Source organism: Mchenga conophoros, linkage group LG11 (assembly GCF_057382185.1).
Source record: "Mchenga conophoros isolate Kocher_MC1m ecotype Shallow Benthic linkage group LG11, M_conophoros_male_GT1.1, whole genome shotgun sequence".
In the NCBI taxonomy this organism is placed as follows: domain Eukaryota; kingdom Metazoa; phylum Chordata; class Actinopteri; order Cichliformes; family Cichlidae; genus Mchenga; species Mchenga conophoros.
Genome location: NC_140536.1, coordinates 547,632 through 691,810, shown reverse-complemented (window position 1 = coordinate 691,810; position 144,179 = coordinate 547,632). Strand labels below are relative to the sequence as shown.

General features: G+C 42.6%; 3 protein-coding genes across 10 annotated transcripts; 1 reads left to right on the top strand and 2 right to left on the bottom strand.

The window, feature by feature from the left end:
• Window positions 1-58,405: 58,405 nt before the first annotated feature.
• cyb5r4 (cytochrome b5 reductase 4) lies at window positions 58,406-73,293 on the top strand. 3 transcript variants are annotated; one of them, XR_014894309.1, is made up of 16 exons: window positions 58,406-58,584; window positions 59,979-60,103; window positions 60,808-60,961; window positions 65,058-65,158; window positions 65,861-65,945; window positions 66,262-66,343; window positions 66,428-66,485; window positions 66,669-66,762; window positions 68,253-68,285; window positions 68,376-68,498; window positions 68,630-68,770; window positions 69,779-69,925; window positions 70,165-70,315; window positions 72,054-72,136; window positions 72,503-72,664; window positions 73,125-73,293. XR_014894309.1 is itself a non-coding variant. In XM_085290474.1 (16 exons), exons 1-16 carry the CDS (start codon window positions 58,473-58,475, stop codon window positions 73,177-73,179), a joined length of 1,710 nt encoding a protein of 569 aa, XP_085146600.1. In that variant the 5' UTR covers window positions 58,408-58,472; the 3' UTR covers window positions 73,180-73,293. The 3 variants fall into 3 exon arrangements, 2 of the variants coding, with proteins under 2 accessions (XP_085146600.1, XP_085146601.1); XM_085290474.1 differs by having other exon boundaries at window positions 58,408-58,584; window positions 72,054-72,140; XM_085290475.1 differs by having other exon boundaries at window positions 58,569-58,584; window positions 58,778-60,103; window positions 72,054-72,140.
• A 3,149-nt stretch (window positions 73,294-76,442) lies between these two features.
• cep162 (centrosomal protein 162) lies at window positions 76,443-124,729 on the bottom strand. Of its 3 annotated transcripts, none has more exons than XM_085290471.1 (28): window positions 124,655-124,729; window positions 122,507-122,597; window positions 121,951-122,068; window positions 118,988-119,110; window positions 118,336-118,513; window positions 116,015-116,094; window positions 115,871-115,941; window positions 115,454-115,484; window positions 104,651-104,857; window positions 101,562-101,643; window positions 99,743-99,992; window positions 99,451-99,667; window positions 99,090-99,238; window positions 96,784-96,918; window positions 96,548-96,679; window positions 94,212-94,324; window positions 93,746-93,845; window positions 93,530-93,656; window positions 91,830-91,993; window positions 85,250-85,351; window positions 84,937-85,170; window positions 82,097-82,294; window positions 81,647-81,914; window positions 81,043-81,175; window positions 80,391-80,532; window positions 80,221-80,319; window positions 79,899-80,033; window positions 76,443-79,412 (listed from the first exon to the last, which is right to left on the bottom strand). In XM_085290471.1, exons 2-28 carry the CDS (start codon window positions 122,564-122,566, stop codon window positions 79,212-79,214), a joined length of 3,849 nt encoding a protein of 1,282 aa, XP_085146597.1. In that variant the 5' UTR covers window positions 122,567-122,597; window positions 124,655-124,729; the 3' UTR covers window positions 76,443-79,211. The 3 variants fall into 3 exon arrangements, with proteins under 3 accessions (XP_085146597.1, XP_085146599.1, XP_085146598.1); XM_085290473.1 differs by having other exon boundaries at window positions 104,660-104,857; XM_085290472.1 differs by lacking the exon at window positions 124,655-124,729 and adding an exon at window positions 124,490-124,642.
• A 5,367-nt stretch (window positions 124,730-130,096) lies between these two features.
• Window positions 130,097-132,684, bottom strand: LOC146563395 (uncharacterized). Of its 4 annotated transcripts, none has more exons than XM_085290470.1 (5): window positions 132,078-132,469; window positions 131,839-131,963; window positions 131,464-131,563; window positions 131,249-131,358; window positions 130,097-131,015 (listed from the first exon to the last, which is right to left on the bottom strand). In XM_085290470.1, exons 1-5 carry the CDS (start codon window positions 132,088-132,090, stop codon window positions 130,827-130,829), a joined length of 537 nt encoding a protein of 178 aa, XP_085146596.1. In that variant the 5' UTR covers window positions 132,091-132,469; the 3' UTR covers window positions 130,097-130,826. The 4 variants fall into 4 exon arrangements, 2 of the variants coding, with proteins under 2 accessions (XP_085146596.1, XP_085146594.1); XM_085290468.1 differs by lacking the exon at window positions 132,078-132,469 and adding an exon at window positions 132,536-132,684 and having other exon boundaries at window positions 130,103-131,015; XR_014894308.1 differs by lacking the exon at window positions 131,464-131,563 and having other exon boundaries at window positions 130,118-131,015; window positions 132,078-132,263.
• Between the last annotated feature and the right edge of the window lie 11,495 nt (window positions 132,685-144,179).

The window sequence follows — 144,179 nt, the reverse complement described above, 5'->3', positions numbered from 1 at the left end:
TATCGTATTGATTTTAAGATTCTTTTACTTACTTTTAAAGTTATAAATAATATTGCGCCCGGTTATTTAAACGAACTCCTCAACATGTATGACCCCAAAGAGCACTGAGATCGTCTGACCAGATGCTCTTAGCACAACCAAGGTCTCGATCGAAGCATAGAGGAGATCGAGCCTTTGGCTTTGGAATAATCTGCCAGAGGAGATCCGTACTTCAGTCTTTTAAATCGCGTCTTAAAACTCACATTTTTACTTTTACTGGCTGTTAATTCAAGTTGAATTAACAGCCAGTTAACAGGCCCGTTTTATGTTTTTATTGTTAATCCACTGTCTTCTCATTTATCTCTATTTGTTTCTCTATTGTGTTCTCTTGTTTTTAACTGATTGTGAAGCACTTTGGTCGACTCTGTTGTTTTTAAATGTGTCATACAAATAAATGTTGAATTGAATTAGCAGTGAACCAGACTATTAGTTTCACATGTGGCCATGTGAGAACCACGCAGCGTTTGTACACACTCTTGATGTGCTGAGTGATTCTTCAGTGTCTCCTAGTTGGCAAACCAGCACAAGTTGTCCACTGGCTGTAATGGGACAGCTCTGTACAGTCTGCAGCAATCCTGGGTGGGCGAGGCGGACATCGCTTAACAGGATAATCTCCACAACAGGCTCAGCCCTTTGTTTCTCTTCAAAGGATCCTCGAAAGGAAAATATCCATCCGAGGATTTATGACCAGAGTGAACCTTCCAGACGAAGAGTCCTGAGCAGCGTCTGTATTTCACTGCACTGTTTCTGCAGCTTTCTCGGGTTGTGCCTTTGATGCATGATTTAGACAGTCTCTCTCTCTCTCTCACTCACACACACACACACACACACACACACACACACACACACACACACACACACACACACACACATAATTTCTCCCAGTTTCCTTGTCTGAACACACCACACTGGAGGTCAGACAGACCAAGGCCACGACAATAAAAGTGACATGGACCTATCATTTTAACCTTTGACCCTGGCCCTAGAGCCTAAACCACCACGCTGACCACTGAAACTGAGAAAGGATGGATTCCTAGGAATAGGAATACTTTGGGAACTCTTCAAATCTAAAACAATAAAGTTTATGCTTATGTTAATTTTGTGCCTTACTCATATTTTTTTCTCCTGTTTACTTTTTTCCTGCTGTCTGCTCTTCACATTTTATTCCAGTTGGTGTGGAGCACCCACAATGACAACAAACGGCTATTCTATTCTATTCTATTCTATTCTATTCTATTCTATTCTATAAAGGTGCAGTGGGGCTTAAAGAGCAAACAGTGGGAAAAGACAATAACTCTCAAAATGGCAGAAATCAAATATGAGCCACTTCATGTTAATGTATTTGAGCCCATTTAGAGAGTAATTAGTTTGTTATACAGACAAGAGTTACAGGAACAACAAAGTGATTTATTTAATGTTTAATAGCTCCCAAAGATAAATAAAAATATATCACATATATTATTTGCATGAAACCTTTAGAAATATTTTTACAGTATCCAAATGTTACAATATATAGCTGTGTTAGAGTATAAAGTCATTGTTTTGGAATTTAGATAAATGTGGCCTAAATAAATGATGCTCTGCAGCGGCTGTAACAGCTTCTGTGCTGTTGTGAAGCTCCTCCTGTCATCATTGTGTGTGGTATGAAATATATTATCACTATTTCCAACATGAAAATCCATTTTTGCACCAGTTACATGAAAACAAGTTTCACATGAAATAATAAACAGTTTTATTGGAATGTAAATATATATATTTTTTTGACAGACACAGGAAGGAAAGGACAGGGGGGGCACGTGGCAAAGGGCTGTGGGTCGGACTCGAACCCGGGACAGCCGCTCTCAGCCGTACAGCATGTGGTCGTACACTCAACGCGCTGAGCTAAGCCGGTGTGTTAGAACGTGCATTTAATCATGTAGACTCGATCTACTACTACTAATATCTTTATAATTTTAAACGTCTGGTTTCCCATTGGAGGAAATTTCAGTACCTGAAAAAAATCGTGTCAATACCTTTAAAGTTTTCTCATTTCTACCTATAACGTTTTGTTTCGTTAATGTTTCCAGCTGGTTGTTCTATGCGTTTTTCTTACAGCGATACTTAATACGGGTGATTGTTATTACTGGTGAGCTAGTTCAGAAATATCTCGCTGGAGGCTGTAAACACAAAATAGGTGTAACTGGACACACGAGACCTTTGACCTCTGCATCATTGTGTCACCTTTCCCTTGCTCAGTTGTTCATTCCTACATGCTGGGTGAACACAATCCTCCTGGCATGGCAGAAGCAGGGCTACATGTCACCATGACACGCAGACTAATGCAGGAACAAGCAGGACACGGATTAGCAACAATCCTGCCTGGGATTCCATTATGTTGCTGCAGTCGTGATGGAGACAGGACAGGTGTGCTACAACAATGAGCGCTTTCACATGTAGAAGTGAGAGCAGCAAATGCATGTATGTGCGCCCTCAATGGAACCAAATAATGCTGTTAGTGGCTGAAGTTAGCTCTAAATCCAAGTGTCCAGGAAACACTGCTGCAACTATCAAAGTGTAGAAATAACTGACTGTTGTTACAATCAAACACTCATCGCTACGAACAGGCAGACTGATGCCAGGCTACACTCTGATAATATGTATATATGAAAACCACTGAATTTTATCAATTACTATTTGTATGATAGAAAAAAGCAGTACGTATGTGGGTCTGAGTGCCCTGCAAGCTCCCCTTACAAAAACAGGTTGTGTTCCCATCATTACAGAGAAGACGTGTCTCTACACTGTCTGCTGTTTGGTACACGATGAGCACAGCGAACTGAGCAGGGGGAGCACAGTCCTCAACCAGTAACAGCAGCATGCTGAAAAATGCTCATACATGCTGTAAGGTAATAGAAGTTACATTTATAATGTGTACATGTCTTTAAGGGCTGTAGACAAGTTAGCGTGATTTCATTTCACTCCTTGCAGAAAAACAAAGTGTGCTCGGCAGAGACGCTCATTTATTTGTTTCTTCTAAAACATGAACATGAATTATTGTTACACTATAAATAGTGTAAGCAAAGGTAAAACTCATAACATCTTCAACACACTAAAGAAATTTGTTTTGTATGTAGTAAATTCATAGATTGAGATTTCTAACAGAATTCAACCTTCTGTGTTTGAACAGACAGAGGAGAAGAAAAACTGTTAGACATCAAGTTCAAAGAAATAACTAATATTTACACTCAGTGTTATAAATTTATTGGAAAAAGGGTGCAATTGTCAAATAATGCTGGCAGGAATTTTGCTACATTGTGTGCGTCAGAAAACCATTAACAGTCATAATCAATCAGAAGTTATGGCCGCGCACAGCAGACCACACAAAGGAAGAGGTGACGAGAGCAGCTACCTGTGGAGAGAAAGTCACAGAAGCAGGATAAAGTGTGGCTGCTAGGATGCTGCTGCCTGGAGTGTACTCTGTGTGCTGTGACCTCCTGTTCCGCTACATCTTTATTTCATGGCTGACAAATTGAATGCCAATGTGGCGTAAGGAATTCTGCCTACACATCTGATTTATGGTCCTCAGCTGCTGTCAGCCACCAGCTGGCCTTTAGATAGGCTCAGAGGGAAGTGGACAAACAGATGGACCCAGGCACACAGACAGGAACCGAGACCAGGACCTTCACACACTGGGAGGAGTGCAAGCAGATCTAGAGGAGACGTATTTATATATACTTTTATTGTCAAATCATAGACAGAAATAAGTCGATAAATAAAAATATCAAAAGATATTAAGAATTAATCATTAATATTATTAAGAATTTGTTTAACAGTGGCTGAACTGCTAACTAACACTCCATAGACACCTCACTTTCCGACACTTATGCACTCCATACTGTACATATATGACCTTTCTTTTGCACAATATTCATGCTGCTGACTCTGTATATTTATTTATATATGTATTTATATGTGTACATATTTAGTATGTGCATACATTCTTATATTTGTACATATATTTATTCTTCTAATTCTCATGTTCCTGTTCTTGTATTTTGCACCACTGTTGCTTGTGAAGCTCGCACACAAGACTTTCACTCACGTGTGCCAGTGTAGCATTAATGCGATGTGACAATAAAAGTGATTTGGCTTGATAACCCTCTTCATATCCTGATGCCTACATTACCTACACCTTAGTCATAAACAGTTCAGCTGACAGTCGGCTTTGTTAAGTGAGCGGATTCCACAGTGTGGAGCCTGAGGTGAACTCCTGTGACATCCTATGAAAATATTAATGCAGCTCGTCACAGCTTCACGTGTTTGTCCCTGATGTGGTGACTCAAACGCAGTTTGCCTGGTGAACCACTAAGGAAGACTGTTAGGTTTATTCAAAGCAAACAAGCCTAGTTTCAGGAATTTCATATATTACCCTTCAAATCAAGACTCAGCCCGCACTGTTAATGTTGGTTATTGTAAACTAGTGCCCAATCTATATAAAGGAGCAGAACTTCCACCTTGTAGCTTCTGAAAGTATATTTGTTTAGCATGTGTTGTTATTATTTTCTGTTCCAGTTTTCAGGCTACAAAAGTCAAAGATGATGGTTTTGGATAAAACAGTTAATAATGGTAACCATGTGTTACTTCTTCCTCTTCGTTCTTTTCCCCATGTTGTAAAGCTATGATGTAAACACAACGTGATTAGTCAGTCACAATTATGGTTCTGGAGTAACAGCATATATTTTACTGTAGGAACAACCAACATGGTAACTCGGGGGTAAAGACTTCATGCAACAAAAATGTTTCAGAAACTCTGCATCCATCATAAAACCAGGAGATCTCTCACTGCCATACTCAGCAGCTGCTTTCAGACTTTATTGTAATGGTTTTGCATACATCCAGGACACAATCATCTCTAAATCAAGCCAAAACTGATTTGTGCTAAAAAAGCAAATTGCTATTTAAACTTCAATGCAGTGCAAACATGTAGGTAAAAGACAGCTGTGTAAAAGATCGCGTAATTGCACCCTGTCATTCCTGTCTCTGTAAATGTGCACAGACTAATATTTGATAAATGCATAACAAAGGAAGGGTGCAGCTCGGGGGGAGGGGACTTGTTAAGAAAGTCATCTGAATTCAAGCCTCATTCCTGCCATTGATCCGACTGTTGAGAAGGAAACCAAAATGTTTGGCGTATTTTAGCCAATTAAGCTGTGAGAGAGCTAATTGTGGATGTGCTATTGAGCGTCTCTTTGTTCAAAGTGCTTAATGCTGGGCTGCTTGCACAAGGATCAATCGTGGGCTCTGCGATGGGATTAGATCACAGAGGTTGCTATTATATTAACAAGGTAATTGTAGTGCTGTGGAAGAGGTAGCAACTGCAACAAGTGCAACACACCACCATTATTGGACATGACAGGCTGGGGCGAGAGTAATCCCCGTTTCCAACCCGCCACACAGCTTTTGCTGTTTTACACACACAATCACACAAAGTGCTGGCCTTTGTGCCCTTGTAGAGAAGGCGTTAATCACATTACCAATGATAACACTTCACACTTCACTGTACTGCATACGCTCTGTACCACTGAAGACGTACAGCAGGAGGGCTTAAATGTCACTGCTGCTCATTACGAGTTTCTGCAAACAGCAACGTCTGTAGCCTCCATGAGCCACACACACACACACTAGACTTTGTCTTCCTCTTGACTTTCCATTAATACCAGATTCAGCATGAAATCCAATTGGAGTTATAGCAGAGGATCGCCTAAAGACAGTAAATGTGTGCTGCACATGATGAATGCATGTTGAAGTATTTTATGCTACTGCTTAAGTTGAAGGCTACTACTTCTGTAGTTCCCCTGTGTTGTCCTCGGGCCAAAGACGGTCCCTAGTTGAATGGCAAACAACACAAGACCCAAGTGCTGACAGGCAGAAAACAACACTTAAACTCTGAACAGAAAACGAGCCGTTTATTTACAGCTGGTTAATAGCACAAAACAAAAGCACAAAGCTGAAACGAAACAATAACCTAAACTGGGTGAAGATAAAAACCCCTAAACGTGACCATGAACATGGAAACCTGGCATGAAAAACTGGAAACGTGAAGACTTGAGGACATGACGATCTTGAAAACATGGCAGGAGCACGATTGGACAAGGAAAGACTGAAAACTCCGAGGCTAAGTACACACAGGGGGGATCAGGGGAAGTGGAAACACCTGGGGAAACAGCTGATAATGACGTCACATGGGAAGTGAAACTAAACACACTGAACATGGAAACACGGGACTCTTCGCAATAAAACAGGATACATAACGGGACGCAGACATGACAGCGCGAGCTTGACAACATAGGACACGCAGACATGAAACACATGACAGACTAAGACACGTGGACGTGACGGACAGACGAGGAACACACTCTGCAGCTACACAGAGGGAAAAGGTGGCCAGAGATGAGACATGATGACTGCGACACGTGACAGATGGAACTGGTCACAATGGGGCAACATGTAAACAAGAGGAGGAGACAATGACATCACCGAATCACATGAAGGGCGAGGGAGACTTAAACTCAGGGGGCGGAGACACAAGGGGAATCTAATAAACATGGAACTATAACTGAGCTTAAGATAACTAAATGAACTTAAACACAAACCATCAAAATATATAAAAACTAAAACGCTGGGAGCTCCCCAACAGGAGGAGGGGCCTAAGAGGCCATCTGTCACCATCTTACTGTACAATGCTGTGACTGCAGCCATTCCTCAGCTCTCTGTGAATGGGACTCATGGCCATTGATCATGGTCGTGACACTTTGATCATGAAACTGACCTCACAGCCCGTTGTTGATCAGCAGAGCTGGTTTCAGTCATTATGCAAAAGAACTGTTGTAAGATTGGAGGAACCTGCAGTCAGCTGAGACTGAAGAAGTCACAAAAGGCTCCTCCCACTGAAACCCCACGTCCACATCAGCAGATTCACCTCCTCTTAGGTTTATGTGAATAGAGTCAAGGGCAGCCTAAGTACTGTCACTTTAATCTGAAATGAAACTAGTGCAAAAAAAAAGATTAAAATAACATCACCACATTTTCAGTATAGTCATTGTCTTTATCCTCCTCCTCCCTTCAGGACTTGTTGTAATTTGGCTGTACAAATAAAACTGAGTTGAACTGATGTGTTTATCAGAGTATGAATGTTAGATAGAAAAGACTCATGTTTAGGAATAAAGTGCTTGTATGAATGGGTGAATAAGGCATGTTGTATGGAGTGTAAAAGCACTACATAACAAGCATACCAAATGCCAGCATCTTTAGTTTGGCCTCCTGTCTTTCTGTTAGTGGCAGTGTCTCCACACCGTATGTCACAGTAGTTCTTACCTTTCACTCTTGCTGCTGTCATAAATGACCCTGATGCTCACCTGCCCCACCCTGACTGCACTCTGTCACACCTGTGTCCCTCTCACTCATACACATGTATTCTGTCTTACTTCTACTGACTTTCATGCCTCTTCTCCCCAGAGCAGATCTCTCTCTTCCAGCTGCTCCATACTCTCACTACACATCACGATGTCCTCTGCAAACGTCATAGTGCATGGAGATTACTGCCTGACCTCCTCTGTCAACCTGTCCTTTACTGCTGCAAACAAGTAGGGATCAGAGCAGATCCCTGATGTTATCCCTCAAACCCATCTGTCTCTCCTACTGCACACCTCACCCCTGTGTCCCTGTCCTCACACATGTCCTCACAGATGTCCTGCACCGGCCTCACATACTTCTCTGCCACTCCTGACTTCAACACGACACCACAGTTCCTCTCTTAGCACCCATCACTAACAAAGACACTTTTGACCCTCGCTGCATTTTTCCATCAACATTCTCAAAGCAAACATGACGTATGATGTCCTCTTTCACAGCATGATCCCACACTGCAGCTGGTTGGTCACCTGCCAGTCACATCCATGTGTGACAGCATCCATTATTTACATTACAGTCAAAATCACGTTGGTGTTTGCATTACAGAACGTCTTGAGTGATCTGCACACCGAGTGTAGCAATCAACTGAATTTAGTTCATGTGTGGGAGCATGAAAGTCCAGGGTACTAACAACTGCATTATACTGTGAACTACTGCAACTCCTGCTCCTCACAAACATCTGCACAGACAGCACGCTAACACAAAGCTAGTGAAAAGCTGAACGCTCGTCACAGCCAGAGCCTGAACTTGAACAGATAACAGTGATGCAGAGTTATGCTTGTTGTTGTACAACAGAATCACTGTGCAGATGGATTTGAAGTCTCTTTGTGTTCATATGTAAAACTAAACACAGCGTGTCGTCACTGGGATGTGTTAGTGTGTGGGTCAGATCTGTACTGTTAACTGGTAATTATGAGTCAGCTTTCAGCTCGTTTTATGAAGTAACCAGAAATCAATGTAATGATTAGTGAAACAAATTACTCTTTTAAGTAACGCACTGCAATACTTTTAAGAAAAGTAACAAGTAATGTGTAATAACCACATTTTTTGAGTAACAACTTCAATTTGTATTTGAAATGTGTTATGGTTCTGTCACTCCTGGCATTAAACTGTAGGGTGTTTCCATTTGTTTCCATTAAAAATGCTTATTTTCTTCACATTTTATGAAAAGTACAACAATCTGTGTCACTGACATGAAGGAAGAAGTGCACAGGTTTAAGGCAGAAACATCAACATAGTCGGCGACCATGATAAAGAGTTCATCTTGTCAATTTTCTGGTTTGAGGACTGTGATTTGGAGTGTGGGAGTTCTTCAAGGGTTAGTTGTGCAAAGTATTCCCAAACACTGTCACGTTTAAAGCGCTTGCTGCTGTTAACTGTTTAAAGGCCCAGCGTTTCTTTGAAGAGTTGTCTCTTTGTCTCGTGGATTGGGATGCAGGCTTAGCAGAGCTGCTTGGTATTCCCCCTGAGGCTTTGTTCCTTTGGCCGCCATATGGGAGAGAGAAAACAGCCATATAAGTACTTAAGCAAAGTCTATATTTACTCAGGAATTTTCTCAGCTTTGCTTTACTTTAGTGGAAAAACAATAACCAGGCTGAATCAACGCTACCATTATAAGCACTTATGCAAAGTTCATATTAGCAATGGAGATTTCAACCTTGGCAGGGATGAGGCACTACACAGAGCTTCAGCTGCTGAACAAACCTGCTTTTCTCTCAATCCTGAGCAAGCACAGTTATGAAAGATGGTGTGAGAAAACAAACAATTACTACGTTTTATTTCATTCAAACTGTTGTTTCTTTCTCTTCTTCTCATGCACTGAACTGTTTTTTCTTATTAAAGGAATTAGCACTAATCAAATACCAAGTGAGCATGTCAGGAAAGCTGCAGCCACTGCTGCATGAGATGCGTGTAGTTATCAGGCCATGATAACACGTAGTTATAAAGTCATGTGACAAAGACAGGTTTCACTAACAGACATAAGAGACTGTGACCAGTTTTGCAGATGAGTTTTTCTGTGCTCATCTAATTCACAGAGCTTTGCATGTTTTCACATTATTTTCAAGTATCGTTCAATTTAAAATGTAAAATGTCAGGTTTCCTTTTCGTCGTATACAACACTGTACTCATCGGTGCAGTGTTGTATCAGATCACGGCTTGTGTGTATGAAAGGATAAACTGTTGAACCAAGTGTGAAATAAATGAATGAATGAATGAAATGAAATATATGTTGTAAGAAAATGTCCTTCCTTTAGATACTGAACATCAAATTGCATCTGCAAGCATAAAATTAAGCAGAACAAATGAGTGACTGTGGCTTGTATTTTAGAGAAAGTTGGTATAAAGATGCCCCTTCAGGCTGTCCTCACGCTGCAGAGGGATTTACGTCCTGCGTATTCAGACTTTCAGGCTGCCGTCACGTTAGTCGGCAGTAATCCTGCCATGTGCAGAACATTTCTGGCTACATCGCATTGATAAGATATCAGTTTAGTCAACTCTAGTGTTACTAAACATAACATGCTGTATAATATTTTCTGGGCTGGAGAAAGTGGAAGTTGCTGGCTTCAGTCTTTGGCTGAGTTATACATGTATCTGTCTGGATTGCAACATAGCAGAACATATGAGAGCTGTTTACCAAATAACTCCCAGCAAAGCCGTTCATCTGGAGAACTGAGCGTCAGCCGAGTGCATGCTGGGAGATTAGACTGAGCCTGCTTGGCTAAATCCAATATTTACTGAGGAGGCTGCTGTCAACACTTCTCTGTTACTGTTAGCCTGTGTGTGTGTGTGTGTGTGTGTGTGTGTGTGTGTGTGTGTGTGTGTGTGTGTGTGTGTGTGTGTGTGTGTGTGTGTGTGTGAGAAAGACAATAAATATTTAAACAGCTTCATTTCTTTTGTGTTGAAATATTAGTAATGTAGCTTCATCTTTACAGAGACTTTATCCTGCTGTGGTAAAGCCAACCATGCAACTTTAAATATGGGTGGGTGTTTTTAGGCGTGGGGAGTTAGGGAGTAATTGATATCATATGATAAGCAGTTTCTGGCCTTATATTCAACTGTGTTTGTGCATCCCACAGAAACTGGAGCAACTCGCCCACATCTGAGAGCCATCTTTCTCCTTCATGCAAAAAGCACATGCATAAAGAGCAGGCCTCTCAGTGGAGCCCTGATGGTCGATCGATGGCATGTGAACATACAATAAAACAAAGCTCGGAGATTAAGAATAGAAGGTTTTGTGGTTTTCTAACTATAACAGGTCTTAATCGGTTAATCTGCTGTGATTGGTTGGGGTGAGAGAAGGAAGACAGGATAAAGACATGCTGTGGAAGAGAGACAGAGGTTAAAAACAGATATGATTCAGTGCAGAGAGGTCTGTTAACACATAGTGAGTGAGAAAGGTGGATAAGCATCTGACCTGCAGCAGAGCCTCCCCGAGCACAGCAGCTTGCAGAGAAGAACAAACAAAACAAACACAAAGCCAGTCTGCACATACCCTCGCACAGTTCAGGTGCTGGCAGATTAAAAGTTAGCAACTGTGCAAAACAACATTCAGTTACTAGAACAAAAAACAAAACAAGTAAATCTGTGAACATTAAAGTTAATTATGAGGCAGGTGGAGGACCTTTAAGATTCCCTAAGATCAGCTGACCTGTTCTGCTACTCCAACGTACACTGTCCTTTGTAGATTCGGCCAGCTACATTTAATGAGATACATGCAGATTTTAATAGACTATACAGCTAATTTCCAACCCCCCTGACATTATAAAGCTAATATAAAGAATTCTGTGAGTGAATCATCACCTTAAATTGATGTCTGCTAACCCTGATGAACCCTGAACTCTATAGCCCACCCTAGCACTGTAATCCTCAGCATAGTACTGTAAAAGAACATCATACTGCTTTGTGTGCCATCTGACTCCCTGGTTGTTCCCAACTGTGTCTTGTTTTACATTCAGCTCTGTGTATATGTACTCTTATCACACCACCTGTTTGTTCCCTCATATGCTGTTTTCTAGATTTCTGTCTCCCTTTTGAACTTTCTATTCTGTAGCTGTTATTCCAAACTGCTCACAGAGCTGCACTTTTCATCTGCTCAACAATCAGTCAGTTACTCAGTTCCTGTTTTAACCCACAAGATGGAGTAAACCTGTTTTTAGGGCCCGATACCACAAAATTAGTAGTTTCTTGTTTCCTGTGTGGTTTCCCTGTAGGGAACTGTTCCTTCAGCTGCCTGTGTAACAAAATGTATGAGGACGCAGAGCCACATGCTCTTATGTTATTCCTGTTTATATTCCATTATATAGCGGTATGATTGTTGGGTTTGTCTCTGTATCTATTATTGTAGGATCTACTGTACAATATAAAGCGCCTTGAGGTGACTGTTGTGATTTGGCGCTGTGTAAATAAAATTTAATTGAATTGATAATCCAGCAGCATTATCAGTGTTTCTCTCCGCTCCCCTCTTTGTTTCTTTGCCTCTCCTGTGTTATAAGTTTCTAGGTTCCTCGGTCTCTGTGTTTGTGCAGCTCCTGTGTCTTCCCTGTTAGCTGTGGTCAAGTCTGTGTCTCCGTGTCTGTCTTGTGTTTCCTGTCTTACCTTGGGAGTCTCTTGTCCTGTGTTCAGTGTTTTGAGTTTTGCTCCCCTGTCTTATTATGTCAACTCAATTCAATTCAATTTTATTTACACAGCGCCAAATCACAACAACAGTCGCCTCAAGGCGCTTTATACTGTACAGTAGACCCTACAATAATACATACAGAGAAAAACCAAACAATCATATGACCCCCTATGAACAAGCACTTTGGCAACAGTGGGAAGGAAAAACTCCCTTTTAACAGGAAGAAACCTCCAGCAGAACCAGGCTCAGGGAGGGGCGGGCCATCTGCTGTGATTGGTTGGGGTGAGAGAAGGAAGACAGGATAAAGACATGCTGTGGAAGAGAGACAGAGATTAATAACAGATATGATTCAATGCAGAGAGGTCTGTTAATACATAGTGAGTGAGAAAGGTGACTGGAAAGGAAAAACTCAATGCATCATGGGAATCCCCCGGCAGCCTACGTCTGTTGCAGCATAACTAAGGGAGGATTCAGGGTCACCTGGCCCAGCCCTAACTATATGCTTTAGCAAAAAGGAAAGTTTGAAGCCTAATCTTGAAAGTAGAGATAGTGTCTGTCTCCTGAATCCAAACTGGAAGCTGGTTCCACAGAAGAGGGGCCTGAAAACTGAAGGCTCTGCCTCCCATTCTACTTTTAAATACTCTAGGAACAACAAGTAGGCCTGCAGAGCGAGAGCGAAGTGCTCTAATAGGGTGATATGGTACTACAAGGTCATTAAGATAAGATGGGGCCTGATTATTTAAGACCTTGTATGTGAGGAGCAGGATTTTGAATTCTGGATTTAACAGGAAGCCAATGAAGGGAAGCAGGAGAAATCTGCTCTCTCTTTCTAGTCCCTGTCAGGACTCTTGCTGCAGCATTTTGGATCAGCTGAAGGCTTTTCAGTGAGTTTTTTGGACTTCCTGATAATAATGAATTACAGTCGTCCAGCCTGGAAGTAATAAATGCATGAACTAGTTTTTCAGCGTCACTCTGAGACAGGATATTTCTAACTTTAGAGATGTTGCACAAATGGAAGAAAGCAGTCTTACATATTTGTTTGATATGTGTGTTGAAGGACATGTCCTGGTCAAAATGACTCCAAGGTTCCTCACAGTGTTACTGGAGGCTAAGGTAATGCCATCCAGAGTAAGAATCTGATTAGATACCATATTTCTAAGCTTTTCAGGGCCGAGTACAAAAACCTCAGTTTGATCTGAATTAAGAAGCAGAAAGTTAGCGGCCATCCAGGTCTTTATGTCTTTAAGACATTCCTGCAGTTTAACTAATTGGTGTGTGTTATCTGGCTTCATGGACAGATAGAGCTGGGTGTCATCTGCATAGCAGTGTAAATGTATGCTATGTCTTCTAATGATGCTGCCTAAGGGAAGCATGTATAATGTAAACAGAATTGGTCCTAGCACTGAACCCTGTGGAACTCCATAATTAACCTCAGTGTGTGAAGAGGACTCTCCATTTACATGCACAAACTGGAGTCTATTAGATAGATATGATACAAACCACTGCAGCACAGTACCTGTAATACCTACAGCATGTTCTAATCGCTCTAATAGGATATTATGGTCGACAGTATCGAACGCTGCACTGAGGTCTAGCAGGACAAGCACAGAGATGAGTCCACTGTCAGAGGCCATAAGAAGATCATTTGTAACCTTCACTAAAGCTGTTTCTGTGCTGTGATGAGCTCTGAAACCTGACTGAAACTCTTCAAATAAACCATTCCTCTGCAGATGATCTGTTAGCTGTTTGACAACTACTCTTTCAAGGATGTTTGATATAAAGGAAGGTTGGAGATTGGCCTATAATTAGCTAAGACTGCTGGGTCTAGAGATGCTTTTTGAGTAAAGGTTTAACTACAGCCAGCTTGAAGGCCTGTGGTACATAGCCGATTATTAGAGATAGGTTGATCATATTTAAGATCGAAGCATTAATTAATGGCAGGACTTCTTTGAGCAGTTTTGTAGGAATGGGGTCTAAAAGACACGTTGATGGTTTGGAGGAAGTAATTATTGAAGTTAACTCAGAAAGATCAATTAGAGAAAAAGAGTCTAACTTAACATCAATGGTACTAAGAGTAGCTGTAGATAATATTACATCTGTGGGATGATTACTGGTAATTTTTTCTCTAATGATAAGAATTTTATTTGTGAAGAAGTTCATGAAGTCATTACTAGTTAACGTTAAAGGGATGGTTGGCTCAAAAGAGCTCTGACTGTTTGTCAGCCTGGCTACAGTGCTGAAGAGAAACCTGGGGTTGTTCTTATTTTCTTCAATCAGTGATGAATAGTAAGATGTTCTGGCTTTGCGGAGGGCTTTCTTATAAAGCAGCAAACTATTTCTCCAGGCTAAATGATGATCCTCTAAATTTGTGACACGCCATTTCCTCTCCAGATTACGAGTCATCTGCTTTAGGGTACGTGTTTGAGAATTATACCACGGAGTCAGGTACTTCTGATTAGAGACCTTAGTTTTCACAGGAGCTACAGTATCCAGAGTCGTACGTAGTGAGGAGGTGAAATTATTAACAAGATAATCGACCTCTGTTGGGGTAGCGTTCAGATAGCTGCTCTGCTCTATGTTGGTACAGGGCATTGAAGATGATAACAGTGGGTGGATTATATTCTTAAACTTAGTTACAGCGCTTTCAGAAAGACATCTACTTTGATAAAGTCTACTCTCCACCGCTGTGTAATCAATTATTGTAAATGTAAATGTTATCAGGAAATGATCAGACAGGAGAGGGTTTTCAGGAAACACTGTTAAATGTTCAGTTTCTATGCCATATGTTAAAACAAGATCTAGAGTGTGATTAAAGTGGTGGGTGGGTTCTTTTACATTTTGAGAGAAGCCAATTGAGTCTAATAACAGATTAAATGCCATGTTGAGGCTGTCACTTCTAGCATCTACATGGATGTTAAAATCACCCACAATAATTATTTTATCTGAGCTCAGAACTAAATTAGATAAAAAGTCTGAGAAATCAGACAGAAACTCTGTGTAATTCCTAGTTCTCAGTTTTCTAGTTTGAATTTCTGTTTCCAGATTACTTTTATTGATGTTAGAGGTTTTTTTTCTAGAGAATAAAGCTGCTGCTTTGAGTTCACCATATTATGTTCGAGTCCTGCACTTGGCTCCTACATTGTGCCTGCCACACAGCTAACAATGACAATATCAGTACTTGCTTGCAGAGAGGGGCCACCTATAAACTGCTACAGGACCACCCCTGTCTCTCTGAAATGATGCTTGTAGACACGTTCCTGTTAAGATATTCATTGTGTGTACTCATGTTGTACAGTGTGTTTAACTGCATTATGGTTACTGTTGTTTAACAGAGATACAGTATTGTAGTTGTCACCACAAGGAGGCACTGTTTCATTGTAAGGGCACGTATGCTGCGTCATCATGCCCCTGAGAAAAAAGTAATACCACAACGAAAATGGCACCCATGAGGAAAAGTTTTGCCACGTGTTGATGTGGAATAAAGTTCCCAAAATATCAAGGACATTTTTGCCTCCATCTTTTCTTGGACTTTTTTTTTTTACTAAAGACCACCATCAGCTTAAATTCAAATTGATGACTGTGAGCTTTGTATTCACAGCCTTGTTCAACTTCACTGAAGCACTTTTTGCAGCACTTACGGTTGATCTGATATCCTCGTGTTGGTGTTGTTCCCAGATCATCTTACTAAATGTTGTTCCAGGATCAACATTGCAAGTGACCAATCAGAATGTTGTGACATCATACTTTTGCGACTTCGGGAAAAACCGGCGTAAAACAAAAAACTGTACTAAAGCTGCGTGAAACCGCCTCTGTCTGCCGATCAACGGACCCTGACCCTGACCCTAACCGTAACCCTTTAATAAACAGTAAGCAGAATTGATATTGTCCTTGCAACATTGGAATTTCATAAATGCACGAATGGCTTGGCGCGCAAAAGAATAACGTCACAACAATGTGATTGGTCACTTGCAATGTTGAACCTGGAACAACATTTTCATGATGGTCTGGGAACAACACCAACACGAGGATATCGGATCATCCAGCACTTACAGCCTCGAGTCCTGTTGAGTACGACCCTTAGAGCTCGGCACACCTCGACCCTCACAAGCTCCATCAAGGTCGATGCAGTGTTAATGCACAACCATCATCAGATCTCTGGAGAGAGTCAAAATGTTATGTTTTTTTTTACTTTTAATACATTTCCAAGAAAACTGTGTTTTGTGTTACTTCTTCATTATTGGTAAATGGACTGGTTCTTATATAGCGCAGTCACAGCAGTAATATCTAACATTCACACACATTCACACTCTGACAGATGCATCGGAGAGCAACACGGGGTTTGTATCTTGCCCAAGGACACTGGAGCAGACTCAAACCAGCAATCTTCCAGTTAGTGACCAGCTCCACCACCTGAGCTACAGCCACCCCAGAATGTAAAAGTACTGTGTTTGAGATGAAAAATAAAATGAATCGCTTTTAGAAATAAGGCTGTAACATGACACGATGTAGAACAAATAGAGCACCGTGAATATTTTCCAGTTACACTGTAATTCATTAATGCTTAAATGTATATCTGAGTACAAATGTCATGAAAGCAGAATGAGTGCACGTGTGCTCACAAAGAGTATGTCTTATTGACAGAAATCTCCTGTTTCCTCCTGTTTATTTATTCGGGTAGTCAGGGTGGCTCTGCGAACATCACATGTTTGTTGTCTGAACCATCTGTCTGGCACCAGAGCAGAGAAAAGACAGAGACAGGGGAGAACAGAGAGTAGTAAAAGAGGAGAAGAACCTAAGCAAGGAGACAGAAAAGATATAGGCGGGGGTGGGGGTGCTGGATGACGTTCATGGCCAACTCTCTCTGTATTCATGGAGATCAACCACCCATGAGATGGGCCTAGAATACGAAACATGGATATCTCCCCTCCTCCTCCTCTTACCGAGTTCTTTTTACCCTCCCTTCTCATCTCTATGGAACAGGTTTCCACGGCAACTCTACAGGAGGTCAGAGGCCAGGTGTGGTGTAGGGTGGGGTGGTTGGGCATCTGAATGTGGGTCCATCTGGATGAGTGACCCGACATAATCAGATATCAATCCTACACTACAAGTGGGGTGAGAGACAGAGGGAGAGAGCGCTGAGATGATTAGTAAAGCTTGAGTTTGCTGTTGATGTGACGGTGTAGCGGTGTCACTGACATCATCTGTTAACCTCCTTCATGGTGACATTTAACAGCACTGAACGTAATGGAGTAAAAGTGAAAATGATGGAGCCGGGGAGACGCTGCCCGACGATGACAAAGTCTGAAACATGCCAGATGGCTGGTTCTGCACGCTGGCGCTGTGCCACACAGTTACCAGACCAGGATGAAATATTCATAATCCCTCATATATTTACATTAAATGTTTTTGGAGACTAAAGCAGGCATGCTCTCTGTCTTTAACTAACTCATGTTGACCCACCACGGGCTATTGGATAAATCAAATACCAGTAATCACTGATACTGAATAATTCACGGCAGCTGTAAAGCATTCTGGTTCCTGCCTGTGCACACGTCATACAGTGGCTCACACTGTGTGCTACAAACTGACAATGTCATTGTTTTTGAGGGACACCAGTTAATAAAATCTCGTCCTGAGTATTTGTATAATCATACCTGAAAAACAAATGTAGTAAAATTAACGTGTTCTGTTTTCGTTTATTACAAATGTATTTTGACAGCTGATTAAAGCCTGTAAATGTTTTCATAGGCTTTGTGTGGAAACAAAGGAAAGTTCTATAAAAGTTACAGGAACAGTTGTCTTAATTCACAGGCAGCCAATTTCACAAATAAACAGGATTTAATCTCGATATAATTTTATCTTTACTCGTGTTTTTACATGACAGCTTGTCAGCCCTCTCACATCTCTGTTAAAAAATTTTCAGAGCAACTTTGGTTACAAAATGACAACAAAATCAACAAATGAGTGAACATGATGAACCTTATATAGGTCAGGATTCAAGTTAACGTATAATACTCTACATTATTATAAAGGCAGAGCAGGCTGTACCTGCTGTGGAGACTCAGGCCCACTCCTGAAGACCTTCTATGACTCTGTTGTGGCTTCTGCTATCTTTTACGGTGTGGTCTGCTGGGGCGGCAGCATCTCTGCTGGGGACAGGAAGAGACTGAACAGGCTGATCCGCAGGGCCAGCTCTGTTCTAGGATGCCCTCTGGACCCAGTGGAGGTGGTGAGTGACAGGAGAACGGCGGCTAAGCTGTCATCCCTGTTGGACAACATCTCCCACCCCATGCAGGAGACTCTGACAGCACTGAGCAGCTCCTTCAGTGGCTGCGGCACCCACGGTGTGGGACGGAGAGATTTCGCAGGTCTTTCCTCCCCACTGCTGTCAGACTCCACAACAAAGACTCCAACTGATCAAACCCACACATGTGCAATAACACTAAGTGTAATTTTGCTGACAAAACATAGTATTTTATTCTACTTTATATAGTATGTTATTCTTTTTTTATCTTACTCTATTCTATTCCATTGTTTTTCTACAATTTAGCTGCTTGTAACTTTGTACTGTCCACGTTTTACTGTGACCCAACAAATTTCCCATGTGTGGACTAATAAAGGTTTATCTCATCTCACCTACAGGATCTGCCCGTGGAATTCCCTGTATGCAATATTGTAGGGTCTACCTTACAATACAAAGCACCTCAAGGCGACTGTTGTGATTTGGTGCTTTATAAATAAAATTGAATTGAGTTGAAGCTGTGCTGATGTTAACACCAAGGAGCTCTGTAGTTATTGAGTCAGCAGAGTCTGGTGACTTATGCACTGTGCACATGAGCTTCGTAGCTTTACATCAGCACACTTCATGGCCGACTTGCTGTGGTTCCTAAACGCTTCCTCTCACAGTGTATCTAGGAAGAAAGACATTTCACAGACTGGCTTGTTGCAACAGTGACATCCCGTTACATTACCACATTCTCGTTCACTGAGCTCACTGAGCCATCCTTCCACAGGTGTTTGCAAATGCAGATTACATGACCAGGCTTTATACACCTGTGTGTCTTATTCAACAAAGGTCACACACGTCACACTGAGACCAGTTTAAAAAGGTTGTAGGAAACTGGATGGTGGCCCAAGAGGAGATTTTGCAGAAAACCGTTAGAGAAACAAGTTAATAACTTTAAATCCAGGTAAATGTGGTGAACCAAATTACCACAGAGGTGAAACGATCTGGTAGAGAGTTGGGAAAGAAAAAATGAAAACAGAACCCTGAACCTGCCCAGACCACGACACCGTGGCAATGAGACCGAAAATATCTGAGTTCAGAGATCAAGCAGTGTGGCAGTAATTTTGTCCCTACAGTGCAGGAGTGTGGCTGCACATCTCTCCATGGTGCACTGTGCCATCAGCTGCAAAGCCAACAAGGCAAGGCAAGGCAAGGCAAGTTTATTTGTATAGCACAATTCAACAACAAGGTGATTCAAAGTGCTTTACAGAGACATTAGAAACAAGAACAAATAAAAAGCATGATTTAAAGCACGATTGGCTGCGTTTGTTTTGTGTGTTTTTTGTTTTGCACATGCATGTTTACATAGGTTTCGTACCCCACAGCACAGGCACAGACTAATATCTATGGAAACTGACAAACATTAAAGGACGTCTACCTTAATAATTTGCCTTTTTGTTTTAAGTGCTGTGTTGGTGCAGGGTTGAAATGTGTTCAGAGTTATTATATAACAGCAGTGCTGAATCAGTCTGTGCTGTACAACATCGTCTTTACCACAGCGTCAAATGTGTCCAGTTTGCAGCCAATCAGAGCTGATTAGTTTACTCACTCTGCTGATGCTGCTCCCCCAGGAGACACTGCACTGGCCACAGCTGCCAGCACTCAACGATCTCAGTTTCCTTTAATGTTGTCAACATGCATGCTTGTATTCCTGTCATGGAAACTATCCAGAGAAGCCAAAACCACCAAGTTGTAATATAAAATTATATAACGCTCTTTAGTGCTTTAAAGTTGTGCATTTTGAGCATATGACATGTAATTATAAATAATTATAAATTATAAAATTATAAATACAAATACTGTATACTACATGTTTTTAATCCACTTTTCCATATGAGACTGAGGAATAATCTCTTTTTAAATGATGCCCTCTATTCTGTTCTAATTCTATCCTCATGTTAAAATGTGCTCAATTCTGATTAAAGAAAAAAGAAAGAGAGAGAAGACAACAACCAGAACACTAAATTATAGTGTTCAGTAGTCCCTCGAGCAACAGCTGTGACATGATTCGAGTGGAAGATCTGAACTCAGAGTCAAGGCCAGAATCTAAGAACCATAGATCCAAAGAGGGGACTGACATTTTTTACTGTTTTATTTTCATTTTGGATATTTGCTTTATCAGTACCTAAATGCTTCTTATATACATGGCTGTGGCCCACGTGGTAGAATAAGGTGGGCTGCCTACCAGTCGACGGGTCAGTGGACTGAACCGTGGATCTTACAGTCCTTGGGGACTGAAGCTCAACTATGAGTGCAAACTGAGTATATTATAAACGCACCAGTCCACTTACCATGGATACACACAGTCCCAGAATCCCACAGATCTCATTTTCCAATTTTATCAAAACTTGCAGCTACAGCAGAATGAAGATGGTGAGTTCAAAGTCAGCCTGACTCCATGCATCAACGTGGTCGACGGTTCGTTTTCTCCTGTTTTTGACTGTGTCAAATCTCCACTGTGTCAGATTTAGTACAAAAATATATCAATTTCAAATCATGTATTCTTACTCAGAATGTGAAGAGATTAAACTATTAAACTTTTCCACCACATGAAGACATCTGAATTAATTTGGTAGATCATCTTGTGCTGTCCTTCAGGTCCAATTTCACAAATGAAGAGACAGCATAGTTTTAGTAAGAAAGATGGTGAATCATAAACATGCTGTAATTGTTATTGTCACAATCGTGTATTTCAAGTCAGACAGAGGCGATTCAAACGTATTTAGATGCTAATATTTGCTAATACGATCTAAGTGCTTTTCTGTAGAGGCTGTTTAATGTTCTCAGTACACATTTTAACCAAGTGATAACAGTCTTAACTCATCCAGCATTTCCATGATGGCAGCATGGTCTAATTTCTTTCACAGAGCAGATTTAAGCCGTGTTATCCCATTTGCTGACCTCTGAGGCCATGTTTACATTGATTGTATTATCAAGTCTTCAGTGACAGGAAAGATGTGCAGTTTTCTCTGTAGTCTTTGTAACTCAGTGAGGCAGGAGCTTTTTGCACTGTGGACTGTTTTACTTGCTTGTTTGAAAAATACCTTTTCAAACAAGTTTCATAGTTCTGCAAATAACAACTGCTTACATTTAAATGAGTGCACATCCTGCACGAGACTGTGTGCACAAGATAAGCTGTTATCCTTATTAAAGACATGTCCTTTGAACACTGTGGTAGCAGAACAGAGAGTAATAATTACAGTTTAGTTTATACATATTTGAAAAAGCGATGTAATTCACCTATAATTGTTTGATTTAAAATTCAGTGTGCTGACGTACAAAATATGACTGAAGTGCAGATTTTCAGCTTTAGGGGATTTAAAACAAAGAAGTGCAATAACTGTTTAGGAACTGCATTATTACATGATTATTCTATAGTCTCCCAACGTAAGAAATAATAGGACAAACTAACATGATTTTCAACTTGATGATTATTTTCAGTACTTGTATGGAAGTCATTTGCAGTCAGTGAACCCATGGACAAAAAGTACAGCAGGAATGCTTCATATGGCCTCTGTCACCACCAAGGTTGACTCTTACAGATAAAGAAATTAAGAATTGTACATTTTCAGTGCTTGAATTGTTTTGATATTTATTGACAAGACTTCTTTTACAGTTTATTTTTGTTTTTCCTTTGTAAATCAGAAGTAAAATTCCCATTTCAATACTGTACAACATAATGCTGAATTCAGCATTAGAGTTCTATTTTATTTATATGTCACCTCAAGGCACTTTATGTTAGAAGACTGAACAATAATATGGAGAAAACCCCAACAATCAAAAAAAACCCTCTGAGGATGCACTTGGTTACAGTGGGAAGGGAAAACTCCCTTTTAACAGGAAGAAACCAGCTGAACAAGGTTTAGGAAGGGGCTGCGCCATCTGCTGCGACCGTCTGGAGATCCGAGGAAAGAGAAGACAAAAAAGGACAAAAAGGAAACTATAGGGGAGAGAGCCAGAATTTAATAACTGCTAATGATTGATAGGACGTTTCTAATTTTAGAAATACTGCACAAATGCAAGAAAGCAGTCCTACATCTTTGTTTAGGATCCACAGTGAAGGACATAGCCTACATAAAAATACTCCAAGATGCCTCAGTGTTACTCGAGGCACAATAATGCCATCCTGAGTAAGCAGTAGCTCAGTTTTATCGGAATCTAGAAGCAGGATATTAGACGTTATCTGGGTTTTCATGTTTTTGAGAGTGTTGAACTTACTGGTGTCATCTGGCTTCATGGATACAATGTTGCCAACTCCTCAGTAAGGAAAATCGCTATTGGCTGTCCTAAAAGTCGCTAGAAGTCGCTAAATGACGTCATCGCCTAATTTGTTTAATTGGTCACCCAATGTAATTGTAGTGTTTTCAACGAGGATGTTGGTGACACCGAGTTAAACCACAAATGAAGACCCTGGAGTTTAGTTGCAGCTTGTTTAATTGTCTCCATGAACATGTGGTGAAAACTGAAATGACAGAAAATAAACTCCATCTCAACAGGCAGAAGCATGTTTACATCAATAAAGTGCATTACTCTCACTAAAACATTCATGTTAGCAAATACACATTAATATCCAAAGTTATCTGTACAAACTGTCATATAAAGTAACTTACGGCGTTCCGGCCTGATAATTCGGAGTAGATGGCATTAGATTACATCTCCATACTGCCTTTAGCATGAGCCTGTTTCTCAGCAAAACCGAGCGCTTGACCCAAACCGGAAGTGCTCGACCGGAACCGGAAGTGCCCCGCCAGAACGGGAAATACATTTTAGCGATATTTTCCTTTTAACTAAAACGTATGTAAAGCATGAATTATTCATTTTAACAACACATAAATTTTTTAATGGCAAATCTTTTTAGAATTATTTATTTCAAATTTATGAACCTATTTATTCAGAGAAACGCCTTAAGGGCAACACACTCCCCGCCTGGCCTCTCGAGGCCACTATGCTAAACGAACATTATGCATTCAGTCCTTTGGCATGAGGAGGATAACTTCTGTAACTGGTCGCATAAATGTCTTTATGCACCCTTCAGTGCATATCTTTACCTCAATTTTCCTTACTCGATCGTCCTTGCTTGGGAACGTGGCAGTGACCCTGGCCATGGGCCAGCTGTTTCGTGCAACCTGCTTGTCCTTGAGCAGAACCAGGTCACCAACTTGGAGGTTTCTGCGCGACCCGGTCCATTTCTGCCTTTGCTGCAATGTGGGTAGATACTCTCGCCTCCAGCGTGTCCAGAACTGGTTGGAAAGGGCTTGGACCCGTCTCCATTGTTTGTTGTAGAGGTCTTTATCCGAAAAGTCTCCAGGTGGGGATAGGAGGCAAGATTTCTGTGTAAGGAGCATTGAAGGGGATAGGACGAAGGGGTTCTCTGGATCAGAGGATACTGGGACGAGCGGCCTTGCATTTATTATGGCTGTAACCTCAGCCATGAGTGTGCATAACACGTCGTGAGTCAGTTGAACCTTATTTTGTAGTAGCATGGAGTCCAGGATTCTGCGGGCGACTCCGATCATGCGCTCCCAAGAGCCTCCCATGTGGGATGCGTGTGGTGGATTAAACTCCCAACTGCAGCCTTGGACAGTTAGGCACTGTTGGAGTGATTTATCCATTCCAAGTTCCTTTGAAGTGCTAATAAAATTGGTGCCACGGTCAGATAGCAGCTGTTTGGCGGGGCCTCTCAGGGCGAAGAAGCGGCGGAGGGCGTTTATGCAGCTGGATGTGTCCAGAGATTCGATTACCTCAATATGCACAGCTCTCGAACTCATGCAGGTAAACATGATGGCCCACCGCTTACTTTCAGCTACTCTGCCCCTGGTACGCCTGGTTGTTATGGACCACGGTCCAAAGACATCAAGGCCGACGTAGGTGAAAGGAGGACAAGTTTTTAGGCGTTCAGGTGGTAGGTCCGCCATGAGTTGTTGTTCTTGTTTTCCACGTAGTTTGCGGCAGGTTAAACATTTGTGGATTACTGAATTGACTAGTTTTTTGCCGCCTAAAACCCACAGCCCAGCAGCTCTGATTGCTCCTTCCGTCAGATGACGACCTTGGTGCCTTGTTAGCTCGTGATAATGGCGAGTGAGCAGAAGGGAGATGTGACTGTTTTTTGGAAGAATTACTGGGCTCTTTTCAACACTCTCAATTTCTGCGTGTTTGAGTCGGCCTCCAACAGAAATGAGACTGTCCTGTAACATTGGGCTGAGCTTCTTGAGGGGGCTCTGTTTTGAGATTGGCTTGCCAGCATCAAGGGCAGAAAGTTCCTTCTCAAAGTATGCCTTCTGTGTCTCTTTGAAGATGACAGTTTATGCTTGAGCAATCTCCTCTGGAGTTTGAGGCAGATGACATTTGGGCCAGCCTTTGCATTTTTTGTTTGGATTAGTCCCATTGAAGGACTTTGCAATGTGGATAAGATTTGCTATGGCTCTGACTAAAGACTGAAAAGTAGAAAAGTGCTCAAAACGCTTACAGATGAGTACTTGGAGGTGAGTGACGTAAGTTTTTACTTCTGGTCTAATTTCTGAGTCTTTATCTGGTTCAATCAGGTCAAACCTTCCACTCAGTTGTGTTGTCTCTGCGGCAGGGTGGTGGATGAAGGGAGGTCCGGTGAACCAGGTGGACTTTTTTAGTTGGAATGCCGACAGTGACCTAGACGCATGGTCTGCTGGATTTTCCTCTGTGCGCACATAATGCCATTGTTCTGGCTTTGATGACTGGCGAATGCGCTGTACTCTGTTGTGAACGTATGTGTAAAACCTTTTTGACTCATTACAGATGTAGCCAAGCACTACTTTACTGTCCGTATAGAAATGCACTGCATCAAAGTCTAAGTCTAACTCATCTTGGATGAGGTCAGCCATTTCTGCTGCCAAGACGGCTGCACATAGTTCAAGTCTTGGTATTGTAGGTTCTGACAGGGGGGCTAGTTTTGCTTTGCCCATTATGAACCCAACCTCGACCTTCCCATCTGTTTGAACTGCCTTTAAGTAGGCCACAGCTCCTATGGCCTTAGTAGATGCATCTGAGAACAAACACAGTTCCTTTCGCTTTGCTCGACTTAGTGAGGTGGATGTGTAGGTTCTGGGAACATGTAGTTCTCTTAGATCCTGAAGGGAATTTCTCCATGTTTCCCATCTGCTTCGTTTGTCCTCTGGAAGGGGTACGTCCCAATCTGAACATTCTGAAGTAAGCTCTCTGAGTAGGGCCCTTCCTTGGATTGTAATGGGTGCCAATAGGCCCAGGGGATCCAAGACGCTATTGACAGAGGACAATACGCCACGGCGAGTGAATGGCTTGCTTGAGGTGGCCACTGAGTAAGTGAATGTGTCTCTTGTTATTTCCCAAATTCAATTCAATTCAATTCAATTTTATTTATATAGCGCCAAATCACAACAAAAGTCGCCTCAAGGCGCTTCATAGATACAGAGAAAAACCCAACAATCATATGACCCCCTATGAGCAAGCACTTTGGCGACAGTGGGAAGGAAAAACTCCCTTTTAACAGGAAGAAACCTCCGGCAGAACCAGGCTCAGGGAGGGGCGGCCATCTGCTGCGACCGGTTGGGGTGAGAGAAGGAAGACAGGATAAAGACATGCTGTGGAAGAGAGACAGAGGTTAATAACAGATATGATTCAATGCAGAGAGGTCTATTAATACATAGTGAGTGAGAAAGGTGACTGGAAAGGAAAAACTCAATGCATCATGGGAATCCCCCGGCAGCCTACATCTATTGCAGCATAACAAAGGGAGGATTCAGGGTCACCTGGTCCAGCCCTAACTATATGCTTTAGAAAAAAGGAAAGTTTTAAGCCTAATCTTAAAAGTAGAGATAGTGTCTGTCTCCCGAATCCAAACTGGAAGCTGGTTCCACAGAAGAGGGGCCTGAAAACTGAAGGCTCTCCCTCCCATTCTACTTTTAAATACTCTAGGAACAACAAGTAGGCCTGCAGAGCGAGAGCGGAGCGCTCTAATAGGGTGATATGGTACTACAAGGTCATTAAGATAAGATGGGGCCTGATTATTTAAGACCTTGTATGTGAGGAGCAGGATTTTGAATTCAATTCTGGATTTAACAGGAAGCCAATGAAGGGAAGCCAAAACAGGAGAAATATGCTCTCTCTTTCTAGTCCCTGTCAGGACTCTTGCTGCAGCATTTTGGATTAGCTGAAGGCTTTTCAGTGAGTTTTTTGGACATCCTGATAATAATGAATTACAGTAGTCCAGCCTGGAAGTAATAAATGCATGAACTAGTTTTTCAGCGTCACTCTGAGACAGGATATTTCTAATTTTAGAGATGTTGCGCAAATGGAAGAAAGCAGTCTTACATATTTGTTTAATATGTGCGTTGAAGGACATGTCCTGGTCAAAAATGACTCCAAGGTTCCTCACCGCGTTACTGGAGGCCAAGGTAATGCCATCCAGAGTAAGAATCTGATTAGATACCATATTTCTAAGATTTTCAGGGCCGAGTACAATAACCTCAGTTTTATCTGAATTAAGAAGCAGAAAGTTAGCGGCCATCCAGGTCTTTATGTCTTTAAGACATTCCTGCAGTTTAACTAATTGGTGTGTGTTATCTGGCTTCATGGACAGATAGAGCTGGGTGTCATCTGCATAGCAGTGAAAATGTATGCTATGTCTTCTAATGATACTGCCTAAGGGAAGCATGTATAATGTAAACAGAATTGGTCCTAGCACTGAACCCTGTGGAACTCCATAATTAACCTCAGTGTGTGAAGAGGACTCTCCATTTACATGCACGAATTGGAGTCTATTAGATAGATATGATACAAACCACTGCAGCGCAGTACTTGTAATACCTACAGCATGTTCTAATCGCTCTAATAGGATATTATGATCAACAGTATCGAACGCTGCACTGAGGTCTAGCAGGACAAGCACAGAGATGAGTCCACTGTCAGAGGCCATAAGAAGATCATTTGTAACCTTCACTAAAGCTGTTTCTGTGCTGTGCTGAGCTCTGAAACCTGACTGAAACTCTTCAAATAAACCATTCCTCTGCAGATGATCTGTTAGCTGTTTGACAACTACTCTTTCAAGGATTTTTGATATGAAAGGAAGGTTGGAGATTGGCCTATAATTAGCTAAGACTGCTGGGTCTAGAGATGGCTTTTTGAGTAAAGGTTTAACTACAGCCAGCTTGAAGGCCTGTGGTACATAGCCGATTATTAGAGATAGGTTGATCATATTTAAGATCGAAGAATTAATTAATGGCAGGACTTCTTTGAGCAGTTTTGTAGGAATGGGGTCTAAAAGACACGTTGATGGTTTGGAGGAAGTAATTATTGAAGTTAACTCAGAAAGATCAATTGGAGAAAAAGAGTCTAACTTAATATCAATGGTACTAAGAGTAGCTGTAGATAATATTACATCTGTGGGATGATTATTGGTAATTTTTTCTCTAATGATAAAAATTTTATTTGTGAAGAAGTTCATGAAGTCATTACTAGTTAACGTTAAAGGGATGGTTGGCTCAAAAGAGCTCTGACTTTTTGTCAGCCTGGCTACAGAGCTGAAGAGAAACCTAGGGTTGTTCTTATTTTCTTCAATCAGTGATGAATAGTAAGATGTTCTGGCTTTGCGGAGGGCTTTCTTATAAAGCAGCAAACTATTTCTCCAGGCTAAATGATGATCCTCTAGATTTGTGACACGCCATTTCCTCTCCAGATTACGAGTCATCTGCTTTAGGGTACGTGTTTCAGAATTATACCACGGAGTCAGGTACTTCTGATTAGATTTATGAGATTTTCAAATCATCGCATTCTGTTTTTATTTACATTTTTGCACAACATCCCAACCAACGCTACTTTATTTCCATCCCATATGAAGAATGCAAAAAGAGGAGGTGCTCAAGAAACTACCTGGTACCAGACCCACCTGGCCTTTTTGACGGCCACGTCTGGCCCATGTACCTGAAACATAAGAACATCAGGAGGATCATTTATTGACATACGCAAATGAGTCCAAGGCTTCGCTGGGATTGTGTCTCTTCACCACTTAAATCTAAGTTTTTAATGACAGGAGCACAATCTTCTGGGCAGAAGGCCTGCATAACTGCCTGAGAGTTGGAAACGAACTTATGCAGGCGTAGGTTGGATTCAGCGAGTGAGGCTTGTGTTCTTTGAAGCAAGTCTATAGCCTCAGCAGGAGAGGGGACAGAGATCAAGCCGTCATCTACGTAAAAGTGCCTCTCCACGAACTTTACTGTATCTGCACCATAGTCTTTCGAACCTGCTCTGATGGCCTTGCGTAGTCCATAAATGGCAACAGCGGGGGATGTTGAGTTGCCAAACACGTGGACTTTCATCCGGTACTCGACAACTTCGTTGTTTGGGTCGTTGTCCCTATGCCACAGAAAACGGAGGAAGTTGCGGTGGTCTTCGCGTACCATAAAACAGTGAAACATTTGCTGTATATCTGCCATGATTGCAACACTTTCTGTCCGGAAGCGGAGAAGAACTCCGACAAGTGTGTTGTTTAAATCAGGGCCAGTAAGGAGGACACTGTTAAGAGAGACACCCAAGTACTGGGCGCTAGAATCGAAGACAACCCTGATCTGATTGGGTTTTTGGGGGTGGTAGACTCCAAATGTTGGAAGATACCAACACTCTTCTCCCTTTTCCAGTGGGGGGGCCACCTCAGCGTGACCATTGGAGAGGATTTTTTCCATGAAGGCCACATAATGCTCCCGCATTTCAGGTTTCCTATTAAGGGTGCGTTTTAAGGAGGAGAACCTCGTGGCTGCCTGCTGTCTGTTGTTTGGTAATTGCTGGCGGGGTTCCTTAAATGGAAGTGGGGCGACCCAACTGTTGTCCACGTCTCTGTACATAGTATTGTCCATCATTTTTAGAAAGAGAGTGTCCTGTATTGAGTGAGCTGGTTTGTTGTCGTTATCTGTCCGGTTAAAAACTGTTTGACCCAGAGTTTGTTCGGGCGCTTTACCTGGCCTGTTTGTGTGTGGCATTTCTTTGAGTTGCAGGAGGCTACTGCATGGTTTGAAAACTGTAGGGCGGCCATTTTCCAGAACGACTGTCTTCAGGGTGCTGACTGTAGGCCTATGGACATTACCCAGACAGACCTCCCCAACTACAACCCACCCTAGGTCTAGGCGCTGGGCGAAGGGGGCATTATGGGGGCCGTTAATTCTCTGCCTGACCTTGTGTGCCTGTAAAATGTCTCTCCCTAGTAGCAGGAGTATTTCGGCTTTAGGGTCTAGCTCTGGGATGTACTTTGCTATGGTACGGAGGTGCGGCTGGTGTAGCACTGCGCTGGGAGTTGGGATTTCATTCCTATTGTTAGGGATGTCCTGACACTCTATGAGCGATGGTAGAGGGATCACCACTGACCTATCCAGTGACTCGATATGGAAGCCTTCAGCTATTTTACCCCATGTTTCTACAACACCAGAGCATGTTCTAAGATTGTAGGAGAAAGGTTCACTTTTAATGTCAAAAAGTTCGAAGAACTCAGGCTTGGCTAAAGAACGATTGCTCTGATCGTCTAGTATTACATATGCCTTAACAGCTCTGTCTTTGTCACCTTTAGGGTACACCCATGTGAGACATATCTTGGAACATGAACGTCCCCACTGACCTGGACCGCACACGTCTGTGCAGCTTGTTGTGACATCAACCATGTCATGACTGTTTTCTCTCTCCCCGCCATTCTCTTGTGCCGGAGGTGGAGCCTTGTTGGTCTGTGGTGGAGGACCGGGATGCATGGCTGCATCGTGACTTGTGCTGTCACATTCAGAACACTTTACCGAAGATTTGCATTCCTTCGCAAGATGAGTATCTGAAGAACAGCATCTGAAGCACAATCCTTTCTCTTTGAGGAAGGCCTTCCTTTCGTCCAGTGCTTTATTCCTAAATGTTCTGCATCTTTTGAGCGGGTGTGGCTTGTTATGTAGTGGGCAGTTCTGGTTAAAGTCCTTGTTAGGGGGAGAAATATAGGTTTTGTGTACAGTAATTGGCTTGCTGGAATTTAAGTTTTTTGCCAAAGGTCTTTCTGGTTTTAAGTTTTGCTGTTGGAAACTTGGATCATTGCGTTTCTTTGCCTCTTTACATATGAATTCACAGAAGTACTCAAAAGGTGGGAAACAGCCTTGGTTGTTCTCTTTATATTGAGAGCCGTGTGACATCCACCTCTCCTGAAGTCCATATGGGAGTTTGTCTACGATTGGGCTGATTCCACGAGAAGTGTCCAGATAGAGTAGACCAGGCAGATGGCCGTCTTCCTTAGCGCCTTGAATCTCTTGCAGTAAATCTCCTAGTTCACGAAGCTTGACATGATCTTTGACTGTTATTTTGGGGAAACTGTCCAACCGTTGGAAAAGTGACCTTTCGATTATTTCTGATGCTGCATAACATTCATTCAGTCTTTCCCATGCTTTGCATAGAGCTAATGTGGGGTTGTTGACATATACTGAACGTATGCGTTTCACCTGATCACTTGACTCTCTCCCTAACCACTTTGTCATGAGATCTAGCTCTTGAATGGGGGTGAGTTGGACTTCAGCTGTTGCACTGGTAAATGAAGAGCACCATGCTCTGTAGTTCTCTGGCCTATCGTTGAACTGGTAAAGGCCTGAGATTATTAAATCTCGACGTGCCATGTATTGGGCAAAGGGCTCTGCTGGATTTAAAATGCTGGCCGTGGTGTTATAGTTATGCTGAAGTATGAATGGTGAGCCGCATGGGTTGAGAGAGGTATTTTGTTTCTCCACTTTAGGTTTTGTTTCACCTTTCAGCTGGCTGGGCTTATTTAGAGCAGCAATATTATCTTTGGTAAGTCTTGTTTCAGAGTTGATGGGTTGTGGCTCTAAATTGCCTTCTTCAGAGGGATGCCACGTTACAAATGTGTTGGGTGAACTTGCTTGGGGGCAAGAAGTGGTTGGTAATTTTTGTGGACTGGGAGATAGCTTGGTCTCCATTTGAGATCGTACATATTCATTTGTACGTTCTAATTTTACGCTTTCTGATGGAGATTTTCTACTCTCAGGTTCTTCTTGTATAGCTTCAGCTTCCTCTAGCACTTCTGCTTCAGCTACAGCAGCATCAGCTTCCCTCTGTAATGTTAACACTTCTAATTCTGCATCTATTTTTGCCTTTTCCAGTTCGCTTTGAGCTTTTTCAACCTTCAACTGTGCTTCTTTTGTTGCATAGCATGCTCTCACCTTGGCAGCCTCTGCTTTAGCTCGAGCATGGGCAGCGCTTACTGCTGATCCAGATGAGCGGCTGGTTGTTGTTACTGGATGCCATTTTGACCGTGATGAATCACCAGTAGGCGCCTTTTCACTGTAGTGTTTTCAACGAGGATGTTGGTGACACCGAGTTAAACCACAAATGAAGACCCTGGAGTTTAGTTGCAGCTTGTTTAATTGTCTCCATGAACATGTGGTGAAAACTGAAATGACAGAAAATAAACTCCATCTCAACAGGCAGAAGCATGTTTACATCAATAAAGTGCATTACTCTCACTAAAACATTCATGTTAGCAAATACACATTAATATCCAAAGTTATCTGTACAAACTGTCATATAAAGTAACTTACGGCGTTCCGGCCTGATAATTCGGAGTAGATGGCATTAGATTACATCTCCATACTGCCTTTAGCATGAGCCTGTTTCTCAGCAAAACCGAGCGCTTGACCCAAACCGGAAGTGCTCGACCGGAACCGGAAGTGCCCCGCCAGAACGGGAAATACATTTTAGCGATATTTTGCGAAAAGTCGCAAAGTTGGCAACACTGCATGGATAGATAAAGATGGATATTGTGTGCATGTGGGCAGGGTTAGGGTAAATCTGGGTCCAAAACTCTGTCCGCTTCAGGTCCCAAAGTCAAATGAACACTGCGACGTCACTGAGAGTTAAAAACTGTCTAAATTCTTTCACCTTTAATAAAATGATCAGCATTGCTGCTTTACCAGGTGTAACAGTTAAGTTTAACGTTCAGGCATCCATGAAAACAGAATTTATTACATTTAACAGTTAGAAGTTAGCAGGAAGTAATAGTAATAGTTCAAGATGGCGCCGAGTGTGGCAGCCTCGTCGCGAGCTCCCCCAAGCAACGGCTTTCTTCTGTGTTTAATTTTCCTTTTCCTTTATTTTTTCACGAGCAGCACTTGTCTCTTTGTGTACGACCGACAAACCTTACTGGACATAAAAGACGGTCTTTCTTATAACTTTCCGGAGTTCAAGTTTTGCAACACGGACGCTCCGTTTGCAGACCCCCCATTCATCTCACCTGAGACGCCTTTGTTCTCTGGCCCTGGAGGCCGCAAACGCCGACGCAGAGGGAGAAGATCTGGCGTTCTGGTTCGACTGAGACGGCGCACTTACAGACCACCGTTACCCAGTTTATTACTGGCTAATATGCAGTCTCTGGAGAACAAGCTGTGCGAGCTTCGGGCACGGATCTCATTCCAGCGAGAGATGCGGGACTGCTGCGTGATCTGCCTCACAGAAACCTGGCTATCGGACAAAGTACCGGACTCCGCAATACAACTGCCGGGGTTCTCTGTGCACCGCGCGGACAGGTCACAGGATCTTACTGGGAAGAGCAGAGGCGGTGGTGTGTGTTTCATGATCAACAACAGCTGGTGTGATTATGCGAACGTGCACCCGGTCAAATCCTTCTGCTCACCGGACCTGGAGTACCCGATGATTGAGTGCCGGCCATTCTGGCTACCGAGGGAATTTACAGCAGTGATTATTACGGCTGTTTACATTCCCCCACAAGCCGACACTGACCGAGCACTCAGGGAACTGTACAGCGCGATCAGCAGCGAGGAAACCGCACACCCAGAGGCAGCGTTTATCACAGCCGGAGACTTTAATAAGGGAAACCTGAAGAAAGTCTCACCAAAACTCCATCAACACATCCTTTTCAACACACATGGAAACCGGCTACTCGACCACTGTTACACCTCTTTCCGGGATGCGTACAAAGCCCTCCCCCGCGCCCCATTCGGCCAATCAGATCACTGCTCCATCCTGCTCCTGCCCGCCTACAGGCAGAAGCTGAAACAGGAAGCTCCAACCCGGAGGGCGGTGCACTGTTGGACGGACCAATCGGAGTCTGCGCTGCGGGACTGTTTTGATCACGCGGACTGGGAAATGTTTCACGTGGCCGCCAGAGACATTGATGAATACACAGACTCAGTCTGTGGATTTATCAGGAAATGCGTGGAAGATGTCGTCCCATCCAGAACAGTCAAATCCTTCCCAAATCAAAAACCCTGGATTAACGGAGATGTTCGCGCGGCACTGGCGGCACGGAACACCGCCTTTGCCTCCGCGAACACATCGGACTACAAACACGCACATTACCAACTCCGGAAGACGATCAAAGCAGCCAAACGTGAGTACAGGGACAGGGTGGAGCAACAGTTTGACAACCCTCGGAGTATGTGGCAGGGACTAAACACGATCACAGACTTTAGAGGGAAAACCAGCACACCGCAGACCACGGCCTCTCTGTGTGAGGATCTAAACGTATTCTACGCTAGATTCGACACAGCGAACACCATGAGACCGGACAGTGTGCGCACCGCGGATGACGTCAGTGCGCACACTGTGTCTGAGGAGGATGTGCGGAAGTGCTTTAGGAAGGTGAACGCACGCAAAGCTACTGGTCCGGACGGGATTCCCAGCCGCGTCCTCAAGTCATGCGCGGCTCAGCTGGCTGGAGTGTTCACACACATCTTCAACCTTTCCCTCTCTCTGTCTGTAGTCCCAGCCTGCTTCAAAATGGCCACCGTCGTCCCTGTACCCAAATCCTCCACCATCTCCTCATTGAACGACTGGCGACCTGTAGCCCTGACCCCCATCGTAAGCAAATGCTTCGCGAAGCTGGTCAGGGACTTCATCTGCTCTGCACTACCCGACTCACTGGACCCTCTACAGTTTGCATACCGCCACAACAGGTCCACTGATGATGCCATAGCCCTGACACTACACACTGCCCTGTCACACCTGGAGAAGAGAGACACGTATGTGAGGATGCTGTTTGTAGATTACAGCTCAGCATTCAATACCATCGTTCCCTCGAAGCTGGACAGGAAACTGCAGGATCTAGGACTGAGCAGCTCCCTCTGCAGCTGGATCCTTAGCTTCCTGTCTGACAGACGCCAGGTGGTCAGACTGGGCAGCATCACCTCATCCCCCATCACACTGAACACTGGTGCTCCACAGGGGTGTGTACTGAGCCCTCTCCTGTACTCACTCTACACCTACGACTGCACAGCCACTAGCAACTCCAACATCATTGTGAAGTTTGCGGACGACACTACAGTGGTGGGTCTTATCACCAACGGTGATGAGACGGCTTACAGGGAGGAGGTCAGCGCCCTGACCCACTGGTGTCAAGACAACCATCTCACCCTCAACGTCGCAAAGACAAAGGAGTTGATAGTGGACTTCCGGAGGTGCAGAGAAGTACACACCCCCATCACCATCAACGGCGCTGCTGTGGAGAGAGTGAGCAGCTTCCGGTTCCTTGGTGTACATCTGGCTGAGGATCTTACGTGGTCAGTACACACAAACAAAACAGTGAAGAAGGCGCAGCAGCGCCTCTTCTTTCTCAGGAGACTGAAAAGATTCGGCATGAGCCCCCGCATCCTCAGGACCTTCTATCACTGTGCCATTGAGAGCATCCTCACTGGATGCATCACCACCTGGTATGGCAACAGCACCGCCTACAACTGCAAAGCTCTCCAGCGAGTAGTGCGGTGCTCTGAACGGATAATTGGAGGTGAGCTTCCCTCCCTCCAAGACATCTACAGGAAGCGCTGCCTGAGGAAAGCGGGGAGGATCATCAAGGACTCCAGTCACCCCAGCCATAAACTGTTCAGACTGCTTCCATCAGGAAGGAGGTTCTGCAGCATCCGGTCCCGTACCAGCAGACTGAGAGACAGCTTCTTCCACCAGGCCATCAGACTGCTGAACACGTCATAGACACCTCAGCTTCACTACTGGAACTTCAACATTATGCACTCCACACTGTATATAAATGCCACTTGTTCTGCACATATTCAACTCTGTATATTTTATATATTTTATTATTATTATTATTATTATTATTTTTTTTTTTTTTTTTTTTACTATTTAATTTGTAAAAATGTGTATACACACACACACACACACACACACACACGTAGGAAAATATTTAGTATACACATCCAGAAATGCATATACTATTATATATTGTACATATATTTATTAGTTTCAGGTTGGCCATTCTTGTATTTTGCTCGTTTGTGTTGTTGTGTTTGCACATCTCTGTTGCTTGTGGGGCTCGCACACAAGAATTTCACTCGCATGTGCTGTGCCAGTGTGCCTGCACATGTGATGTGACAATAAAAGTGATTTGATTTGATTTGATTTGAAGTTAGCGGAAGTTAGCTTGCTAGTTTTGCTAGTTACCCAAGCACGATATGCCATGTTCTGACTGAGAGATTTCTGAAACAATTCAAACGTACACTCTGCTATCACTTCCAACATAAATGAAGATAGAAAAATAAACAGCAGTGACGTTTGTAGGGTTACTGAAGTTGGGCTAGCTGGTATATAATGATGTGCTACGTGATCTCTAGCGACACAGCTATGTTAGCATAACATAAACAGTGAAGCTGGAGGATGAACTTTTTTCCACTCGATAAAAGTTTACGTGAGGGTTCCTGATGGTTAGGGACAAATGTAGTCGCATAGCAGGATGCTGTAAACAGACCAAATTTCAGTCAGGAGAACAACTGAGATAATCCATCCACAATATGAGGTTAGTCATTAATATACTGCAACAACATGGGAACAGAGCAGCTGCGAGAGAATTCAGCATTAATGAATCAATGTTACAGAAGTGGAGGAAGCAAGAAGAATGAGTTGAGTAAAGTTTGATTTATCGGACTGCTTTGTTTCGCTTAATGTGTCTTATAATCCCGTGCACCTTATGGTCCGAAAAATACATTTGTGGCTTTTTTATTTGGCACACTGCAGTTTAATGTTGCAAAGCACCTCTTTTTAACTTCAGTGGATATCATATATGGTTATGCTCAGGATATGTCAGCCCATTTCTACTGGAGATGCCCTTTGGTTAAACTTTCAGCAAGGAATTTGCATTTTCACTGTTACATTTTTATAAAGCTTTAATGCACATAAAAAACAGCTGCTTGTTTAAGTGAAAATAAATGGATTGTGGAGTTTTATTCTGTATTTTGTCTCGCATCAATTATATTGTCAGTTATATCGTTATCACAAATTTTCAAATATATATCGTGATCAATATTTTTGGCCATATTGCCCTGCTCTAATCATATAATAATAGTGGATTGGATTTATATAGCGCTTTTCAAGGCACCCAAAGCGCTTTACAATTCCATTATTCATTCACTCTCACATTCACACACTGGTGGAGGCAGCTACAGTTGTAGCCACAGCTGCCCTGGGGCAGACTGACAGAAGCGAGGCTGCCATATCGCGCCATCGGCCCCTCTGGCCAACACCAGAACGAGCACTTCGCTCTCACACTGCAGGCCTACTTGTTGTTCCTAGAGTATTTAAAAGTAGAATGGGAGGCAGAGCCTTCAGTTTTCAGGCCCCTCTTCTGTAGAACCAGCTTCCAGTTTGGATTCAGGAGACAGACACTATCTCTACTTTTAAGATTAGGCTTCAAACTTTCCTTTCTGATAAATGTTAGAATTAGGACTGGATCAGGTGACCCTCCAAGGGTCAAAAGGAACCGTTTCTAAGTCATACAGCAATAGGTTTATGCTGCTGATGCACCGAGCATTTGTCCTTTACAGTCACTGTACTTCACAGTGGTTGTCACCTGAAATGATTTTTAGTTAACAGATTCTCAGAAATGAACTAACTGCGTGTTTGGTTACTGTACAGAGTATTAGTATGCACCAAGCAGGATTAGCCACTGAACTGAATTAAATGATTTAAAAGTCAATGATTAGTGTATTATTAAATATTTTTGTGAAGCATTTTGCCACGCTGTTTTTAAGTGTCAAACTAATAAACTTACCAATATCATCATCTTCTTTGAATTTTTATCATTATTATTATCATTAGTGGTAGTAACAGTAGGTCTTTGCACCTAACCATCCCTATTGAAAAGGGCAGGTCATAAAATACCCTTTAATGGAATAAAGGATCATTACAGATAAACTAAGAACACACACATTAAAGACATTCAACATATCCCCACATTTAGTTGTGAGCCTTCAGTTAAGAAAAATATTCACACATAGCATCTTGTCATCTTTGTCCTCCTTCAAATCATCACTTTGTGTGTAAATAAGACACTTCTATGTAATGTAGGCCAGGAAACAGGCACATAAAGGGATATGTTGACCTCAACCTCAGTAAAGAGCTATTGTCTGTAAAATACATGTTTAGGTAATCACTCATACAGAGTAAGAAAACAGGCATCTCCTTAAATTAACATGTAAAACGAATCATTTAAAGCACAATGGAAATAAAATTACATAAAAGCCAACGAGTTCTCTTCCAGCTTGTGGAAACAGAGAAAGCGGGACCCATGCAGATGGGAATGTGTAGCACGTGGGTGATTTCAAGTGAAAGAACCTCTAATTATGCTGTAAAACACAGCCAGAGGCAGCTGAGAACAATGCAGGACCTACCGAGGGTCGCAGCATGACTTAAACACTATCAGCTGTGCTCACACTGTCAGCTTGTTCGATCAAAGTTTACACCCAAGACCTGCCTTCTCTCTCTTGAAGTCATTATCAGGTTGTCTTTCCACACCTTTATCTCTTCGTGTGTGAGAGGACATATCTACCTTCGAAATCACCTGTAAAGACAGATTTCATTTTTATCACATCCAAACTAATTTTGAACTTTTTATTTAAAAATTGTGCTGAAAACATAAATTTGTTTGAAATCACTTATGAACCCCATATTTTCTCTAGTTGTTCCACTTTCTATATAATTACAATCATTTGGCATCAGTGAGGTGATTTCGTCTAATGACAACATAACAACATTATAACAACATAATAACCCTGTGACTGTCCACTTTCTGCCGTGACCCAACAAACATGTGGGACTTATAAAGGTTTATCTGATCTTAATAAGAACATTGTTAGTGTATGTTATATGGTAAATAAATCCACTATTGTTTAAGGAAAGATGTAGGGTCCATGAAAGACTGGTAGCTTCAGTTACTGTGTTACACCAAGTTCCACTGTGGAAAGAGATGAATGCGTATACTACATTATACTACGGTATACTACGGTGGCGCTGTCACTTGGTGTTCGCTCGCTCTGCGGTAGAGTATCACTTCCTGTTCCTGCTCAAACACAGTGGTGTTTCTGAGTAGCTTATTTGCTTAGCAATTTAATTAACAACTTTTAAATACATTCTTTTTCATAGTATAATCTTCACATGCTTCATTCGAAGCACACTTTCTGTGTACTCACTACCTAATTTATAGCCAAAGTATTCGCTCACTGTCTCTGTACTGTTTCGCTAGCTTAGCTTAGCTCGTAGCCGACTCATTAGCACCATGGTTACTTCACCTGTCCCTCCTGCACTTTCTTGCTCATTGTGTCAGATGTTTAGTTACTCCTCGGCCTCCTTTAGCAGTAATGATATCTGTAACAAATGTAGCATATTTGCAGCGCTGGAGGCCAGGATTACTGAATTGGAGACTCGGCTTCGCACCCTTCATTCACCCGTAGCTAGCCAGGCCCCTGTAGCTGGTGCAGCCGAAGATAGCGTAGGCCCCGCTAGCTGTTCCCCGGCAGACCCCAAGCAGCTGGGGAAAGAGGGCGGCTGGGTCACGGTGAGGAGGAAGCATAGTCCTAAACAGAAGCCCCAGGTACACCACCAACCCGTTCATGTGTCTAACCGTTTTTCCCCACTCGGCGACACACCCGCCGGGGGTCAAACTCTGGTAATTGGTGATTCTGTTCTCAGACATGTGAAGCTAGAGACACCGTCAACCATAGTCAATTGTCTTCCAGGGGCCAGAGCAGGCGACATTAAAGGAAATTTAAAACTGCTGGCTAAGGGTAAACGTAAATTCAGTAAGATCATAATTCACGTCGGCAGTAATGACACCCGGTTACGCCAATCGGAGGTCACTAAAATCAATATTGAATCGGTGTGCAACTTTGCTAAAACAATGTCGGACTCTGTAGTTTTCTCTGGTCCCCTCCCCAATCAGACCAGGAGTGACATGTTTAGCCGCATGTTCTCCTTAAATTGCTGGCTGTCTGAGTGGTGTCCCAGAAACGATGTGGGCTTCATAGATAATTGGCAAATCTTCTGGAGGAAACCTGGTCTTGTTAGGAGAGACGGCATCCATCCCACTTTGGATGGAGCAGCTCTCATTTCTAGAAATATGGACAAATTTATTAAACCCCCCAAAATATGAGTATCCAGAGTTGGTACCAGGAAGCAGAGTTGCAGTCTTACACGCCTCTCTGCAGCTTCTCTCCTCCTGCTACTCCCCCAAAAACCCATCTCCATAGAGACTGTGTCAGCTCCCAAACAGACAAAAAACAAACTAAAAACCAGCAACAAACAACTTAAACATAAACAATTACAAAGAAAGAACAATACAGTATCCACATCTGAACCAAAGAGTAAAACAGTGAAATGTGGATTATTAAATATTAGGTCTCTCTCCTCCAAGTCTCTGTTAGTACATGACTTAATAATTGATCAACAAATCTATTTACTCTGCCTTACAGAAACCTGGTTGCAGCAGGATGATTATGTTAGTTTAAATGAATCAACACCCCTGAGTCATTCTAACTACCAGAAATCTCGAAGCACAGGCCGAGGGGGAGGTGTGGCAGCAATTTTTCACACCAGCCTATTAATTAATGAAAGACCAAGACAGACTTTTAATTCATTTGAAAGCCTGATGCTTAGCCTCGTCCACCCCAGCTGTGAAACTCAGAAACCAGTCTTACTTGTTATCATCTATCGTCCACCTGGACCTTACACAGAGTTTCTGTCTGATTTCTCAGACTTTATATCTAATTTAGTTCTGAGCTCAGATAAAATAATTATTGTGGGTGATTTTAACATCCATGTAGATGCTAAAAATGACAGCCTCAACATGGCATTTAATCTGTTATTAGACTCAATTGGTTTCTCTCAAAATGTAAAAGAACCCACCCACCACTTTAATCACACTCTAGATCTTGTTTTAACATATGGCATCGAACCTGAACATTTAACAGTGTTTCCTGAAAACCCTCTCCTGTCTGATCATTTCCTGATAACATTTACATTTACAATAATTGATTACACAGCGGTGGAGAGTAGACTTTATCAAAGTAGATGTCTTTCTGAAAGCGCTGTAACTAAGTTTAAGAATATAATCCACCCACTGTTATCATCTTCAATGCCCTGTACCAACACAGAGCAGAGCAGCTATCTGAACGCTGCTCCAACAGAGGTCGATTATCTTGTTAATAATTTCACCTCCTCACTACGTACGACTCTGGATACTGTAGCTCCTGTGAAAACTAAGGTCTCTAATCAGAAGTACCTGACTCCGTGGTATAATTCTCAAACACGTACCCTAAAGCAGATGACTCGTAATCTGGAGAGGAAATGGCGTGTCACAGATTTAGAGGATCATCATTTAGCCTGGAGAAATAGTTTGCTGCTTTATAAGAAAGCCCTCCGCAAAGCCAGAACATCTTACTATTCATCACTGATTGAAGAAAATAAGAACAACCCCAGGTTTCTCTTCAGCTCTGTAGCCAGGCTGACAAAAAGTCAGAGCTCTGTTGAGCCCACCATTCCTTTAACGTTAACTAGTAATGACTTCATGAACTTCTTCACAAATAAAATTTTTATCATTAGAGAAAAAATTACCAATAATCATCCCACAGATGTAATATTATCTACAGCTACTCTTAGTACCATTGATGTTAAGTTAGACTCTTTTTCTCTAATTGATCTTTCTGAGTTAACTTCAATAATTACTTCCTCCAAACCATCAACGTGTCTTTTAGACCCCATTCCTACAAAACTGCTCAAAGAAGTCCTGCCATTAATTAATTCTTCGATCTTAAATATGATCAACCTATCTCTAATGATCGGCTATGTACCACAGGCCTTCAAGCTGGCTGTAGTTAAACCTTTACTCAAAAAGCCATCTCTAGACCCAGCAGTCTTAGCTAATTATAGGCCAATCTCCAACCTTCCTTTATATCAAACATCCTTGAAAGAGTAGTTGTCAAACAGCTAACAGATCATCTGCAGAGGAATGGCTTATTTGAAGAGTTTCAGTCAGGTTTCAGAGCTCATCACAGCACAGAAACAGCTTTAGTGAAGGTTACAAATGATCTTCTTATGGCCTCTGACAGTGGACTCATCTCTGTGCTTGTCCTGCTAGACCTCAGTGCAGCGTTCGATACTGTCGACCATAATATCCTATTAGAGCGATTAGAACATGCTGTAGGTGTTACAGGTACTGCACTGCAGTGGTTTGTATCATAGCTATCTAATAGACTCCAGTTTGTGCGTGTAAATGGAGAGTCCTCTTCACACACTGAGGTTAATTATGGAGTTCCACAGGGTTCAGTGCTATGACCAATTCTGTTTACACTATACATGCTTCCCTTAGGCAGCATCATTAGAAGACATAGCATACATTTACACTGCTATGCAGATGACACCCAGCTCTATCTGTCCATGAAGCCAGATAACACACACCAATGAGTTAAACTGCAGGAATGTCTTAAAGACATAAAGACCTGGATGGCCGCTAACTTTCTGCTTCTTAATTCAGATCAAACTGAGGTTATTGTACTCGGCCCTGAAAATCTTAGAAATATGGTATCTAACCAGATTTTTGATTTTTGACCAGGACATGTCCTTCAATGCACATATTAAACAAATATGTAAGACTGCGTTCTTCCATTTGTGCAACATCTCTAAAATTAGAAATATCCTGTCTCAGAGTGACGCTGAAAAACTAGTTCATGAATTTATTACTTCCAGGCTGGACGACTGTAATTCATTATTATCAGGATGTCCAAAAAACTCCCTGAAAAGCCTTCAGCTAATCCAAAATGCTGCAGCAAGAGTCCTGACAGGGACTAGAAAGAGAGAGCAGATTTCTCCTGTTTTGGCTTCCCTTCATTGGCTTCCTGTTAAATCCAGAATTGAATTCAAAATCCTGCTCCTCACATACAAGGTCTTAAATAATCAGGCCCCATCTTATCTTAATGACCTTGTAGTACCATATCACCCTATTAGAGCACTTCGCTCTCGCTCTGCAGGCCTACTTGTTGTTCCTAGAGTATTTAAAAGTAGAATGGGAGGCAGAGCCTTCAGTTTTCAGGCCCCTCTTCTGTGGAACCAGCTTCCAGTTTGGATTCAGGAGACAGACACTATCTCTACTTTCAAGATTAGGCTTAAAACTTTCCTTTTTGCTAAAGCATATAGTTAGGGCTGGACCAGGTGACCCTGAATCCTCCCTTAGTTATGCTGCAATAGACGTAGACTGTTGGGGATTCCCATGATGCATTGAGTTTTTCCTTTCCAGTCACCTTTCTCACTCACTATGTGTTAACAGACCTCTCTGCACTGAATCATATCTGTTATTAATCTCTGTCTCTCTTCCACAGCATGTCTTTATCCTGCCTTCCTTCTCTCACCCCAACCGGTCGCAGCAGATGGCCCCGCCCCTCCCTGAGCCTGGTTCTGCCGGAGGTTTCTTCCTGTTAAAAGGGAGTTTTTCCTTCCCACTGTTGCCAAAGTGCTGCTCATAGGGAGTCATATGATTGTTGGGTTTTTCTCTGTATCTATGAAGCGCCTTGAGGCGACTTATGTTGTGATTTGGCGCTATATAAATAAAATTGAATTGAATTGAAATTATACTACAGTATACTACAGTATACTACAGTATACTATGTGTACATTCTGGACGACAAAGTTAGCAGTAAAGCAGAATAAAGTACTCTTCGGTGTACTAACAACTATCAATAGGTTACTTTGATATAGAAAAAGAACAATTCTCCAGTTTTTAAGAATTTCATTTAGAAATCTGATTTTAAAAAAATTTTGGGAGTGAGAAGGAGAACCCAAATGCAGAACACAAGAGAAGACAGAACCAAGTTTAAACAAAACGTGAGCCGTTTATTTGTGCCGACAAACATGAATACAAAAAGGCAAAAACGAACAATGGGGAAAACTAAAACCTAAAGTGGGAAAAACTAGACTGTGACGACTATGAAAAAGACATGAACATGATTCAGAGCAGGAGCATGCGGAAACACATGAACATGAAACCTGAAGTACCCGAACGCTTGACATGACATGAAGGGAGGAAAACAGACGACCTGAAAAGACTGAATGAAACACAGGAGGTGATCAGGGGAAGTGGAAACACCTGGAAAACCAGCTGACACAAATGAACATAACAGCGTCACAGGAAAGAGTACAACTAAACACACTGAACATAGAAACACAAGACTTTCAAAATAAAACAGTAAACACGGCGAGACATAGACATGACAACACAGGCTTGACAACATGAAACATGCGGACGAGAAATACATGACAACTAGCACAGAAGCCTGGGCGAAACACAGACTAAACTAAAACTCACGGCCAATTAATAATAATCCAAAACTCCACATTATGCTCAAAATATAACAAAGCAGATCAAAACACACTGAAAGCAGCAGGTCACAGACCCAGCCCCTGACAGAAGCCTTCTTCAAATGAAGAATGACCTTCATTTGTTAAAGCAATGATAGACTGTTTCTGGTAACTATAATTTATATAGTATGGTAAAGGTGGCTAATCCTGCTTGGTGCATACTGATACTCAGTACAGTAACCAAACACACAGTTAGTTCATTTCTGAGAATCTGTTAACTAAAAATCATTTCAGGTGACAACCTCTGTGAAGCACTGATGATAGCATCAATCAATCAATCAATCAATCAATCAATCAATCAATCAATCAATCAATCAATCAATCAATCAATCAATAAAAAGGGGGTTAAAGCTCTAAGAGCACTTGTAGTAGCTACAAAAACCCAACACATTTATGCTTTTGGTATTGATTAGGGTCTCTATCAAGAGCACCAGCTAAAGCACACCAAACATTAAAGCTGTTCTGCATGTTGCAGGTTTTGCTGAAGCTTTAGCCTCTGCAGACTTCACCCTCTTGTCTCTGCACGTGGGAAAGAGGTGAAGTTGTAATAGAAACCTCTGTTTCTACTGAGTGACCTATTTTCAAAGCTTTCAATGTTATAGAACTTTTACAGGATGGTGAAAAAAAGCTGTTACTTGCAGTCATCAACTGTTGTTCTTTGTTACAAAATAATACTTTAAAAATAAAACTGCACCTTTCATTTGAACAACTTTGAGATAAAACTCCTGTTTCGTGACAGTGTTCTAACCTGTATTCTACAAAGTATCCAGATAAGTTGAAAGTTAACATATGGCTCTTTCCTTATGACTTTCATCTCAATATCATCATGTCATTAAAGCCAAATAAATTTCCAATTACAGACTTTCCCCCCAAGCATGTGGCCTTATATCATCCAATCAGCAACAAAGGCACACCTTTACCTGTGATTAGACTGTCTGACCTGACCTCCCAGGGCTGCATGTGTGATATCATTAACATCCAATAAGAGCAATTCATAAGCCTTATTCTGGCTGATGAGGACCATCATCAAGAAGGCACGAAGCAATTAGTACAAGCACGGTGCTTTCATTAATTAGCACAAGTGCAGAACATTCAGGAAGCGACCAAAGGCCAGACTCATTACAAGAGACAGTGTAGTGTCAGCATCGCTGTGTTGGAGCAAGAAAACACTGATGTTTAAGCTGGGGGACGAACCTGTGTGTGTGTGTGTGTGTGTTTGTGTGTGTTCGTGTTTGTGTGTGTGTGTTCGTGTTTGTTTGTGTGTGTGTTCATGTGTGTTCGTGTTTGTTTGTGTGTTTGTGTGTGTTCGTGTTTGTGTGCGTGTTCGTTTGTGTGTGTGTCTGTGTCTTCGTGTTTGTTTGTGTGTGTGTGTGCGTTTGTGTGTGTGTGTGTGTGTTTGTTTGTGTCTGTGTCTTCGTGTTTGTTTGTGTGTGTGTGTGTGTGTGTTCGTGTGTGTGTTTGTTTGTGTGTTCGTGTTTGTGTGTGTTCGTGTTTGTGTGCGTGTTCGTTTGTGTGTGTGTCTGTGTCTTCGTGTTTGTTTGTGTGTGTGTGCGTGTGTGTTCGTGTGTGTGTGTGTTTGTTTGTGTGTTCGTGTTTGTGTGTCTTACATGGAAATAAAATAAAGTCAGGGTGTGCTGACTTTATTTTATCGATCAGTGATAGCAGTCTTATCGTTCTACATATTACAAGCCTGGGTTTGATGTAGTTCACTCAGCACTTCATGCTGTTACAGTCGCTGAACAATGATGCGTTTGAGTGCTTTCTGACACTCTAAAATCACAGACTAAAATCACAGCTAGAAAATGAGCCTGGTAACCAGCAGCTCAAAAGAGGTCATCAATAAATACTGTAAGTATTCTCTAGTGATGCTTTATAAAACAGATAAAACATCCACTCTGTTACAATTTCTGGTACATTGGTAGACTTTTACAATTGAAACCATGATACTGGTGCCTACAGACAGCTATGAAAAATGAAGTGGCTTTAAATTAAGATTTACCAGAGCTTCACGAAGTTTTTCAGAGCCCAGAACTCATTTTAGTTCTTGCAAGAGTGCAAGACTGTAGCAATATGACATCCAATTTATGTGATATTGCTACTTTAATGAGAGGTTTTTAACTTAGCAGTATGGAAAGGATCAGGTGAAAATAACTGGTATAGAAAACAAATGGAGTTGATTGAGGGACGAGTGAAAGTGGGAGTCAGTGGGATGAGACGCTAAAGATTGAGCCCAAAGAAACCTGAGGCACTGAGGATGAGACACTGCAGCAGCAGTAGTGAAAACTGTCTAAAGTTCTTGTATTTGCTCTAGAAGCTTCTGTTGATTATTCAGGGTTTTAGGTTTGTTTCTCCTTTATTTAACCGTGTATTGCCTTCTCTGTAGCTGCCACTTGTCTTTTGAGAACTTCTTTACAAGTTGATCCATTTCAAGTTGCCAAAGGGAACTCTGGATGTTTCCTCAGTGTCAGCGAGTCCTACATTTCTGCCCTGAGGCCGTCTGCTTTGACGGGCAGGCTCCACAGATCTGATAATCTCAGTGGGTTTTGTCCTGCTGAGTATTTCTATGTGGGGCTGCTCATGTAACCCTCACACTGACAAGTAGTGATGGGATTTCCGGCTCTTTTTAGAGAACCGGCTCTTTCGGCTCGGCTCACTAAAATGAGCTGGTTCTTGTTTTGTTACTTTAATTAATTTATTATTAAAAACAATATAAAATTATGCACAAAAGGAATTACTAATGTACAAAAGTGGTTTTATTTATATATGTTTATATATAAATATATGCGGTGGCCCCTAGAGACAAAACACGTACAAACTCCAAAACACATTTCTAGGGTTAACTGAACTTCAAAGCAGAGCTACTAGATCACTTAAATTACACAATTGAAAGCATGTGTGTATGGTTTGTGTATTTATACACATGCACTCATATATATTCAAATAATTTAAAAAATGTTCATTTACCTGTTACTACCTCACACCAAATCTGGTCGTTGGTACTTGTTGGCTTGTGTAGCCACGAGGTAACAAAAGCTCAACGCTGCCCCCTAGCATCCTGGAGCACTTCTGTTGTGTTTTTACGTGTTTTGGAGTTTGTACATGCTTCAGAGTTCGTACGTGTTTTGAAGTTTGCACGTGCTTTGTCTCTAGGGGCCACCGTAAATATACTTTTATTTATTCACTCCACATAAAATGTAATAAATAAATCATATAATAGAAAAAACAACTAGTCACAGTTCCACTTTTAACTATTTAAATTTTCAGCTTTTTCCTTTTAAACAAATTTAAAGTGAAACCACACAAAACACTGCAAACCACAACACAATTAAATATAAATTATAATATGAAAACAAAAAGAAGATGCACATTCTCTGTCATATGGACCTGTATGAATAAACTTTCTGAATCCTTTATCATCTGCAACTGAAAATAGTTGTGGATGATTACTATACCTTTCTAATGTGACGTTGTTGTCCCTGGCTCTCTCTCTCTCTCTCTCCCTCCCGCTCTGTTCCTGTGCTACTGAGTGTAACTACCGCCCCTCCACCCTCTTCCTAGCGTAAAGCACAAGGCTCGCACGCGGAGTGAAGCGGGAAAAAGTGCGAGAGAGAGAGGGTGAGAGAAAGAAAAAAAAACAACCCACGGCTCGCGATAAGGAGCCGGCTCGCGTCGTTCATGTCAAAGATCCGGCTCTAAGAGCTGTTTCGTTCACGACCGACACATCACTACTGACATCACTGGCTGTACTGACATCGCTGGGTTTCAACAGATACATGCAGACACATTTTTAGACTTCAGGTGGTTTTTGAAAAATGAATAATTTAATTATCACAAAGATGGCGTCTGTTATTCCAAGTGCAGTAAAAACAAATCAGCAAATAAGAATCTGAAAAATAATATGAATAAATGAAATGTGTCTCTCCCAGGAGCTGTCTTGAGTGATCTGTTGACTACTGACCTGACCTTATGAACATGGATCTGAGTTAGACACAGCCAATTTCAAAGATCACGACAGAATCGATTGGTTCAATTCTATTTAAGTGCCTGAGCAAAGGCCAGAGGTGAAAGGTCGACCAGACTGCCAGTGAGAAGTTTGGAAGTTCTTCAAACAAGTTACTGCTCACCGAGTGTATAATGACTGTGTAGATGATTCCTGGGCAGGAGGATGCCCCACCAAAATGTGACACACACACAGTGTGTGTGTGTGTGTGTGTGTGTGTGTGTGTGTGTGTGTGTGTGTGTGTGTAAAGCATTGATTTGTTACTGTGTTATTATCTGATAAACTACTGAAAGGTGCAGTAAAACTAAAACTGCCAGGGCGATGTTCATGCACGTTTGTGGACAGCTGGAACATAGCTGCTCGTTGTTATGCTCCACCTAGCACCAGCTTTACTTAAACATGAATAAACCACACCATACGTTATGCTCCACAGTTGATAATTAATAACTCTGTCAAAACATAGACATAAGTTAGAGATCAGAAAGGTAAAGCCAGATCAGAAGCTGCTTTCTGTTTAATGGCCACAGCTGTGGTCCTTCCAATACTTCCTGATTATGTAATGGCTCAATCATTGTATGTTTAATAAAACATAATTTTAGAAACCAAAGTTTTCTCAAGAGATGGAGTAGACCAAAATCAGAGCTCTTAGTAGTTTATTCTTTAGATCAGGGCCCTCAAACCCCTGGCCCCGGGGCCTCTTCTGGCCTGTGTCAGCCCTACTTATGACCCATAGGTTTATGTAAAAAATAGGATGCAATTTGGCCCTTGAAGTTACTTTTTCTGTTAGGGAGGATGTGTTTTTTGTTGAGTGCAACAGTTCTAATGTGCACATTTATGTCTGCATTTTGATTTTGTTAAATACAAACACAATGATAGCAGAAGTGCTGCCACGTGTGTGGACAGAAAGAGACCAGTGTGTTTATTTGGTCAACAAAAGGCTTCAGTTTGTTACGAGGGAGAAAAAAGATTTATGCTCATGTTTGCAGTTTTTCTCTTATTGTACAATATTTGAAATAAAAAACCTACTTTGTACTACTTGAGCCACTTGAGTATAAATATATATGTATATGTATATATATATACATATATATATATATATATATATATATATACAGAGGTGGGACCAAGTCATTGTTTTGCAAGTCTCAAGTAAGTCTCAAGTCTTTATCCTCAAGTCTCAAGTCAAGTCTCAAGTAATGTCAGGCAAGTCAGAGTCGAGTCTCAAGTCACTGGTGTAAAAGTCCGAGTCAAGTCACAAGTCTGAAACTTTGAATTTCAAGTCCTTTCGAGTCTTTAAAAAAAACAAACGAAAAAATAATGTTGCAGTTATGCTAAATGTAAATATTAGACCATGTAATTTTAAAATCTGTGTTTTTCTCAACACATACAAAATAGTGAACTTAGAAAATATACACAAATTGTGAAATTGCACCTCTTTAAAATGCAGCTCAATTAAACCTAGCTCCAAGAATAATTTTCACCGACAGTTCTGAGATACGCTGCATGTTATTCTTGGATGCGGTTGTAGGACCAGCTTTAAAATCGCATGACAAAAATATCATACACATTAAAAAAAACTGTATCACCAACATAGCCTGGAAAACATTTGCTAGTTAGATGAAGTCAGCTATCTCATCTTAGCATATTTATATGCATATTTATAATTATACGGTTCTTGGAGTGAGTGCACACACTCATGAAGTTTAGTAACTTCAGGTCACTGCAACAAGCCCAGGTACAGTTTACCGACGGATGGGTGCAGGACCTTGAAATGCACCGTGTAGAACGAAAGACCATCGTACGTATCATAAGTTTACCAGTCTCACAAATCGTCTTCATAAATACACATTCGTTAACCGTTTATTAATATAACCTTTGAGCTCAACGGTAATTAATTAGCAGTGGAAATAATTTCTGGTAGCATCACAGAAATGTAGCAGTGACAATAATATTGTATGCTGTAATCGTACTGGGCAATTAGTGATACAAAAAACCTGTTTTATCCTGTGAATAAAAGTATATGTTTTTGTCAGTGTACCATAATAACAGAAGCGAAACACAATATTCTGTCAGGACCAGAGGTGTGGACTCGAGTCACATGACTTGGACTCGAGTCAGACTCGAGTCATTAATTTTATGACTTTAGACTTGACTTGAAAAAATGTTCTAAGACTTGTGACTTGACTTACACCAATGACTTGGGACTTGAATTGGACTTGAACCGGTTTACTTGAAAAGACTTGATATTTTACCCCAAATACAAAATTTAACATGCATATTATATAGAGATTGAAAATGTGACGTCATTCACGGGTAGAACCGCAAAGGATTCTGGGAACTCGTGGCAAGCGGTACTAGCGCACGCAGGCTTTCAATTAAAATCAGTTATACAGCGATAAAAAGAAACACAAGAAGCTGTTGTATTATTAACTGCAATAGCCGGTCGCATGACAGCCACGGGAAGCCGACGGGTAAAGAGATCGGTTGTTATCGGATTACGTCGTGGAAGAGAAATTGTTCGAGCCATGTTTCCGAAGTAACAAAGAGGCGACGGATGGCCTGGATTGCAGCCATTCAAAGACCAAATATAACGTCCCAGAACCCTCCAGCTCACAGGTTAGTCTGCTCCAAGCATTTACACGAAGGTCAGTGTTTTTTAGTAGTTAATACGTCATTTTCATAACATAATTGGTGATATAGGTTACAAGCAAGTCTGGCGCTGAACAGAAATTGTCGCTCCTTTATTTATTGTGCATAAATAGTGAATTGTCCTGACACAATATTGCGTTTCGCTTCTGTTATTATGGTACATTGACAAAAACATACTTTTATTCACAGGATAAAACAGGTTTTTTGTATCACTAATTGTCCAGTACGATTACAGCATACAGTATTATTGTCACTGCTACATTTCTGTGATGGGTACCAGAAATTATTTCCACTACTAATTAATTACCGTTGAGCTCAAAGGTCCTATTAATAAACGGTTAACGAATGTGTATTTATGACGACGATTTGTGAGACTGGTAAACTTATGATACATACGATGGTCTTTCGTTCTACACGGTGCATTTCAAGGTCCTGCACCCATCCGTCGGTAAACTGTACCTGGGCTTGTTGCAGTGACCTGAAGTTACTAAACTTCATGAGTGTATGCACTCACTCCAAGAACCGTATGATTATAAATATGCATATAAATATGCTACGATGAGATAGCTGACTTCATCTAACTAGCAAATGTTGTCCAGGCTACGTTGGTGATACAGTTTTTTTAATGTGTATGATATTTTTGTCATGCGATTTCAAAGCCGGTCCTACAACCGCATCCAAGAATAACATGCAGCTTATCTCAGAACTGTCGGTGAAAATTATTCTTGGAGCTAGGTTTAATTGAGCTGCATTTTAAAGAGGTGCAATTTGTGTATATTTTCTAAGTTCACTAATTTGTCATGTGTTGAGAAAAACACAGATTTTAAAATTACATGGTCTAATATTTACATTTAGCATAACTGCAACATTATTTTTTCGTTGTTTTTTTTTTTTTAAAGACTCGAAAGGACTTGAAATTCAAAGTTTCAGACTTGTGACTTGACTCGGACTTTTACACCAGTGACTTGAGACTCGACTCTGACTTGCCTGACATTACTTGAGACTTGACTTGAGACTTGAGGATAAAGACTTGAGACTTACTTGAGACTTGCAAAACAATGACTTGGTCCCACCTCTGGTCAGGACAATTCACTATTTATGCACAATAAACAAAGGAGCATAGCACGACAATTTCTGTTCAGCACCAGACTTGCTTGTAACCTATATCACCAATTATGTTAAGAAAAATGACGCATTAACTACAACAGCAGACTGACCTTTGTGTAAATGCTTGGAGCAGACTAACCTGTGAGCTGGAGGGTTCTGGGACGTTATATTTGATCTTTGAATGGCTGCAATCCAGTCGCCTCTTTGTTACTTCGGAAACATGGTTTGAACAATTTCTCTTCAACGACGTAATCCGATAACAACCGATCTCTTTACCCGTCGGCTTCCCGTGGCTGTCATGCGACCGGCTATTGCAGTTAATAATACAACAGCTTCTTGACATTTTTGTGTTTCTTTTTATCGCTGTGTGACTGATTTTAATTGAAAGCCTGCGTGAGCTAGTACCGCTTGCCACGAGTTCCCAGAATCCTTTGCGGTTCTACCCGTGAATGACGTCACATTTTCAATCTCTATATAATATGCATGTTAAATTTTATATTTGGGGTAAAATATCAAGTCTTTTCAAGTAAACCGGTTCAAGTCCAATTCAAGTCCCAAGTCATTGGTGTAAAAGTCCAAGTCAAGTCACAAGTCTTAGAACATTTTTTCAAGTCAAGTCTAAAGTCATAAAATTAATGACTCGAGTCTGACTCGAGTCCAAGTCATGTGACTCGAGTCCACACCTCTGTATATATATATGTAGGTAGCATGGTGGCACGGTGGTTAGCACTGTTGCCGCACAGCAAGAAGGTCCTGAGTTAAATTCCAACATCAGGCCGGGGTCTTTCTGTGTGGAGTCTGCATGTTCTCCCCGTGTTTGCGTGGGTTCCCTCCGGGTACTCTGGCTTCCTCCCACCGTCCAAAGACATGCAGCTTGTGGGGATAGGTTAATTGGATAATCCAAATTGTCACTAGGTGTGAATGTCCGAATGAGTGTGAATGGTTGTCTGTCCCTGTGTGTTAGCCCTGCGACAGACTGGCGACCTGTCCAGGGTGTACCCCGCCTCTCGCCCTATGACAGCTGGGATAGGCTCCAGTGCCCCCCGCGACCCTGAAAAGGATAAGCGGAAGCGGATGGATGGATGGATGGATGGATGGATGGATGGATGGATAGTTTGAATCTTTGAACTTTCTGCACATCAAGCAAAAATGTAATTATATGCAACAGGCTTTGACTTAAAGAAATTCGTTAACATTTAAACCTATTGTCTGCATATTTCAGTATATAAAATAAAATAATGTTTTGTGTATACACTCACTCTTTCAAATAGATGCAAGTAAAACACAGCAGAAAATGAATAAAATCAAAGATTCAGCAGCTCTTAAATCTATTGTCACCTGTTTAGCAGGAGTGGGGCAGGTGGAGGTTGGCCCGTCACCTAACCCTAACCCTTACTTTACTCATTACTTGAAAAAAGTAATCAAATCACAGAAACACGTTACTTTTAACGTGTAATATCTCTGCATATTACCCATAACTGCAGTTGGAGTTTGAAACCACGATTCCACATGTAATAAATTACATTGGTCTGAATAGTCATTAAGACTTTGGTAAGACAGATGCATTTATACACGTGTGCACACAAACAAGAACAACTGACGTGTTTGGCAAATGCCTCCGACAAGGTTGGAGTGATGACGGCAAGTGTGCAGCACATCAAATAAAATGGTCGCCAAAGTTATTTGTTGATCTACCCGCCTCGACCGCATGAGTTACCATGGAAACTCTGTTTCTGGTCAACTGACCCAGGCCAGAACACCGTACATTCAGCCAATCCAACAACCGCATGCCACTGGGAACTAACTGTCAACAACAGCAAACAGTCCATTCACTGCAAATGTTTATGAGAAGACACCGGCAATAAGGGCTGAACATGCAGAGGAAGAAGCAGATGGACATTAAGGTCTAATGGGCGGCTTCTGGTACGAACCAAGTGTTTTTCATGCTGCCTATCTTCACAGCTGCTCGGCAAAGTCCTGGCACAGATGGCTAGTTGTGAAAGAAGTATCAGGAAACAATTGTCCAGAACAACTGGTAATTTCCTGTTGCTGACATGTGACAGCTGAGCCTAGATCAGGTACATCCACTGAACATAATACTAATTTTAATATATCAGATGCCTTACAAATATTTATTATTTATATAAATGATATTTGTAAGGCATCTGATATATTAAAATTAGTATTATTTGCAGATGACACAAATATTTTTTGTTCTGGGGGGAATCTAAAGGAGCTGCTGGATACAATTACTTCAGAAATGTGCAAAATTAAAAAATGGTTTAACAGGAACAAACTATCGCTAAATCCAAGTAAAACTAAAATTATCTTATTTGGGAATTCCCTTAGAAATGCACAAGTGCAGATTCATGTAGATGGTGTGGAAATTGAAAGAGTACTTGAACATAAGTTTCTTGGTGTGATTATAGATGATAAATTAAACTGGAAGTCTCATATAAATCATATACATAACAAAATTTCAAGAAGTGTCTCAATCTTGAGTAAAGTAAAACACATTCTGGACCACAAATCACTCCACATTCTCTATTGTTCCCTGATTGCACCGTATTTGAATTACTGTGCAGAGGTTTGGGGCAATACTTACAAATGTTCGCTATCATCAATCTTTATATTACAAAAAAGGGCCATAAGGATAATCCATAAAACTGGTTACAGAGATCATACAAATCCACTATTCTTAAAATCAAAAATTCTAAAATTCACAGATCTGGTTCATTTTCTCACAGCACAAATTATATATAAAGCAATAAATAACCTGCTTCCTGACAATATTCTAAAAATGTTTTCTAAAAGGGAACGGGGATACAATTTGAGGGGGGAATTAAATTTAAAACATCCTCGTATCCGTACAACATTAAAAAGTTTTTGCATCTCTGTGTGTGGAGTGAAGCTGTGGAACAGACTAAGTAAAGATATGAAGCAATGTCCAAGCATGGCACAGTTTAAAAAGCGGTTTAAGGATATGGTTTTTACAGGGTACAGGGAAAAGGTAGAGATTTGATAGGGTGTTCTTGTCTAATATTTTCATGTGTGTGCGCATGCACGGGTTTGTTGGTATGGGTATATATGTATGTGTATATGTATGTATATGTATGTATGTATGTATGTATGTATATATATGTATGTGTATATATATATATATATATAATTGTAGGTTGTGTATCCTTGAGGTGTTAATGGGGTTATTGAAAATGTGTATATGTGCGTATGTGTGTATATACGTATGTATGGATAGATAGAAACATATATGTGTATATATTAAAAAAATTTTTTTACACATAACATATAATGTAATTGCAAGGAGGTATTTCTGTAGTCTATTGATACTAGATAGTGGAAAAGGGGTGGGATTAAATAAGCTTATGCTTCTTCCTGCTCCTTTTTGAACATGGACGTTATTTGGAGTTGTGGTTGCTCGTTTTCCTTTTGTTTGCTTTGTTCATTTGTCTCTTTTAATTCTATTTTTTTAATACTTTTTCAACATGTTCAAAATAAAGATTCAATCAAATCAATCAAACATCAAAAATATACTATCATCATGATTATATATGACAAACTAACAAATCACCATGTCTAATGAGACATGTACGGTGATGACGCCACCAGGAATGATTTTGAACCTTGCAGTAGTCCGTAGCAGTGCTGTGCATTTTGACCTCATGTTTTCTGCTGTCTTAGGTTTTGCTCAGTGAAATGTGAAGTTTCTCTTTATTCAAATTCAGATACTGGAGTGTTTTTGAAACTGAACTAAAAAGATTTGGCCGTAACAGCCCACTTCTCTTCATGTCTTCTGGGTTTTTTCTCTGTTCTGTCTGTCTATGCACTAACTGCCACAAACAGCAGCTGTAAGCATCTCCTTATTTCTCATTGTCTGTGGCATCATGAGAATCAGCTGCTGATTTTATCAGCTATTAGCCACTGCATACAAACCCTAACAACTCGTGTGTTCATTCGTGAAACTTTAATCCTCAGCACAAGGGTCACATTCCAAACACTACTACATAATTCAGAGCTTAAATATTTTTGGTAAATTAAACTGCATATTTCAATCTTTTCAGACTGCAATAACCGAAAAACGATTTCTGACTGATATTTTTACGTTTCCCAATTCGCACACAGCTTGCATAAATTTTTATTTGTATACCAACACTATGGAGGTCTCCTTCATTATCTGCATTAGACCAACTTCCTGTTAATCGTTAACCAATATGGCTGGTAGCGCATGTTCTAGACAAGTAGCAGGTACAGGAGGGACCTATGAGATGTGGGAGTGATTACAACATTAATTTATAGTGCAGAGTACAGAAAGATGTATGAACAGAGAGCATGCAAAGGGATAGATAAAAATGAATGGGACTTTTATCCTCACAGAATGATTGCTTAAGTGCATCGCTTTAGTCTGCACACAAACACAAGGCCCAATAATCTTTAAAAATCTTGTCTAGATTTACACTCTGTCCCTTAATTTCCTCTGTAATGGATCCCTGATTGTCGTGGAGGAACAACCCACCATCCCAAGCCCAACCCAAGCAGTGTGGTGGCCCCCGAGGGCAGGCTGGTGGTCCTTGGCCAGTGTTTGTGAAAGGGCCCCAAGCTGCATGCACCGTGGCAAATGAGGCGCGTGACTCATCAGACCAAACATGGGATTAGCTGGTAATGATCTGGCAAATGGTTTTGAAATTGTAATTATCTGGCCTTCAGCTGGATCTGCTAGGAGGCAGGGACACATAGAAGGACTGACAAAAAAGGAGATAGAAAGGAAAATTATAGTTATTATTTGCTACGTGACATGCACATTAGCAAAAGTCTCATTTAAATATAGTACAGTTGGGACTAACAGAGAATACACGCACGAGATTCAAGCAGACGGAGAACTTAAAGAAAAAGGACTGAAACATGAACATGGAGAGGCAACAAACACTTTCACATCCTAACACATGTCCACTCCAATCTGACATAACTGAGCTCTAACTCTGTGTTGATCCATCCAGGCAACAAAATAACTTCCACAAAGACTGATGTAACCCGTCCAGTCATTACTGCTGACCTCTGCTGCCACCTGCAGGGAGGAACATAGAACAACTTGTAGCGATGCCCACTAAAGTTCCACGTGCTGGGGTATGAGTTACTGCAAACCCAGCAGCAAAGCAAGAAAAATATCAAATAACACAAGTCCAAGTAAGTAATGAACCAAGAACACATATTATAGTTTTAGACTACATTTTACCAAACAGTCTGAGTTCACTGAAATATTCAATAATACCCTTCATGAAGCCTGGCCATCATTACAGTTTTTCTCAAATGCTAAAACACATGTCACAAACGTTACCACCAGGTCCCCCAATGTCCAAACACAACACCCTTCTCTAAAGCTACATAAACACAACCACACCTTCCCACTGCAAAACTCAAACTCCCACACCAAGAGAGCAGCTCGAAGCTGTCAAAACTGTAAACACTATACACAGCATTACACACTACAGCAAAACAATTGAAAACACAATGCTCAATTTGTGAGAAGGTTCTTTGTTTCATAACTGCCAATGCATATTTTAGAAACTATACAGTAACGGATCGTCGTAGATCTCTGCAGAGGATTAGGCATTTAGATTTGTGAGTTTCATATGAGTAGTATAAATCTATGGAAAATCCTGCATGTACGTACACTACTGTAACACAACTCAATGCAAAAACAGAATCTATTGCACACAACAGTAATCTTGAAAACATGAACAGGGTGTGAAGTGTATTTACGTTATTCACACCACACACACCACAATCACTGTGCGGCATCATGTCGCTGAGCTGTTGCTCGCATCTCGTCCGTAATGATGGTGCGAGGTTGTCTTGCTCTCCCTCCTGGACCTTCTCCTCTCCCATGTTGGCCTCCTCCTCTTCCTCGTTGGTCTCTCCTCTTCCTCCTCTCATTTGAACTCCTCTTCCTCATTGGCCTGCTCCTCTTCTTCCAGGGCCAGCTCTTCTCCCTCCTCTGCATCAAATTCCTCTTCCCCTGACTCTGCCTTCATCCATTGTGTTTGTTTGGAACCTTCAGCATACTGTGCACTCTGAACTTGCTTTTACATGTGGGTACAGCATTAGCAACAAGTGTCTTCAATTTTGAGTCATTGTGTGTAGTGACTGACGCCAGGTGTGTTCCCTGTGTTCAAAGATTGGTGACTGTGGCAAGCATTTTGCATCACATGGGCTTTCATTTGAGGATATGAGCAGAGTTGTTTTGCAACATGTGTTTTAGCAAGGAAAAATGTGTTTAGATTTATGAGTACAGAGGGTTGTGTTTTGTGAATTGTGTCTTCATGTGACATGTGTTTATGGTACTGGAATATGGTGGCTACATTTAGTAAATGTGTTTAGACTACTGGTCATTTGGGTTACAGGATTGGCTTTTGTGTTTTAACATTTGAGAAAAACTAATGTTACTGCTCTCTACCAACCCTCTCTCCGTGAGTTTTGACTAGGTACATACAGACTTTTATTGTGAAGGTTGGGCACTCTTGTCCATTAATCCTCTTAGCAGATTAGCCTTTGAAAAGCAAACCCTCCAGCTGCCATGATGTCTTTTAGAGTGCACAGTAGTAACACTGAAATGAAGATGCCACGTTTCCACAATGCCAGCTGACAACCAGACAGATTCAGACGAGGAGGAGGAGGAAGATGACGGCGGGAGTGAGGGAGGAAATAGTTCATCTGTTGTCACTTTTTTCAGTAGTTTAATTTCAGGTGTGTTTTCATGTCAGTGTAACTAACCCGACTCTATTCAAGCTAACTTTGAATTGTTGTGAGTTTTTCTGAGTGGTGTAATCAGTGTTGTTTTTGATGCAGCTCCTCTTGTTCTGTAGTGACACCCTACCAAAGACATCACACAGTGTCACCAATGTTTTGCTGATGTTGTTTGTAAATGTCTTAACTGCAGCACCCCGAGGAAACCCTGAGGCCTGTACTACAAGGCAGGGTGTGGGCTGATCTGGGTAACTCTAGAGTTCACTCTGAGCCTTCTGTACTATGAAGCAAGTTCAACATATCCAGAGTATCTTTTCATGACCTGGAAGCACTTCCCCTAACACTGACGGTCAGCATAAGTGGTTGCATGATGCTGGTTATCAGCCTGCTAAGTTAACCTGGGGTTTACTGATACAAGCGTGTTCATATGAAAGAGTTGTGTTGGAAACATCTGGCAAATCGCATTGATTAGTGCACTGGCAGCTGAATTGAAGAATAAACTATAGATTTAGAAAAATACACACATAATACAGAATGAAAGCAACAAAACATAAATAATTGATGAAAGATGAAACTCACTTTACAATGTTTACAGTTGGGGCAGATTGCTGCCCCTCACTGAGCCTGTTTGGAAGGTTCTTCCTGTTAAAAGGGAGTTTTCCTTCCTTCCCATGTTGGGGTTTTCTCTGCGTTATTGTAAGATCCTTGTCATACAATATAAACCTGGAGGCAACTCTTGCTGTGATTTGGTATTATAAAAATAAAACTGAGCTGAAATGAATTTATTTAAAAGTATGAACAGCATCAATGACTTTGCACTTCAGGAGCTTCGGTCAATAAGACTGGAAAGAGGCTTTAGCTGATTTGAAGTCTAGAAAGAAGCTAAACAACTGGGAAGTCCACAAACTTATGACGATCTCAGCTCCCAGACACGGGAGAATCTGGTGGATCATAATCGAGCATTTTCTTAAATTCATATTTTTATCGTAAGAATACAGAAAGATAATCTGCTCACGTTAAACTTGTTTGGTCGCGAAGCAGCGACGTCGCAAAATGATGACTTCACGTGTTGACTTTGTCGTCAGACTGCGCGACAAATGTAGTCTTATTTATTTACGGAAGCTTAAGCCAGGCGGTAGTTCGCACTTACATCCTGGATAAGGAGAACTACTGGATTTGATTATTAAATATTTCTTTCAACTCGCGAACATTAACTTCAGTCGAAGTCTCACTCTTTAGATTTGCCTCTAAAGTGCGTTGACCTGTTAGCCTAGCTTAGCCTAGCAGCACTGCTCGGCCGAGATGTGTCCTGAGCTAGCACCGCCGACAGCATGACAGCACTGTGATATCTGGTGTTTGTGTGTGACTGTGTTAAACTGCCGCTGGTTAAACAGGGTTTGTACGAAAGTGGGGCTGCTTCCGGACCGTTCACAACATGTTAAACGTCCCGACCCAGTCCTTTCCGGCACCGAGCTCCCAGCAGCGGGTCTCTCCGTCCGGCCAGTCCGGGAGGAACAAGGTAACTCACTTTCTGGATCCCCCGAACACCCGTGAATCCCGCACACGCCCGTTACACACTTTATTGTGTTGATGCGCTTTCTCCCTTCTTTACTTTTGTAACCATTTATTAATTATCCTCCAAAATATTTATTGCGCAATTGACTTTTTTACATTTCTCTTTATTATTCTAATAAATCAGAGCTTCTATTCTGGCAAATAAGTCAGTGAGTTAAACCTGGCACATAAAATAAACTCGCAGTGGAAATAACCGAGTAATCTGGAGACACCTGTGTCGTCGTTTCCGCTCATGAGAACAACTGAACACTTTTTGCCACATAAATCAAGATTTCACGTTGTTACCTGGAAATGTCGAATCCAACAACGAGTTCGTGCCTAATTTATTCCAAGTGAAAATGTTTTTTGTTTGTTGTTTTTTCAGTGGCGGAAGCAAATATTCTGCTAAATAAGTAAACGTAAAATAATGTCAGAGCTTACTTCGTGGGATGCATCAGTTGTTGTGTATGTGAAGTAACAAGGCTGGTTGCTGTTATGGCAGATTTATGTTTTGCATTAGAGAGCAGTATTTATTCGTTCAGAGTTTTGGGGTTTTGAACGTCACACCATTAACATCTGGCATATTAGCAGAATTGAGTTTCCACAAAGCTCCAGAGCTCTGCTGTCTAAAATGAGTTCCTAACGTTTTTCATGACTCTGCCCTCAAAGGTGGCCTTGAAGCCGGGCCACAGTCTCATGGACTGGATTCGGTTTGCCAAGAGTGGAAAAGATCTTACTGGACTCAGAGGGCGCCTCATTGAAGTTACTGAGGAAGAACTGCGGAAACACAACAGGAGAGAGGACTGCTGGACCTGCATACGAGGTGAGTCTGCAGAGGCCTTTCTTCTTGGAGAAAACTTCATGGCACTTCTCTTTGTGAAGTTTGTCCTTTTGACAAACTATATAACAAACAAATATGACAAACTAAATAGATGCAAGTAAAACACAGCAGAAAATAAATAAAGTCAAAGACTCAGCGGTCCTGTTGCTCTATTTTCACCTGTAAAGCAGGAGTGGGGTAGGCGGAGGGTTACCCTGGTGCAGGTGTGCCCCAGTCAGTGGAAGAATCCGCGAGTTTCTCTGTGAGTTTCCCATCACGTCGTAGCTACTCGGTGCTTGTTGGAAGTTTAGGGGTTTTTTTCGCTGTAAAAAGAAGTTTTCTTCCCACGCACAGCGGACACTAATGTTTTTGTCACTTTTTATGGAATCAAACTCAAAGTAAGGTCAGTACTTCCACGCTTTAAACGCTGCACGCTCATACTCTCTCCGCACTCGATATATAATATAATGTTGACCTGCACACAGCTGTTGTCACTAACAGCGCACTCGCTTACGTCACTGTCGTGAGACATTCTCGCAAAAAATCACGGTTTTAGTAACGCAGTAACGCAGCGTTCCTACGGGAAAGTAACAGTAATCTAATTACCGTTTTTGCAATAGTAATCCCTTACTGCCCATCTCTGATCACGATACACGATATATCACAATATGTCTGAATAACCTCCAAAAACAAATGTGATTTTCAACCATACACGGCCCAACATTGCACAGCTGTACTCATTCAAATTCACCGTTCAGTAAGTTTTTCTACTTTGAACACAAAAAATCTGAATGAATTGAAATGTTTTATTTGAACCCTTGTGTTGTCCTTGGGACATTTTTGTCCTCTAAAGAAATGTTTTGCTCTCAACAATGTGTTTTTTATTCATCAGATGGTCTGAAAATAACAGAAGTTATTCATTACTATACTATGCATGACTGGAATAAGTTTTAAGTAATTTGAGTTATTTATGGGATTTTTATTGGATTTTATGACATCTCTTGTCCTCGGGGACAAAAATGACCCCAAAGTACAAAGTGTTGCAAAGAGCTGTATTTTCACACCATACTGTTTTCAAACATCTTTGATCTTGGATCACTGATGTGTGGGGTCAAGCACTGGTCATAACAACCACAACAGGCAGCACAATGAGGAGGCAGGTGCTCTATATTCAATGAAATTTTATTTATACAGCGCCGAATCACAACAACAGCCGCATCAAGGTGCTTCATATTGTAAGGTCGACCCTACAATAATACATACACAGAAAGTAGCTCACAGGTCTCCATTGCAGTGGAGGCTTGTGAGCATACTTTTTTTTTTTTTTTTACCATGTTGTGCAAAGCAATGACCAGTAGGACAAAGCACATATTGTCCTCTAGTATAATGAGGAGGGAGAATCAATGTTCAGGAAGATCCAGGGTTAGAAGATATAGAAAATATTGTCAATATTTAGAGCACATGCTACCCTTTCTCTGAAAAAGCACATCAGCCACCTGCAGAAGTGGAAGAAGGCTATGAAGTGAAGAAAAGTGATGAAGAATCTGAACTATGTTCAAGTAGGTTCTCAGGCATCCAGGACATGGTAGTCTGAGGAGCTTGTCCAAGGACACCGTGGTAAGAACTCCAGACTAGAGCACACAGAGATTGAACCAACAACCATCCAATTAGCAGATGACCTGCTCTACAGCCAACTCGATGATGAACAAGGAGGGACAACAAGAGAGGAAGAAAAATGGACCGAATGCAGCTGTAGGCATATGTGGGTGTGTTGATTCTTACTGCCGTGCATCCAGTAGAGTCGCTACGGCCAGTTTATGACATCCTGAGTCTGGTAGAGAAGTTTTCATGCTGACACAAGATTAATCATAGAAGCACAAAAAGGACATAATTTCTTGATAAAGACACAATAGATGATCGTCGTTCATGACACAAACGTGCTCCCATTTGAGGTGTATGGAACAAGTGGGTGTTCCTCCTGCTGTGATGTAAGATCCTGGTACTGATGTGACTGTATGAGCACCAAGTCCCCTTCAGAGGACTCTGTCCCCTCCAACAGAACATCCAAGTAAACCAGGGAACTTTGAGACAAAAACATGGGCAGCATGTGATGCAGGTCCAGCTGTACATGGAACATGCTCGTGTGCGATGGCAAACCGTCTGTCCTGCAGTCAGGACACGAGTTGTCCCTAATATTGCAGGTTTCCAAAAGAAAACAATCACCTGTAACAGCTTGTTTACTGTATATGCCCCTTGGCCTGCAACTGCAGAAAGAATGCTGTCCATGATGGGACCAGTGCAGAGGAATAAACCTGAGCTTCCTCCTGCACTTGGGTCAAATATGGACACGCCTTTGTCCTCATGAAAGTTTGCCTTCACTCAGACTCATGCCCTCCTACCATGCCAAAATATAGAAAACTGTCAGGCAATGAGTTGGAATAAAGTTGAATAAAACCTTGAAACACAGAAATGATATTTTATACTTGACAGGGGATTTCTCTAAATCACCCCGTAGTTCTTCAGCTAAGACGCCTGAGTTAGAAAACACAAACACTGCAGTTGTCTTTACTCGCGAGAGCAGTCATGGACGCACGACCTGCGTCTCATCACTGTCTGCGTGCTTTATTTATACTTGTCTGTGTGTGTGTGCGTGTGTGTGTGTGTACAAATAGCTTCTTATTCTAAGAACTCTGAGCTGAGGTTCCCCTTTTTCTAAGTCTGTATGTTCTTACAGAAAGAGGAAGCTATTAGTTGTTTATCACACAAAAGTACATGTCAAACGTCACGTAGACATTTGCTTAGTGATCAATAAAAGAATACATTTCATGAAGCTGATCACATTATATAAAAACTATTTTCCTTTGACAGTACTTGTTGCTTTATAAACAGTCAAAGCAAACGGGGGCATTTTTGAGCCCAGAGGACAACAGATGTGATTATTTGCTGCCAGTAAAAAACTTGTAGTTTAAAAACAGTTTCCTACATTAACTTTGACATAAACCCGTCTGTGATCATCTGTTAAAGCAGCCGACTCTGGTTGTGAAACGATAATCACAATAACTGATGATTTAATTTATTTTTTACCCAAAAACAAAGAAACATTTTGTATAAATGAGACATACATTTGAAATGGAATAAAAAAATAGTGTCAAAACAGTGCCCAAAATGTAACATGTAGGGTAAATTTTGTGGTCATGTGTTGGTCTTAAGTAAAACTAAGCTGTAACACTGAATTGATTGGCAATTTATACTTTTAAAAACAGTCAAATGAAGTGGGGTCCCGTGGTATCAGGAGGACATTATGAGGGTTCGCCACAGAGGTTTGTCACAGTGACGATGCTGTTCGTCTCTTTCTGTCGTCAACAACACTGATATTTAACAAAAGATCACGGCAACAGAAAAGGGCATTGAGCAATGTTTCATCAGACAAAACAACTGAAATTAAAAATGTGCTCCTTTGTGCTTAAACAAAAACTGTCTAAACAAAAGTGTAGACGGCGACTACAAAAACCCCCGACTGGTGCAATCCAAACGACAGCGAGTCTCAAACTCCCGCCGCCACCATGTTTTTCCCGATGTTGTAGTAAATAAACACGCATGCTGAGTGCAGTGTGTCAGGTTGGGAGGGGGGAATTAGTGATGCATTTGCAGTGTGTGGGAGAAAAAAAACTCAGTGAATTACATGCAGACAGCTTAATATTGCCATGGCGACGTATACTCAATGGTTACGATAAAGCCATTTATGCGTCGCACGTGGAAAAACTCGCGATACCTCGCGTGTATTCGATAAACATGGCCCGCCCTAGTTTGAAGCTGTTTCATTTAAGGTAAAGCAGACGTGCTGCAGCCTTTGAGGACGAGGTCTCTCTGTGTGAGGAGCCCAGTCACTGATAACACAGCTGATTTCTCAGCAGAGTGTGCACGCTCACGATGTGGGACCTTTCTGGGTTTTCTGGATGTATTCTGTGTAATTTTAAAAATATAATTAATTAAAAATATGATAATATTGAACAATCGTTTTATACTGTTTTATCTGTTTCTGTCTGCAGAGGACAAACATAACTTAATACACAAAACGTTGTGTGGATGTTTTTGACAGGTATGGTGTATAATGTGAGTGCCTACATGGACTACCACCCTGGTGGAGAAGAGGAGCTGATGAAGGCAGCAGGAGTAGATGGAACTGAACTCTTTGACCAGGTATGGAAGCAAAAAGTAAATGCAGTGTATTGTATAGTCTGGAATGCATCTGCAGATTTATGATAAGTGGTAAACGTTTAATTGGTTTACCAGTGTGCACACGAAGCGCCTGTAGGCTCATTTTCCTATCAAGCATCACTGGAATCAATAAATCAGTTACAGAGTCGACTTCACATGTCCGCTCTTTATTCTAGGCAGGATTTGTTTGTTTAGTCATGCCGATGTGTTTAGCTTCGATTTTAGCGTCAGACTGTGACATAATTCTTTATCAGTCTCAGAGTCAATTAAAACGACTCTCCTGTTGGCTTCATGTGTGAAAGTGGGGCCTCGCTAACGGGCAAAGCTGAGCAGAGGTGAAAATAAGTCTGTAAGACTGCAGCAGGACTTGTGTTTGCAGTATGATATAGATTTGTAAGCTCAAAGCTTCAATTCAGCTTTATTTACACAGCGCCAAATCACAACAACAGTCGCCTCAAGGGGCTTTATAGTGTAAGGTAGACAATACATTGATAGATACAGAGAAAACCCAACAATCATATGACCCCCTGTGAGCAGCACGTTGGTGACAGTGGGAAGGAAAAACTCCCTTTTAACAGGAAGAAACCTCCAGCAGAACCAGGCTCAGGGAGGGGCGGGGCCATCTGCTGTGATTGGTTGGGGTGAGACTGACTTGGATGAGTGTATATGTGTGTTTGTGAGCAGGTCCATCGCTGGGTCAACTATGAGTCTATGCTGAAAGAGTGCCTGGTGGGCAGGATGAGCACCAAGGCCGCCACAGCTGTTAGAGGTACACAGAGATTTACATCCGTCTGCACTCTGCAGAAAAACACAGCCTTTAACTAAGTCTATGAAGCTGGGGGTCGGGGGGCTTCTCACAAGTATACATGTAGAAACTGCTGTGACGCTACATCCTGGTGCTGCCATAGTTGTGTTTAAAAAATAAACATGTGTGCAGCTGTGACCAGTTTATTGGCACATCTGTAATAAATACACATAAATATAATCGAGTCATGCTGTGTATGTTCATGTTTAGTATGATGTGTTGTTGTTATTCCAACTGAAAGTTTTTGCTGCACCTAACATGGTTTCGTCTGTTGCCATAGCAATCCTCCCTCCCCCACCTGTGACTGGCCTCGCCTCACCGACTTCAGTGGCTCCTCTTCCAGACAAAGACTCTCGCCCTCGGTATGAAGGACAGTAAGCACCTAAAGAACACATCTGATAAGGAAGCTCTCGAGTGACAATATCCTCTTCTTCCTGTTGCTGCAGGTACGATTGGTTCCAGACTGATGGCACTGTTCATCTGGTTGTTTATACCAGAAGAAAGGTAATCGCTCCACCTGTGATGTGCTGTAAGATGGAGCTCTTCACATGCCCCCCTCTACACTGTGTGCATCCAGGCCCTGACTGTTATTGAGCTCCACTTGTGTCCTGTGTTGCTTTCATTCCTCTAACCAGTACAACCAGTACCAGCTGTGCACACAGTAACTGTACCATCTGTATGTGTCAGATACCCAGCTCAGGCTGTACCACTGTCGATCTAAAGGCAGGTGTTCTTCGACTGGAGGTGCTGCTGGGGAAAATGTCCTACATGATTCATTTGCGTGAGTATTGCTGTGTTGCATCGATCCTACGCAGCTCACTGCGCTGTGTCGTTGCAGCAGTCTTTCACTCTACATAATGAAAGCCCAACTCTCAGCTGTCCAATCTGGCAAACACAGAAACATTTTCATTAACTGTTGTTATCATCTGCCTGTCAGTCATAGCAGACTTGTGTAAGGAGGTAAGGTTGTGTAAGGTGTGGCACTAAGCTAAGAGGCCTTAAAGAGCTGCTGGGCTGGAAGTGTGATACACTACTTTAAAAAAGCACCTCAGCTGTAAAAGGCTCCTGGGGTCATCAACGTGGCCCTGCTGCGAGGCCGGCAGCATAGGTGCATCTATGAAAAGCAAACTACAATAACTCACATGAGGCAAACACTGAGCTTCACTGACGAGAGCGGGAGCTTCATACAGCACGCCTCATTCACCCGTACAAGCACCTTTTTTCTGTGCTTAAGTTCTTTCTGTCTAACATCGATACGCATTCGTACTCTGATGGGCACGTCGGTAGATCAGCTGATGACCCGCTCTACCTCCTGAGCTATCGCCACCCCAAGAACAGCAGATCAGCTGTCAAGCATGGTGGTGGTAGCATCGTGCTGTGGGGCTGCTTTGCTGCCAGTGGTCCTGGTGCAGAAGAAGGACGACCTCTGAACTCTTCAGCTAGACAGTTAAAACAGCACAGGACAGTGATCCCAGACCTGTTCCCAGCTGTTGTTCTGCATAAAGCAGGTTAACATTAACCTTCCCAAAGCTCCGAGCTGAACTGTATTGAAATATGTGTAAAACTGACCAATTTAAACGAACTGTTCAAGGTTCAACATACCGAGAGACATTTAGTCAAGTATTAGTTGGGATGTATGTACAGTATTTAAGCCTGTATGTATCTGTTTGACTTTGGTGAGAGAAAATACAAAATGGATTTAGATTTGTGTGCTCAATTCTTGTTTTTTTTTTTTCAGTCCACTTTGGGAAAAGAGCCGTTCCAAGAAATCATTAAAAGCCCAAAGAGAGCCTGAGTTTCGTGTAAACGTTTGACCACAGCTACACAAGAGCTTTCTCCCAAGCATTCCTCAGTTGTGGAAGTCCTACAGAGATATTTGTTAGCTCCCACATGTGTTGCTGCTGACTCTCTGTTCTCTTCACCCCTCACAAGTCACAGCAGATGTTTCTCTTTCTGCTGTCATTGAGCATTTCACCATAGAGGATCTGAAAGCTGGGGTTGTAGTCTTGGTCTTTGCTTAGCTTTATAAAGGTGTGAATCGGTGGTATCCAGATTTAGCTAAAATCAGATTATGGTTTGATTTGGTGCCAGAACTACTTGAATGTCTAATGAGACTTTTAGGTGCTGTTACTTGTGGAAGCCCCAGTTTTTCTCCTGTGGAGATTGTTCCTCCAGCTTTTAGCACAGCTTCTGTCAACACAGCCCTAATGTGAGTTTCAAGCTTATGAATAAATGCTTTTGTTTGTAAAATCGACTGTCGTGCTTTTGCAGGTCTTTCTGATGAAGTTGAGGAAAATGTTGCAGGTGAACAACATCTTTGAAAACAGATTCTGTAAAATGAACATGCACTGTCTTGCTGTTGTCCTTAAGTTGGTAAGTTGTTATCATCTACAGTTCACACTGCTTTCTCCGTGGGAAAGATCCAGGTTAGCATACGCAAAGGTGCTCACGGAAAATGGGCGAGTCTCGGTCAACCTCTGGAGTCCCATAATACGTTTGTACGCCAAAAGGACCGAGGTGGGTTCCAACAGCATCACAGATGTGCCTGTGCAGCCCGTTCACATCGCTCCACTCGCTTCCTGCATGCTGTGTGCTCAGACAAAAAAAAAGATACATAGGAGACCACGTTGCTGTTCCCTGTTTTACAGCTCTCTTCTATCGGGATTGTGTGTTGGTGTCTAAGACTGAGGTGAACCACAACACTTACCTGTTCAGACTGCAGCTCCCTGCTGGGACTGTCATGCATGTGCCAGTCGGGAAACACGTCTGTCTGAAAGCGCTCGTCCAAGGTGAGCAGTCGCACAGGCAGCTGGTGAAACGTGTATAAGCTGCAGTTTAGAGGAAGCTTAAAACACCTGTGGAAGCAGGTGTGGTGAGCTGCTGAAGATAGAGCAGTGTTAGAAAGTTTATATTGTGTGGGGATGTTTCATTATCATCTACAACCATGAAGTACACAGTGGTACAGAGTATTCACATCCTTGTTGTTGGTGTCTTAAACCAGGTGCATTCAGTTTGCAGGCCTCCTGTCCAGAATAATGTGCTGCCCTCTTTCATCAGTGGGACAAACTGGTCCCCAGTGCTGCCGCCTGTGTGCGTTTGCTAACCTCCAAATAAAATCAGCATAAGGCATAAAATCTGATTATTGTGCTCATTTCATTTTGATGTGGAGAGGACGCAAACTGAAAATAAGAAAAACACATTACATGAAAGTTGTAAAGTGATTTTCAGTGAGTAAAATAAGTATTTGAACCACATGGAAAACATGACCTTGCACTTGGTGGAGAGCCTCTTGTTGGCAACAGTAGATGGTCAGCAGGTTTGCACACATCTCAGGGTTTGTGCTCTTCCACTCCCGAGTCTGCAGTCCTGATGTCCTGTCACAGCTCTCTGGTTGTTACTTCAGGAGTATCTGACTCATCGGTTCATTATGATGTAGCGCACAGCCTTTGTGTGGCTGGGTTGTAGGGGATCGCTACTTATTTTACTCAGTGACCTGCAAATGTGTATAATTCAATTCATATGTGATTTCTAACTTTTATGTAATGATTTTTTACATCACTGCGCATTTTTGTGACAACTGTTTCCACCAGTCTCATTCTAAGCCTTACTATAGTTAAAAATGAGCACAGCTAGATAAGTGATGACAGGTCAGTGAGTAAAATGCTGATATTAGTTTGATTATTTCAATGGCAGCGAATCACAGACAGAAACAGCTCTGACCTTGGACTGTTTCTGGGAGTGTGACATCACCGAGACGGGCACAGCTGTAAATCTTACTGTTTGTTATCTACATGCAGACGTGGAGGTAGTGAGGCCGTACACTCCAGTGGAGCACACATTTCCAGCAGCTTCTAAGAACGGGTCACAGGAATCAGACCTCTACCTCATGATCAAAGTCTACCCTGGTGGAGCGTTCACCCCACACCTCAGCAGCCTGAGTGTCGGTGAGTCACATTCAGGGAGCAGCTCCCAGGGTGGGAACATGGATGAGGTCCAGTGACTTCTCTCTCTTAACCTGTAACAAACAAAAGTACAATGAAAAAACCAATGTGTGCTTTTCCACGTGCGGCACAATAACGCGACCAACTCGCCATTGAACAGTAAATAATGTTCTGAATTTTGATTTGATGAAGGTGTTTAATCTGTGGAAACTGTTGTAATAATGACGCGTTTACTCTTCTAGGTGACCGTGTGGCCGTAAGTGGTCCAGAAGGCACCTTCAGTCTCCGCCCTCTTCGTGATGTTACAAACCTCTACTTAATAGCTGCAGGCACAGGCTTCACGCCCATGGCTCGTCTCATCCGTGCGGCCCTCGAAGACATCGAAACCATCGGGTAGGAGCAAACTTTCAGAAGCAGCGCTCATAAGTGACACCTTTGTATTCAGTGCTGATCAGTAAGTCCATTCATTTATATAAATCAATGTACTTGGAGCAACCATCTGGTTGTTGGTCACCTCCCCGAACTGTATCAGGAGTCTCCAGGGCATGAGAAACAAACACACAACAAGAGAAGCAAACAAACAACAAGAGGAACAAACACACAACAAGAGGAGCAAACACACAACAAGAGGAGCAAACACACAACAAGAGAAGCAAACAAACAACAAGAGAAGCAAACAAACAACAAGAGAAGCAAACAAACAACAAGAGAAGGACACAAACAACAAGAGAAGGACACAAACAACAAGAGAAGGACACAAACAACAAGAGAAGGACACAAACAAACAACAAGAGGAACAAACACACAACAAGAGAAGCAAACACACAACAAGAGAAACAAACAAACAACAAGAGAAAGAAGCAACAAGAGAAAGAAGCAACAAGGGAAAGAAACACACAACAAGGGAAAGAAACACACAACAAGGGAAAGAAACACACAACAAGAGAAGCAAACACACAACAAGAGAAGGAAACAACAAGAGGAAGAAACAAACAAACAAACAACAAGAGGAACAAACAAACAAACAAACAAACAACAAGAGAGCAAACATGCAAACAAAAAAGATGACTTGCAAAGACCTTACATTCCTGCATTCATTCATTGCATGCTGTGGGTCAGATGTTTGCGTACTGGAGATATTTCCCGTCTTTGTTGTGATCAGTTTTGGGTTTCATTGCTCAAAAAAGTTACTTATTGGTCACTTTTCTTAAATGTAGTGCTGTACGTTACCTTCCAGGAATTTGTTTCACTACTTTTTACACCGTTTTTGCATTTTTCCAAAACGCACTGAAACACACTGTGTGATAATCACCATTTAAACACATAAAGCTACAGCCCCACACACCAACACTGATCTGTCCTAATGAGGACACACGTCATCTTTCTCTTAGTACTTAGGTGTGACCACGAAGCAAAGATGAAAGTGGTTGCCATGGTGATAGTACTGTAGAAACGGAGGCTGACTGCTCATCAGTGCTCATGTTAACTGTTGAAACTTAGAGTGTGTCTGCTGGGCCGCCTCACTCAGCTTTAACATCGCTGGGTTTTTGGCTAGATTAGCATTAGCATGTTTGCAAAGCTCTAAAGTTGCGTTAGCAGCATGATGCAGCTGCTGTGGATGCAGTTTGCACTCCTTTTATAGAAATAAAAGTCATGTCCATCCACTCTGAAGACTGTGGCACTATGAAGTGCAAGGGGAACTGCGGGATGGATAGACAAGCAAAGTAACAAGGAATTAGACTTCTGGGAACCGGTTCTTGATTCCCATCAATACTTCAGAGTGCTTGAAGGATCTGGTTAGCTGTGCAACAGCTTTAGTATCTCACACCCACTCACCATCTTTGATTTATTCTTACAAATCCAACAAAACAACAAATACGTTTGCACAAACCTGATCATTTTATGAAAACCAAAGTGTTTGGATGCAACATCTGTCTGTCATGTGTGGGTGGTTGATTATATTTTGTTTGAGGCTCTGACACTGTGTTCTTAGATGCTCTGTGTGCACTGTGACCTCTGGTGTTTTACCAGTGAACTCCCTGTGCTCTTGACACTAGTTTGAGAAAACAGTCGTAGTGTTTTTCAGTTGGCTGCTTGCTTCATAACCTACAACATGTTTGTGTGTCTCCAGAAACACAAAGCTGCTCTTTTTTAACCGACGAGAAGAGGACATTCTTTGGCGCTTTGAACTGGATGAACTGGCTGCTAATAACGGCAGGTATAGGAGCTGTGTGCCTGGGGAGGGCCTCACACTGTGGGTCGTGTTAACAACAAGCCTCTAAGGTGGTGCATGTGAACAAACGGCAGGGTGGAGTCATCGGTAGAAAAGAACCCGAGCTCTAAGAAAGAAAAAGAAAATGCAGAGAAAGAGAGACGATGAGGAGAGGAGTAGTAACTAGTTTAGGCCAGTCCTGTTAAATGTAATTTAGATAGCTGGTTCAATATTTGTTTTAGCCTTTGGAGCTTCAATAAGCCGGTGTGTCAGAAAAATAACTCTTCTCAACTGAAGTGAATGGCTGTGGAGACATGTCTACATGTAAAATGGCTCTCATGTCTCGTCTTCCGTTTGCTGTGTGTTAGGTTTCAGGTGGAGCATGTCCTCTCTGAGCCCAGTGAACGCTGGACCGGCCGGAAAGGTCCGGTGAACGAGCCCATCCTTACTGAGCTGCTGTCCAGGCCTGATGGGTCCAAATGCTACGTGTGTGTCTGTGGCCCTGCAGCCTTCACAGAGCTAACACTCGGGTAGGTAACACAACCGCACTGCTGCTCTGACAAAGTGTTTTATTTAAAAGCCGTCCTCACGGAGATCTATGTTCTGTTCGACTGACTGCACTGTTTCACTTGGTGTGCAATCACAGCATTTAAGAGCGCCAATACAGTCATGTGATACGTCCTAGAAATATCATTGAAACAGGCAGCGAGCATGTTCACATAGACTCCGGCAAAGTCTCAGATTTTATATGATCATTAAATAATAAATGTGTTATAAATTCAAAGGCCAAACTGCCTCAGCTCCGCGCTCTATTGTTCTTTTTTTTCCAAGGACTTGATGTAATTAATCGCACATATTTTTCCACCTGAAATCTTTTTAAAACATTCAGCTGCACGGGCCTAACAACACCACACTGAGAACATTTTCCATGTGTAGCGTGAACTGACTCAGCTTTGTGTTGACCTCCTTTCCTGTGTGCTCTTCTTGTAGGTTGTTGAAGCATCAGGGCTTCAGTGAGCAGGAGCTCCACGCCTTCCAGGGTTGACGTGAAGGGAACACTGTGTTTCTATGCATCGAGAACTTGATGATGCTGATACGTTGGAGGTGCTCTGAGGAACGTCATATAAATAAAGAGAAATATCACTGGTACTGTTTCAGATACAGTGGATCCAGAAAGTATTCATTCAGCATTTGTCATGATCCAGCCTTATTCCAAAATACATTCAATTTGTTTTTCACTTCAAAATTCTACACGTGACACACCATGATAGCAAACTGAAAAACATTTGCTATATATATATATGTTTTTCAGTTTGCTATCATGTGTACATGGCCTTAATGCCTACTCCAGCTCATTTAGCTTAAAGCTGCTCTTAACCTCGTCAGTGAGGTAACCTGCGCTCACTGGGCATATTTAATTGCTGCTCACCTGAATGCTTTGAGGAGTGAACAGCCAGTGACACCTCAGCCTGAGTCCAACCTGCTGATTTTTATAAACACACTGCACCTTCAGTTCTGCCTTGACAGAACCTCATCACCTGCCTCTAGTTTTTAATTCACTTTCATTTATAAAGTGTTAAAATCACAACAGCAATCCCTGCGAGGTGCTTTATATTGTAAGGTAAAGACCTGCAATAACACAGAGTTCACATTGCAGGATGTTATGCCACACAGCTACGAGAGTAGAAGGTTACTAACAATGAAATGTCCCAGGAGTATCTCTGCCTGCTAAAGAAAAGAATAGAATAGAATTCAACTTTATTGTCATTGCACATGCACAGGTACAGGGCAACGAAATGCAAAAGTGTTGCAACAGAAGGAGATTTTTCCAACTATCAAAAAGAAAACTCTAATGAGTGCCACGTGCTTCCTAGCATGGTATGGTGGCACCACCGCCTGGTCACGGTGCCAGTAAAGCAGCCTTTTCCCGGGGCTTTAAAAACGTTGCTCAGGCTAAATTCAAAGGTTTGCTTTGATCATATCAAACTCATTGCTACATAATACAGGCCTCAGCAGTGCCGACCTGTGGCTGTAGCTCAGGTGGTAGAGTGGGTCACCTACTAACCTACTAACCCTGGTTGCTCTTCAGTGCATCCATCGGGGTGTGAATGTTAGGTAGCACTGGAAGCCTAGAAACGTGCTGGCGTGATTGGGTGAATGAACAAGTTGTATAAAGCGCTTTGAATGCTCAGATTGGGTAGAAAAGCGCTATATTAGAACCAGTCCATTTACCTTTAGCTCCTCCCACAATAGTTGGTGCACATTGTTCCCATTGGGCTGCAGTCTCTGGATCTTCAGTTTCAAAAGGTTCTAGCACTGAGCTACCAGGTGTTTCTTGGTTCTTTGCCCGTTCATAGTCATCACATTTATGCATATAACCTCTCTGAGTGGGTTCGCTGGCGTAGCCGTGTTACATCAGTTCCATGTTTCCTGTCCTTACCCGTGTAGGCAGCTTCTCATCTGTCCTGTTCTGGTTTCCCAACACCTGACCTTGTTAAGCTGGGTGACGTCTAAGCCAGTAGTTAGGCTTAGCTAGCATTTGGGGTCTAGCCCATGCTGCATGCATGTCTTGAATGGGTATAATACTGTCAGTGGATACAATTAGAAAACATCGTTTACATTACAGTTGGTAAACTTCATCAATACTTGGTCACCTAACATGACTTATCAGTCAGGGACGCACATCCACTGTTACAGTCACGCCAAGTACCCCAGCATGGCTCCTCTGCTCCTGCAGTGTGATAACACAACCCTTGAATTGTGCAACAAAGACATTCAGGCTGCAGACAGAACAACGTGATGTGCTATGTAGCTGCAACAAAAATGAATCCAGCAGATTCCATTAGTGTGCGAGCTACACCACAGCTCTGTGTTTGTGTCATATCAGTAATGCCAGCTCACAGTCTGGGTTCAGGGAAACTGCTCTCCTTTAACATAAGGCTTCAAACTTGCATTTTTTGTAAGGGCAGCCTGTAGCTTCAGCTGGAACAAACAATCTTGAACTTGTGGAAAAATAAATTGACACCAATCAGATTTTCTGAGGTTCATTAAAATAAATCCGGATCAATAAAGCCAGAGCAGGCTTCACACCTGCACTGATACTGAAAAGAATAACTAACATCTCCTCTACACATGTGTGGATACAAACACTGTGTTTGCAGCTGAATGCAAACGTTACAGTTAACAGTACATAGAGGTTAAACCAGGTGAAACATTTCTAATCTTGCATTATTTTAATTCATTCACAGCACAAAACTCGTGTGTAAAATGTATTAATAAGAGCGGTGGTGAATTAACATTGGCTGTTTTGTAGCAGATGGGCATCTCACTGCACACTGTAAAGACAAATGAAAGCATTTACACCGAGTGTGGTGCTCAGCTGCCCCGTATCGCAGACACAACCTGGAAACACAGTCTGCAGAAGGTTCATAACATCATCCTCCCATCCAGACCACAGTCTGTGCTCCCTGCTTCCCTCTGGGAAGAACGAGGTTCAGGAACCTCTGATCCAGAAACAACCAGCTCAGGAACACCGTCCTCACATTTTAAACCCTAAACACACACAAGCACACAAAAATAACATTGTGCAAATACTGTAAATCCATGTACATATTTACTCTGTAGGCTTCTCTTTCATTCATGTTCGTTACTCCGGACAATAATGTTATATCGTTTCCACTTCACATCAGATACCAAACTTTGTGTCATAGTTTGAGTATTGTGGTTTTCAGTGACAATAAAACAGTCTAATCCAAAGCCGTCTTAGTTTTGATTACTAATCTTCATAACCTTCCCGGGATTCAGGAGATCAGGTAGTTGATTCACGAGAGCTGTTATTGAGTTTAGGCTCTCGTTTGCTGTGCGACACACTAATAGGTCCCTCTGACAATCCGCTCTCTTAACACGACATCATGACATCATGTGTTAAGAGCAAACACTACATTAACACTACTGTCAGACTAATATTGTTTTCCATTGAACATTATTGTTGGGCTGCTGTAGGCAGCTGGGGTCAGCGTCACTACTGGTGCCATGAAGTAGTTCTGACGTTGCACAGACCATAGAGAACATTATGCTGCTCGTAACATCGTGCAGATGAACGGTTTGGTCTGAGGACTCCTCCAGAGGAAGGCACAGACCTCTGCAGGCTGAGCACCTGACTGCCATTACATATCGGGCCTGAGCCCAACAATGCCTGGCCTCATGTGGCAGATTGCACTTCAGACTGTCCGGGAGCTCGCAATGACCATCGAGACGTGGGGGGGGAAATGCCCCAGGACACTGTCGTCTCATTAGGAGCATGCCCTGATCCTGTCAAAGTCAAATTTATTTATGTAGCACATTTAAAACAGCGACTGTTGACCAAGGGGGTGTACATTCAAGGTAATCAAGAGATAAAAATATAGGAAGAAATGATAACATTTAAGAAAAAGAAGCATAAAAAGAGAAGATTTAAGTAAGAAATGAGACAAATAAAAGTCATACAAACTCTTTCTGATTTAAAAGCCAAGGAACAAAAAGTGGGTTTAAAAAGAGTCCAATGTTGGGGAGGTCCTGATGTGAAGGAGCAGTTTGTCCCACAGTTTAGGAGCAGTTACAGCAAAGGCCCGATCTCCTCTGTGCTTTAATCTGGACCTCGGCACAGGAGCATTTGAGCCGTACCCCCAAGTGAGCTCTTTGGGGTGTACCAATTAAAAAGACCAGAAAGGTGTGAGGGTGCTAACCCGTGCAAAGCCTTCAAAAACGAATAATAAAGCAACAAAGGATCCAGCAGGTGCATCGTTCCAATCCTGGGAAATGTAGGATGCATTTGTAGGCTGTATTTGGATGAACCTCTAAATTGGGACATCCTTCACTGCCTACAATACGAAGCTCAACGATGGCACATCCAGTGTCCAAACACAGTAGTCCAGTCAGGTAGAGACATCTAGCACGGTTTTTTGGGTGTTTTTCTAAACTGATGTTTAACACTATATTAAGAATGCCTTTGCAGTGTAATTGAGAGAATCCTTCTCTCATCTCACATGATTTTATGTTAAATAACTTTTTCTCCCTCTTCTTTTTGAAGTCTTATGTTTACCAGTTTAAAACAGTGTTAATGAACATGGGGTCGGTCGGTCAGTTTAAAGCCAGCACATCCTTTATCACACAAATGCATTTCATCTGAGAGAGTCAGGCTCCAACACAAAGAGATGCAAAATTATGAGAACCTAGAAGTTTGTAGATAACTGCTGGAACAAAGTTGAGAATTTGTGTTCGTGATCTGACGTATTTTCTCCAAAACAAAATATTCAGCAACTCATCCACAAAGTGGCAGCCAGGTGTCAGAGACGTCCCGAGATGCATAAAGTGTAAAAGCTGCCAGTGCTCCGCTGACACAATAACACAGACCTCTGAACTTCTGGCGACACAAAAACCTCCTGGTTGTAGCGCAGTAAGTGCCAGGAGCTTACAGGAGTTCATAGTAAAGGCTCCAGTATTTTTGTCAGTTATTAATTTCACCCCCTGCTTTAAGTTCACTTACATACAAAAGAAACGAACAGTCACAAATTTCATGGTAGTATCCAGAAAGAACAGAAAAAAACTTAAATAGATTTTCATGTCATGAGTGAAATAAATATTATATCACACCAAGCACAACATGACTTAACACTTGATGGAAAAACGATTCTTTCGAAGCACAGCAGTAACTGGTCACCAGGTTTGCACACATCTCAGGAAGGAGTTTGTTCCACCCTCTTTATAGAAACTCCTGTAGTTTTCTTGGCTGCTGCTAAACAACAAGAAAGTTCAGGTCCCTCCTGAGTACCGAGGCCTGGAGACTGGCTCGGCCGCTCCTTTGTTGCCTTGGCAGTATGTTGGCAATCACTGTCAAGTTGGAAGACCACGACAATCTTCAGTATTCTTGCTGGTCTTGTGCAGGTCCACAGCCTCGTTCCTGACATTTTTTGACAGCTCTTTGGTTTTTCCAATGGTCGTAGAGAAGCTGGAGCGGAAGAAACTGACTCTGAAGACAGGCGGCGTGCTTTAAACACAAGTTAAGATCAGTAGTGTCTGTAATTGACTGATTGTAATCTGTGTCCCACATGGGCGCACAGCTGCCACAGACTGTTGTACACCGTATTTCACTCAGTGACATCAGGTTTGACAGCATTCCTCGTCAGTGGCTTGAGCATGAATCGATGATTAATGTATTTGCTCGCTTGAAGATTTTATAGTAGACTTAAATATGGCTACTCGCTGCAGTTTTCTGTACTTAACTGAAAGAGTGATCACAAGGAAAACGGCATGTACATGAAGTCTTCAGAACCAGGAGTTTCAAATTCTGATTCAATGACTCTGCTGCTATAGATATGTAAGAGTCTGACAAATGACTGTAACAAAAAACCTTTCTCACCGCTATGGGTTTAATTATATTGCCAACTCATGTAGGACCACCAAACTGTGCAAAGAATCCAAGAAGATGGAAAATCTGATAATGAAGACAAATTGGATCTATAAGTTGAATCTGGAGCTGATTTCTTATTACAAAGTCTGGCATGTAGTTGACCTGCAAAGGCACTGAAACAGAGGAAAAGAGATGAAGAATTGAGACGCTGATGTGAGTCCCATCAAAAACACCTGCAGAGGAACTGACGGGCATGTTGCGCAGCAGCCATGCTTGGGTGCAGGCTGCTAACCAAGCCGGCCAGTGTTAGCTGAGACTTGGCCTCCACCTCACACTGGGGCCATAAGGAGAACATTTACTGCAGAATATTTAAATATGTGTTCATATTGTGGTTGTGATCAAGTATATTACTTTTATCTGCAGGCCCTGCTGTCATATCTAGACATGTAAAACAGTCAAAAAACAAAATGATGTTCGAGAGGTTTCTTTATTTTACACGACTGTTTCCTCTGTGGAGGCAGGGATGGTAAGCCAGTCTCTGCAGGTCTTTGGTGCAATACTGATCCTAATAAACCATTAACATGAAAAATATAAAAATAGTTATTTAAATAACAAGTAAAAGCTTCTATTGCTGACACACTGGCATGGAATCAGTGCAGCATTCACAGTCTCAGCTTTCAAACGTTGTATTAACTCCTCTGTGGAATGGCGAGCTCAGGAGTCGGCAGAACCGCTCCCTGTCGTTGCAGATGTCTCAGGATGTCCAGGATGGCGTCGAGCTCAAGGCGGAAAGCATCCATCTCCCTGCTCTTGTCCTGAGCCAGACGTCTCCAGTGCTCCAGCTCAGACTGCAAATCATCACCTGGCGTCTGCCACGCCCCCCCAAGCACCTGAAGGACACAAACAAAAGACCTCAGGTTGTATTTGATACAGTAGAACTACTTCATCTGACCTCTATGTGGATAATATCATCAGGGGAAGTGCACAAGCTTCTCCACCAAACAGTGTATATGTTTGGCCACAGGTTCAGCAGTGTGTCTAACTCCGATGTCTGTGTGACTCGCAGACGGTTTCCCAGAGTCCAGGAGACGTTTAAAGTCATTTACAGCATAACATTCAGGTCAGCTTACGTTTTCGTACAAGTTTGCCACTAGTTCAAGTTAGTTTCATTTACGCTGACAATGTGGATCCAGACCTGCTTTTGTTTGAACGTGGTTAGTTCAGGGGATCACCCACCGTGGATGTCCAAGCCTGTGTTCAAAGTTTATCACAACTGCTGATTTAAAACACCTGAATCTTGACCTTAGGGGTCACTACAGGTTCACGTCAGGTTCTGGGTTCCAGTTTCTGTCAGCTAGTTGGGCCCTCACTGGTACCTGCTGCAGCTCCTTCTCTCTGTGCTGGTGTCTGAGCTCCATGTTCAGTATCTTCCTCTCCAAGGTGCACAGGAGTTTCACCTCTGAGCTTGAAGCTTCTTTAGCTTCCTTCAGCTCCTGCAGCAGTTTGGTTAGCTAAACATGAGACAGAAGCAGCTAAATTAAATTAATTAATTCCAATTAATTATTGACACATTTAATGAATTGTTTAATGGTGTATTTCATTAATTCATTTTGGCAGTCCTGGCATTCCATAATTCAGAGTCTTTCTGTGTACAATCCTGGATAGAGCCAGCACAGCGATCTTTCTCCAGCTCCTCACCTGCGTCTGCAGAGCATCCTCTCTCCTCCTGGATATTTTCAGTGCTTCTTTGCACCCCTGCGTTTCTTTCAGCTGCTTGTCCAGATGATTCATCATTATCTGCAGGTACATATGAATGTTAAAGCAGCAGGCTCATGTTGTACAGAGGCTGCTTGATGAGGGAGCCCTACCTCTTGAGTGCTCAGCTTATTAGTCAGTTCTGCAACCTTAGAGTCTGAGTGTTCGAGTGCATGGGTGGCCCGCAGGTGGTCCAACACTCTAAAGTGTTCTGCCTTCGTAGTGGATAGCTGCTCTTCAAACTCCTCTGTCAGCCTGGGAGATTAAATCATATCTTTAATTCAGGGGCAGCAGGTGATTGGCTGGGTTGTTGAAGAACATCCTGCTTCTTTGCAGGATGGGTCTCTATTTGCACTATGAAGCACTGTCCAATCAGCTTTGCCTGAATCTGAAGAGAGTGTAACTTTATATTCCTGAGAATTCATCAGCAGCACAAATGTTCCAATAGCAGCCACGCATCCCCAACGTGACATCCCCTTCACCGTTTTCCTGACAGATGATGTGATCTGTATCATCTCCACACACTGTTTGTTCTCGAGTATAACCAGTGGTTGGCACTTTGTTGTACACCTGTGTATTGACGTTGACAGTGATATTCCCCATCAGCCTTTTATGGCTCAGGGATAGAAATTCAACACTGTAAATGAACTTTGATATTCAGTCTGCTTCACTGCTTTAAGTATAACATTTCCTAAACAGCAAGTGCAAGTAGAAGCATTTGGAAACAAGCAGAAAGCACACAGAAGCAAAACTACAAAACTGTACCTGCACAGCTGCTGCTTGGCCTGTGCAGCATCAGCCTTCAGAGCTTCCTTCTCCTGCTCGCTCTGCAGGAGCACAAGCTCCACCTGCTTTTTTAAAGCTTCGTTCTCCTGCAGAACCTCAGAGATATGACTCCCTGTCAGAAGGAAACATGAAAAAAATCTTCTAGTGCCTCCAGCTAGCTGCATTTTTTAAATCTGGAAAACCACAGCCCTGCTTATAGACGCTTCTATATCCCTGCTGTTAGTGTTCACACTGGGATCGATGTGGGCATGTTCTTCCTTCTGATGCAAGTCTAGAATATGTAAACAACACTTGTGTGTAAACCACTTTCAAGGATCGCTCGACAAATAACAGTCACACACACACACGCACACACACACACACCATAAATTGCCCCCTTCACGCACTATGTACTTATACAGCACTCTGCATTTAGTCTCGTCTCCCTGCTCTCGTCCCCGATGAGGCGAATCTTGTTGGGATTTGGAATTGAATAAATAAAATCAAAGTGAATTAAACAGTGTGACCACAAAATATTTTGATTGCATCAGGTGATCTTTAGTCCCTTTTGTGTATTACTTACTTTAAAAAAGTGCATTCCCACCTGTGAATACGGTGGGCTGATAGGTCTTCTCACACGGAGCAGCTGGGAATGTTTCTCCTCCTGCAGTGAGGAGACCTGGTTGTTGGTGTTTGCTCTCAGTGGATCGTCTTTCTGCTCGTGTGTTGGGGGCAGACGGCATGTTCCTCCGTTCCTTCTTCAGTTCCTGAATGGTCCGTGTCTTTTTAGCGAGCTCTTGATTCAGCCGCTCAAGCCGCACACCAAATGCTGCCTCGGCTTGGCGCTGGTGCCGGCCGGGACTCAGCAGGGCCTGTAAAACGAAGGGCTCTCCTCAGTATTGTATAATCGAGTACAAGTTTATTTTGTGTTATCAACTCCTCCATTATCCTACTTCATCCATTATTCCAAGGTTTCAGGGCAAAGGCTGCCTGCTCTAGCATCTGGAGGCAGCTAAGACAATAGCTCTTTGCTTTTAGTAAGACTTGTACTGACCTTCTGTTTAAGCTGCTGCTGGAGAGACTCGATCTGCTCATGCAGAGATTTCTCCTTCTGTTTGTGGCTCTGCTTCACACGGTACAGCTCTTCCTCCAGAGCCTGGACTACTGGTGACTGGGACCCAGCTGCTGCTTCAAGCTGCTGCTTACGCTGCAGCTGCTGCTCCAGCTCACAGATCTGCTGCTCGTAGCGGAGCTGCAGAGCAGACACATAGTGGCATTCAACAAAAATCTGCTACACTGTTGCAGGTTGTTTGTTTTTAAGACTCAGTTTGTGAGCATGATTTAAAATGTATTTGATTTTATAATGTGTCTAATTTGATTAAATAACTGTGACAAGTTATATATAAAACAGTCCTTAATGAAGAGGAATTAATAATACAGGACCAAGCGCAGTACATCAGTGACTGCAAGCAAAGAAACAACAAATCAAAAGCAGCTACCGACCAAAGAACACTGTTACTGATCCCTGTGTGAAACAAGCCACATGTGCTTCACACTTTCTACTTTACGTATAAACAGTGAGTGATACACAAACCAGTTAACAGGTACAGCTGGAAACTGAGCCAGTCAGCAGCTGACAGGCTCGTGGGTGTGACTAAGCAGGCCGACGCCTACAGACTCAGATCCTCCACAGTAGAGAGGCTGCAGTCCTTTATGAAACAATGCTCTGAAAACACTAATGAATATGTCCATGTCCATGACAAGAGTCCAAACTGAAATAAAACCTTTCTGTCCGTCAGTTTTTCCACAGAAATCAAAATGGCCAGTGCTGTAAGTGACTCATAGTGCTGTCACACAGCTGCTGAGGGATTTTACTACAGTGAAACTGGAGTTGAATCAGAAAAATATTATAATGTATTCACTCTGCCTCATCTCTTGAGTTATCTGCTAATGGTGCTTCAACCCCTGGCTGCTCCACAGCACTGTGACTGAGCTTGTGGACAGGTGACTGAGACGAGCTGTGTAAAGAGCTTTAAGTGCTACGAGGCGCTACAAGAGGAACTGGTTCATGTGTTCCCTCATCTGATGTTTTTAATGATCATTTCATCATTAAATGATACAAACCACAGAAAATAATGGTTCTGACACAGACTTCTATAAAACACACGGAGTCTCTACTATAAGCAGACGTCTGAAACGTGATTCTTCACTGTGATGAATCAAACTACCGTAATTGTCGGGCTATAAGCCGCTACTTTTTGCACAAGCTTTGAACCCTGCGGCTTTTAGTCAGGTGCGGCTTTTCTATGGATTGTCCATGATTTTTGTCATATCGTAAGATTTGTTTTGTTTGTTCTGCTGTTGTACGGCACTACGTTGCCTGGCGGAAGGATCGGGGTTCAAGAGTGGTATGTTGGTCACATGTCCGTCCGCCAGGCAACGTAGTGCCGTACAAGTAGCGCGAAAAACAAACTTCAAAGTAGCACTACGCGTTCAGCGGGAGGCGTGGATGACCAGCGGCGATAAACTTGCGAAAAGCAAGTTATGCTCAACTCCACCGGTGGATTCTGACAGCGTGGAAAAGTGTGAAAACATCCACGATCACCAACGGATTTTGAAGGGCTGGACTGCTGCATGATGGAGAGGAGGACACCGCCACGGCCCTTCTGAGGGTGTTCGACTCTGACACTGACAACGAGGATTTCTTTGGTTTTGAAAGTGACAACGAAGGAAAGAAGCTGAGAGTGGATGACGAAGCCATCCTGAGCCTGTTCGTATCCGACACTGGAGAAGAGGACTTTGGTGGTTTTAGTGCGCAGGAAGAAGAGAAAGATGGTGAATGACTGACTTTTCTTCTTGTTAAAGCCGTGTCACTGCACCTGAGCCTAAAAGGTAGTCCGGATCTATTTTTCTGGTGTGCTGTAGGTTACTGTTATGTACTACATTTGTTACTCATTTATGAAGCACAGCACATGTGCAAATATGTATCCATAACTTGTTTTTCAAAATATTAATAAAAGGGGTGTGTCTCCAAACAGCCGTCTCTTTCCTGACAATTCGCTTTGTGCATATTCTCTTACATATGATGAGTCAAAATTGAAACACCTGCGGCTTTTGGTCAGGTGCGGCTAATGTATGTACAAAACAGGATTTTCCCCTGATTTTAGCTTGTGCGGCTAATATTCGGGTGCGCTTTGTAGTCCGGGAAATACGGTACTTCCACAGCAAGAACATTTAAAAGTGTTGGTTCAGCACAGACACACGTTTCCTCACTGATCTGCTGTAAGTCAGACATGTGAAGGAGAAAAATAAAGGTTTTACTGTTTAGTCTCACAGCTGTGCGGTTAAGAAGCTCATTGACTGACTGAAACTGAACTTATTATGTCACACGGCTTCCTCTTTGGGCTTCAGTTCTCTATGAAGCTTTTGTCTGTTTGTCGCTCTGCTTTGCTTTTCTAGCACACCAAGCAGGAGGAGACGTGGTGATCACAAAGTGTGGATTCAGTGACTTCTACTGATGACCAGCAAGAGACGGTGGCTGCCCTATTTCTTTGGTATTAAGATGTGATTAACATATTTTTTGTCATTTAAAAAGGACAAAACCCCACACTAGCAGACAGCTGTAAAAGGTATAAACACGCCCCCAGCAGCCGAGGCTGGATGCAGGGTCACCTGATCCAGCCCTGACTATACGCTTTATCAAAGTTTTAAGCCCAATCTTAAAAGCTGAGAGTGTTTGACCCCTGAACCCAAGCTGGAAGGGGGTGAACAGGTCGGTGGTGTGACGGGGGCTTTCTGTTTAGGGTCCTCTTCACAGTCACCCAGCTGTTACTTCCAGGCTGAGTGCTGGCAGGTCGTTACATCGACAAGCCTGTGGACTGATGTTAGCTGTACCTTGACTCTGTGAAACTGCTGCTCCATAACCTGGAGGCTGCGTTTGGCTTCCTCATCGTGATTCTCCAGCTCGGCCTCCAGACGTTGGATCCTTCGCTCCAGCAGAGCAGTGATCCGGCTGGAAGAGGACATTTTGCCAGCGTCCTCGTGGCTGGCAGATGTGGCTGCAGCATAAATCAAAGCAGGCAGCGAATTTGGGTTTCTGCTCCTGAGTATTTGTTCCAGCTCCTTCACCTGGTGAAAACACAAGTGATATGAAGTTGTAGAAGAAGGAAGGAGAAATGAATTGTTAGTGTATGCCCGTGTGCCAAACCTGTCGCTCCAAGTCCTTCATCCTCTTCGAGTCCACAAATTTGTCTCTCGCCTTTCTCTGCCAGCTGTTTCTTTTGCCCACTTCCTGTTTCAGTTTTTCTACCTGAAATGGAGACGGCCTGTTACTTCCCATCCTCATTCCTAAAGCTTTCACTGTTGTCACTGTGAAGCACCACAAAAGAACTCTCGCGGCCCGGTACCAAACGAGTCACGGACCGGTCCCCAACCCACGGACCCCGAGGCCCGGGGGTTGGGGACCACTGCTCTAGAGCAATGTTTCCAGAGCCAGGAAAGATAGGCACGTTCCTCAAAATTAACACAATTTAAATCAATTTTAGTTTTAGTGGGGCGATCGTGGCTCAAGAGTTGGGAGTTCGTCTTGTAATCGGAAGGTTGCCGGTTCGAGCCCCGGCTCTGACAGTCTCGGTCGTTGTGTCCTTGGCCAAGACACTTAAGATAAGATAGAACTTTATTACCGGTAATCCCTCGGGTGGGTTCCTCTGGGAAATTCGACTTCCAAAAAAAGCACAGCAACGACCGAAGTTACAGTTACAGAACTGTTATATATATATATATATACACACACACACACACACACACACACACACATATATAAATACAGAGACAAATATAAATAAAATATACAAAGGGGATAAATAGAATAAATAGGAATAAAAAATAAAAATACAAGTGAATTGCACATTTCAAGTATTGAGTCTATTGCACTGTTGACTATTTACAAAAAGTATTGCACAGTGAGGTGAAGAGGCACTACAGCTTAGTTGTTCCCCCCTCCTTTGTCCTCCTGTCTCCCCTCCCTCTCCCCTCCAGAGAGGAGTTAAACAGTTTGATGGCGTGTGGGACAAAGGAGTTTTTAAGTCTGTTAGTTCTTGTCTTGGGGAGAAGCAACCTGTCACTGAACAGACTCTTCTGATTGTTTATGGCCGTGTGCAGAGGATGCCCAGCATTGTCCATGCTTCACCCGTTGCCTACTGGTGGTGGTCAGAGGGCCCGGTGGCACCAGTGTCCGGCAGCCTCGCCTCTGTCAGTGCGCCCCAGGGTGGCTGTGGCTACAATGTAGCTGCCATCACCAGTGTGTGAATGGGTGGATGACTGGATATGTAAAGCGCTTTAGGGTCCTTAGGGACGAGTAAAGCGCTATACAAATACAGGCCATTTACCATTTTTTCAAATCAAAACAACAGTTTCCTTGAGGCACATTTTGCTGTAACATAAAGAACTGAATGTTAGACTGAAACCAACAATCACACAATTCCCTGTAGGAGGTGCTCTGTGACAGCAGGAAAAAAAAACGATGGTTTGTGGCAAAACCATCACAGCCTGGTCACATGGTCTGACTGGGAGAGTACAACCACCAGCCTGCCTTAAATGGGAATGATGAATTATTCAAGTTGTATATCTAAAAAAGGTACAACAACAACAAAGACAAATAAAGTTCTGATCAACAAAGGAAACCGTCTCTAAGACTAAACACTGACCTCATTAATTATAAATGGTGTGATTGAATGTTTTGTTTCTATTATAAGTCCTGTTTAAATTAGTTGTTTAGAGTATTTAATGAAAACTGTACCACACACATGCTAAAACAGACTCTTAGATGGCTCGACTACACCATCTATTTCAGGTACAAACACTGAGTCACACGTTAGAAGGTTATGTTACAGTCATTGAATTAGCCTGCTTTATGTCCTGGTGGGCGGGGCTATGACTCGCCACACCCACTATCAGATCGTTACATGGAGAAACCTTTTGAATAGAGATTGAAAATGTGACGTCATTTCCGTGGTAAAACTGCAAAGGATTCTGGGTAAGAGTGGCAAGCGGTACCAGTGTACGAAGCCGTTGTATTATTAACTGCAATAGCCGGTCGCATGACAGCCACGGGAAGCCGACGGGTAAAGAGATCGTTTTTATCGGATTACATCGCTGAAGAGAAATTGTTCGAGCCATGTTTCCGAAGTAACAAAGAGCCGACGGATGGCCTGGATTGCAGCCATTCAAAGACCAAATATAACGTCCCAGAACACTCACAGGTTAGTCTGCTCCAAGCATTTACACGAAGGTCAGTCTGCTGTTGTAGTTGTTGATGTAGGTTACAAATAAGTCTTAATTTGAATTGAATTCGTTGCTATGCTGCTTTGTTCACTGTGGCTTTGCGGGCTAATGTTTGTGTTTTGTAGGAAAACCAGCCTACAAAATGCAGGAATGTGATCCAGACTGGGCCCCTCTATCAGCCTGGGTCAGACCGAGTTTAAAGCTGCTACCACAGCCCGATTTGATCGGTTAAGAGAGAGAGCGAGATCGAAACGTCCCGCATATATGTGCCCAAGTGTTGTATTGAAGCAATCAATTGATGAATAACTTTTCCAGTATGTTGTTTTGAAATGTTTTTTTTTTGTTGCATTGTTGATTAGTTTTTCACCGAAGCAGCTAATAAAGCACGATGGATTTTTTTTTTTTTTTTACAATTTTGCCTCTTTCCTGTAAGATTCTATAATAGAATGAAACAATAATGCCAGTTATAAATAAAAACAATAATTGAATGAATTACGAAACACTCATTTTATTTCTATTAGATCTGAAAATGTTGTGTAACACTACAACCTGAAACAACAAATAGATGCGTTGGCCTGTAACAGCAGCTGTGAGATGGAATCGTCCAAATCACCAAAGTAAACTGGAGCTGGGCTTGTTGCAGGATCTGAAGTTACTAAACATGTTGTGAGTGTGTGCACTCACACTTAGGACCATATAATAATAAATATGTGCGTGATGAAAGTTGTGCAGCATGCTAACGTCCTTACTCCACTCTGTATGCTCGTGTGGGTCTGACCCTTTCACTCCTTTGATTTTTTCCTCGTCCTTTTTTTGCCTCTTCGCCACGTCTGTCTTCGTACAGAGCTGCCGTGTTCACCGTCGTTTTGTACAGAACTGCAACTCGTAAACATAAAATGCAAGTAGGGATTAAAACCGCAGAATTAATGATTGCCGGTGCTGGAAATGCTTGATGCGCTTGATGCAGTGTTTTGATGTTGTTGCCACTCGTACCCACAATGCAATGCACGAAAGTCACGTGGTCTGTCAATCTCTATCTCTGTCAATTTCTATACAAAGTGTTCACGGACACCTTGGCTGCTGCCTCTAAACATATTGAGCGTTGTCGGTCGTGCATGCTGCTCATTAACATTCAGTATTTGTTAGTTACTGTTACAGGTTGCTGCTGTGGTCTGCCTACTGTGTTGTTCTCTTTTGGTTTCTTGACTTTTCTTCCAGCAGGTGATCCAGCTGACTTTTGTGGTCTTTTCCTTCTGTCCCTCTGATTTTCTTGAACTTCCCTTGTCTACGCCTTTCCCGTTCCTATCCCCCGGTCATGTCTGTTCTCATTGTAATAACTTAAAAGTAAAAATAAAGATCAATCAAGTGGACCAGTATGACAAAGCCGTAATGATCCACGTTGCCTGTTGGGCCTCTTTCTTGGCCTTCAGACGATAACTCTGATGCTACAGTGCCGAACGGCACAGGAAGAATAACTGAATTAAACTAACAACAATGACTTGCATGAGGGAAGTTCACTGAAGTCAGAGTATCATTTAAATATGTCTGTGAAGGTTCTCAGTCATCTAGGTCATTTTGACTCAAAATTGAGTCAAAGGACTCAATTTTGCCATTTCTCCGCAACAGTTGCCCACAGTGGACCTCATCTCAGCCACAGAAACCGCCATACGGATTAATACATTATCACAGACAGAAGCAGAGCAAATCAGGATGAAAGTCTCAGCCACCCTCTCCAGTGCCAAAGTCCCTCCATCCAACCTCACAATACAGGAAAAGAAGGCCGTCGCTTCCCTGAGCAAAGACCACAACATCACTGTTTTACCAGCTGATAAGGGAAGATGCACCGTGGTCCTAAACACTACAGATTACCATACAAAGATCACTACTCTCCTCAGTGACAACAATACCTACGAAGCCTTAAAGCGAGACCCCACAAGCAGCTACAAAAAGAAAGTTATAGCTTGCCTTCAGGACCTTGAAAAGGACAAAATCATTGACTGCCTTACATATCACCGCCTTTACCCAGGGGATGCCATACCCTGCATTTACGGACTTCCTAAGATCCACAAGGAAGCTGTCCACTCAGACCCATAGTCAGCAGCATAAACTCAGCCACTTACAACATTGCTAAACACCTTGCTACCATCCTTGCTCCTCTCGCGGGGAACACCCCACACCACATCAAGAACTCCACCGACTTCACCGACAAGGTCCAGAAACTTACCCTGGATCCAGATGAAACCATGGTGTCCTTTGATGTAGTCTTTCTCTTCACCTGCATACCCACCACGGAGGCCGTGGAGACTGTCAGAAAACGACTACAAGAAGACAGCTCCTTGGAGGACAGGACCAACTTCACACCCGATCAGATCTGCACACTGTTAGACCTCTGCCTCACCACTACATATTTCAAGTACAACGAAGGCTTCTACAGACAAAAACATGGCTGTGCCATGGGCTCCCCCGTGTCACCTATTGTAGCCAACCTTTACATGGAGGAAGTGGAAAGGAAGGCGCTTGGCTCTTTCAAAGTAAGAGCACCCAGCCACTGGTACAGATATGTAGACGACACCTGGGTCAACATCAAGACACAAGAAGTGGAATCCTTCACTGCGCACATTAACTCTGTGGATAAAAACATCAAGTTCACCAGGGAAGACAAAAAGGACGACTGTCTGCCTTTCCTGGACTGCGCTGTGCACATTGAAGAGAACGGCAAACTCAACATCGAAGTTTACCGGAAGCTGCTGCTTCCTGTCCGTCAGGAAGTCAGTGATCCACCGGCAGATGGGATCGGGCACATTCATCTGGGAAAGCTTGCCTCGGAGATGGTCTGGAAGGATGGTGTTGAAGGCAGAGCTGAAGTCCACAAACAGGATCCTGGCGTAGGTTCCTGGGGAGTCCAGATGCTGCAGGATGAAGTGTAGGGCCATGTTGATGGCGTCGTCTACAGACCTGTTGGCTCTGTATGCAAACTGCAGGGGGTCCAGGAGGGGGGCCGTGAGGGTCCTGAGATGGGAGAGAACCAGGCGCTCGAAAGACTTCATGACCACAGATGTCAGAGCCACGGGTCTGTAGTCATTTAGTCCAGTGATCCTAGGTTTCTTGGGGACAGGGATTATGGTGGAGGACTTGAAGCAGGCAGGCACATGACATGCCTGCAGTGAGGAGTTGAAGATGCCAGAAAACACTGGGGCCAGCTCGTTTGCACAGTGTCTGAGGGTGGCAGGAGACACACCGTCTGGGCCGGGAGCTTTCCGAGCATTCAGACTCTTAAACTGCTTCCTCACATCTGCTTCATGAATATGAAGAGTTGTGGTGGGAGGAGGTGGTGTGAAATCCTCTTTTGTGTGGGGTGAGGAGGGGGGTGTTGTAGGTGAAGTGTTTGATGGTGGTGATGGCTCTATGGAGGGGGGAGAGGTGGGGGAATGAGTGTCCAAAGTGCCTCTATTGTTGGGGTCGTTGGAGGTGTGAAGGCTGCCTGATGGCTCGTCAAAACGGCAGTAAAAGTGTAAAGGAAGCACTCAAAACTAATTATCCTAATTGGGCTTTTATAAAGTCAGCAAAGAGGCACAGAAAAGAAGACCAGACACCAGCGAGGGAGGATAAGAAGGACAGACGCAACAACATTGTCATCCCCTATGTAGCCGGTGTATCAGAGAAACTCAGGAGAGTTTTCTCCAAGCATGACATCCCGGTGCATTTCAGACCCAGCAACACACTCAGACAAAAACTGGTTCACCCGAAAGACAAAACGCCAAAACACAAACTTAACAATGTGGTGTATGCTGTACAGTGCAGCGAGGAATGCCCAGACCTCTACATTGGAGAGACCAAACAGCCACTTCACAAGCGCATGGCACAACACAGAAGAGCCACCTCCACAGGACAAGACTCAGCAGTCCATCTGCATCTTAAGGATAAAGGACACTCTTTCGAGGATGCCAATGTTCACATTTTGGGCAGAGAGGACAGATGGTTTGAAAGAGGAGTGAAAGAAGCATCTATGTCCACTGTGAGAGACCATCTTTGAACAGAGGCGGGGCTTACGACACCAACTCTCTGCCATCTATAATCCAGTTTTGAGTTCCTCCCCAGACGCCTTAACGCCCACTCACATCCTGGGCCATCTGACCTCAGGAAATCGCATGATAAGGTGGGGCCAGGTTTCACAATGAACTTACCCGAAACTCTGGCTGATTGGGACCCACGGCCAGTTTCACACCTTGGATTAGGTAGATGATCATCAGGGGGTCCTTTTGTCCCTCTGTGGGGGGAAACTCCCACTAGGTTTAAATCTGGGACTCTCCACCATTTGACCTTAGAACTGAAGAAGCTTCTTGGATGAGAGGTGAAACGTCTTCAAGCAACTCAAAGAAGTCCAGACGCTTTTCTTTGCAAGTATCATTTAAAATAAAAAGTAGTTAGCACAGACAGAGGATTCATGCAGATTGAGGGTACAAAACAAATCAGTCTGTAACCATCGTGTGAGAGCGGAGCATCACCTGTTCTCTGAGCTGGTGTATCTCAGCTGTAGCAGCCTTCAGCCTGCCAGCATCTCTGTCCAGCATCTCCTGCTTCTCAGCAAACCACTGCAGTTTTTTCTTAAGGGCTGTCACTTCCTCCTGGTGCCTGTCCTCTAATACACGCATCTCAAAGGTCTGATTTCCTAACACGTTCAGGAGAAACGCACTCAGTTCTTACTCACATATACACAGCAGGTACAATAAGTATTGAACATGTCACCAGTTTCCTAAGTAAGTATATTTCTAAAGGTGCTACTGACATGAAAGCTTCACCAGCTTAATTCCCACATTACAAGAAATCAAACATAAATGTCCACAGATTAAGTTGTGTGTAAGAATGAGGAGTGACACAGACAAGTACTTAGAAAGCAATCCTGCCTTTTTATAGGCCAGATGGGACCATCAAGAAACATCTCATGATGGGTAAAAACAAATAATCTAGCTCAAGACCGTCACAGTCCTATTGTTGTAAAACATCCTGATTGGTTACAGAAGAATTTCTAAAATCCTGAAGGTTCCAGTGGCCAGCGCCCGGTCATGGCCGGTTCTCCCCACAGAGCAGTGAACAGAATTATCGCAGAGCCAGGGGCCACTTGTGGAGAGCTACAGAAAGACCAGGAATCCTGCAATTGTTTCAAACAACACAATGAAAACACGGCCTGTATGCACAATACTGTTCATTACTGAAGAAAAAGCAAAATGAAACATTTAAATTTTGCTGAAAAACAATCAAACAAGCCTTTGAAATACTGGGCGAACATAGTCTGGTCAGATGAGACCATAGTTCCACTCGTTGCATGCATAATAAACACCATGCCAACAGGTATGCACCACCAAGGCCTGGGTGTTTCAGCATGTGACACTGGCACACTTCAGGATGAAGGGAAAAATGTGCCGAGACATTCCTGATAGCGAAGAAATGACAGTAGATGTACAGAAAGGAAACTACTGACTGGCTTCAGAGAAAGAAAGAAAGTGTCTCGCCCAGCCAGTCACCTGACCCATATCCAGGTTAAAGTCAGTGGAAAGAACTAAAGGTCAGAGGTCATAGAAAGGGCCCGCGCAGCACTTTCAAGTTTTGAAGACTGTTTGCGTGGAAGTTTGGGCCAAAATCCCGCCCGAGCACACCTGGGAATACTTTCTCCACACAGGAGACGTCGTGAAGCCGTCGCCTCCAACAACGGCTTTTTGTGCGAACAGTTAAGTAAACATCAGTCAGCACGTTCAGTACTACTGACATCTGTGTGTGGATTAGATGTTACCCACATCTGGTGACAACTTCACTTTGAATCATACATTTAATGACATATTTGTCAGTTTGATACTTTTTGGGGTTTTATAAACAAATCACCAGTAGCAGCTGGTTACACATCTTTTCAGTGTTGCAGTAATCCTGACAGCATTTGATGCTTTTCTTTGTCACACAACATTAAAGTGAGTCTCTTTGGTCAAACACAACATTTGAAGCTGCCACTTTGATTTATGGGTTTCTGCTAAGGTGGCACATTTTTAAACTGGCAGAGTTTTGCATATTTCTACATGTTTTGAAGGCAAAACGAAGCTCCAAACTTGGGCTTGTCATTATCCTATTATAGCATTTTGGAATTGGGTTTGTATATGAAGTGAAAAGGGGATGAAAAATATGAATATTGTAGTTTCAGGACTGTTCTTTATCTTACCCGATGTGGAGGTGGCTCGGGCTTCAGCCAGGTCTCTCTCTTTCTTAATGAGCTGCAAGTCCACCTCCAGAGCCTGCTTTTCCTGCTTAAGCTTGTGGACGTCCTCAGACATCTTGGCCTCATTTCTCTGCACAAAGATTCACATCTGTGCTACATCAAAGAGGCTAACATAGCCCTTCAAGCCTTACAGTACAGGTGGATGAGAGCGGTACTAACCTGAAGTGAGTTTATTTGCGCTAACAAGTCTGCAGTGCGTGGAGTATGATCCGTTAAGCATATACTTCCCACTGGCCTCGAAGTTTTATGCAGCTGCTCCCTGGTGAGGTTAGAAAAGGTTTACCCTAACCACAGAACAACCACTCCACAGCTAGAGGACTTTATGATCTCTATTTGTTAACGACCTACTTCACAAACTTTGAATAAAGTTAGCGCTGCTGTCCCTGAACACGAGTGACTCTCCGGTTTGGCCTATGAGTTGAATACCTTCCATAGCCCAAACACGTGCTGTTAGCTTCACTGTTAGCTTCACTGTTAGGTGCTTAAATGCACAGAATGAAGCGATGCATGAACATGTGTATGACTCGCAGTGTTCCAAGTGGTCAGTCTTTCACAGTGCACATAAACACACATATATGGGTACAACAACATGTGTGTGGGACGTACAGGTCTGTCAGACGCTCACCTGGTGGCAGCCAGCTCATTCAGCAGCCGCTGGTTTTCTTTAAACATGGCCTCCTCATTAGCTTTACTCTTGGCCTGCTGAGCCTTCATCTGTAAATACAGCTTCTCATTCTCCTGGAGGAAGATTAATGTAAAAAAACAAACAAAAAAACAATGAAAAGAACAACAACTAGGTACAAATGGCTCTTGTTTTTTTAAACCGTTGCTCACACCTAATATGGGCTTTTCTATTTACTGCAGTTTGTATAAAACTGAAAATGATTAGAATTTCATAAACTGTGCCCACACGGCGTCTTAACATAGAGCTTCTGAGGCAAAGCACTGCTACGAGTGGAGAGCACTTCTAAAAAGTTGTTTTAAGCAGATGGCAGAAAGTTTAGTGCTTGGGGAAAATGAGTCCCTCTCATTAAAGACACACTCTCATCTCCCAAACCTATGCAAACTAAAGTAGGGGTCCCCAATCCCAGACCTCGAGGGCCGGTGTCCTGCAGGTTTTAGATCTCACCCTGGGTCAGCACACCTGAATCACATGATTAGTTCATTACCAGGCCTCTGGAGAACTACAGGACATGTTGGTCGTGTCCAAATTCATGGGCTGCATCCTCCTGAGGACCCGGCCTTCGCGGTCTATGTGGGCCGGGTCCTCAGAAGGTCGGGTAGGCCGGAAGTAAACGGCCGTGAAATTGGACGGTCTAGCCTTCTGATTAGCGTCGCCGCTGTCTCGGTGGAGTTTAATAAACTCGGCCGTCTGCTCCTTGCTATCTAAAATATAACAGGACACTGGCGTAAACTCTCGACCATCTCATACTTCTGTTTAATCAGTTTTCTGTTTGACGTTTAGTCAGCTGTGTGAAAACCAAGGGGGATTAATAACGTTTTATCTAATCTAATCTAATAACTTTAATCTCAGCCAAACCGATTTACTCACGAACAAACAAAACACTGAAAAAAGCCCAACAATAACATTTTTAGGTTGTCTAAGTGACTTGACTTATATATTACGTTTAACCCGAGCAGAGAAAGTCCGCGGTGATCTGAAAATGATGTGCCGGGAGTTGTGCCGCTCTCGGCCGCATCAGTAACCCTCGAGCTCCCGGCTAGCTGTCGAGCTGGTGGGTAGCAGACGTCTCCGAAAACGTCGAAGCACTTTTGCAAATATGCGATATCTTGATAAACCGAGCAGATATTTGATGTTTACACAACTACTTTCTCGCCTGAAAATATGTTAAAAGTTTATTTTGTGACCCAGAAAGATTAGTATGAGTAATTTTAAAACTTAGTAGCGGCCGCCATTGTTGGAAACTGGAGTTTGGCTGGGCCGCGCTATGAGTTCTGGGATATGGTAGGCCACGAAGGACACACCCGACCCATCCTTCAAATTCGGGGAAAAGGAGGACGCATTTGTCGGCTGCATTCGGAGGAGTCTACGAATTTGGACAGCCTTCGGCGCGTCGCTGTGACGTAATCGGTCTACAAATGCGGCCTCAGGAGGATGCAGCCCATGAATTTGGACACGACCGTTGAGGAGGTAACTTATCCATTTAAATCAGCTGTGATGGATCAAGGACACATCTAAAGTAGATGTAGAGTAGCGAAAGTCTGCAGTGATCTGAAAATGATGTGTCGGGACTTTGCCATTCTCGGCGGCTCTAGTGACCCTTGACCTCCCGGCTAGCTATCGAGCTAGTGGGTAACAGACGTCTCCGAAAACGTCGGAGCGCTTTTGAAAGTATGCGGTGTCTTGATAAACTGAGCAGATATTTGAGGTTTACACAGCTACATTCTCCATGAAAATATGTTAAACGTTTATTTTGTGACCAGAAAGAATAATAAGAGTAATATTAGAACTAACTAGCTGCCGCCATTGTTGGAAACTGAGCTGGGCTGCGCTATGAATTCTGGGACACAGCTTCTTCTTCAGGGTTTAACGGCAGCTGGCATCCTTGTACATGCAGTGCTGCCATCTTCTGTTTCAGTCCGTTATTACACTCTTAAATCCTGCTACTTATTCCTGCGTCTTTTGGGATCTTACAAAGCTTCAAACGACGCGTCGACTATTAAATCAGTCGTCGACGATTTTGATAGTCGACTAATCGTGGCAGCCCTAGTATGTAGTGTCATAAATTTGCATCCATTCAGTTGATGATGTAGCAAATGTATAAAATTACTTACACTGCTGGGATTACAGCTGACAGGACACAAATTAGAAAACAGTCTATTTGTTTTAGAAACAAGTCCTAATAAAAGTCCTTAAAAAGTCGAAATAACACTGAAATCATTGAGAGAAAAACGTTGTGACAAAAGTCACAATAAGATGTAGAGTTCAGGGTCACTAACCTGTTGGTAACCTTTTATGAGTGCCTCCTGCTCTTTTATTTCTTTATCAATCTGCTGGAACTTCTCATCTGCAGCAACATCTGCAGCCTCCACCCACCTCTTCTTCTGACTGGCTTCTTCTGCACTTCTCAGCTGTTGAGAGAAAAAAGTCTTACCCTGGCAGTACCCAAATAAGAATGGGCCATCCTACAGATTTCCCATATATATGGAATGAAAGTAGTGATGTGTTTGTGCACCTTGCTTTGCAGTAGGTAATTCTGCTGTCTGAGTGAGCTGAGCTCCTCTGCTCCTGCCTTCATCATCTGCAGCTCCCTCTCCTTCTGTGCCAGCTGCGTCCTCAGCTCCTCCAGCACGGAGCTGTCGTGGCCAGTCTGAAAGGCAACAAACCAAAGTCACGTCTCTCTTTCAGCAAGAATCAGTGTGCACAGGAGCTGCAGCATGTTTTTGCTTTTCTCCTATTGAACACACATTTTGGCAGTATGTTTGTGTTGTGACACTCTAAATGTAGTGTTAGGTAAAACAACACTGTCCTTGTAAAAGGTGAAAAACACTATGGATGAACGTGTGAAATCCTGTAAGCAGAGGCTGTGGCACTTTAGCTCTGCAGCTCAGTCACTCCCTGGATGGCTCTCAGTTTGCTAAAGTGATGTGCAAACAACAAAGGCTCTAACTTTACTCACATCTTTCCATTTTAAATATTTTATGTTTTAGCACCCAGAGCTGTACCAATGACCAGCTACTACGCATACTCAGGTTTTATCTAGGAGCTGTAAGCTTTAGGCTCTGCTTTGGTAACCAGCAGCAGATTTTAGGCACACAGACTTCATCCCACAAAGAGCTGGGCCTAACACTGTAAAACATGGCAAAAGGAGACCTCTGGAAGTTCAGCTCAATCTCAATGCCAGACACCAACACAGACATCGAACAGGCTGGAGAGAGGACACATCCCTTCCATCTCCAATACCCTAAATGTCAAAGGAGCTTGCAAAGAAAAGCATCTGGACTTCTTTAAGTTGCTTGAAGACGTTTCACCTCTCATCCAAGAAGCTTCTTCAGTTCTAAGGTCAAATGGTGGAGAGTCCCAGATATAAACCTAGTGGGAGTTTCCCCCCACAGAGGGACAAAAGGACCCCCTGATGATCCTCTAATCGCCTGAGCCAAGGTGGGAAACTGGGCGTGGGTCCCAATCAGCCAGAGTTGCGTGTGTGTTCATTGTGAAACCTGGCCCCACCTTATCATGCGAATTCCTGAGGTCAGATGGCCCAGGATGTGAGTGGGCGTTAAGGCAGGGAAGGGAACTCAAAACTGGATTATAGATGGCAGAGAGTTGGTGTCGTAAACCCCGCCTCTGTTCAAAGATGGTCGCTCACAGTGGACATAGATGCTTCTTTCACTCCTCTTTCAAACCATCTGTCCTCTCTGTCCAAAATGTGAACATTGGCATCCTCGAAAGAGTGTCCTTTACTACTGTAACTTGGCTTCAGATAAGTAATAGAAAATAAATGGATTCATGTTCGCTGTATGATGTTGTTCAAGAAAAGCAGAGGTCATGGTTACTGCTGACACGCTTAGTATTAGAAGTTGAGATGGAAGTAAGCATGAGGGTGTTTGGTAATCCAATGCCACGTTCTAGATGCAGCCGGAAATTTAAATTTCCAAGTTCCAGTCAGAATATCATCTGGAATGTTCCCTCAAATCAATTAACTAATATCCCAGAAATGAAAACTGCACTGACACTGTTGTGTATTCAAGACTCACTAAATAAGCAGTGCGCAGCACACAGACCAGGCTCTATCCATCAATGTGCTGCAGGAGTGTTTCTCAGCACAAAACAACAAAAGTGTTACGGCAGAGGTTCCCAAAGTGGGGGACGCAGAGCCATTGCAAGGGGAGTATGAATGAAAAACGTGTGGACCCTGCTGGCATAACGGACAGGTTTTTGACGGGCTCCCACACAAATGCAAAGCAGAGGATGAAGCATCTCCAAATATGTTTCCAAACCAACTTCCTTCCAAGTCAAAGAACAGATGATCATATCTTGCCTTTGGCTTCACCTGCACAAGTGCAAAGGTAGGTCTCCCTGCAGGATTAGTTTCCCCTGCGTCAGGAGCAGCGCTGGGCTGTTTAAATCACGGACACGGACGAATGTATTGACAGCAATGCTGAATATTATTACACAGGAAAAAACAACTACACAAAATAGACCATGACACCTTTCTAAATGGAGGGACAGTAACTGTGTGTAAGTGTGAACACAGGAACCACTGTGTTATGGTGTAATGTTAATGATGCATTAATGAATCTACTTTGCTAAGATACAAAACAAGCCCTGTTTTCCTCTTTTCCAGCTTCATCACTGGAATGTGAGTGATGAAGTAAGTGAAGTCACTGCAGAGTTCAAACAAGCTTAACCAAACACAGCACAACAGCTGTCGTAATCTTCCTGAAGTTATACAGGTTATTACCAACCACACAGAGTAAAAAGAACAATGTGAAAAGATGCTGGTGGTCGGGAAAACCTGCACACACAGTATTTCCTTACACGGATCTGTGGAAGATGTTGCTCCAGCCTGGTTTCTCTGACTTCCTGTGCAGAATCCTGGTGTTTGGTAGCATCTATTTGCTGCTGGAGGACAGCCACTAAGGACTGAACAGATGCCACTAGTTCATTCCTCACTGTTACTCCTGGTTCTACCAGTGAAAACACACAGAAAGGGATTCAAAGAAGTGCTAACAAGTCAAGACATTACAAGGTAAACTGACAGAATTGATGCTGGTTGATAAAAAATGAAGTTAAGCAGTTATCCAATGATCGATCAATGAGTTTCTAACAGTGTGGAAAGCACACGATTCTTTCCTACATTATTTAAGCCTCTGATGACTTGATGTGTGCAGTTAATAACCTGTGCAGTCCCAGCAGTCTTCATGGTTCGCTCTGTGTGGACACTGTGAGGAAACAGCAGACCGGGTTTTGGCTGGTGTAGCAGAACCTCTACTTATCCCCGATGACCTTGAAGTCACCGCCGTTCTCCCATCCAGGCGCTTGCCTCTTACAGGAGCTGGAGTGGCTTGTCTCATTGAAGAGGTACAGGAAGGAGAAGTAAGGGAGCCACGGGAGGCCTGAGAAAAACGTATAATGCAAAGTGTGAATGTAATCTCTTTTCTACAGTAGTGCCTTTTATATAGTTTGCTCACCGGGTGTTTCTTAGTTTTGCCAGTGTGAGATGATGTGAGAGAAGAGCTTTTGGTATGATCCTGCATCAGCTTGTCTACTTCTGCTCTGATGCTGCAAATCAGATCCTTGTTGGGGGGGTGAGCAGCACTGATTGGGTGGCTTGTCGACTCCTCGGCCCCATTTATTGCTGCAGCTGCAGGGTGCTGTGCCTCATCCGGGAATGCCCTTTCCAGTCCCCTGGAAGTCTTTTCTTGGTTGGGCTCCACAACACTGCAAAGTGACAACCACAGTAAAAAAGAAACAAAATATTTTGTGTATTGTAACTTTACAGTTACTACTGTAACTATTTTTTCAGAAGAGTGGCAGTGATGTCACGATGGTGAGTTCTTCTAAATACAGACAGACGGTGGATAATACATTTTTTCTCTCATATTCATCTACATAAATGAGTACACATTAGTGCCGAGCAGAAGACTGTGGACGGACGGACGGGTGGACAGGCTTCAGCATGAGTCGTCACATCTGCATACTACATACTAACTACATACTTTTATTTTCTTGGAGGGTGCAGATGGTTTCCTAATTATTACAATCCATTTCATAATCATTGACACTCTGAGTCCAGACCTTTTACCAACTGAAAACATTTGATTCATCATGAAAAATAAAGAAGAGTCAGGAATGATGAGCAGCTGGACAAGAATGGGACAACAATGCTCTCCAACATGTCCAGCAGCTGGTTTCCTACTTCCAGATGTTTCAGGACTGTTGTAAGAAGAGGGGCTGGTACACATGGCCCAGTGTTTTTGAGATGTGCTGCTATCATTAAATACAACAGATTTTTTTTTTTTATTGTACATTTTATAAATATCGGATATATTTTCTTTGTTTTGCTGGGAACAAATAGGGGCTTCAACATATTTGCAAATCAATGCAAAGCGCTTTAATTAACATTCTGCACAGCCTCCCTGAATTTTAGAACTGATGATCACAGAAGTGATCCCTGTGTGTTGGCCCTGCGACAGACTGGCGACCTGTCCAGGGTGGACCCCGCCTCTCGCCCTATGACAGCTGGGATAGGCTCCAGCGCCCCCCGCGACCCTGAAAAGGATAAGTGGAAGCGAATGGATGGATGGATGATCACAGAAGTTGTCATGCTCTCCATAACGATCGATGCTTTCATTACTGTTTGTTTCACTGTTTTTGTTTGCGAGTTTATTCTTTGCTTCACTTCTTGTTTTATTGCTAGCAGAGTTCCTCCAGTTGATCATCCCAACCCACGGATGAACTGCTGTCCACGGCATACCAAGAACTCTTGTTTATAATAATAATAATAATAATAATAATAATAATAATAATGGATTACATTTATATAGCACTTTTCGAGACCCTCAAAGCACTTTACAATGCCACTATTCATTCACTCTCACATTCACACACTGGTGGAGGCAGCTACAGTTGTAGCCACAGCTGCCCTGGGGCAGACTGACAGAGGCGAGGCTGCCAGATCGCGCTACCAACACCAGTAGGCGGTAGGGTAAAGTGTCTTGCCCAAGGACACAACGACCGAGACTGTCCGAGCCGGGGCTCGAACCAGCAACCCTCCGATTACAAGACAAAATGCCAACTCTTGAGCCGCGATCGCTCCTTAACATAGTTAAGACAGATTGTGACGTCAGATTTAAGCTTGTCTGTTGGCTGACGTTTGAATATTTACAGTGAGTCCCTTCAAATGTTACTTGAACACTGTATTTGTGCCACAAACACTGAGATACTGATGAACTGGGAGGAAAACAAGCTGGCTGCTTGCTGAGAATCCATCGACTGCGTAGTCCTGACCTGACAGGCTGGAGGGTGAAGCCTCTAATTTGAGCTGCCTCTGGTCGGAGGAGCCTCATCAGCTCTTCTGCAGTGGGCAGCTCTAAATACACACAAAGACAAAAGAATTTCTTAGCATCAGAATCAGAATCAGAATCAGAATACTTTATTGATCCCTGGGGGAAATTATTTTTTGTTACAGTGCTCCATTTTAAACCAACATTAAGACAAGACAGACAATACGCTAACTAAGAATAGTACAATATATACATATATATACATACATACATACATAAGTCACTTATAAATAAATATTTGGAAAAGAAACATGTGTAGTTGTAGCAGCAAACAGTGTGTTAAGTGGATGCGTTGTACAGGGAGATGGCCACAGGCAGGAATGATTTCCTGTGTCGTTCAGTGGTGCATCATGGGTAATCTCAGTCTCTCACTGAACGAGCTCCTGTGACTGACCAACATGTCATGGAGTGGGTGGGAGGTGTTATCCAACATTGTCTTTATCTTGGACAGCATCCGCCTCTCCGACACCACCTTGAGGGAGTCCAGCTCCATCCCCACAACATTGCTGGCCTTACGGATCAGTTTATTAAGTCTGTTGGCATCTGCGACCCTCAGCCTGCTCCCCCAGCATGCAACAGCATAGAGGATCGCACTGGCCACCACAGACTCATAGAAAATCCTCAGCATTTTCTGGCAGATGTTGAAGGACCTCAGTCGCCTCAAAAAATAGAGACGACTCTGGCCCTTCCTGTAAAGTGCTGTGGTGTTTTTAGCCCAGTCCAGTTTATTGTCAATGTGTACTCCAAGGTATTTATAGTCCTCCACAATGTCAACACTGACCCCCTGGATTGAAACAGGGGTCAAGTGTTTCCTGGTCTTCCTGAAGTCCACGATCAGTTCCTTGGTCTTTGCCACGTTGAGCTGCAGATGATTCTGCTCACACCACGTGACAAAGGAGTCGACCACAGCCCGGTACTCTGTCTCATCATCCCTGCTGATGCATCCAACCACCGCAGAGTCATCAGAAAACTTCTGAAGATGGCAGGTCTCTGTGCAGTGGCTGAAGTCTGTGGTGTAGAGGGTGAAGAGGAAGGGGGAGAGGACAGTCCCCTGTGGTGCCCCTGTGTTGCTAATCACCTTGTCAGACACACACTGTGGGAGACGTACATATTGTGGTCTTCCTGTCAGGTAATCAACAATCCAGGACACCAGAGAAGCATCCACCTGCATCGCTGCTAACTTATCACCCAGGAGGGTCGGCCTGATGGTGTTGAAAGCACTGGAAAAGTCAAAAAACATGACCCTCACAGTGCTCGCCGGCTGGTCCAGATGGGTGTAGACACGATTGAGCAGGTAGATGATGGCGTCCTCTGTTCCGAGACGAGGCTGATAAGCGAACTGAAGGGGATCCAGATGTGGTCTTACTATGGGTCGCAGCTGGTCCAGGATGAGCCTTTCCAGGGTCTTCATGATGTGGGAGGTCAGTGCCACGGGCCTGTAATCCTGGGGGCCACTGGGACGAGGCGTCTTTGGTACAGGGACGAGGCATGATGTCTTCCACATCACCGGGACCCTCTGCAGACTCAGACTCAGCATAAACAGTTTATGAAAGACTCCACACAGCTGGGGGGCACAGGCCTTGAGGACAAGGGGACTCACTCCGTCTGGTCCAGCAGACTTGCCTGAGTGAAGTCTCCTCATTTGCATCTCAACCTGGTATTGAGTGAAGGTGATGGGTGGGGGAGGGGTGTCAGGAATCTCACAGGAGGCAACATGTGAAGAGAGAGGCTGGCACAGTGGTGTGGCTCTGGATTCCAGGCTGACTGCAGGTGAGGTTGTGGGGGTGGGAGCAGACACTGTGGTGTCGAATCTATTGAAAAACAGATTCAACTCGTCGGCTCTATTCTCACCTCCCTCAGCTGCCCTGCTGTTGGTTGGCCTGAATCCAGTGATGGTCTTCATGCCCCTCCACACCTCTCTCATGCTGTTCTGCTGGAGTTTCCACTCCAGCTTCCTCCTGTAATTGTCCTTAGCCTCTCTGATCTTGTCCTTTAGTAACACCTGGACCTTCCTCACCTCCTCTTTGTTGCCCCCTCTGAAAGCCCTCTTCTTGTTGTTGAGGAGGGCTTTGATGTCCTTAGTCACCCACGGCTTGTTATTTGGGTAACAATGAACAGTCTGAGCTGGAACAATGGAGTCGGTGCAGAAAGTTATGTAGTCTGTGATACACTCAGTAAGCCCATTGATGTCCTCGGCGTGAGGTTCACAGAGTGTTTCCCAGTTGGTCACCTCGAAACAGCCCTGTAGTTCTGCTAAGGCCTCCTCTGACCACCTCCTAACAGTCCTGGTGGTCACAGGTTCCCTCCTCACAATTGGCACATAGCGGGGGGTGAGGTGAATCAGGTTATGATCTGACCTACCAAGTGGGGGGAGGGAGGAGGAGCTGTATGCATCCTTGACGTTAGCATACAGTAAGTCTAAAGTTTTCTCTCCCCTGGTGGGACAGTCCACATATTGTTTGAATGTTGGTAGTGTATTGTCCAGTGATACATGGTTGAAGTCACCCGAGATCACAATAAAGGCACTCGGGTGCTGAGTCTGTAGCCGAGCTATGGCAGAGTGGATAGTGTCACATGCAGCTGTGGGGTTAGCAGAGGGGGGAACATAAACAGCCACCAAGATGACGTGAGAGAATTCCCTGGGTAAATAATACGGCCTGAGTCCATACTTTTATCATTAACGATCCTGCCCATCACAAATACTTTTGCACAAGTAGGATGCATCTTATTTATAGGGCTAACACACATGAAGTGACATGATGTGACACAGAAGTGGAGCCCAGGTGTGACAAATGTGAAATGAAGACCTTTCTCTCAAGTCTTTGAAATCTGTGGACAAAGAAAATAATCAAAAAATTTTGATGCTTTTTCCAAAACTGTCAAATGACATTGAGGGTTCATCCATGTTGCAAATTTTCTCATTTGTAGTGTCAGAAAGAGCCGTTAGGGTACGCTCACTGAGCAACCACAGACCTGGGGTTTATACACTGTATACTCAGACCGACAAAGACTTAAAGTAGAATAATTTCTGACCTGACTCACTGGTAGAAACAGGCTGCAGAGACTGTTGGGCACGTTGAGGAGGAGAGGAAGGAGACAGAGGTCTGTTGATGCTCCATCTCACTTCCAAAGATGAGGTATGATGACCATGATCATCTGAATCCTCCACAGCATGGACCTGCCTGTAGGCCTCCTGAAGAGCCTCCAACTCTGAGGCCCCACTTTGCACGTAAGACTGACCTGTAGAGGAAATGAATGAAGTTTATCCAGAAAGCAAAGTTAAAACTTGAATGATGTTTTAGGGAAGCTTCAGTCACGTTTAAAGACCTTCCTGAAAAAGCTCGTTTCACGTGTTTACATGCTTGTTTACATCCTGACCACATATGTATTGTTTACAATTTTGTCTTATAATCTGGTTTTCATTATGCATATTTACATATTATTTTACCTAATGAGGCTAAAGTTATTAAAATGTTTTCTGTAAAAGTCAATATATAATTCATTCATTGCATAGACTGAAAATGTCACATGTGAATCACAGTGTGTGAGATGTGGATTAGACACTTTATAACCTCAAATTGGGATTAAAGTAATCTCTGTCAAAGATCAGGGACTGTGGCTGATCTCCTTAGAAGTAGTAAAATCACACAGACACTAAAGAGAAAACTGCATCAGGAAAGAGAAGCCCAGAGAAAGGGCCACATCTTAAAGGAATACCAGAGCTGAAGACCATCTATCATCCTGACACTATATTTCTGATCATGGTGGAACTCACAGTACACTGGGAGGAGCGGATTGAGGAGGCCAATGAAAGGAAAGTACCAGGAACTAGTGCAGGAGTGCAGGGGAAGGGGCTGGAAGACTTTCTATGAGCCCATAGAAGTGGGATGTAGGGGCTTTGCAGGACGATCTCTCTGCAAAGTCCTAGGCCGGCTGGGCGTGGCTGGGGCAGCCAAGAAGAGGGCCGTCCAGGCTGTGAGCGAAGCAGCAGAGAAAGCCACAAGGTGGCTGTGGATTAAGAGGGCTGATCCGTGGGTAGCTACTGGTACGCAAGTCGGGGCCTGATCACCCCCGGCTGGGTCGCCTGGGTGAGGGTGTGTGATGTTGTGAGACCCGAAACACCTGATGACCCCAGGATACATCACTGAAGATGCGTACCAGGTGCAAACGAGCTGGCCCCAGTGTTTTCTGGCATCTTCAACTCCTCACTGCAGGCATGTCATGTGCCTGCCTGCTTCAAGTCCTCCACCATAATCCCTGTCCCCAAGAAACCTAGGATCACTGGACTAAATGACTACAGACCCGTGGCTCTGACATCTGTGGTCATGAAGTCATTTGAGCGCCTAGTTCTCTCCCATCTCAAGACCCTCATGGCCCCCCTCCTGGACCCCCTGCAGTTTGCATATAGAGCCAACAGGTCTGTAGACGACGCCATCAACATGGCCCTACACTTCATCCTGCAGCATCTGGACTCCCCAGGAACCTACGCCAGGATCCTGTTTGCGGACTTCAGCTCTGCCTTCAACACCATCCTTCCAGACCATCTCCGAGGCAAGCTTTCCCAGATGAATGTGCCTGATCCCATCTGCCGGTGGATCACTGACTTCCTGACGGACAGGAAGCAGCACGTGAGGCTGGGAAAGAATGTCTCGGACTCCCGGACCATCAGCACCGGCTCCCCTCAGGGCTGTGTTCTTTCTCCTCTGCTCTTCTCCCTGTACACCAACTGCTGCACCTCCACCCACCAGTCTGTCAGGCTAATCAAGTTCGCAGATGACACCACCGTCATTGGGCTCATCTCGGACGGGGACGAGTCTGCCTACAGGAGGGAGGTTGAACGTCTGGTGTCCTGGTGCAGCCACAACAACCTGGTGCTGAATGCCCAGAAGACAGTGGAGATTATTGTGGACTTCAGGAAGCACACAGCCCCACTCCCCCCCATCATCCTGACTGACACCCCCATCACCTCTGTGGACTCATTCCGCTTCCTGGGTACCACCATCACCCAGGACCTGAAGTGGGAGCCCACCATCACCTCCGTCATCAAGAAAGCCCAGCAGAGGATGTACTTCCTGAGGCAGCTGAAGAAATTCAACCTGCCAACACGGACGATGATGCAGTTGTACACTGCAATCATCGAGTCCATCCTCACCTCCTCCATCACCGTGTGGTACGCTGGAGCCACTATCAGGGACAAACAGAGACTGCAGCGTGTTGTGCGCTCTGCTGAGAAGGTGATTGGCTCCAGGACACTGCGGCGTGCAGCCCGGATCTCAGCTGACCCTTCTCACCCTGGACACAGTCTGTTTGACCTGCTCCCCTCAGGCAGGAGGCTCCGGTCCATTCGCACCAGAACCTCTCGCCACAAGAACAGTTTCTTCCCCTCTGCTGTTGGACACATGAACAATAACCACATGACTGTCCCCGCCACGAACACATGACCCTATGCTGTGTCACTGCATCATTTCATGTCTGGCACTGATCACCACCTGCACTCATGTATATATCTTTCTACGTAGCACTCATAATTCTTATTCTCATGTATATATGTTTGGCACTGATCACCACCTGCACTCATGTATATATCTTTCTACGTAGCACTCATAATTCTTATTCTCATGTATATATCTCATGTATATCTCATGCACATATCTTTCTTTCTACATAGCACTTTAATTCTTATTGTCTGCACTGAAGCACCGCAGCAATTTCCTAATGTTGTAAACCTCAACATCTGGCAATAAACCCATTCTGATTCTGATTCTGATTCTGATCCAGGAGATGTGTCTTGTATAAGAAAATAATTTATAGAGTGAGGAGGAACTGGAGCGAAAAAAGAAGCAGCAGCACTCCTGACACAATTTGTATGTTGTATGGTCGTTACCCTTCAAGCTCAGTTTGTCAGCCACGGAACTGGGAGCGTGATGGTCCTACAAGCACTACCACTCACACTGTTTAGGGGTCCATGCCCCGAGTGCCCCAAACACCTCGTGAACCACTATTGGCTTCACCCTCCACACAAGCTCCTCTCACAGCCCTTGGGTTGTGTCGAGCTTTTTGTGTTACGTCCTCCTGATGTTGCTTCTACCTGGTATAACATTTATCACTATGGCCGTCTTCTTCTTCTACGCCTGGTCATCACCAGTCTGTGAGAGCGTTCAACCATAGAACTGGGACTGAACTGCACTTGTGGTGTGGTAGACCCCAGCCTCTATCGAGCTTGTGCCTTTGGTGCCATTGGTAGGATTTTTCAATATCAGGTATTTCTATCTGCTGGTGGTGCATGTTGTGCAGAGGTTTGTCTTTCCATGATGTTTCCGTTCTCTGTGTTTCTGTTGCCTCAACAGAACCATGTACTCACTAGGCACACTATCAGCTGTGGCCATGTTCCTGGTGTACTCATGGATCTTAGCCGTTTCATTCTGAATAGTGGTTCTGACTTTCACTGGTTCTTAGCCTCCTTCCTTTCGCTATGTATCGTCTCAGGGTGCTGGACTTGGGCTGAAAGCCTCCATGCACAGAACATGGCCCCCTGCTAAGTCCAGTATCTAATTTAAAATCCTTCTCATCACATAAAACATCTTACGTACAGTATTTCCCCACAGAACAGTGTAATTTAAGTTCTACGCCTCCCAGAAACTACACAGAAAGGCATAAAGTCAAACATGACTTTCAAAAACACCAGCTGACCTTTGAAAGGCCCTGTAGGGGGAAAACTATTTTCCCCACGAAAAGCGACACCACTTCCGGTTTCCCCAGGTAATGGCGGACTTGAAAGTTCGCACTGACAATTTGATGATGTTAATTGCAACGTAGGAAGTGCTATGAACAGCTGATCAAGGTGTGTTTCTGGATTATGTTACTGTTGTTGCGAGCACGTTTTACTTGATTTTTGCAAAGGAAACCCTGACCTGGGACAAGTTGAATGCATGCTGTGTAAGTACAACTCCTGTGGTTTCATACGCAAAAAAATGATTGCACTAGCTTATTTGTGTCATTGCGGGGCAAGCCGTGTGTAAATTATTAAAGGACCCTTTATGCAGGCAGCTCAGATGCAAGTGAGTTTATTCATCAAATGTTGATACAAACAGAGATGGCGAGGGTGAGCATGAAACTAAGAAAAAACCTAAACTGGAAAAACTAACAAAACAAACCAGAAACAGAGATGCAGGGAGACACGGAGAGACAACCTGAGACGACGGAGGGAGAGACGCAGACCAGAAAACACCAAATAACGCAGACAAACCAGCAACGCACACGAGAAAACACAGGGTTTAAATACACACAGGGCAATCAGGGAATGGGAAACAGGAGGGAGACACGGCTGGGAGTGATTGGACATAACGAGACAAGGGGAAGCGAAACTAGAAACACTAACGAGAGACGCAGACCTGCAAAATAAAACAGGAACTCACACATGCAAAGACACAGACTAAGGAACACGGACTTTACACAGAGGAAACACCGACAGAAATGACTAAACATTAAACTGAGGAAGAACAGAACCAAAATATATCACAACAATAGAAAACACAAAACGCTGGGTCAAAGACCCAGGATCATGACAATTCTACCAGGATTTTAAAATAGTTACACAAATGGGAGCGTGTACGCTCCCATGGGCTTAAAGGGTTAAAGTACTTGCTCATACGGGGTCATCTGATTGGTGGAATTTTCTCTGGATCATTGTAGAGTCTTTACCTTACAATATAAAGCACCTTGAGCCAATTGTTGTTGTGATTTGGCGCTGTATAAATGAAACTGAATTAGCCAGCTGGTTGCAGTGATGGTCACAGTAGGGATTGTGCATAATGCTGCACTCTTATCCTCTAGCAGACTTTCACAGGGTACGTGACACGGGTCTTGGTAAATAGCCATGTAGAGTCTAAATTTTCTTTGCCATGATCTTCTCTTTCAGGTCAGCTGCTCTGGCATTCAATGTCAGTAGTCTCTATCGTCTCCTGTGGCCAGCGTATTATTCTAGTGGGGGATCTGATAATTGGTGCATGCATTGATGGCTGTGATCTTATTCCTACCGTTCAAATGGCTTCTCAGCAGCTGTCTCGCCTTCTGGAAATATCTGGCTGTGGCTACCCTTTCTACATCTTCATCATGGTTCCTGTTGGCCTGTGGGTAACCCAAGTACTTGTAGCTGTCCTGTGCATCTCCTATTCTGCCTTTTTACAGCTCAACCCATTCAGCCTGGACCATCTTCACTTTCTTTGCAACCATTCAGCCACCCTTATCCAGTCACAAGAACGTCCAGATATCCTTGCGGCAGATCCTGGTGAGATGGATCAGTAAAGTAATGTCTCACTAACTCTTGGGATATAGCTCGATGTCATCCATGTACAGCAAAAGGCCGATGGTATTTGCTCTTAATGACGAGCTGACTTAGGCGAGTGAAGCCTATGCAGAACAGCAGTGGGGACAGTGCATTACTGTGTGATTGCCTTGTAGATGGTGTCCAGTGTCATTTTCCACAGTCCCACTGAATTTCTGATGAATATAATTAGGGCACTATTAGAGCACCTTGTACAGTGCCAAGCACTCCAATATACTCAATCCAGCTTCATCTGTTGGCCTGAGCTACAGCCACCCACATGATCTCACCTTCAGCTCTAGGTGTGTCTGGCTTGTGCTATTGTTCCCTTGTAGCTGAGATTCCCCCATAGATGAATCTTTGGAGAAACAGGCTATTTATTCTTTTTGCCTCTCTTCATCCTAGTGGCCAACGTTGTGACCCTTATTCTGGATCCGGTCTTTTATCAGTTCCCAGAGTCAGAACCAGACACGGAGAAGCTGCATTCAGCTTTTATGCTCCTTATATCTGAAACAAACTCCCAGAAAGCCTCAGATCAGTTGAAACACTCAGTTTATTTAAATCCAGGTTGAAGACTCACCTGTTCTCAGCTGCATTTGAATAAAACACCAAATCCATTATCTACTGTTTTTTTTTTAAATCAATTTTAAATCATGCTTTTTATTTGTTTTTGTTTTTTAATGTCTCTGTAAAGCACTTTGAAGCACCTTGTTGTTGAATTGTGCTATATAAATAAACTTGCCTTAGTTTGACAGTTTCTAGAACTCAGTTATTGAGATCTTGTCCCTCTTTTTCATCCAGCAGCTGTCTCTCAGAGTCCTTCTGTACCTCTGTTAACTAACATGTTTCTAGGCTTCTCTGATTTACACTGAATTACACCACACGGTTCTACCATAGTTGGCTCTTTACATCCACACAGCTTACTACTGTTCCCATTGTAGCCTCTTGATTTCCAGCTAACAGGGGCTCCTTGATCAGTGTGTCTTATTTGCATTGTACTCATTCATAGAGCCCACATACACTGCATATAAATGCTCTCATTGTGCGTGTCTAAGATATTAGGTTTCAAATAAAACCACTTTAAAATACACATATCGATATTCTTCTCTGGAGTTGGTGTTGCCTCTGTTCAGAGACTCCACTGTGTTGTTCTTTCTCTCCTCTTCGCCTGCCTCATCCAGAGAATCATGAAAAGACACTGAAACAAACATTAAGTTGGAGTGACATATATTCTTCAATAACTAAATCCAAAACAAACAAAAGAAGAGGAAGCCTTTAAGGTTTGATGAAGACCTCAATCATATGTTTTGGAGAAAGTGTTGTTGTGTTTCAGACAGAGCTGAGAAGTAACAAAGTACTTGTACTTTGTTACTCTACAAACTTTATTCATTCTTCTTGCCTCCTCCACTTCCGTACCATTGATTCATTAATGTTGAATTATCTGGCAGCTGCTCTATTCTGGACCTGAAAACAGGGTTTGATCTTTGGTTTCACTCTGTAATACTGGGCTTATTTTTCTCTGAACGTTTGAACTTTGAGAGTTTAAACAGGAGAGAAAAGTGTGAAAATGTTCGTGCCTGTCTGAGAAAAGTGTAGAAAGTGTGTAGTGAGGGGTTTTACAGCCTTAAAACATCTATAATAACTGTAAAAAATAAAGCTGGCTACTTTGTGGATTTCACCTTTCACGGGTCATTTTTACAACGTAACTCCCGCGATAAACGAAGGACCGCTGTACTCTGAGAAATGGAAGTTAGCAAAGATGGCTCATGAAACATCTGCTGACATCTGTTAAAGTCAGCTGTGTGAATCCACAAAGATCAGCAGCTCTGCTGATCACAGCCTGTCCACAAAGAAAATCTCCTCAAGCTCACATTAGACCACAACTTAGACCACAAAAGTTTAGGGTTCTCCCACATGTTGAATCTAACTGTGGCGGGGGCGTGGTTTGCTGGCCTGTTGCAGAGGAGGGGTGACACAGTGAGCTCTCCGGGCGGCACGGAGGCGGGGAGGGAAAAGGTGTACGGGACTGTTAATGAGGGAGATGTGTCTTAAAAAAAAAAAAAGGTAAATGGCCTGCATTTGTATGGCGCTTTAATTAGTCGCTAAGGACCCCAAAGCGCTTCACACTACATTCACCATTCACACACTGGTGATGGCAGCTACATTGTAGCCACAGCTGCCCTGGGGCGCACTGACAGAGGCGAGGCTGCCAGACACAGGCGCCACCGGGCCCTCTGACCACCACCAGTAGGCAAACATGGGGTTAGTATCTTGCCCAAGGATATTTGGCATGCAGCCTGGAGGCAGTCTGGGATCGAACCACCGACCTTCTGGTTAGTGGCTGACCTGCTCTGCCACCTGAGCTACAGCCACCCTTATGCGTCTTATGTGTGTCTGCAGTGAGAAGGAGCAGAAGATGCTGGGAGAGAGTCGGAGTGGCTGCGTCCGAGGCGGGTGCCAAAAACCGCAGATTATTTCTCAATAAAGCCAGGGGTCGGCAACCCTGGGCACACGTGCCACTGTTGGCACGACCATAGCTGGACTGGCCATCGGGCATACCGGGCATTTGCTCAGTGGCCGGCCCGATGATTTTTTTTTTTTTTTGTAATGGTATAAACAATGAAAGGTGGTGGATTGGCCAGATGCTGGCAGATGTGTAAAAATAACTCAGTTGTTTGGTGGTGGCTATGGCGGGGCTTCCACAGATTCAGTGACATTAGCAAGTGGTGGAGGCCAGCAGGTGGAGGAGGGAGATCGGAGGCAGGAGGAGCAGAGACCCGAGGCGGCCGCCGGTCCGAGTGTGAACTGAACTTCAGGTAAGAAGTTATGACCTGCAGTCTATCTGGTCAGATATGAACCAAGTTTAGGTGGAGTTTATTTTCGTTATGCTGACTTTTTACAGTCAGTTACAATAACTCGTACTGCGTACTAGCTAGCATGACGCAGTTTCTATACAGCTGGGTGGGTGCTATGATGTTACTGATAGTGAACTTTATTTAATTCATAAGGTTAGTTAGTAGCTGCCAACCGTCCCTTGAAAATATGGAATCGTCCCGCATTCAGAGAAAATATTACGCGTTTCATGTTGAGCTGAAAAGGAGCAGTTTGTCCCGGACTTCAGCTGAAAAAGACACAAAGCTGGAGTTATTCTGTCGTAACGCTGCACAGCTGCCTCTTCTCCTCTCATTCTCTCACCCTGCCTCTCCTGTTGCTACTTCAATCATGAAACTGATCAATGATCAGCTGATCGTCTCTCGTTTATTTATCATCCACTTTGTGCCAGAAAGAGGAAACCAGCAGATGTCGCGCTAAACAACAGCAGCACGTTTAAGCTTGATCAGCTGTTGTTAGAATTTATTTAATATTAATTTCTAGTATCAGCTGATGTTTGCTGGAGCCACAGCTGTAAAGCTGCTGGTCATGATGTCGGTTTGGATATGTGGTGAGAGGAAAACATGAAGATGAAACCAGGAGATGTCCTTACTGAATCATCAGAGCTGTGATGGAGAAACAGGTTTACCTTTTAGGTGACATGGATGAGTTGAAGTTATGAACTGTTTCTGAGAGACAAATAACACCAGGATCCTTTTCTCAGTAGCTGACAGCTGGTAACTGTGCAGGGGCGGGTCTAGCAAAGTGTTGCCAGGGGGGCAGGTAGGCATTAACAGGGAGAGGGGGGCACAAGGAAATACTTTTATTTCTTATTCTCATTTTAAATGTCTCACTTTTATTAAATAATTATCTGAATCTTACAACCAAAGTCTTTATCTGATGTAAAATGTATAGAAATCACACATATACCAACAAGACTGTGCATCACTGTCACAACAGCGTTTGTTTTCATTCAAAGGCTTTATGGCTTTAATACCTGGGGGGCCGGTCTCTAGTCAAAATGTCCAGGCTGATGTTTTGTCCCAGTCCAGCCCTGGGCACGACACGCAGTGAGTTAATCTGAGAGGTGCATTAAAAAATAAATGGCTGGGCCAGCGGTGCACATCGCAAATTAGCTCGCATAGACACATTAGTTGTGCTGCTTCTTAATGACGGTATCTTAGCTAACAACCCAACTACCAGATTCAACTTGTAATTGGCTAAAAATAAGTTAGCCTACCGGTGAGAGGGACATTGTTAGCTTTCCACATTCCGACACTTCAACAGCTTCAGCAGCTGTCCGCTCAGCATCAGCACCACGGAAATACACAGATACATCCGTAGACTCGAGACACAACGTGTTTTTGGGACTTTCAGGTGTTTGGACCAATGTTTTATTTTCTGAACAAACCAGAAATCTTTAATGAGCAGCTGGATTTGTCTCCCATTAACTGGCTGAGTTAATACCAGTTAATGCAACATCGAAGCAGCTGGAATCCACAGCTGTGCGTGTTCATGGAGCTGCATGTTCACCTGCTGGACGTCACTACCTGACAGGTTTAACTGTCTTCAGAACATTGCAGAGGCCTTATTGACAGTAGCTTGCCATCACCAGTGTGTGAATGTGTGGATGACTGAATGTAGTGTAAAGCGCTTTGGGGCCCTTAGGGACTGAGTAAAGCGCTATACAAATGCAGGCCATTTACCATATTTGGCTCTACATGTCTGCGTGAGCAGGTTTTCTCACACATGAGTCCTCAGGTAGCCTCTGAATGCTGGACACTGGGAGACCTGTGTCTCTGAGTGGGAGACCAGAGATCACAGTAACATGTGTGTCTCTGTATTAACAAACATGCCATATTGGCCCAGTTTATTTTTCTTATCATTGTTGTGAGGAGACCATAAATAGCATTTGTATTTTCTGTTGTTCAGTTCATTTGCTGTTATGGATTAAAAGTGTTTTGTTTCTAAATAGCTGATAACTATTCACTGACAGCTGCAAACATCTGTGAACAAATATAATCCTATAACGTTGTTCTATATAGTGAGTAACTGTTCATATAGAGCGTTATTAGATTTATTGCTAATGCAGTCATACGGCACACTGACCTCTGAGGAAATGGTAGATGCACTCATCATCAGAAAGGTGTGTGTGGGTCCTGTGTTACACGAACTTTAAGCCCCGACTGCACTCGTTTTTCTATTTAGGTCTACCTGCACTGTAGTTCTCTAATTCTCTGCACGTGTCCTACATAACAGAGTCAAGCTGAGTACATTCATTACAACTAGAATTTAGATTCAAATAACATTTGTATTCTCATGTACTTTATTTTATTATCATATTAATAGAGCACAAGAGTCAGTTACTTTGTACTGTCTTACTCTGAGTACATTTCAGAGCCTGTAGTTTTTTACTTTACTTGAGTAAAGAAGTTGATTCAGTACATCAGGCTTTACTGGAGTATTTTTTAAACTATCTGTACTTCAGATTGAATCATTATGACGAGACTTGGAAGAAGAAGAACCATTTAGACCTCACAGGCTTAATGGGAACTAAAGGTCATCGCTTTAGGAACACTGCCGGTGACAACAGTAACACATCTCAGTGTGCTGGCCTCAGCACAGTGTCATCTGTGTCTTACCTCTGGCAAGAACTGAAGCCGTCGTTGACGTCTGAAAAAGGACAAGAGTGTGACAGTGCCACAGTCACATGATATCCGTTCATTTGGAACAGTAAGTGATATATTACTAACATGAATTATACACCGCTGTTATTATATCCACTGGTTATCCTGAGGTCGCTGTTAAACAATCATACGGTTTCCCCCTGGACAAACGTCCAGTTGAACTCAGATCCAGTTTGTTTAGCTAATTTTTTCTTTTTACAGCATTTTTAACTTTGCAGATACATCAACAAAGTGTGTTCAGCGACACTGATTTACAGTGTTATACTGTATATACTATTGAACTTTATTCTGTGTGCTTTTCATTGGAAAATGAACTTTCTGATGAAGTTTCTAATATTTTTGACTTTAACAGGTACAGATTTGAGCACAAACCTCCTCCAGTGGAACCTTCACGTCCTCGTCATCTTCAAAATCCTCGCTGTAGTGTGGGGAGCCTGTGAAGGCTGAGAGAGGACAGACATGATTAAGACAAAGACAGAGACACAGCAGAGTTGGCCTAGATTTCATTATTCTTACCTGGACTGATCGTCCCTCTGGCCTTGCTGTGATCATCACCGCCCCCTCGCTCCACTGGTTCTTCTGCTTCTTCTACATTCCTGCAGGGAGGACATCCTTCTTATTACATTGAAATTACAACACTGAGCTCCACAGCAGCAGCTGTTGTAGAGACGCTGAAAGCACAGCTGTGCTTTACTACTGTCCAAAATTAACTCATGTGTCTTACTCAGAAGCCTCATTTAGGGGCCTTGGGGGTGGGCACGCTACATGGCGTCCAGAGGACGGTGTGTGTATTCAAGCTCACCTCAGTTTGTGTCCACGAATAGATCGTTACACGGAGAAACCCTTTGAATACAAGCATGCTCACGCACACAGGTGTGCACGGACACCTTTGCTGCTGCCTTTAAACATATTGATCGTTGTCAGTCCTGCGTGCTGCTCATTAAGTTTCAGTATTTATTATTTCCTGTTACTGACACTTATCCAGGCTGCTGCTGTGGTCTGCTACTGTGTTGTTCTCTTTTTACTTGTTTCTTCTTTTCTTCCAGCAGGTGATCCAGCTGATGTTTACTGTCTTTCCCTTTCCTATCCCCCAGTCATGTATGTTCCCATTGTAATAACTTAAAAGTTAAAAAAATAAAATAAAGATCAATCAAGTGGACCAGTATGGCAAAGCCGTAATGATCCACTCGGAAAAATAAACCCGTCGGGCATCTTTCTGGACCTTAGGCTGCTGCTGAACGGGGCAGGAGGGAAAAAAGCCTAATTTAACTGAAATGACCACAGAGGGGAGAAAAGTATCTACCATGAAATTCAGTAAGTAGTTATGCAGTATAGCGGTCATCAGCAACAGATACGGGTATTTAATTGATTTACTTGTAATTCCTTTACTAATTGAAACAGTAAAAACTGTATTAAGTGATAATATTTGCTGAGCTTTATCAGACTAATACGTAATGCTAACAACTTTATAAAGGTTTGTATTTTTGGACAGTGGATCCCCAAAGTGACTCAAAGACAGACTCTCTGCAGCTGTCCACAAAACATCATTTTCACATAACCAGAGATGGGCAGTGTAATCCGATTACTTTTTTCGAGTAATGAGTAAAGTAAGGGGTTACTATTGCAAAAAAGGTAATTAGATTACTGTTAGCGAAAAAAAACCCTAAACGTCTGATCAAGCACCAAATACGCTGCTGCAGTGTGAAACTCACAGAGAAACTCGCGGATCCTTCCACTGACCGCTGTGACACAACTGCACCAGGGTAAACCTCCGCCTGCCCCACTCCTGCTTTACAGGTGAAAATAGAGCAACAGGACCGCTGAGTCTTTGACTTTATTTATTTTCTGCTGTGTTTTACTTGCATCTATTTGAAAGACTGAGTGTAAACACACAAAATATTTTATTTTATGTGCTGGAATGTGCAGAAAATAGGTTTAAATGTTAAACTAATTTCTTCCAGTCAGAGAATGTTGCAGATAATTAAATTTTTGCTTGATGCATAAAGTTAAAAGATTAAAACTAATAAAACAAGTTTTAAAAAGAGACTTTTCCATTTGATTACATTTTGTATGATGGATTATGTAGAAAAAGTAGAATTGGGCTGAAAGATCTATTGTTTTTTTTAGGGGATAAATCATGTTTTAAAAAGTAACTAAGTAACTAATTACTTTAAAAAAAGTAATCAGTAAAGTAGCGTGATTACTTTTTTCAAGTAACTTGACCAACACTGCACATAACTGACTTTAACTGATTTTCAAATGTTTGAATATTTAGTTTGAGAAACGATTTCCTTTTTCCTAAATGCAATGAAAACCTGTTGTGTTGATGGCTGCTGCTGCTGCTGCCACTCTGCACTCATGTACACAAACTGATTTAGATGTGAAAAGTTCTGATGGTCTTCTGTTAAGCTTTTGTTCATGTTTGAATCTCACTGCAAGAAGGAAATGCAGCACAGGAACTTTCTCTGTGTTCGAACAGGTTTTAGTGACGGGTGAATGAACACAGTGCTCAATGGAAACACAAGAGCTAAATGTGGCAAAATGAAGAGAGGTGAAATAAAGGATCATTTACTAGTGCTGAGGGGATGTAACAGAAAGAAAGAAAGTGTACTTTATTGGTCCCCGTGGGGAAAATCCCTCTCTGCATTTAACCCATTCACTCAGTGAAGCAGTGGGCAGCCACTGGGCGCCCGGGGAGCAGTGTGTAGGGACGGTACCTTGCTCAGGGGTACCTCAGGGTAGTTGTTCAGGGGAATCTAACCCCCGACCTTCCGATCATGGGGCCACCACTCTACCTGCTGAGCTATCCCTGCCCTAACACATAGCTGCTGACATGCCTGTAGTTGTTTGCAGGGGTAGAACGTGTTGAGTCCAGCTCCCTGTTCAGCTTGGAGTAGTCTATAGTAGATGAAGCTCCTGCCTCCAGCTGGGCAAAGAACCTGGCCTTCTCCTCTTCCTCCTCCAGAGTGTCTAAACCCACCGCGCTCATGTACACAGCTGGCACCGTCGCCGAGCCTGCACACACATTTAAACACAGCACTTCTCCACAAGACTCCTTCATGTATAGTGCTTTATGTGGGTGGACAATAACGGTGGAGCTACTCAGTGCTACATGCTCAAAAAAATGTTTTGCACCATTGCCATCCTGGTTACATAATAAAAGATGAAAAATGCTTTTTGATCTGGGAGAACTGGAGTGCTAGCACAGTTTCTCCAAGCATGAATTTGTGTAACACCTTCTTAGCTGTCAGTACATTTCTGCAGCCTCCCAAATAAACTGGTAGTCTCACAAATTTCACTGAACATCTGTTTCTGTTCTTCATCGCATATTTTTCTTCTCGGGCTTCTTTCCATTTGAGCCTATTATTGATTTTCTTTCTTTTATAAAAAGTTTCTAAGCAGAGTTTTCTGCATGCTCCTCTGTTGTTTGCTTTTTAAATACCTTCACATATCGCTCTCGCTGGTTCGTCTGTGTGTTCAAGGACTCACCCTCTGTGTCTTTGTTGTCTCTCAGGACGAGGTCTTCCTCCTTTGAGTGAATACCTTCTGCCTCCTCATCCTCCTCTTGAATAGACTCAGACTTCCTTAAAGAAATCTGAGATTCCAACCGTGCTGACAGAAATAAAAACATCTTGATCTAAACAAATTAGGAAAAGCAACATCGATCCACCACCTGGGACCCAACAACACATCAGACACAGTCACCATAATAGAAACGATATTATTGGCTAAACAAAAGGCCCACGCTGCCACCTAGTGTAGGCATCAGCTCACTGACTGTCTTCATCAGATCATTTCAATTTTTTCTGTTTAGCCTGTGTCAGGTTTTAGGTGCTGTTGAAACATTTCTCGCTGTCTCATGTTATAGAATGACACCAACATTAACATGTACAGTAAGGTCCTATCATCACTTGAATAACCCAATCAGGGTGGCTGGTATCCCTGAGCAACATGCTGAGGCCACGTTGGTCTCTGATGCAGCCGAGTATGAATGTGTGTGAATGTTAGACAGAAAGCACTAAAACAAGAAGGACGTGCTGGTGTGAATGGGTGAAGTGAAGACAACGTACAAAAAATAAATAGTTATTCGAGTGACTGTCAGACGTTTAGCTGGATGCAACCCAACACATTCAGAACGCACTGGAGCAGCTTAGAGCACATTTAAGTTCAATATTAGCTCTAGTCTGAAAGGTTCCTGTTTATAGTTTCTTATGTATAACATTTTATAGTAAACAGTATAAATGTGTTCTTAAGATGTATTTATTATTGTTGTTATTTTAGTTTGATGAGTGGCTGCTTGCTGGTTTCTACCAGAGACACAAATCCCCTTCGAGGCTTTCGTTTGTATTAAATATGAGTAAACAGTAAAACATGTTCCCAACTGCTAACAAATACATCCTTGTGGTTTATGCAATGATAAAAACATGCGATTAAAAGAAGCTGCAATTCCTGCATTAGATGCATAAAATAACTGCAATGAAAAAGTCAGAACAAAGTCAATTACTCAAAAAAATGCATTTAGAAGCCACAATAAACAGGGCTGGGTTTAAAAGTAGCTCTTTGAATATAAATGTATTTTGCTAGAAACGCCAGAATCTCAGGGTAAAGCTTAGAAAACCGGCAGGCAGGTTTCATCCTTACAGAATCCACAGACATCCACATCACTCACACTCTCATAACACATACATGTAGGGCCTGCTACATGCTACATGGCATCCAGAGGACGGTCTGTGTATTCAGCCTCACCTCTGCTCTCTGGCAGCAGCACCATGCCCTCCCGTGTTTTAAATGCAAATGGCCTGTATTTATATAGCGCTTTACTCGTCCCTAAGGACCCCAAAGCGCTTTACACATCCAGTCATCCACCCATTCACACACACATTCACACACTGGTGATGGCAGCTACATTGTAGCCACAGCCACCCTGGGGCGCACTGACAGAGGCGAGGCTGCCGGACACTGGCGCCACCGGGCCCTCTGACCACCACCAGTAGGCAACGGGTGAAGTGTCTTGCCCAAGGACACAACGACCGAGACTGTCAGAGCCGGGGCTCGAACCGGCAACCTTCCGATTACAAGACGAACTCCCAACTCTTGAGCCACGATCGCCCCACATGCACTTTAGAACAACACGCAGCAGCACTACACATGAGCAGGAGGAGGGAGGTTTGGGGTCTTCCCCATAAATTAGAAAACGCAGTTTTTGCGTTGCAGTGTGGAAAAGCTAAAGCCAAAACAGAGGCTTTCGAAAAATGATAACGCATTTTAGTCACATGATGCAGTCATGCGACCAATTCAACTAAGATGACGGACGGCATGGTGCAGCACTTGTTTAGTCTTTTCCCATTTTTCACAGCCCCGTTAAAGATTACTATCTGTTTGCACATGCTCCCCAAAGCTTTTCTTCAAAGAGGACCAAATGCTAATTTCGGCATATTTGTTTTGGTCTATATTCTCGCTCGCTTTTCAATTTTGTACTCTTGTGTTACTCGCAGCAACAACTCCACCTCATTGTTAGTCCATTTAAAAAACTCTGTGTTTTTCCTCGACATTTTGCCGCAACGTTTCAGAGAGTTGGAAAGTAAATAAACAGCAGACAGAAATGAGGCAGGTTGAATTGTCTCACGTTTCACGCATGAGCAGTACTGGAACGTAGGCGTTTTTAGTCGTTTCATTGTGGATGAAAAACTCGTCGGCTCCTGTGGACACGGAGCGTTTTTAGATGAAAACACCGTTTTCAAATTTATCCAGATTAGTGTAGACTAGGGCTGCCACGATTAGTCGACTATCAAAACCGTCGACGACTGATTTAATAGTCGACGCGTCGTTTGAAGCTTTGTAAGATCCACTTCACTACTCAGGTTAAACATGATATATGAGTCACTTAGATAACTTAAAAATGTTATTTGTAATATGTAATGTTATCTTTTTTTTAGTATTTATTTGTTCCTGAGTAAATCGGTTTGGCTGAGATTAAAGTTATAGTTTTTACACAGCTGAATAAACCTCAAGCAGACAACTGATTATCAGAAGTGTGAGATGCTGGAGAGTTTACTCCGGTGTCCTGTTATATTTTAGATAGAAAGGAGTTTATTAAACTTTACCAAAACAATCTGCAGATTTCATTAAAATGTAATAAACTATCATCTTGTCTTTATTGTTAGTTAGCACCTTACACACTTAAAGCTGTAAGCTAATGATAGTTATATCAGAGCAGATGCTGCTGGTGCAATAAGCTGTACTTTTACGTCCAATGGATGATGATCTGATTAGTCGACTATCAGAATAATCGTTTGTGGCAGCCCTGGTGTGGACGCAGCCTAATTCATGTTTTTATTTACAGATTTCTGCATCTAAGAAAAAAACCCCACAAACAGAGAGAGAGGAGAGAATGATCTACAATAAAGCTAATGTCTCACATGTGCATGTGCTGGATGTTTTATCATTATTACCTGCTGCTGATCCTCCACCACTGAGTGCCTCATCTTGCCTCACTCTTGGTTTCTGGTTGCTTTTAGAGTGTGGCTGCTTGTCAGCAGCACCTAAATCCACAGAGTCATCTGAAACAGACTGACAAAGAGATGCTCTTAAGACAAAACTGTGGTTTCCTGTTTTTTATTGCTGATATAAAGGGACCACTGATCACGGTGACATTTTTGATATTACATACACAAAGAGCTCCCTCTGTTTGGCTGAGATACGAACACTTCTCAGTAAAATCACTCCTGATATTAGCCTTTCAGCACCAGCACAGTTCACATGCAGTCGGCGCTCTAAGGGGCGCTGACTGTAGGCTAATCTTTGCTTGTAAAGCTGGTCATTAATGTTTACAGGCAGTTCTAAATATAGCCCAAGAGGGGTACAGATGAAAAACCCACCACCCAAAATAATAAGTGACCATTTAGATTTTGATGATCAGAATCAGATGAATGAAAGACTTTATACGGGTAATTGATAGTGTGAGGATGATTTACAAACATCGGCACAGACGCATTAATGTTGCGTTACCTCTTTTAAGAACTGCTCAAACTGTGCATCCAGCTCTTCTTTGGTTAGTCTGCGAGACATAATCACGCTCACCTCATCCACCAGCAGGAAACTAGGAAAGAACAACACACAATAAAACATTTTTATGAACATTATGAGAAGCATCACCCTCACCTACTTAATGCTCAGTTACAAAGAGTCCATATGCCATTCACAGAATGCTATTTCTGTTTTGTTGCATCATTCAAATGAATGAGAATAGTGTATGAAATATGTGAGATAACTAGGGTTTTGGCCCGGGAAGGGCTTGAAACAATTCACCCTATGAATCATCCAAACACTAATGTTCTCATGTCCTTTCAAGATTTCAGGTTTTCATTTAACAGGAGCAGAAAGCCTGTTCAGAAGCACATCAGTGTAATTCACTGCAGGTCTGTTCACAACTACTAACGTGCACAAACCGCACGCAAGGCTGAGTGGACGTATGGATGTCACATGTTTTCATCACATTTGAAAAACACAGAACAGTTGTAACCGAACTGCCTGACCACAGCCAACTGTTCAAGGAGAATGCACTGCCCACAAGAACCCAACAAACCACTTAAGCATGTTCCTTTTAAAAATGTGTTCACAGGAGTCAAAACCATCCAAAGTCAGCGTCCTACCTCAACAAAATAAACTTTCCTGTCCATCCAAATAAACTTCAAAGCACCTGTCAACCCATAGTAAGCACTTTGTGAAAGGCAATATCATTTCTGCTGGCTCATCTTGCTTTGACACTGTTTCACTGCATGAAATATCAAGATTGGAAGAATGCAGTGAAATGAAACATCGTTCAGTTGGTTGTATAAATTCTAAGTCGTTTCTTATAGAGACAACATTTATTTCTAAACGGTTTTAAACCAGAATTTTCAGACAAAATAGCATTTCTGTTACCATTTAGGGTGATTTTTTCTTCTTTGAAAAGTTACTGCGTTGCCTATAGTGGAGACTGATAAGGAATACACCTACTAGAAAATATGACACACTGTACTGTTGGTATATTACGTGCAGAAAACAGATTAGAAAACATAATGTTCTGTCCAAACACCCCAAACTACCATTACTTTAATGAGTGAAACACTGTGGTGTGTTTTGCATCACATTTGAGAGAAACCGAGTCCCCACTTTGACTGTGAATGGATCTTTACTAGGTCCTCAAAAACACTTAATGATGACAAAGCAAAGTCTTCAACCATAGATGGAGTTTGCTCAGTTGTCATGGAGATATCTCTTACGGCCATTTCACACCTGAATTATCGCCATGGCAACTGAGCAAACCATGCTGCTAATGAAGACTGAACTGAGTAGTTTCTTGAGTTATGATTACCTTATTAAATCAAACAGATTTTTCATATTAACTTTGACAACATTTTCGATGTGAGGCTCAAAATGATCCAAATATAAAGTGAAAAGACTCACTCGCCTAGCAGGTCAATCTTTTCTTCACTGTAACACGAGTATAACGTCAAACCATCATTACGCTTATTAACAACACAAATAGTCAAATATTTGCGGCTTTCACACTTATTTGACTTGGCTCTGATTCATATTGTTTAATTACTACATATGTGTTTTGTCAGGTTTCATTAGGTATGTGTGTTTGTGAAGGGGTTTTTCTGTAAAGCAAATTTACCTGTGGGTATAAATAAAGTAATCTTAACCTGGGTTTCTACGAGCACCATCAAGTGTTTTTCGACAACAGATTCTAAAATACTCTCACGCATCTTCGAATCTGTAATTCTCATTCAACTTAATTATACCTAATAATGTCTACTTTTGTTAGTGTTTTGTAAAGAATCGTTTCAGCAAATGAGTTTAATACTTCACTCTTATTGCCTGTTCTTATTGTCCTTATCTAAACGTTATGCTGCTTTGTTGTTTATTAGTTGCCCCTTGGGGATAAATAAATTCTGATTCTGATACTTTGTGACTGGGTTTTATTTTGAAAATGAACTAACTTACTTCCGGTACTTTCGGGCGCCTTAAAGCCAACTGCAGCCGCAGTTTATCTTGTAACGCTAGCTGGCTAAAGAGAAGAGCTATTCCCCTACTGCATCTGCTGCATCTTGAGTAGCTTAGCTGTGTCGCTCCTGTATCAGCACAACTCACATAACACAATGGACTTACTCAGCTGAACACTTGTTGAAACGTCTCCTCTGTTTGTTGTCTTAAATTGCCTGACGCAACCCGATTGGCTGACCCGATGCGTCACAGACCAACGACTACAGAAATAAATTCACGACCTTTCAAAAACTGAAAGCAAAGCGTCTCTATCGCCCCCTGGTGTCGGGCGGCAGGGTGGCTGTTAAACTGGTCATACTAAAACAATAAAGCTAACCTCAGCCATTAGTAGTAACTCTCGTCTGGCTGATTTATTCTATTAGTTTTATTTTGATTAATAACCTGATTCTATAAGATGAGGCATTTGATTGGCAGCTGCTGTCACAGAGAAACATGCTTATGTCTGTTTGGAAAGCTTGCTGAAAGTCAGTCAGTGTGTCATTGTTTTACTAATACTTTTTTCACTAAGATGAGTCCATTTTCACATTTTGTATCTAATTTCTTTGTGATGACTTAAGAGATGATGAATCCATTATCAATTTGCAAGTTCTAAATACATTTTACTGACCACTATATGATTACTGTGATATTTGTGTTATACAAATGTTACACTAACAAAAAACATTTGACAGTCAACACAAACAGTTATTATCTTCAGACTTTTTTCATATGTATTTACTAACATTTCCTGTAGTTAGAACTTGAGATCAAACCTCACCGTGCAGCTTTTTCTATCTTAATGGAACTATGGTTTCAAGTTCAGGAGAAGTTTTTAACTGCAGTCTCAGTGGGCCAAAACTAGTGTCTCTGGATCCATATAATCTCTCTTTACAACTGCCTCACCGGCTCTGTTCCACACAACCTTGCACACACTCCCCCAGCTGTGTGACAGGGATACTAGCTGGAACAAGAACGCATACATGGTGCTCCATTTTGCTGACCATCATTCCAGTTTATCTGACAGACATTACCCATAATTTTGTGCACAGTAAGCACAATACACTCATACCATATAGCTTAGCTTGTAAAGTAACAGAGGAAGCATTAAATGAGCGTGCTTTCCTCCTGTCTGGGTGTTTGGTACGCAGGGGCCACTACTGAAAACAGGAAGCCTGTGCAGACGGTAATCAACACAATGCAAAAAATCACTGGCTGCCCTCTGCCTCACCTGGAGGCCATTGCCAGATCCTCCAGCCTCAGTAAAACCAGGGTAACCCCTTGCACCCCGTAACCCTTTTCTCACATACGAACTCTATACACAGACCTTTTGCACTGCTTCCAAGCACTTTACTCTCCATTGTGTGCCTTTCTCTTGTTTTGTATATATTCCTCTTGACTGTATATATATCAGTTCATTTGCTATTTATTCCTGATGTCTTTACTATTTATATTTTTTTAATCCTCCACAGTTGGCATGGAGCACCCATGATTTTTTGTTGTACATGTGCAATGACAATAAAGGGCTATTCTATTATATTCTACTGCATTTGAGTTTCATAAAGTTATTTATCCAGAACTACTCCTGGAAATAGTTGTGTTTTACACCACATCACTAGACATCCTTAAGGCTTTTTGAGAGAGGATTTCTTAAGAAAAATATCACCTGCTACCAGAACAACTCACTGATAGTTGTCAAGAGTTAAGTTCAGGAAAGATATTCACAGATACAACAAAACAGATAAAGTGTTTAACACACAACTTACAAACAAATGCTTCAAATAGGGTTGTAGCAATAGGTATATACAGGCGGAGATAATATGAAATGAAAATTAAACCTGAACCATTGTAATATAATGGTTGTAATATAGCAGGCAGCACGGTGGCACGGTGGTTAGCACTGTTGCCGCACAGCAAGAAGGTCCTGAGTTCAATTCCACCATCAGGCCGGGGTCTTTCTGTGTGGAGTTTGCATGTTCTCCCCGTGTTTGCGTGGGTTCCCTCCGGGTACTCCGGCTTCCTCCCACCGTCCAAAGACATGCAGCTTGTGGGGATAGGTTAATTGGATAATCCAAATTGTCACTAGGGGTGAATGTGAGAGTGCGAATGGTTGTCTGTCTCTGTGTGTTGGCCCTGCGACAGACTGGCGACCTGTCCAGGGTGTACCCTGCCTCTCGCCCTATGACAGCTGGGATAGGCTCCAGTGCCCCCCGCGACCCTGAAAAGGAGAAGCGGAAACGAATGGATGGATGGATTGTAATATATGAGAATAATGAGAGTATTATTACCATTTCTGCTGCAGCAGATGGTGGAGGTGGAGAGCTGATGAGCATCTGCAAAATGATGCATTGTTCCGCCTGCCATCTCCGTCTGAGAGAGCACAAGCTATGCCCCATTAGCTCTGAATACACTGGCAGGGAAAAAGAGGGAGAGATTCGCTGAAAAAAGGTACAAAAATAATATAGAAGGAAGAGTTAACACTAGCTGCTTATGCTAAAAATGCTTTCATGCATGTGTACTGCTAAAATGATGCGTTAAGTTCAAAACAACTAACTAGTTCTGGTTCTCTCCGCATTGTTTGGTCGTGGAATGTCAGGGCTTAGAGACGGTGCCATCTCACGCTCCTGCGCTGTCCTCTTGTGAGATCGGTGAGCAAACTATTTTACCTGTTCATTGTTTATTTGCACTTATTATGAGTTCACTGTGAGTAAAATGTTTGTAGTGTTTACTGGAGAAATAGGTTACAATGTTTTGTGGAAATCTTTATTTGCTGAACAAAACTTGAGGCGATGCCCTACAGTTGTGTTTTCTTCAAAATGTGATTGAAATTGTAAATATTTTAACTACTGAAAAGACTAAAGAAGCCCTTGAAACCAATGCAACGATTATTACATATTTCACAGTTTTATTTTCAGTTGTAAACATGGTTAATGTTACAAACAGTACTTTTATGTGCTAACAGTGTGTGAAGTGTGATAATTTGGAAACTCAGTGTTTCCTATGACACTGTTGTTGACAGGTCAGGGTTTCTTTTCGATGCATTAGAATGGATCTGATATTGATGGCGAGCCAATCCCACCGACAGACCAGTTGATTTTGTTCCTGTGCTGCACGGCACACACACACACACACACACACACACTCACACACACACACACACACACACACACACACACATACATACACACACACACACACACACATACACACACACACACACACACACACACACACACACACACACACACACATACACACACACACACACACACACGCACACACACACACACACACACACACACACACACACACACACACACACACACATTCCCCTGGACCTTTGGACATTTTACTTTGAGGAGTTTTACAGACATCTCCACAAACAGGAAGTGGATTTGGTGTGGGCAAGTTGGACCTGTTCCTCCAAATTAAGGTTTTGTTGCAACTAGCTAACAAGGTCTATGCAATGTCAAATGAATGTTGCCATTTGGACTTTTGTCTTTGAAATTGTGGTTTATTTTGAACTGGAAACCTCAATTATACATTTAGAAGGGTGTACCCAGGGGGTTTCCGGTACGTGTAAGGTGAGAGCTCCCAGACTCACTAACCAAAAATCCCCAAATTTACTCGAATTATTACTCTGACAGCATTTTACACTAATGGAGGGGAAAACTGGTCGTAAACAGAGAGGCAAGACACAGATGATGACAGCGACGAGGGTATGGATGGCCTGCAAGCTAGCATCCGTGCTATCCACGAAGAGCTAAAAGCTACCAGGTTGGACATGAAAACAGACCTGAAAAATTTCAAAGATGCCTTCTCCACGGAACTTACGTGTTTTAGAAAAGATATTGATAACATATTAAACGAAATTGTCAGAGACATAAAGGACACAATAAGTAGAGTGGATGGGGCAGAAGGGAGGGTGGCGGAGGTGGAGGAGTGGGCTACCGTAGCTAACGAGGTTCTGCTTCAAGCTATTCAAGCACAAGAAAATATACAAGCTAAACTGACATACCTGGAAGCCCGATCACGAAGAAACAACATTCGTGTTTATGGAATCCCAGAACACACGGAAGGGAACAACCTACGGGAGTTCTTGGAAACATTTATTAAATCGGAGTTGTCCCTAAGTGATACTGAGCTGGGAATGCAAAGATGTCATAGAGCTCTCAGCCCGAAGCCACCGCCGAATGCCAGCCCCCAGTCAATAGTGATTTACTTTCTGAAGTACAGAATTAAAGAACTGGTGCTCTGCTCTGCTTGGAAAAAGAAAGGTCTTTCTGAACGGAGTGAGAATCTACTTTGACCAGGACTATCCCACTGAAATTCAACAGAAAAGAAAGGCTTACGCCCCCATCAGAAAAGGAAGGTTCTGAGCTCCGCGGGAGAACAGGCCCAATCCATGGATGCAACACAGGAAAAGCTGAAGCACCTTTCCTGGAAGACAGCAGAGACAGCGGGATGCCGGAACCGTGATGAACATCAAGAGAGAGCGAAGATGATGTTCTAGGCATTTCGACATGAACCAAGGGACACAGTTTGATCATGTTCTAAGCTGAATAGTTGAGAAATTCAGTTTCTCTACCGATTTGACTTTTCCTGGGTAAGGATTGACATTTCAGCCTTACACTGTACACAATACAATTTAGTGTAAACGTTTAGGTTTCATTTTACACCTAAATATATACTGAAAGTTAAATGTCTGCCTTAGAGTACTTAGAGATTAAAACACTGTTTGATTGTTTGATTACTTCTTACTTTGTGGTATTTTGTTTATGCATAACCTCAGGAGACGTCACTTTACACAGGAGAGGCCGCTTGTGAAACGACAGCTTTCCTCTCCAAAGGGTTTTTGGGGAATTCTGTTTTTTAGTCGAAACCACAGTTCTCTCATTTGTTCTGTTTTAGTTAAAGTTCAAGTTTCAAATTTTGAAATCAAATTTATGTTGTGTGTGGGTGTTTTTTGTTTATTTGTTGTTGTTTATTTGTTTTGTTTTTGTTTTGTTTTATCACCCAGGTCTTACAAGGTAAATGCTCTGACTTATACAAGACATGTCATTTTAAGAGTACAGTTTAGTAACACTTAATGTTAATAGGGTTAGGGTTAAAAGAGGTAAGCTCTTTGCTTATAGAACAGTTACAAAAATTAAAAATCCACTAAGACCTATTCCCACAAACCCGAAGATATAGAAGAATCTTTTGCATCACATTACAAAGAGCTTTACACTCAACCCCAAATAATGGATTCATCACTACACTGCAAAAACAGCTATACTTGAAACAAGCCAAATATTCTTAAATCTGACAAATTTTTCTTGTTTTGAGCAAAAAAATCTGCCAATGGGGTAAGCAAAAGTTGCTTGACTAGAATTCTTAAAACTAGCAAATTAATCTAACTGCCATATGCCTTTTAACTAGACAAAATTGTCTAAAATGTATGCTTATTTGAAGAAAATGTGACTTATTATAAGTAAAAGACACTTTGATATTTAGAAAGTCTGCACCTAAAATGAGTATTATGCTTTCTTGAACAAGCTGTTTTCAAGAATTATTTGCTTACTTTAAGATTCTATACCTTAATTTAGATTTTTCACATTAAAAAAAACACCTTACTATAGGACAAATTTTCTTAAAACTGAATTGTTTCTTTCTTGATTGAGCTAACTATAAGAATTATGTTTCGACTCTGAGAACAATAATCAGCAAAAATTCCTGAGAATAAGACACCATCTCTTCAAAAAGCTACTAAAAATAAGGGAATTCATCTTAAATTAAGACAGCAAAAGCACTCTTAGATTTTGCGCTTTTATTGACACAGCAATGGGTCAGTAACTCACTGAGGTCTGTTCCAGGAGAATCATGCCTAAAATTATACATTTCAGCAGGGTACTGTGTAACATGGCCAATATAAGAAGTGCATATTCCAGATACTCTTAAAATGAATAATAACAGTATAACACACTCATGGCTGGTATCAAAAATAAATTTTGCTGAAGCTTAAAACAATCACTATTTCAAATCCTATATTACATAACATTTTAGAAGAACAAGTTTAACGACCACACAAACAAACATGTGTTTTACATTTGAACAACTTTTCTATAGAAAAAAAAAACAACCTCACTGACTAACACTGAGTCTGATAAACAAGGCAGATGGAGTCTGTCATCTGGGAGACTCACTCAATGAATGACTTCCACTCACCAAGCGTCTTCTTGTAAGAGGGGGTTGAATCTCGGTCATGGATGGAGTCTTTGAGTATTTCAGTTTGCAAGACAGACAGCAGCGTGGAAATGCACTATGGATATGTGAGGTGGAGGGCATAGTAATATGCCATCAGATAGAGCAGTCCCTCATTAAGATCCTTCCGGTCAAAAGTGCTCACCGGTGTGGTTCCAACAGCTATCATGCAGTTGCCTTCAGAGACAAGCAGAACTGGACAAGCCAGGGGTCGCTGACGCAGGTAGCCTTCAGGGTCTTCTGAAGTCTACATGACAGAAAAAAAGAGTATTAGAACAAGACTGTAAGAAACACAATTTTTGAGTTGCATTACAGTTTAAAATAGATCAACTTTTTTTGTAGGTTTTAATTAACATCAACATGTTATGGGGATCTGAACTTTAAGAATATTTGACTGACTCCACAGTAAAATATATAAAATGAAAACATGAGTAACTGCAAAATTCAACAATATATACACATAGAATATTGCAGCCTTACCTTTAGGACATGGAAAAAAGCCTCACTACAGATGCCCAGCTTCTTAGGTGGTACTGTGCTGGAAGGGAAAAGCATGGGAAGGGCTCTGAACACAGCTGCTGCATGTTCCACTGGTTTGAAAAAAGAAAAATAAGACAGGGCAACACCATTAAACATGGCAAATAATGTAATCTGCAAAGCATAAATGTAGACAAATCAAGATACTGTAGCATTACCTCCATCCAAAGTTTTTGGATGGAGGTAAGTGCTGGGTTCCTCTCTGAAGAAGTCACCATCTCCAGTAGTTGTTAGCGTTTTTTCAGCAGCAGTCTTGTTCTAAAATACAGTGTACATAGGGCTAATTTCACATAAAATTGCACAAGAACTTTAGGTCTCTAAATATGAAAGATAGTACAACAAAATATCAGTAAAGTGTTGAACAATAAAAAATATGTATATTTAATAAATGTGTAGGCCACTTGATTTAAATCAAAACTAAAGAAGATTCTACTGTCTATCTGTTAAGTGAGTATTGGTGGAATTATTTGAAACTGCATAAAACAAGCTGGTGTGTTCTCAGTTTTGTCACACAGCGATAGGACAGAACTTACTTCTTCACATTTGTGCACTGCAAGCCATAGAGCCCGACGCCTGAGGCAATGTTCAGGACCAGGAAACAGATCTTTGATGTCATCTCGTGAAAGTGATGAGAGCAGGTCTTCTCCAACATTTGCTTCTGCAATAGGAGTTTCCAATTATCACTACATTGCATTATCCTCATGTGCAAGCCAGCTGACAGCTTTGCTTGGGTAACAGACAGGATACATAGGAAACATAATTTAATATTTACCATTTAAAACCATGACTCTATTCCATTATTCTCCCTCCTCACTGCTCCACAGGTTCTAAATTACCTTGCTCCTATTGACTGGTAAAAGTAATATATTTGTGATACATCAATTAAATGCATGTATACATATAAATGTTTTTTTTTTTTTTTTTGCTTCCTGGGCTAAAGTATATAATGAAATAACTTCACTAATAGAAATTTGAAACTCCTACAATTTCTGTAAAACTGGCATTAACTTATGGCACTTTGCACACTTGTTGAATAAATTCACAGACACTGAAACTAATAACTGGACATGAATTCTTTCATAACTTTCTGCACTAGCATATTTAAAAATGCTAATGCAACTAAGCTAACCGCACAGCTAAGCTAACAACCGGGTATAGCCTGCCATGCTAGCGACTTAACATGCAACATACCAGAACACAAAACATAGAAAAAACAAAACAGTCACATACCTTTCAGGTTGGCAATTGTTATTTCGTCCAGTTTTTCCATAGCGTGCCTTAATTTCTTCACACTGTACCAACTGTATCGCATCTACACCCAGACCCCAAAATCCTGCAATCCAACCGCTTAGGCACGGAGCTAGAGGCGGGAAGGTGGGCTGTACCAACTCAAGAGTATGGGGTTGTGTACGGAAATAGTTTAGTTCGCTCTTTTATACCTATAAAATGATATATATTTAAATATTTGACTATTTAGTTAGATTATGTTCTGTAAATACTGACGTGTGGGTGCTGTTACTTACTACAGCTGTTATAAGGCACTGAATTAGGATAGCCATTCCTACCCCATAATGGAATAATCCTGGTTATCTTGACTTTATGGGAAAAGTAGTTCACAGACCAGTAAAACAAAATGATTTGGCGCTGTGTTATCTACATCGTTTTTGTGGGTCTGACCCTCAAATCCCTACTGAGTCATATTAATTCTGCACATAGCCATAGTCCAGATTTCCGTGAAGATTGTGGCATAGATGGATGTGTCAAAGAATATCGTGTTTACAGCTAATTTTGGTATCACATTCTTCGAACACACTCCGACCACCTTGCCAATGGACGATGCAGCGGATCGATTAGGACACAAAAATCTGTAAGGTGAGACTGACTATATACTTTAATATCTTTGAAAATAATCATATAAAATATTCATGTTAGATGTCTACTTGTTTTTACAGCTTAACAGTAGATATGTTAATGCTTATTCCTTATAATCCACAACAATGCTATCTATTTATAAAGAATATTCTGATAGTGTTTAATTTCTTCTACTAGAGAAAACAACATTTTGTATTTTTTTAAACTTTTGTTTTAAATAAACCGATTGTCATGGTCCGCAGTCTCCTTGGTTGTTTGTGTTTATTAATATTCATTGTGTCAGTTAGTTTCCTAGTTATTTGTTAATTATTTCCAGTGTTTAGGTGTTCTCTGTACCTCCCTTGTCTTCAGTGTATTGTCCCTGGTTCGATATTCGTGTTTATTCCTGTTTTACTTTGATAGTCCCTGCCCTGCATCGGTGTATTCTGTTTTGCTTCCTCCTGGTCTCTTCTCATCTGATTAGTGTCAGCTGTGTTTCGTGCCTGTCTACCAATTCCTCGTTTCCTTTTGTGTGTGTATATTTAGTGTGTTCTTTGTCGGATCGTCTGTATTCTCTCCTGTGTTATCATCTGTGTTCCCTCCCTGATGTTTTCATGTCTTATGTTCCTTGTTCAAGGTTGTAAGGTTTTTGCAACATTTTCCATGTTTCCTGTGTTCTTTAGTTTAGCTTTCCCATTTTAGGTTTTTGAGGATTTTTCAAGGCTTTTAAACTACAGTTAAGCTGCCAAATAGCAATGAGCATTAAATGAATATCCATTTATTAAACTCAGCTTGAAAACATGCATATTTTAGAGTAAATTATAAAATGCAGTATATTTCTGACATTAAATTTTTTTAGAAATTATCAGTGTACCTTGTATTTAATTTCCTTATCCGCAACTAGTCAATTAATCAACCAATCTCAATTGCAGTTCTAGGAGGGAACCCTCATCAGCAGTGAACAGAAATCTGAGTAACATGTGGGCATACAGGACTGATTCAGTGGTGGAAAGCCAGCCAACAATGATATGATATGAGATTCCATTCCATATTACAGTTTCACACACAAAGATATGACATGTGCGGTCATGAAATATTACCTGGGTGATGTAATTGGACTACACGTGAGCTCAACATATGTTTTATAAAAGGTACACTGCTTTACATGCATGAACTGTATTTTCAGGTTATTGTTTTGGACAGTTTTGTGACAATTTTTAAAATGAAGTTGTTGTTTTCCTATAAATTCTGACAGTTGAATGCGATTTTAGCATTGCCATAGTATAGATATACTGATGCTGATCTATTATTCTGTTTGACATGGCCTAAAGTGAATGAGTTGTGCTGTTTCTGTTTTTCAAATGGGCCTGTATTTCATGTTTACCATGTGCTTTTAGTTCCTGCCTTTGTTCATATACTGCATATTGTGTCAAACTTGACAGCAATTATATTAAACTTTAGTGTCAATAAATACATTTCTTAAACTGAGCAGCTGTTTAAATGCCCTTACTCTTGAAATGAGAAAAATAATCTTATTTTTATTCTGGAAATTCAACCAAACCATTGTCATGCCTTGTAACTGGTAAATAAAGCTCAAGATGAGCTGAAATATCCTTTTAAGGAAAAGTTAGACATATTTTCCTAGAATAAGCTTTATTTTCTTGTCCAAAACTTGCTTGTTAAGAATATATTTTCTTTTTAGGCAAAAAATAAGAAAAAATGTCCATAAACAAGGTTTTTTTTACTTTCTTGAAAATCGTTTTTTGCAGTGTAGTGAAAGGATTTCTGGAGTCTCTAGATTTGCCTTCCATAGGAGAAGAACAAAACAAAATACTAACGCAAGAGGTTACTAACGCAGAACTTGATAAAGCTATATCTAGGCTGAAGACAAAGTGCCAGGAGCAGATGGATTCCCTGCAGAATGGTTTAAGCGGTATAGGGACCTTTTGTCACCAGTGCTGTTAAAATGTTTTAATTATATCTTGAAGGGAGGAGAGACTCCAGTATCCTGTAAACAAGCTATCCTATCTGTGATTCCAAAGGAGGGAAAGGACAGATCAGAGTGCACCTCATATAGACCTATCTCAGTCTTAAATATAGATTACAGAATATTTACTTCAATCATTGCAAGAAGACGGAAAAATATTAGTCCCGACTTGATCGACCACGACCAAACGGGTTTCATAAAATATAGACAAACACAGGACAAGAAGAGCATTATACCTAATAAATATTATGAGTCAAAATCAATTTATATCAGTTGCTTTGAGTTTGGATGCAGAGAAAACCTTTGATGTGGTGCAATGGGAATTTCTTTATCTAAAACAGTTTGGCTTCAAAGAGCAGATCATAGGCTGTTTGAAATCGCTATACAGTTGTCCAACTGCGCGGATTAAAATGAATGGAAATCTGTCCAGGACTATTATACTGGAGAGAGGATGTCGTCAGGGGTGCCCCCTAAGCCCTACCTTGTTAGCATTTTTTATAGAGCCCCTGGCTCAATGTATTAGAGAAGACCAGAAAATCGAGGGCATTCAGGTTAAAGGAGTGGAGTATAAAATATGCTTATACGCAGATGACATACTTTTGACCTTGTCAAATCCGGACTCTAGTCTTCCCAAACTGATGATGCGCCTTGAACTGTTTAGCCAATTCTTGGGTTACAAATTAAATATACACAAAAACCAAACTCTAACTTACAACTATGTACCAAAAGAAAACATACGTAAAATGTATGATTTCAAATGGAATACTAACAAACTGACATATCTTGGAGTCATTATACCAAAGGATTTGACAGAAATTTATAACTTAAATTATAATGCCATCACACAAAATATAAAAGTGGACGCTTTACACATCCACACACAGGTGTTGGCAAGCTACATTGTAGCCACAGCCACCCTGGGGCGCACTGACAGAGGCGAGGCTGCTGGACACTGGCGCTACCGGGCCCTCTGACCACCACCAGTAGGCAACGGGTGAAGTGTCTTGCCCAAGGACACAACGACCGAGATTGTCCAAGCCGGGGCTCGAACCGGCAACCTTCCAATTACAAGGCAAACTGCCAACTCTTGAGCCACGATCGCCAGATATAAAAGATAGCCTGTTTGGAGTAAGATTTTTCCAAGATGGCGCCGCGTATGGATGCCCTGGTGCTTCAGTGCGTTACTTTTGTCTTGTTTTTGTGCATTTCTTCTGTGTCTGGGCACTCCTCTGGATATTCTTACACCAGAGAAGAGCTCCTTAACTGCAGGACTACAACGCCTGTGGATTTATTTCCAATATTTGTCGCATCTGCGGCAGATTTACTGCTGACTCTGATCAGGAAAGTGAGACGTCGAAAGAGAGGTAAGCGAGCCGGCGCACTCGTGCGTTTGAGGAAACGCGGACTGAGAACGGCCCTTCCTGGGATCTTCCTTTCTAATGTACGATCACTCTGGAATAAGATAGACGAACTGGCCCTGATGAGAAGCATGAACAAAGACTTTGCCTCCTCCTGTGTCTTATGTTTTACGGAGTCGTGGCTCAGTGAGAACATCCCAGACTGCGCGCTCAAGCTGGAGGGCTTTCATCTGCTGCGCGCGGACCGGCAGGCCGCTCTCTCCGGTAAGTCCAAAGGTGGAGGTCTCTGCTTCTACATCAATAGTGGCTGGTGCACAGATGTAACAGTGATTGCTCAGCACTGCTCTCCCTCTCTGGAATATCTTTTTATTCACTGCAAACCGTTTTATTCTCCGCGGGAGTTTGCTTCATTCATCCTGGCCGCTGTTTACATCCCGCCAGACGCAGATGCGCAGGCAGCTCAGTGCGCACTCGCGGAGCAGATTCTCCACACGGAGCGGACATTCCCGGACTCTCTCATCATTGCTCTTGGGGACTTTAACAAAGCCAATCTGAGCCATGAGCTTCCAAAATACAAGCAATATATTAAATGCCCGACCAGAGAGGAGAGGACATTAGACCACTGTTACAGCACGATCAGCGGGGCCTATCGCACGGTGCCCGCGCTTCACTCGGACTTTCTGACCACGTCATGATTCACCTAATCCCCGCGTACAGACAGAGGCTGAAGCTCTCCAAACCTGTCGTGAGGACTAAAAAACTGTGGAGCAACGAGGCTGTGGAGGAGCTTCGCACGTGTTTGGAGACCACAGACTGGGACACAATGAAGGCTGCTTCTAACAGCTTGGACGAGTTTACGGACACTGTCACCTCCTATATCCACTTCTGTGAGGACAGCATTGTGCCATCACGCACCAGGGTGAGTTATAACAATGACAAACCCTGGTTTACCCCTAAACTCAAAAAGCTGTGGCTGGAAAAGAGAAAGGCGTTCAGAAGCGGAGACAGGGACTGCTACAGAGAGGCCAAGTACAGGTTCACTAAAGAAGTGGACATTGCCAAACATCAGCACTCTGAGAAGATGCAGCAGCAGATCTCAGAGAATGACTCGGCCTCTGTGTGGAAAGGTTTTAGGAATATTACAAACTACAAGCCTAAAACCCCCCACTCCACTGATGACTTGCTCTTAGCCAACACCCTTAACAACTTCTACTGCCGTTTTGACGAGCCATCAGGCAGCCTTCACACCTCCAACGACCCCAACAATAGAGGCACTTTGGACACTCATTCCCCCACCTCTCCCCCCTCCATAGAGCCATCACCACCTTCAAACTGTTCACCTGCAACACCCGCCCCCTCACCCCACACAAAAGAGGATTTCACACCACCTCCTCCGACCACAACTCTTCATATTCATGAAGCAGATGTGAGGAAGCAGTTTAGGAGTCTGAATGCTCGGAAAGCTCCCGGCCCAGACGGTGTGTCTCCTGCCACCCTCAGACACTGTGCAAACGAGCTGGCCCCAGTGTTTTCTGGCATCTTCAACTCCTCACTGCAGGCATGTCATGTGCCTGCCTGCTTCAAGTCCTCCACCATAATCCCTGTCCCCAAGAAACCTAGGATCACTGGACTAAATGACTACAGACCCGTGGCTCTGACATCTGTGGTCATGAAGTCTTTTGAGCGCCTGGTTCTCTCCCATCTCAGGACCCTCACGGCCCCCCTCCTGGACCCCCTGCAGTTTGCATATAGAGCCAACAGGTCTGTAGACGACGCCATCAACATGGCCCTACACTTCATCCTGCAGCATCTGGACTCCCCAGGAACCTAAGCCAGGATCCTGTTTGTGGACTTCAGCTCTGCCTTCAACACCATCCTTCCAGACCATCTCCGAGGCAAGCTTTCCCAGATGAATGTGCCTGATCCCATCTGCCGGTGGATCACTGACTTCCTGACGGACAGGAAGCAGCACGTGAGGCTGGGAAAGAATGTCTCGGACTCCCGGACCATCAGCACCGGCTCCCCTCAGGGCTGTGTTCTTTCTCCTCTGCTCTTCTCCCTGTACACCAACTGCTGCACCTCCACCCACCAGTCTGTCAGGCTAATCAAGTTCGCAGATGACACCACCGTCATTGGGCTCATCTCGGACGGGGACGAGTCTGCCTACAGGAGGGAGGTTGAACGTCTGGTGTCCTGGTGCAGCCACAACAACCTGGTGCTGAATGCCCAGAAGACAGTGGAGATTATTGTGGACTTCAGGAAGCACACAGCCCCACTCCCCCCCATCATCCTGACTGACACCCCCATCACCTCTGTGGACTCATTCCGCTTCCTGGGTACCACCATCACCCAGGACCTGAAGTGGGAGCCCACCATCACCTCCGTCATCAAGAAAGCCCAGCAGAGGATGTACTTCCTGAGGCAGCTGAAGAAATTCAACCTGCCAACACGGACGATGATGCAATTCTACACTGCAATCATCGAGTCCATCCTCACCTCCTCCATCACCGTGTGGTACGCTGGAGCCACTATCAGGGACAAACAGAGACTGCAGCGTGTTGTGCGCTCTGCTGAGAAGGTGATTGGCTGCAGACTCCCATCTCTGCAGGACCTGTACACCTCCAGGACACTGCGGCGTGCAGCCCGGATCTCAGCTGACCCTTCTCACCCTGGACACAGTCTGTTTGACCTGCTCCCCTCAGGCAGGAGGCTCCGGTCCATTCGCACCAGAACCTCTCGCCACAAGAACAGTTTCTTCCCCTCTGCTGTTGGACACATGAACAATAACCACATGATTGTCCCCGCCACTAACACATGACCCTACGCTGTGTTCACTGCATCATTTCATGTTTGGCACTGATCACCACCTGCACTCATGTATATATCTTTCTACGTAGCACTCATAATTCTTATTCTCATGTATATATCTCATGTATATCTCATGCACATATCTTTCTTTCTACATAGCACTTTAATTCTTATTGTCTGCACTGAAGCACCGCAGCAATTTCCTAATGTTGTAAACCTCAACATCTGGCAATAAACCCATTCTGATTCTGATTCTGATTCTGTATTTGGAGCGGATAGTGGAACGCTTAGTTCCTCAGTGGATTCATGTTTTAGTCCTGGACACTGATGCTTGTTTGTTTGAAAGGACACAGATGGCACTTTTGTTCCTTCTTTCCTTACTTTTTGTGACTTTGATGCTTCATCTGCTGCTCTTCACTCTGTTAGTTTGGACTGATTTCACTCACATTCACTTTTTTACTTTGTTTTCAAAGAACTGCTGAGATTTTTGAGTATGAAGAAGCTTCCAGGCAGAAAGCAGAACAAAGAGCTGAACATCAAGAAGAAACAAGAACAAGATGGCAGTTTTAATGGCCGAGCAGGGAAGGGAAAACAGATGAGGGCACTGTGGGAGTAACTCAAAGCAGGAGGAGAGTGTGAGGACACCTACTGGCTGGATGTGGAGTGACAGCAGATGGATTGAAGAAGTGAAAACAACAGAGGGATGAGACAGGAACATAGACTGGGGGCACTTGAATTGAATTGAATTGAATTCTCGACATTCAACTGACCCACAACAGACTCCTTGTGGCTCTGAAAGGAGCCTCTAGCTAAAGAAGCATTAGGAGGTCATTTGCATTATCTCTGCTATGGTTCCTTTTTCACACCAACATTTATCATCTGATTTCCTCTATTTAAAATCAGTTGGAAGCTTCCTTTTAAAGAGCTGCTCTCACATAACTGATTACATACACATTCTGCTGGCTTCTGAACCCGAAACATGTGAAGTAGCACATCATGGTTCTATCTTCCTGTGTTGTTAAACGTGGAGCTATTAATGATTGGTTGACGCATGTTAGTCTGCTGAAAGCTGTGATTGTTGCATGCATGAATCAACTAAAGTGGAAACATATCAGGTCATCAGACCTGTGGTAAAAAGACTATTTCTTCTGTTTTGTTATTCCTTCTCTCTGAAGCAACTTTCAGCACAAACTGTGGTCCAGCAGTAGGTGGAAGTGTCACATGAACAATAACCACAGTGGAGCAGACCAGTTCAAACTGGTACGTCACTCAGGTTTCACCAGCAGTCACTTTGGTCAGCAATGCTCAGACAACATAATGCATAAACACTCACAAAGAGGCTAACATGCATGGGACTGTCATTGGTAGGTTTCCTCAGGGTAAAATTCGACTTCTGTAGTTCACAAATCCTTCTTATAAAGATTTGAAATAATTAACATTAATACTGATGTCAGAACAACTACAGGCTTTTGTTTGTTGTCACTGGTAGATTCTTTTTAATACAGATAATTCTGAAGCGTTTTTCCTGAGATGTTGTTAATAACTAATAATGGATCATATATCAGCAGCACGGTGGCATGGTGGTTAGCACTGTTTCCGCACAGCAAGAAGGTCCTGAGTTCAATTCCACCATCAGGCCGGGGTCTTTCTGTGTGGAGTTTGCATGTTCTCCCCGTGTTTGCGTGGGTTCTCTCCGGGTACTCCGGCTTCCTCCCACCATCCAAAGACATGCAGCTTGTGGGGATAGGTTAATTGGATAATCCAAATTGCCACTAGGAGTGAATGTGAGTGCAAATGGTTGTCTGTCCCTGTGTGTTGGCCCTGCGACAGACTGGCGACCTGTCCAGGGTGTACCCCGCCTCTTGCCCTATGACAGCTGGGATAGGCTCCAGTGCCCCCCGCGACCCTGAGAAGCGAATGGATGGATGGATCATGGATCAGTTATTAAGCATTGTTAATATTTAAACAGGTCAATGAGACAAACATTTGTGTGTAAAGCTGTAAACATCTTTTTTTAATCTTTTTTTTCTATTTTAACATTTTAGCTTGAGTATGAGGAGATTTGTTTTTGATTGATTTTTGAGAAGGTTGAGAAATTTATGACACACTATATTACAGGAAGTATTTGATTGTCTGCCTTTACATACATATGAACTTGACTGACATCCTATTCTTAATCCAAAGGATTAAAATTGATGTCTTCCCACTGTTGCAGCTGTAACAGCTTAAACTCTTCTAGAAATGACTTCCACAAGATTTAGGAGTGTTTATGGGAATTTTATTTGAACACACTTCCAGACGCAATTGTGAGGTCAGACACTGACATCGGATGAGGAGGCCTGGCTCACATTATTCACTCCAATTTATCATAAAGGTGTTCTTCCAGACCAAACTCTCTGTGGACTTTCTTTGCTCATGCAGAGTCATGTTGGAACATGACGGGGCTGGTTGGCTCAGTTTGAACTTTACCCTCATGATTTTCTGTTCACATCTCCTCCACAGCTGTAGCTGTAATAAACATTTGTCCTCCATCTACAGGAGCAGTCAGCTGACTGTGACTCAGTTTGTAAGTGATGATGTTTGATATTCATGCTGATGAAAGTGTTTGAATTTAAAATGGTTGTAATGTTGGAGCTGTGAGCTGAAATAAATCCAGACTGCTGTGTGGAAACAAGCGCCTGTGATTGTTCATCGGCACATTTTCTGCAGACGGAGGTCGTGTCAGATAACATCAGTCCATCTCATCCTTCTACAGCTCACAATATGTCAGGATCCTGGGTCATTTGACCCAACGTTCTTAGTTTTCCTGTGTTCCTGTGTCATGTTACGTTCATTTGTTATTCTATGGGTCCTAAGTTGTTCAGGTTAATTTACTGGATTTCCCTTCGTGTCTTTATCCCCCATTGTCTCCCTCTGTGTGACCGTGTATATAGTGATGTGAGTTATTGTGCAGTCAGTGGTTGCTGGAGTACTTTTCTATGCTGTGGTGTGCTGGGGGAGCAGCACAGCAAAGAAGGACTCATCCAGGCTGGAGAAACTGATCAGGAAGGCTAGCTCTGTGGTCGGCATGAAGCTGGACACTCTGATGACAGTGGCAGAGAAAAGGACATTAAAGAAACTGATGGACATTATGAACAATGCTGGGCATCCTCTGCACACGGCCATAAACAACCAGAAGAGTCTGTTCAGTGACAGGTTTCTTCTCCCCAAGACAAGAACTAACAGACTTAAAAACTCCTTTGTCCCACATGCCATCAGACTGTTTAACTCCTCTCTGGAGGGGAGGGAGGGGAGACAGGAGGACAAAGGAGGGGGGAACAAGCAAGCTGTAGTGCCTTTTCACTGTGCAATACTTTTTGTTAATAACCAACGGTGCAATAGACTTCAATACTTGAAATGTGCAATTCCCTTGTATTCTTATTCCTATTTATCCCTTTTGTATACTCTTTATTTATATATGTCTCTGTATTTATATATGTGTAGATATGGTATTCTGCTCACATTCTGTAACTTCTGTCGGTGCTGTGCTATTTGGAAACCGAATTTCCCAAAGGAACCCACCCGAGGGATTAATAAAGTTCTATCTTACACAGCAAATTCAAAAGTGTTAAATGTTTTGGTGTTAATAGTCTCCTTGCAAAAGTAGAGTTAATTTTACTCTAAGTAGAGTCACATTCTTTTAATGTAACTCTGAGGTGTAAAATGATAGTAGTTAAAATCGAGTGTTAAAAATGAGTGTTTCTCTGTCAAATCTGGATGTGTTACAATGGAAACATTAACTCTTGACCTCTTAACTCTGAACTCCTACAGGGGCTATGACACCAATAGAGTAAATTCACAGACTCCGCCCCCAGCACGGCTCCAATCGAAGCTGAAGTGAAGCCGTTTCAGAACATTTTGCTCTACATATTTGAGTTGTTTGCCATGCTTGGTAAGTCATTTTTTCAAAGATTGTTTCAATTATTATTATGAGCTTTTACTTCTGTGGCTCTTTGGAGTTGAGACAAAGCTGTGTGAAAGGCATTAGCCATGTTGCTCGGTGATAGCATAATATTCTGTTTTAGCTAGCTGAAAGGTATTGTTTGCGGGCAAATACCACAGCCATGAAAAAAAGCTTGCATGTGAATTTTCAGTCAAACTTTTGGTCAAATACACCTAAAACAATGTCTAGAATGTAAATGTTGGTATAATGGTGCTACTTGAAGCCTGAAAACGATCGCCCATAAAAAAAACGAGCAAACAGCAGTAGCAGGCGTCCTGACTGGATTCTACGTTAGCATAGATCCCTCCAGAGTTTTGTGCACACGGTTTAGGTAAAAATGAAAAAGGTTGAGGTTTTACATTTAGTTCAGTATTACCTGTTGCCTGTGTCCTTGTCTTTTGGGAAAATACTTTACACAAGTAATGGCTCAAAGAGGATTCCTTTTTTTTTTTTTTTACTGTGCTGCAATTGTTTACTGGATTATTTGTGCCATTAATTAGTGTCAACTAATTTTTATTCAATCTCCGCACAGGATATGCTTGTGAAGATGGAATATGGGGGAGAGCAGAAGTGCGTTGAAGTTCCACAAAGGGATGAATGAAGGACATGCATATTGTATTGAAGAAATAGGTGATGAGAATGCTGTTATTTGCATTTACCATGTCAGACCTTTTGATAAACAAAATTCTAATGAAAGTGAGAACATGTATACTGTTACATCTTTCAGAAAATGTTTTGAAATTGTGGTGCACAGTTCAGAATAAATGTTTTTCAAAAACCATTGCATCTTTTTAGTAAATGTTTATTTCCAAAAGAAATTTCTAGAAGTTCAGAACAGTAAAATTCCCGCTTTTTAGAATGAATTAGAAGATAACTCTTACGTAGTTA

Excerpts from the sequence above, each read along its gene's own strand:
- cyb5r4 (XM_085290474.1), top strand. The coding sequence starts at position 58,473 with ATGCCAGCTGACAACCAGACAGATTCAGACGAGGAGGAGGAGGAAGAT. Across the intron at positions 60,962-65,057 it reads CTGCTGGACCTGCATACGAG|GTATGGTGTATAATGTGAGT; the intron begins GTGAGTCTGCAG and ends TGTTTTTGACAG. Across the intron at positions 66,763-68,252 it reads GTCCTACATGATTCATTTGC|GTCTTTCTGATGAAGTTGAG; the intron begins GTGAGTATTGCT and ends GTGCTTTTGCAG.
- cep162 (XM_085290471.1), bottom strand. The coding sequence starts at position 122,566 with ATGTCTCGCAGACTAACCAAAGAAGAGCTGGATGCACAGTTTGAGCAG. Across the intron at positions 116,095-118,335 it reads ACCCCTGCAAACAACTACAG|GAATGTAGAAGAAGCAGAAG; the intron begins GCATGTCAGCAG and ends TCCTCCCTGCAG. Across the intron at positions 82,295-84,936 it reads AGCAGTTTCACAGAGTCAAG|CTCCGCTACGAGCAGCAGAT; the intron begins GTACAGCTAACA and ends TCTGCTCTGCAG.
- LOC146563395 (XM_085290468.1), bottom strand. The coding sequence starts at position 132,617 with ATGCGATACAGTTGGTACAGTGTGAAGAAATTAAGGCACGCTATGGAA. Across the intron at positions 131,964-132,535 it reads AACAATTGCCAACCTGAAAG|AAGCAAATGTTGGAGAAGAC; the intron begins GTATGTGACTGT and ends CTCCTATTGCAG. Across the intron at positions 131,564-131,838 it reads CAGTGCACAAATGTGAAGAA|AACAAGACTGCTGCTGAAAA; the intron begins GTAAGTTCTGTC and ends ACTGTATTTTAG.